General features: G+C 40.0%; 3 protein-coding genes across 9 annotated transcripts; 1 reads left to right on the top strand and 2 right to left on the bottom strand.

Annotated features, from left to right (window-relative positions):
- Nucleotides 1-1328: 1328 nt before the first annotated feature.
- Nucleotides 1329-101248, bottom strand: PDE5A (phosphodiesterase 5A). 7 transcript variants are annotated; one of them, XM_033060026.2, is made up of 23 exons: nucleotides 100725-101248; nucleotides 98542-98631; nucleotides 52702-52804; nucleotides 33627-34209; nucleotides 32855-32944; nucleotides 26522-26593; nucleotides 25336-25425; nucleotides 24027-24164; nucleotides 23509-23576; nucleotides 21325-21433; nucleotides 19554-19638; nucleotides 16690-16865; nucleotides 15268-15327; nucleotides 12310-12456; nucleotides 10726-10851; nucleotides 9406-9500; nucleotides 6183-6270; nucleotides 4974-5074; nucleotides 4802-4879; nucleotides 4399-4462; nucleotides 4121-4195; nucleotides 3588-3671; nucleotides 1329-2266 (listed from the first exon to the last, which is right to left on the bottom strand). In XM_033060026.2, the coding sequence occupies exons 3-23, from the start codon at nucleotides 52782-52784 to the stop codon at nucleotides 2132-2134; spliced, it is 2547 nt and encodes an 848-aa protein (XP_032915917.1). In that variant the 5' UTR covers nucleotides 52785-52804; nucleotides 98542-98631; nucleotides 100725-101248; the 3' UTR covers nucleotides 1329-2131. The 7 variants fall into 7 exon arrangements, with proteins under 7 accessions (XP_032915917.1, XP_032915916.1, XP_032915915.1 ...); XM_033060025.2 differs by lacking the exons at nucleotides 52702-52804; nucleotides 98542-98631; nucleotides 100725-101248 and adding an exon at nucleotides 46159-46438 and having other exon boundaries at nucleotides 15277-15327; XM_033060024.2 differs by lacking the exons at nucleotides 52702-52804; nucleotides 98542-98631; nucleotides 100725-101248 and adding an exon at nucleotides 46159-46438.
- Nucleotides 101249-124615: 23367 nt separating this feature from the next.
- On the top strand, nucleotides 124616-128260 carry RPL7L1 (ribosomal protein L7 like 1). The gene is made up of 7 exons (XM_033061268.2): nucleotides 124616-124661; nucleotides 124792-124900; nucleotides 126065-126228; nucleotides 126391-126528; nucleotides 126713-126822; nucleotides 126987-127199; nucleotides 127439-128260. The coding sequence occupies exons 1-6, from the start codon at nucleotides 124645-124647 to the stop codon at nucleotides 127193-127195; spliced, it is 747 nt and encodes a 248-aa protein (XP_032917159.1). The 5' UTR covers nucleotides 124616-124644; the 3' UTR covers nucleotides 127196-127199; nucleotides 127439-128260.
- MAD2L1 (mitotic arrest deficient 2 like 1) lies at nucleotides 127445-130825 on the bottom strand. Its single transcript, XM_033061269.2, has 5 exons — nucleotides 130735-130825; nucleotides 130411-130557; nucleotides 130167-130287; nucleotides 129750-129853; nucleotides 127445-129271 (listed from the first exon to the last, which is right to left on the bottom strand). The coding sequence occupies exons 1-5, from the start codon at nucleotides 130814-130816 to the stop codon at nucleotides 129099-129101; spliced, it is 627 nt and encodes a 208-aa protein (XP_032917160.1). The 5' UTR covers nucleotides 130817-130825; the 3' UTR covers nucleotides 127445-129098.
- Nucleotides 130826-144179: the final 13354 nt, after the last annotated feature.

The following is a 144179-nucleotide window of genomic DNA, read 5'->3' on the forward strand; positions in this document are numbered from 1 at the left end:
GTATCTCAAGCACTCAAGGAAAAGACTGTACAAGGATTATGCAAATCCTGAAGCAAAGTTTTTTATTTACCAAAAAGTACCTAAAACCCTTTTTGGGGAGGTTGTGTCAGCTGCATACTGTGTATGCATAGAAATACACAAATGGAGTACTGCAAAACAGCACTCCTGGAATTCTTAGTGAGTGTTGAAATTTTTTTTTTTTTTTTAATTTTTTGGGACAGAATAAGGAGAAACACTTTTGTAGAAAAATGTTTTCAAATTCACAGCTGCAATAATTTATTAGTGGTGCTTGCTAGAGAAGCTTGAGATAGGACTTAGTGACAAATAATTTAGGGTGGCAGAAATGCTGCTGACTCTCAGAACACCTTGTTCTACTTTTAACAAAATATCAACTCTCTAACTCAGTGTCATCAAAGATTTTGAAACATTTGCTTCATCTTTTCTTAGTTTCCGGCATCATTTATCTAAATGAAGAAATTGATAAAAAGGGGGAGTTTTCCCTGTCTTTCTGACCAGCTCTTATGAGTTGGGTTGACAGTGTCCTGGGAAGAACAATTTATTGCAGTTTCCAACTAGAATTTCCTGGGTTCTTGTGACAGAACTAAATTCCCACACTTCAAAGTGCAATGCCAAATGTGCTACTTTTGCCAAATAAAATTGCTGATTTTAACTAAAATACCATTATTACAGATTAAAAAACTAGAACATTTCTTGTGTCTTTGTGCAGCCAAAGTTACATGTGCTGCTAATGCATTTTGGACTGCTGACATTCATTTCCTTATCCTGTCTACCTAAAGAACAGAACTCTCCTTGTATTCTTTTGAGATTTGTCCAACGTGTGTATTTTCTTTAATTGGTTCCCAATTCAAAACCATTTTTATTAATCATTTCATTTAAATAATACACCAATATTTTTACTAGTGCAAATTAATTGTTTTTTTACTTTTCAGAACGTTAATGCCTCACATACAAATGTCAGACCACTGTAGCACTCTTGACTATTTTTGCTTTTGGTATTTTTTTCCTATTTCTTCAAGACACTATGATTAATCATTTTAACTCATGTTGAAAACGATTTTTAAGAGATGTTAACATAAAACTTCCTTCTAAGTGGTCATAGCCGTTTCATAGTAACACTGGCCTGAGGAATCAGTCACTGATGGTCACCAGGAGCATGTTCTTCCTGCATCATTCTGATTCAGCTTTCCACCTCTTGCTCTTGCAGTCATTCTCTTCTGCCTGTGATCCAGTCTGTTGGTTAGATGATGTTAAAATCAACTTCCAAATGAAGTCAAAACCAGCGTACAAAACCAGTGCTGTTTTGTTCCCATTTCTCTGCGTGCTTCTTGCAGCTTTCTACAGGAGCCATTCTGCCATGGCAGCCTGTCAGTTATGTTGGGAAGTTTTATCCAATTCTTCAAGCAATTTCCATTGGCCATGGATAACTCAGACATCTCTACCAAAAACTCCTGAGACTCCCATTGCCTAGTAACTCACAGGGGTCTTAGAAGTTTCTTCAGCTGGAACAACACATTTGCCAAGACATCTATCTAATAATGGAAAAAACCCAAACCCTAGTGGGTGCAGATTTTGGGGGTTTTCACCTCAGAGCCCAGTTCTGCTTTCTCAGAGAGGTTAGAAATAATTTATGCTGAAATAGGCTCCCCAGAGTGAGTCTCAGTCTTTCCTCTGAACCTCTGGAAAGAGAACAGGCAAGACTGCTCAATACTTTTATAACATAACAGAGCAAGATGGGAGGAGGGAGATAAAAGGTGCAAAATGCAGTAGTCTTTCAGATACTGGCCACAACACAGTCACTAAACAACTATGTACATCTGTAAAGCAACAGGCTCTCAGGCACAGTCAGTGCCTGCACCAGTACCTTCTTGTGAGGTGGGGCAGCAAAAACCACCCCTGCAGGTCTTTTTCCATCTCTGTCAGATGGAATAAAAGGAACATATGGTCTTCAGATCATCTTGGCATCTACATGGTCATGCTATATCTTGAAACGTGGAAAAAAATAATACAGCAGTGGCAAAACAGAAGCCAAATTCATACAGTGTTTAGCAAAATGCAGAACTCCCCTATTACTGTGTCTCCTACGTGAACTTGTGGTGGTGCCATCAGCATCTCAGTTCCGTTTGCCTTGGTTGCTTTCTCCATTTATCAGGTTCTCTTGCTGCTCAGCCAAGGCTTGCCATTTCTGCCTGTTTTTTCTGCAGCCATCCAGCAAAGGGGAGCAGGCCTCTGACACGTGCGTTAGGGCCTGGAATAAATTGAGAACATGGAAAACAGATTGCATTCCATTTTTAATTTAACAATGGAGACTGAAACACATCTCTTGTATTTTTTTCAGATGTCTGAACTTAGGGGAAGACTTCTAGTTCATTCATTGCACTAACACAACAGCTAGGTACAATTTGGACTAGGATCACTTGGTAACTGTAGATAGAAGTAGCAGTGCATATTTCACAGTAAATAATTGCAGTTTTTCTGGTCTTTTCATAAATAGAAAGATAAAGCTTTCCTCTAACAGGAAGAAATATAAATGATCACGCTCTAGAACTGTGGGCATTCTAGCCTGCTCAGGTGTTTTGTTAAAAAGTTCTCTGTCTAATCTGTACCTTTGCAGAGACACTCAGTCTTCTACCTCCTGCTGGAGACAATTTTCTGAGGCTTCAAAGCAAAGGCTGCCTTATTTTCCTGACAGTTTCTACAGCACAGAAGCACTTGATTTTCAGAGACAGCAAGTAGCTCCCTTTCTCTATGCCTGTTTCCTTTGAACTGATGAATGTGCATTCTTTTTAGAAGAATTTATTGTGTCAGAGGGAAAAATTCAAGTAATCATCCTGTTCCTCACACTGGAAAATTCTTAAGAATTTGGTTATCTGTTCATCTCCTTCCTTTTCCTCACCTTGGTTTCTGTAAAATACTTGCTACAGTTCAAATAAACAAGACTTTCACTCTGATGTTGCAGTGGTTTAAAAAAACCCCAGAAATCATTATGTCGTGTTTCACACTATAATTTGACCAAGCAGCTTCTCCTACAGTTTGTGACCAGAACAAAAAAGCATTTCAGTGAATTATCTCATGCAATGCTTTGGTGTGTGATGAAAGAGAAGGAGAAGAATGGGATGGGAAATGTTAAAACTGGGTCAGTTTCCTATCCATAGCATATCACATGCCCCTTTGTATGACCAATTCTGAATTCTTTAAAACTTTCAAAGCTTTTCTATCAATGCACAACCTGGATACCATTCTTTCCCTAGAGGTCAAAGCATTAGTTTTGTGACTTTCCCTCATAATCCAGAATACAACCCAGGGCCATAACACCAAGTGCACAGAGCACAGCATTTTAACTAGGTTTAAAGAATTGTGACAAAGTACATTAATCAAATACACAACTAATTATAAATACTAAAATAATAATTCCTTCAACAGAATAATGAACAATATGTAATATGAAATAAATATTTACTAACTAAGAGGCTAGTTTTTAATTAGAGTTTTATTCTAACTGTGAATCTGTGTCTATCAGTGAGCAGCTCTGGTTTCAGATATTTGCTGTTCTTCCTTAGGCACCATACCTCATACAGCTGCAAACAAACAGCATCTATGAATCCAACCTGCATGCTGGGAATTTTGTTTTTCTTCTCTCTGTTCATTAGATCCTGCAGATAATAAGTAAACAAGCTCTGTGTTTAAATGCATTAAATAAAAAACCCAACCAAAAGCAAGAGTCTGGAATTAAAAAGCAGCACAGCAAGCTCAGCACAGCAGGGTATCATTACAGGTGTTCCAATGAAGGGAACTGGAATGCATGACTTCCCTCAGGAGCTGGCTTTGGGTTGACAGAACCCAAATAACCAGGCAAACTAATTGGGTTTGAATAGCTGCAAATGCTACCAATTTAGCAATGTATTTCCTAGCCCATTCAGTAACATCAACTTAAAGGAAATGATATTGTCTGTTCTTCTGGTTCAGAGATAATGACACACTATTGGTGTTTTGGAACCACTAGGAAGACATGGAAGGAGCTGCTCCTGTATTGTGGTCAGTGGGAGAAATTTTAAGTGTTGGCTCCAAAAGACATTTTGCAAGAGGTGATTCTGCCACTTACCGTGGGTTCTATGTTGAGTTCCTTCCGCTCTTTATCTCCTTGATCAAAGAACTCTGTAGCCACAAGCTCAGCAATCTGTAAGAGATTTCACTCATTGAGAGCTCTACAAGTTTTCTTGCTACCTACACACAAGAGTAGTTCCTATCTCTCCCTAGGATATATCATACTGTGATACTCCAGCTCAGCATTCCACCACTGCCTTTGCAATAAGGACTGGGGGGAGGAAATTAACTTTAATGCTTTTTGCATTTAGGACATGTTAAAAATTCAACACATACCCGTTGCTGGACTGGCCATGGTTTGGTTATGGCTGATAAGTCACAAGCAGTCATCAGCATTGCTCTGCAGAACAAACAGAAAGAAAGGGATAAATTACTCTAAGTGAAATGTATGTAGCCACCAAGTCGAGTGACTAGTGAAATAAAGCATAGAAGTTCAAGGAACACCAAGTCAGAAAAATTAGTAATTAAAGCAAAGTTATATTTATAACTCCACATGCTATGTAACAAAGTTTCTTATACTGGTTGCACATTTAGTAGTTCAGACCCAGGGAGTTGAGTGACCTGTGTGACAATGCCAGCTTCTACTGGCCAGAGCTAATGAAGTTCACAGCAACACAGCATGGGAAATTGGGTATGCAGTAATATTAACTGACTTCTTGATTATTCTGCTTTGACTTACAGAAATAGCTCCTTTTGTGAGGGATCTTCCCAGTTAAACTGCTTCTTCCTTAGAAGTTCGAAAAATTCTCCTCTCCTCCTTTAAAAGAAGTTAAAACAAAAGATTTTGCAGGATGCTGAGATGATGCTAATATCCAGCAGTGATTATCCAGCCAAAGTTTCCTCTGACTTACTTGATATATAGTGCCAGGTCTGTGGCAAGAATGGCTTGTTTTATCATTTTCAGTGTAGCTTTGTATTCTTCAATGGAAAGGTTGCTGAGAATCTGATTTCCCTTTACAAAAAAAAAACAAACAACAAAAACAGTGTTATCAGTAAGATGGGCAACAGCACACCAGTTTGCTAAAGATACCAAATCATTATGGGTTGCTTGCTGATATCTAAGGTCATTCTTTCATCCTGCTTCCTCTTGCAGATTCCCTAGTTTAAAAATAAAAATTCCAGTCTTCTTGAGTAATGGCAGAAAGCCGCACAGCAGCAACATCATCACTGACTATTACAAAATGAAACCGCAAGCAGAGCAACATCAAAGCCTTCAAGTCCATTTCATTCATTGAAATTATATTTGTCACTGGCTGTATCATAGCTTTTCTTTCCTCTTCCTTCCTCTCCCTGAAGCAGAGGAATTATAACAGATTCCCATTCCTACCCATAAAGCTCTAGTAAATGAACATATTTTCCTTTTATGAAGCAGTATAAAAATTTATTAAATAGAAATATGAGCTCAGCAGCCCCTTGTTAAATCAAAGCACTACTGAAATGGTGAAATGGAACTCGCCTCAACTGTTTTTCTATATTTGCCTGTCTGAATAGGAAAGGATCATTACAATACAAAGGATTTTAGAAGTACCACAACCTGTGGCACAAAAGGAACAGTCCTTAGAGAGGACTAAATAACTGGTCTTGAGAATTAGTTAATAGCTTCAAACAAGAAGAATGTAGTTTTATTTGCATATTTACTAAACTTAGGTTTGGCTTCACTTTGGAATGTCAACACGAGCAGTGTTTGGTTTGGTCTCATCAGGGCTGCTTTGTGTATGCGTAGGCTGGAATGTTTTTTGGAATGAGAGGAAGGACTGGGGTTTGTTTGGTGGTTCGTAAGAGGTCATGAAAATGGCAGCAAAGCCTTTTGTTTCCTTTGGTCCAAGGAAGCAGGTACCCAGAAGATGTTAGCAAGGCTTCCCTTATCAGGCAGCACTTGGAAGGCTTTGGTGGCACTCAACAACAGAACTGTGATTTCCATGTTGCTGCATTTGCTTTCTTTACCCAAAAAGGGAAAAGGAGCACTTAAGAACATATAAGGGTGGGATTCTATCCAGAAGCTAAAAATAGCAAGTAAAATAGTTTCCTTCAGCATACACAACATGGAACATGACACTCACTGGACTATTCAGGATCATAAGGCATTGATCAAAATGATGATGCTCCATGATTGAGTGGCAATACAGCTGAGCCAGTGGATGCTCGCTTCTGAGGAGGAAAAGGATGGAGAAATCAAATTAGACAAACATGTTAGTGATCCAGAAATACCTTCCCTTTTGACATCCTCTTTGCAGGAATACAGATAAAAAGACAATGCTGTTCCTTTATCAGAGCACTGACATCTCTGGTTTTCTGCCTTCTCTACCTCTAGAGAGCAGCTGCATGCACAGAGTGAGAATGTAATACAAGGTTTCATAAGGTGTGAAAGTTCCTGTATACAAAGCAATGGTAACACGAAGAGCTCATTCACAAGCACAGTTTAGGAGACAGTTTTGGTTTCTGCAGCATGTTCTTAAACACCTGCCTGGCATATTTAGTCAGCTCAGCAGCTGAGTTTTTAAGTAACAATGCAACCTAATAGGAAACCCACTGAAACCAATGGAAAAATTCCTGCTGACCTCAGTGCAATATGGTGCTGGACCCAAAATGTTGATAAATAGTGTTTCATCACCACTACTGTCATGACCAAACTACTACAACGTTGTTACCTACCCTTTGCCCAGGGTAAAATCCAAAAGAGAAACTGCTTAGAGGCCAACAGTGACACTGATTGTACTACAGGCAGTGAAAAATAGCAGGAAACCAATTGTGTAGGTACAGAACTTAAAAACACCTTAATGCAAAATCTGAAAGTATCTTAGTCTACAAAACAGAATTTGCTGTTTGAATAGCTTTAGTCAAAGTACAGCTTTAGTCCTCCTCCTCTCTTGAAGATTTCCCATTTCTCCCCATTCCTTGTTGAATAATCCAGTTCTTGGTTTTTGCTGCTCTGTCTTATTTTTCACCCCCTGGTCCCACACTGCACATGTACTCTCTTCAACTAAAACTGGATTCTTTTGGAAGTCTATTTTGCTGATGATCCTAGACCAATTACTCTAACTATAATCTGACCTACAAATGTTTAATCATATGTTTTTAGCATACAATTCGATGAGATTTTCTGTATGGTCAAGAACCATTCACAAGTCTTAATGGCTGCAGGACTGGGTCTCTGTGTGAGTGAGTGCACAGAGGCTCAAATAAAAGTCATAAGAGGGGACTCTGGGGATTTAAGAAGCACAAAAATGTGGAGAGAAAGATGGAAAGACAAACAAAAAAGGCAGAAAGGGAGATTAAAGGATGCAAGGCCCTGAGGAATATGGGCTGGCTGCCCAGCACCTCCTCTGAGACCACCAGAAAAGGGGTGTAGAACAAATGTACTTGTGTGTTTCTGTGAGGAAACAAACCACAGGATGGTGCCAACACATGCTGGCTGAAATTCCCATTGAATTAAGTGGGATGCATATTGCGTCTCCTAGAGTTCATACTAACTGGAGAGAGAAAAATGTGAGAAATCTCTTAGGTTATCTTCCCAAGTACTGCTCCAAACTAGAGCTTGCTTAGTGCTCACACACCCTGGCTAGGGCTGGAAATAAATTCAGGTCCAACTTTTGTAGTGGCACTTCTGACAAACCCCCACTCCAGGCCAAAGGGCACCCCGGCTTTCTGAGCACAGGGGTTTGGTTATGCAGCTTTCTGTGCTTCCCACTTTGCATGTGGGATTGGGACAAAAAGAAAATATTCCCCCTGCATAACTACCAAAAAGCCTTCAAGCAGTTCCCTTGCTGGCCAGGACCATTTCAATTTTTGAAACTGCTTAAGAAAAGAAGCATACACTGAATATCCACTCTCCCTGCTGCAAAGGAAAAAACAAAAGGGATCTGTTCCTAGAAATAAAAACTTTCGTATTTAGGTTTAAAAAAAGAAATTCATGGAACTTTCTATTGAGAAAGGAATTAAGCTATAGCCATGGCAGTTTTACAGCATGTGTAAACGTTAGATTTTGCTGTCTATGACACTTTCCCAGGACATTTTTGAGAGGAGATGACGCATCTCCAGATGTCTTCCAGGAAATTTATTTTTAAATAAATAAAGCAAAAAAAAGCTAACTAGTTCCAATCACTGCAAGGCTACAGTTACTGCTGGAATCCTCTATTACCAAGCTAGAAAAAGGTCACTCTAATGTTGTGGAGCTTGTTTGTTTTTTTTTTCTTTAAACATCAGTGTTACTCCAAACATATAAAATTGAAATGCAGAAGTTGTGCTTCAGCTTACTTATTTTCTGTCCTTCAGTATTCTGTGCCTTGAACATGCTTTTCCTCCCCTACTATCTTACTTTACACAGAGTAAGAACAGCAGACTACTTCTTTACAGGTCACTTCAAAACCATTCTCCAGCTCTGCCAGAAGAAGAAACAAGCATGCATTTCTGAGTTTCTTTTGCCCATCTCTAGTCAGACCAGGACACACTGCCCTATCACAGGAATCATGTTAAGCCATGCTTTAAATCAACTGAAGACTTGTATGTTATTATTTGAAGTGATACCAAATTCACTGGATTGGGCTGATTTGAAACTACTAATACATTGTAAAAACCCCAGTATTTTTACTTAAAAATTAAAATACAGGGGAAATTTTAGACTTGTTGAAATATTTCATTTTGATGACTTCAAACCGATATATTTTGTTTAGTAAAAATATTTTTTCGATGTTTTAAATATATTTTGCCTTTTTGTATTGTAAAGTCCTTTCTGTAATTCCAGATTGGACCAAAGTTAAAGAGTACAGATAACCCACAATCAGTGCAAAACAGCCATACATTTTTAATGTGATTTTAACCATGCAACATTGTAAACAACTTAGAATTCTGCAAAAATGTGGCTAAACCAATCTGAATTCAAAACAGTGGGCAGACGCCTCTGTACCAGAGGGCTGCAGATCTCAGTGCTGTGTTGGCCCAGATGAGAAGGGAGCAGCTGGGTTGGGCAGCTGAAAAGCTGCACGTTTGCTACATGCTGTCCCTTGGAAGCTGCAGCTTTTTGCTGTCACTTGATGGGAAATGGGGGAGGAGACTTTGGGAATGGGAGTAAGAAAAATGTCCCTGCACAGCAAAGGGTTCACTTAATCAGCAGCTGAGGCTGTGCATCTTTGGATAGGTTGTGCCTGTTTTTGCATTTTCTGCTTTGTGAAAACCTGCTCCTTTGCACAGCCCCACATCAAAGCAGTCAAGTTGTACCTAATCTAGCTCTGTGCTTGTGTTTGTTCACTCACTAATTTTAATTTCACTTCTCTGAGACCCACTTACCTTTGTATGTAAGAGTTGTTCACTCCCCTGTGATCCAGATCATGGCTCAGAGTTGCTATCAGCAAAGCCAGCGTTTCTAAGTCAGTCAGTTTGCTCTGTATGCAAAGAGTAATGCCAGAAGTGAGTTGTGGATTTATTTAGTACAACATGTTTTACATCTGCTTTCTAAATAATGAGATCTGCTCTTAGTACAGTCAAAAGACAACTCAGTTTGGAAATGATTGATTTCATGCTTCTGCTGGGAAGATGCATCTCCCAATGCTTGCCTTTCCCTTCAAACTAGAAAAAAATTGAGTTATGTTCAATGCTGCTCAGACTCCAGAATCTAGGACATGAGAATCAGCAGGGAGTGAATCCAGTGCAGTTAAGAATAAACAATTTATGGAAATTGCAGTGGAGACTGTCAGGATTCCAAAAATAGCAAGCAAACTATCAGGATCATCAGAGATTGCTCGACCGCACATCAAGCAGAACTACCATGTCCATTCCAACAGGGAAGGAAGATGGATGTCCTGGCCTCGGTCTCTTTCAGCATCTTTTGTCATTTCCATTAATGAGACAAAGGAAAGAAATGCCTCTTCCTCGTTGCTATTGGGTTTTGGCCTACAAGTGGGATTTATTTATGCTCTCAGAAGTGCTTATTCTAAAACAGTACAAACCAACTAGTAACAATTGTATGTAATCGAACTGAACAAACACATTTAGTCAGAATGAACAGAAACATTCTGTTTCCTACAATAATACAAAACCAAAACCTAAAAAGTGTTTTGGAAGGATCTAGAATCAGTATCTTACTTAGAGGATCATCTAGCCCTACTCACAATGATTAAGTTGTTTCTTAAATTATTAAGAGTCTTTTTAAGTGAAAGGTTGAAAATTTGTTCAAAAGCATTGGAACAAACATTTAAATATTTATTTCTATGCTTTTATGTTCTGCTGTTTATCTAAAGCTGTACTCAGCTCACATTTGAAGTTAAAAAATTCCTGTTGAAAAATTTAAGGAAACATCCTGAAAATGGGTCAGCCTTTTCTTCTTCACTTTTTTGCCTTGCTTGTAGCATAAGCATTAACTTTAAAAAAGGACATAACCACGTACCTGCCTTATTTGAGATATTCCCATTGGGAACATCCTGATAACCACTTCCAGAGGATTTAACTAAAATGGGGAACAAAAACCACAGCAGCAGCTTCACAAACCAGGCCCTCATAGCCAGAAGTCTTCACTGGCAATACCATGAAATGATGAACATCTTACTGACACGACAGTCAGAGCTGTGCATCATTAGAGAATTTGCCTTAATGGAGGAACTGGAAATGTACCTGAATTTTCCCAGATTTCAGAGCTGCAAACATGCACTGTGCTGTGTTAAAGGCGTGTCTCCAATTGTGATAAGCAACGTTCTTCCGATAGTTTTTCTTCACACTTAAAATCCATCTGCAGAGGACCTTGAAGAAACAGCATCACAGATGTGTTTTCCTAAGAACAGATTTCTAATACATTCAAGCTTTCTTAATCCCACTTGGAAACTCTCTTACTGAAAAAAAAGAATCCATTTAACTCAATTTTAAGTTCAAATATAACATGGTTGTAACTGTGACCATAGATGAGAACAGGCTTACACCCACTAGTACAGCTCCTAATTGAGTGTGTAATACTTGTGGGTTTGGGGTTTTATTGCTAATGGCTAAATGTTAATGGCAGAAGCATTGCTGTTCATTCAGAAACTGAGGTATGTTAAGATACCTGAGAGAAAAGAAAACCTTGTTTATAATGACATATTTGGTAGAGAAAATTTATTTATTATTTAATCCTCTTAAAAGCTGTTTTGAAAATGAACAGGCTTTTCCCTCCTATCAGCTTGCCAAAACCCAATCAGAATTGGACTTTGGAAAGCAAATAAATATGACACAAAGATTACTACATCACAGGATAATTTATTTTTTTTTATGCAGGAGGAAAGCATGTCCTGGAGGTTTTACTCAACAGTATTAGAAATTATGGGTCATAATTTTATATACATATATATACACATTCTTTTCCTACTTTTTTCTGTAAAGAAGTGATAGGTCTGAAGGTCAGGTAGTAATGTGATGTTGGGACACATTCCTTAAGGTTGTTGATCTTACTGCAGTGGTGAGGCTAAGTACTAGGATATCCAAGAGATCAGATTAGGTAACACAGCACTCTTGGCCCTTGAACACTTCTAATCTAAATTGGTCTATAAATCACTGATCTAGAAAATAATTACATGTTTTCTTTAACTAATGTGTTTGCATATGAAGCCCTATAAATTAATCTTTCATTTTGATATCAATTTTGATGGTTTTGTTGAAAAGGTTATAAAGCAATAATAAGGTATTTAAAAATGGAGGTTTCTACAAATAGATGATGTGTGCCCTGAGGGGAGAGGCTGAAGAGATTTTCTGTTTTACCTGTCTTCATCACCTCTGACAGCTGTTTTGGTAAAAACCTACAGGGAAATTCTCACAGCCCATCTAAGTTTTCACCTACTTCAGTCTTTACCATCTCCATAACCATGAAGTTCCCCTTAATCTTTAGTCTATTCTTTTGTAGGGAAAGACTAAGATAATTATTACCTCATATGGACATAGTGAACGATGTTATTGTCCTCTTTGTGAGTCTTTCACTTCCTGAGAAGTTATTATCCTCTCCCTCCTCAGTATTCTGTTTTCCAGTCCATTAATCATGGACTGCAAAATTATTAATCCTTCAGAAGAACCAAACTGAGGACAGACCCCAATTCTTCATACACCTTCCTAGTTTGCTAATTACTCTTTAATACAGATGTCCAATTCTATTTACTGTGGGATCATTTCAGTGCTCTGAATTCCTAACAATTAAGCTGTCTCTTTCTGTGGGGCAGTATTTGGCAGCAACCATACCTCATGTTTCATTTGGAAATTTTGCACCAGGTTGAGGTCTGTGAACATTCGAATTGTGCACAGTGTTGTTTCAAAGTCTGACAGCTCAAAGTCACTGAAGTAGAAGTCAGTCAGGTTGAGAGTTTGTGCAGATGGCACTACAGCAGCCTGGAGAAGAATGAGAGAACACAGCTTAGCAGCAGGGCAGAGAAAGCAAAACACATACCCACTTTTTCAACAGACTAATTGAAAGAGAGACTAAATTTTACCTCCACGTGATACTGAAAACTGATGATTGCTTCTCATTTACTTCCCCATGCCTCTCTTGTTTAACACTTCCTTATTACCTTAGATTTAACAAGTACTTTTCCATAGATCAAGAGAATAAGGATTGAATTACCTGGTCAGTCTGGTTATCTAAATCACCCGAGGCAAATTGTAACCAAAAGTATTGATGAAATTAGGAGAATGAGAAAATAAGGCAGTGGAGTTATATGTTTATTTTTGTGGATGTGCAGACAGTAAAATCTGTAACTGTTGACATTTTTCTAAAAGTGGCGAGGAAAGAGATGTCAGTAAAACACATTTGCTAACAGAATCCACATTCAGCACGATGGGAGTCAGAACACGTCCACAGGCAGAGCTTTCTCAGGGCTAGAAACCTGAAAAATTAGAGTTCATCTCTGATCAGTAATCTTTAAAACCCCTGGTCAGTGGTTTTGGTGCAGTTTGCATACAACCATAAACCTTCAGTGTGAAATCTGAGATTACAAGGTACACAATACACCTGCCCTCCTAAATGTTTTTAAATCTGAGTTTTTAATTGTCAGTAGTATCTCTGTGTATTGCATCCCTTTTCTAGTTACAAAATACAGAGTATCTATATTGGTTGCCCCTCAAAATACCAGTGTTGAGGTTATGCTAAGTCTTATATTAGTTCTTATACTAACAAAATAAATGCTAAATCTTACACTATAGAACAAAATGTAGTATTATTGTTTTCTGCAGTAGAATAAAAGGTGCTAGTACTTTAGAGCTGTTTCACCTCAATATGAGTGTGGTCCAAAGAAAATCAGGTAAATCTGAAATGGTGAAGGAAATAAACTTTTGTGTTTATCTTCCTCTTTGTAACTCTAAGGGAAAAACATTTCTCCAGAATTTCTCCTCTCCCAGAAGGCTGAGGAACTGAAAAGGAAGCATTTGTCATAATCTACAATATTAGTACATGTAACATGCAAATTCACAGCATTATGGCTGTTCCATATCACACTGTCCTCTCCCTTGTGTGTCAGAATCAGGAAGTCATGGAAGATTATGAAAAAGAATACACAGGGAAAAAATGTACCATTCTTACACATTTCCTGTGCCAGCAATTTTGTGTCCCTGTTTGGATTCATGTGGGATTTCAGCTGTGAGCACATGAAAGGCCTGCATGTTCAGTGGTAAATAATGCAACTGTTCAGCAAAGCTACTGACATAATTTGGAAAAACTGCAACTGCAGGCTGGGATTTCACAAGGAAAGGGGCTGGAAGGACACAGAAGGAGCTCAAAAGAACATCTCACACCTCACTTAATTTATAATTTATCTTCCCCTTCCTTGATCTCCTGCCTTTTACAGCCACAACAGTAACTTTCATTTCAGCTGAAACATAAAATCTCTGCACTCTATAGCAGTCTGTAGTGTTGTTTAACCAGATTAGCTATTTCCTTTTTCACTTACTGAAGGCACTAGAGCCTTCTGCATCCTGTTTTACAGCACAAAAGTTCAACAGCTATTTTAATTACAATTTATTGAGCTATGGTTTCTGTAAATACACTGGCAGCAAAAAGAAGGCTATGAAAAACACGGGACCGCTGTGTGGCAACTGTAAAGAGTTTAGCTTGGTTTCATCTGCTTTGGATGATAAAACACAGGTTGCAAACAGTACCCAGGCTCAAACGAGGTGACTGATACCATAGGGCAGTTCTGTAGAAATGGGCAGAATATAGAATATTCTGTAGAATAGGGCAGCATGTGGAAACCATGATTAAAGTAAAGAATTTGACTGCAGCCTATTTGAAGAGCCCTACAGCCATCTTCTAGTCTACCTACCTGATAAGTATCTATTTTCAGAGTATTTAGAAGCAAAAGGTATATCCAGAAAAAAAATTAATCTATTTCTGCCATCTTTATATGACAATACGAGTGCAAAAAATAAAAACTGAAATAAAAATGTTGTGAGTAGCAGCGTGGTAGGACTGAGATTCAAAAATCTGTGTGACACCATTCTAGAAATATCTTTTATCTCACACCTTGTTGTGTTGCTTGGCCAGACCATTCTCATGCTACCCAGCTTAGGGTCCCCTATGCCTGCCTTCCTCTCCAGCCCTCCTGTTTGTTTTCCTGCAGCAGGGGTGATGCTGTTTCCCTGGAACAGCTGCTGAAGGCTTGGAGAAACTAAGTACATGCTGAGCTTTGAAATGCACTTGAAACCCTAGCTGTACTTATTCCTTAGGCACAGAATTAAACATGAGCAGAACAGGACACTGCACAGAAAAGGAACCTTAAAAAATTTTAAATCATTGCATTAAAAATTCAATACAGAATTTATGTGTGAGGCAATAAAGCTGCACCCATACTTGGGATGTTTGAAAGGTACCAAAGCTGTAAGATATACAGCATTTAGACTCAACAGGAGAATGGAGAATTCTCAGTATTTTGCGTCTGGAATATTTAATCATTGAGTTTGAGACTGACATTGCATCAGTGACTGTCTCAAACTCCTGAGAAAAATCAGTCAGCACAGGTCTGGTTCTCACAGTGCTCTGGCCAGCTTTTACCTCTCACTGCAGACATTGTAATATTTCCCTTTTATGTGATTCAGCTCAGGAACTGAGCTGTGATTCAGCTCAGGAACTGTACACATTTGTGTACAGGACTGCTCTTGGTTTTTCTACTAAAGCAGTATTTCTAAAGTAATAGTAAAAAATTCAATTACCACTGTTACCTGCAGCTCCCTCGTTTCCTCCTCAGCAGCAGAAGCATGGTATGAGAGAACCTATGGAAGGAAGAAAGCAGGCTTTAGCACAAACAAAAGAGCAATGTGATTACAAGGTACTTTTCCTAGAGCACATTTTTCAGCATTCCACTTCATTTTCTGATGAAATCTTCTGTCCATGCAGGGCCTGAGCCAGTTTTAGAGGAGCTGTCTGAATGCATATGGGGAGATATCTGCATCTTTTACATATCTCCCACAGCACAGAACCTTCTTGAGATTATTAGGCCAAGAAAACATAAATAGCTTCTATAATAAAGCAAAGAACTCTGATTTTCTCTTTGGAAAGCTTTCATGGCCCACTTTCAAAGACAAATAATACATGAAACAGCTCTTATTATGAGCCTGACATTATTGTCATAGTAAGTCTTTCAAGAGTTTATTCAGATATGAAAGTTTTACCTAACTGAAACTTGGCACAAAAGTTTAAATGACAATGTATTAATTTTAAATTTAAAAAAATAAGCTCACATTTTAACTATTGAGAATATATGACATGAAAATGTTACAGAGTTTGATTTTTTGGTAAAGAACCCATTTTATACACTAACCTATAATATAGCTGGAACTTCCTATATTATTTATAAAGTGTAAAGTAGGAGACAGAATTGCCAATTTGCCATCTAAACAAATGATTTTGACAATAGTTTTACCAGCTTTTTATTTAACATGACCTAATACAGTTTTATTTGAGAACTGTAGAGAAGCCACAGGGCACGTAATCCCATTTTAGGAGCTCTGCAAACACTCCTGTTTACATAATGAATGTTAGGAGATCCAAAGTCTACACATTTTTCACTTTCAGCTTCAAGTTATCACCCCTGAGTGATTCAGCTTCTCAGACTAAAGCCCACTTCAGCTGTGGAGCTTAACAGGAACCAGTTCACAGGTTGGGACCAGATAATGTTCATCTTGATATGCTTTGTTGGAGTCTGAGGAAATTGCTGAGAACCTACAATAATGCTGCTGCTACTCCTCACACTGGTTTGTGTGAAAGACTGAGCCAAAATCATCACAAAAACTCCCAGACAAGAAGAGGAAGCCCCTTAATGTGCCAAAGCATTTCCCTCTTCCTACGCAACAGAACGCACCCACTGTGCTGCCAGCCTCCTAGAGAGGAAGAGATGCCTCCAGCTCCCACTACATCTCAGGAGTGAAGTTAGGACACAAGACCAAATTCAAGAGTCTGCTGGCAGCGTCAGAAACAAGCAGAAAATTCCTGAGCAGCTCAACAGCCCAAATGCTGCTCTCCTGAGGGAGAACAAGCTCTGTGTAGTGTCCCTGTGAGTAGCTGCAATTACGTGCAGAACAGAGAGGGTCTGGGAACATGAGGCTCTCTTTGGGACCACCTAGAATTGGGCTCACCTCTAATGTCACCATCTGTTTGGCCATGGCTCTTTCTACAGCCTCGTACATCTGTGTGTTCTGGATCCCCAGGCCACAAAAGATGACGAATGCTTCCAGGAACTCCTCATCATTTCTGTTGAAAGCCCTGATTTTGCCTGATTTTTCTTCCATCTTATTCACAAGCTGGCAAACCCCTGTATCAGGACACAGAAGTGAAAGGAAGTAACACAGAGAACATATCACTATTGGGAATTAAGTTTAGGACACATTAGCCTACAGTATAAGCCACCAACACACACACACACATATATATATATAAAATTCAAAAGTATTTATTAGAATTTATATACCAAAAATGTAGGGCTTTAGAGACTTGATTATCCTGTGAAATTCTAGGGTCGTTTTCATCCTAACTTTTATTATTAATAGTATTCTAGATTGATTTAATCCCTGAAGACAATTTGTCCTTTGGAGGCTAATTAAATTTTTGCAACCATGCCAAAAGAACATTTATGAAAGTCAGAACAGTGGTACATGGAGTTTTTGCTTCCTTATTTGAGCCAATACCAGGATTTTTTTCAAGTAAATGAACTAAACAGGGAATACCCAAGCTGAGGTTCAAAGCTGAAATACACTTGCCCATTTTTTGAGAATGTGGTTGAACTACAGCCTCTTCCAAACACTACTGAACTCCTTGAGAAGCATCTGACTGAATTAATCTTGTTAGGTTCAAACTTGCTGATATTTACATTTATTAATTTTCTGTTAAGAATTTCTGGCCTTTTCTGTGCAGGTGCCATTGAAGAAGTCTGATAGGTAAATTCTACCACACCTTGCTGCAGTTTAAATCCCTGACACCATTGTGAGCAGGGGGGAATTCAGAAATACACCTTCCCTTAGTTCTACCTGCTAAGAAACCAGAATATTAAAGCAGCTGAATTATAGGAATATGTTGTCTTTGGCCAAATTTGCTTTGGGGGTCAGTACTGTCTTAAGGGAGACCAAATGTTTTCTCACTCCCATGAGCATAAAAGTTGCATTTTCCTGGCTAAGTGCCAAGATAGCCCAGCTGCAAATCAAAAATTCTGAAAAAAAATATCATATGTGCATCTTCCCTATTATAGTGATAAAGAAACTGAGAAAAAATATGCAGCACACACATGCCAACTGTGGTTTTAGAAGAATGTTGGCCTCACAAGTTTTGAATTCTGGTGACAATGCAACATTGTCCTGTTTCCAAATTGTATTCTGTTTGGGGAACTCAGTATCAGAGGCTCCTCTAAAGAGACCAAGACCATCCTAGTTGTAGCTGTTAAGTGTAATGGCAGGGACTGGGGTATCTGAATATTGCAAACAGAATTCTGAACCTTTATGGAACAAGAGGCAAAGGAATGGATTATGGAATCACAGTAAAAAAAATATAATCCCACCAGAAAAGGATTCATTCAACTAAGTAACAGGATTAACTTTCCCTGGGAAAAAAGAAGCTGACTTAGAAAACTCTTAGAAAATCCATGAAACGGACTTTCAGATTTCTGTGTAGTACAGTTTATGACATTATAATTATTTCCATAGCAACTGTGATGTAATGAACACAAGATTAAGACCCAACAGTGAATATGCCACAATGAATTCTTAAAAGACACAGTATTTGCACATAAATGTCTCTTTAAAAAAATAGACAGCTGCAGTAAATACACTGTATATTACCTAAGACTCTTCAACCTCTTTCAAAAACTTCCCCAAAGCCCTGAGACACCATTGATTAGAAATAAAGGAACTTCAAAATCTTTCATTGGGACAAAATAGTAAAATCACAGGAAGATTCTGTCTCTAAAGCTTTTACCACATACCTGAGAAATACACAAGTCAGGAGAATAAATTTATTTTCATCTTTCTTGCTAGTAAGATTTGCTTGGGTTTAATGTGAACAGTTTTTCCCACCCCAAATTCTGGTTTGGGATATCCTAATCTTAAAAATAATTTTAAAAAGAAACCAGACTTACAATAATAGTCATAATGCTATGTAGTATAGTAAAGGAACTTCTGGGTACTGTCCCAAAGACAACTTCTTGACCTTGCCCAATTAAATAACTGAACGTGGGGCAACTGTGAAACCATAAAATTCTCAAAGAACATTTCCCAATGAGAATGACTCAGATTTGAACTCATCTAAACGTGGGGCCTGACTGAAACTTTCAGTTTGAACTTGAATAGAAAAATCTCAATTAAAAAAAAAAGGCAGATGCAACTGTTTTATGAATAGCTCACAGTACAGTGAAATATCTCTAATTAAAGCTCCACAGTTCAGTCTTCATCTTGGACTTCTAGGGTTTGTTGGAATATTTAAATAAAGTAATAAAAGAACTTATGAAAGAAGCTAATAGCAAAAGAATTTTCAGAGACTTCCATTAAATAAAGATGAGGTTGGTCTTTCTGCCTCAGATGCTGAAAACCTAAATCTGTCTTCACAAAAAAGGGATATCATATTAACTCCATAAATTGGGCCATGCAGTTTTGCCATCATTCTCAAAGAAAATTATTTTAAGACCATTAAAAAGCCATTCTTGGAACTCTAATATTTACTTCCCAAATTTTTTTCAAGCTGATGAAATGGGATCCATACTCTGATCTAAGAATCAGTATCTTTTATTTTCTGTTGGGACTTACTGATGCCAGGAACAAAGGCTGACACTCATTCTCTACTCTTTGGCAGCTTATTAGGTGAGCAATTTCTGTTCTAGGTTGTAGTAGATTAGTTGAGAACATGATAATTAAAGATCTTCTGTCCTGGCTTCAGATTGTATGTTGCTGTGATTTTACTGTGGAGCACATAAATTCATCTGTGAGATGTACAACATTATTTTTGTAAAGATACCTACCTATCACTTTATTCTTTTTCCCATTTTTTATTGGTGTACACAGCAAACTCTTTATGCTCCGACTTACATTTTCTGCACTGTCATTCTGTTAAACAAACAGAAAAACACAGTTACAATTTTAAAGGCTGTTTTTCAGGTGGCTGAAGTGAAAAAGCTGTAGAACTGCGTTCCACAACTACTCTTAGAGACTTAGATCTTCCTTCAAAAAGCAACCAGGTGATGAATGAGTTTGCACACAAACAACAGGCAGGAAAACTACTACAGCTAGGTCAGCGTTCTGTGCTCTTCCCAGGACTTTGCAGCATGTCCTGTGCTCAAACAGGAGAACAATTTATTTGGGGAGCAGAAGGATAGAACCAAGAGATAATGCCTCATTTTCAAACACCTGGGGAGAAAAGGCCACAGCTCTGCTCTGACTGCTCCAAGAATAACACAGCAGTTGTTGAGAAGTACATTTGGTCTGATCTCTAACCAAAAAATGGGCATGCTAATATTTCTGATCAAAAGGTTCTCTTGTTTTATATTGTTGCTTTGTGCTCTGGTGCTGTGCAAGGACTGTACAGAGTATCTTGGCAGGATTTTCATGAGGTGAGCATGTTGTTGAATGTCCTCCAAAGAAAGAGGCAAGCCAAGGTTTCTAGGGCACTGGCAACACCTGGGATTTCCCTCATGTCAGGGTGCATCAGCTTTCAAAACATTTATCCTACAGGATTTATCCTATCCTGCCTTGCCCTGCTCCTGCAGTAGTGCAGGTGCTGCCTGTCTGTTGCTGAAAAACATTATCCAGATTCCTTCTAAAAGCATTATTGCTTTCTTTTTATGGGTTTCTTTTACATACATAAAGTGAATTCCAGAAAAAAAATAAAATAACTCTAACCCTACTGAACAGCCCGTTTCCAATAAACAGTTATTTGGATGATTCTCAAGGTACTAATTTCATTTTCAAATGGCTTCAGAATTATCATCTCTTTCTTTATTAATCTATACAGTATATGCATTGAATTCTGTCTGTACTTCCAGTCTTGCAGTTAAGGCAGGGTTAGTCTGAGAGCTCAATTCCTGTGTTGCTCAATCCACCACAGAAACCCACTCCAGAATATCCAAGAAACCTTGCACAGGAAAAGAAAGGGAAACAACCCAGCTCCTCACCCTGAGCCTGTCCCTTTTTCCCACTTAATGGAGCAATCACACTGAGCACTGTCTTTTCTGATCATTTTGTTGTGTATCTCAGAACAAATGTTGGTAAAAAGCCATCTGCTGACCATAGTAGCTCCTGTCCCTCTCATTACCTTCTCACCAACAGGCTTAAACATAATGGGAAGAGCAGACATCTTTCTAATTTCTGCATTGAAAATACATAATTAAAACTTTGCTTTTTCTTGAGGATGACCATTAAGGAGCCCTGACTGGAACCTAAGCCTTGCCTTCCCTCCTCATCTCCAGCATCCCTGTGTTCAGTCATCCACCACATCACCAGATCACACTTGAGGAAGTGTCAGGCAAAAGCTCCCAAAGAAAAGTGAAGTTGATCCTTCTCCACTGCAACAAAGAACTTCCATCTATAACATTAATCTTTGCCAAACCAGAAGGGAAAGGAAAGGATAAAAGGGAAGGAGTTTCTGAGAGCCTCCCAAATCTCACTGTGTGTTTGCACCATTTTAACTGGGACCACCTTGACAGAAATAATAAGGGAAAAGCAAAAAAGGTTTAAAAGTCAAACAGAAAAACATCTTTCATTTCTGAATTTCAAACCTAAGCTTATTTTACTTACTGTCCATGGAAATCTTCTGTCTTTGCAGACATCTGGGATGTTGAGTGGCTCCATCGTATTCTTGACATACTGAGCATACATGTAATTGATTTTGTTTGTGTCATAGTCCCTGAAGGATACAACATAATTATTATTATTATGGGCTTTGCATAAAAGTGAGTAATTTAATTATGCCAGGCAGGTCATAGGAATATCTTTCTTCTATCAGAGAAGGATACATAGATAGAACCAATAGATATATAATGGAGTTGAGTCAAATCCTGTATCCCAATCCAGCTGTCATCACAAAACTGCAGCATGGATTGGTGCATGCTTTCCACCATTTCTTTAATATTCAGTAACATTAACACTGAACACCAAACTGAAGAAATAAACAATTCCCTACAGTTTACACAGATGAAGGTTAAAGAATGAACAGCTGGGTTTATATAAAAAAAAATAGAACTATTTGAAAACAAACTACATTAACAAATCTGGTACTCCTGAAGAACCAATACTGGGTAAAATTCACATAGCAGTTCAAGAGAGTGCAGCAGGTATCACTTGTGAATTTTCTGCTTCTAAGTTAATTTCAAATTTGTTCTAAAAGTAAAGGGACAATCAGTCACATGGAGGTTCTGCTACTGAAATAGAACTGTCTATTCCAAATCAGGACAAAGTATCTTTGAAGAATCAATCACACCCACTTTTTTAGCCATGATTTATTTAAGATATTCTAATTCTCTTAGACCCTTTGCCTGCCTTGGAGGAGGACATATGTCCTACTTATAAACCTATTCCTATCCAGCTCCTGAAATTTCCCTCCAACATTTGACTTGAATTTCATTATCCTCCTGGTGTAAGGATATTGCAGGGCTGGAGGAGAGGAATTATTCTTTGTTATTTCATACATAAAAGGCAATGCCCCACAATTCTGAAAAACAGTCTGATTTGGGGCTTGATTCAGTGTCCTTGATTGTATAACAAGCCTGAAATTTTATATTATGTAAAGTAATACTTCCCATCTAATCCATGTCATTATATTTCTGCTCTTGCTTGTGCCCTTCAAGCATAGCAGAAGTTGTAGCTGCAGTGGTTGACTCACAGTGCAGCCCTTGGCACATTATTGTGTTGTCTCATGAACAAGAGTCTGATCAGCAACTAAGCCTCCAAGACTCCTCTTCCCTATCAGGTGTGAGAAAAGTTCCTGATGGCCCATGCAAGCTGTAAATAACATTTTGAGTTCATTAACTAGTGCCCATAAAATAAATAATGAAGAGAAAGGGTCCATTCTCACAGAGTAGAAGAGGACTAAAGAGGAATTTTCTTTAGTCCTGTGATCTTCCCAAGCTGTTGTACCTCTGTACTTTCTGGTTGAACACTATCTAAAACAGCTCTACAGCTTTTAGGAGGCCAAGTCACACTCTTTGGACATGACTCTCTAATATATAGAATTTAACTTACTGTAATAAATATTTACAGCAAAACAACATCAAAGGGACTCAGAAAATCTGTTTCCTCTCTGCACAAAATATCTGTAGTGGAGCACTTTATATACAACTGTGTCTCTTTCTGACACTATTTGAAACAACTGTTTTTGGTGACAGAAACAGTAATTTTCAATTCTCAGTACAGAGGTTCAGGTTAACTTTGTGAACTATTTTATCTGAGTATTTTAATTCAGTTCTTTATCTCTTTCTTTTCCTCACAGTTGAACTCCTTGGTAGTTTCCCAAGGATGAGTGAGAGTTAGAACTTCAGGACTCTATTCTTGATTTAGCCAGACACGTTCTTTGAGTCATCTTTTTTATCTGTGAGATGAGAATAACAATTAAAATAATTGATTAAAAGCATTATTTTGGTTAGTATTTACTAATTTGGATATGTCTCCTTTACAAGATAGTCATCCACAGAGATTTCTTTGAATTCAATTTTAGAGCAGCTCCTCTGTACATTTCCATAGCTTAGCCTTAAAATACAACCATGTTCTTAGACTGGCAAAGTGAAGAGATCAAACCCTACTCCTGCTCTGCTCAGTGGGACTTTTTCAGACAACAAAATTGGTCTGTGCCCACTTTAGGGGAAAAGCTGCTCTACAAAAATAGCAGTAATACGTGGCATCCAGTAGAAATAAGTCTGTTATCATGAAAAGAATATTAAAAGCACAGTTTCTTAAGCAGTCTCTTAGGATGTTTAATTGGTTTACCTCTTCAGATTTTCAGCTGAGTCCTCTAATTGCTCAGATTCCATGTGAAAGACGCTAGAAAATGTATCCTGGAATACAAAGAGGATGTTTGAATACACAGGTGTATGAGGTTGTCATTATTTGGAACAGTATTACTCATTAAAACCTTGCTGCAGTTATCCAGACCTATTCTTGATACTAAAGACAAGTGTAAAATTATTTAGTTTCATTCCACATCAAGCATGCTGGATGCTACCATAAAGGTATCTTTTAAAGCAACTTTAAATATCGCTGAAGTGTCTTGAATGACCCAGAGAAGAAATACTGGTATTTACAAGCTATGCCAAATTTATATATCAGCACAGAAATTCTTAAATTACACAAAGGCCAAAACCTTTCATGTCAACACCCAACCTGAGCAGATGCCACAACAGAAAAGAGAGAATGAAAAGACAACAGAACATATGAGAATGGAGGGAAGCCCACCCCATTCCCAGGGAATAACCACTTCTGCCTTCATACCAAATAAACATACTCACAGGGCAATCTTCATCTACTATGAAGATGGTACACCTCTGCACCTGCATGAAGGATATTATAGTGGCTGCTATCTTCTTCAGGATCACTTCCAAAGACTGCTGCTCTTCAAAAATCAGGCTGGCAAGGTCAAGAAGCACCTGAAGAAAAGGTCATTTGTGAAGGTTTAACTAATCACGATTTATGCAATAATTGTCATTACTGATGTCTTTGAGTCTTCTTCTCTCCCCTGAATCAGGGAAGCCAATATTTGTCTGTGACCAGAAATAAGTTTTGGCTCTCACAGATTGCAACATAACAGTGAGTATTAGCCAGTTTGACACTTTTTATGGAAGCATTAAATAGCACAATAAGCTGTCTGATGTTTTCAGTCAGAGAAGCAGAATAGATTTAGGCATTAATATGTCAAATGAAACCTGTGAAACCCAGACAACACAGTTGCTTGTCCTTAGGAGAGCTAATTTCCTACGGCTCATGTGTGCATTCTCAAACCAATAATATTTACATTTTTTAAGACTGCTGAAAACAGTTATTCTTGGTTGTAATTCTAACACATCCTAATTAACTCATTTGGTGAAAACATAATTTGGATACAGTCTGCTGTACTTCAAAGCTGCAGTTGAAGGACTTAGCTGCTCAGATATGCTCTTTTTTTTCCTCAGAAGAAACATGAATTTAATAAACTACCCAAATTTGTACTAATTTTCAAACACTGTTAGTCACTTGGAAACTCAAACCTACCAGGAAAATTTTAAAACTGCTGTCTAGCCTTTTCTCTGAAACATTCTCACATTATACAGGGCAGGCATATTCACCCACAGAGGCCATGGCATTAACAACCCACCAGTTACAAAGCTGGCAGCAAAGTAGAGCTATCAGAAGGAAATTCATTTTTCCATTTGATCATTACTGAAAATATGGTTAGTGACTGTTATAATGGTAATAGTCTGAGGGAACTGTCTGTATGCCCTCTGCTATTCCACAGGGATATTCCTTCCTGCCTGTAATTTCTGGAGTCTGACACCTCTGGTGGTTTAATACATACAGTGAACCACAGGATAATTGCAGGCAATATCAAGTATATTAACATGGAATAAATTTTCTGACACATGGCTCTACCTGCCTCCCCTAGACAAGCCATTTCTCACAGCCCAGGCTGGAATGCACCCAGTCTTTATCAGAGAGACAGCAATCACAGGGATTAAAAGCAGCCAAGGAATAACTATCACATCAGAAAGAGGAAGAGGAGGCACTGATTACTTGCCAACTCTCCTAAGGTCTGTATCCCTGGCACAAACCTGTTGGCCGTACCTGATTGCGCCTGTTCTCCAGCAGAGACGTCTCGTACAGCTGAGCGTTGTGAAGAACAATTCCACAAAATGCCAAATACGCCGCAAAATCCTGCAGGCAAATGGACATCAGCATCTCCCACACACACACAGATCATGTCCACAGCATCTGAACTCTATTCAAAGATAAGCTACTGCAACATTGTGTTTTCACTCTGAAGTATTAATTGATATTATTGTTATTTTTGGCAACCACATGTTCAGGATCTGGGTTGTTTTCAGCTACTCATAATTTCTTATTTCCTCAAGAATCCTTTCTTTTTTTATGCTAAAATCTGAAGATCATTATCTTGGAACAAGTAGGGTTCATCTAAAAAGCATCTTCAAGGAAAAAAATAATTGTGCAGCAATGCATATTTTATCTAGAAAAATTGACCACAGGGAACTCGCCTCTCTGAGGGAATTCAGTCCCTGAGGAAGTGAAAATAAAAATTTGCTGACATAGCAACCCCAAAGTTTCTTTTTTCTCATTCAGGATGGGATTAATTCTGGTAGCCTGCAGATAACACAGTGTGCATTTTGTTTTAAAGGGGAAGTTTTTAAATAGAAAGGGTGAACTCTGATTATTTTCTTGCTGATTGTTAAGTCAATTGCTTCAGCCTGAGCAGAGCATGGTTTTTGCCCCACCTATCTGAACATGAAATCTGGAAAGTTTTGAAAAGCACTGGAGGAATTAGGAATCGATTCTACTGGCTGCTTTCCTGATTCTCTCATATATTGTTCATAATTTATCTAAAGCTTTTTCTTTTCCTGCAAATGCTATACTGAAGTGACATGGTGTTTTGAAAGAGAATCACTCCAATAATAATATTCAAATTGTGTTTGTTGGGCTTGCCAGAGAGTTGGAACCAATTAATTAAAAATTTTGTCCATTGAAAGTTATGGAAGTGTTTCACAATGCATTTCAGTAAAGTCAGACTGTGTTTCAGAGATAAATGACATGGTGATCCAGAAATGAAATTATTTCACATCCACATTTCTCATGGCCTCAAAGAAAAAAAATTGTAGTATTGCCAGGAATGTTTATGTTCTCAGAGATGTTTAATTTTTAATAACTTAAAAATTTCTGAGTAGCAGGAAGGTTAAAAATATATCCATCCCCCTCCCGCTATGAAGACAGAAGAGACCTAAACATCCAGCTTTGATACCTTTTCATCTTGTTCTGTGAAAGTGCCACCAATGCCAGATTTCTTGTTGATTGCTTGAGCCACACCAACAACCTATGCAAAAAAGAAAAATCAGCTAATTTTCATAAGTCTGTGACTGGATTCCATTTCTAGGCACATTTATATAAGATAATAAATGATTATGACATATTTATTTGGTTGACTATTAAATCAAATTGTTAGGATAATAAATGTTTCTCTCTCATGCAGAAACATTTCCTAGATTACAGGATTTGAAGACTTAGCCTTTCACTAGTATAATTCTGCATTTCCATTCCTTTTGAGACAAAGTGTTATTAATCTGACAAAGTATAATGCAAAGCTTTTAGATTTTTTCAGATTTTTTAGCATGATGACAACAACTGATAGAAAAAGCTGCCAAGCACTTCCTTTGTTTGAAATGTAATTAGCACTTTGCATTGGTTTTACACTAATGATGGTTTTTTATCTTGCTTTTTTAGGATAAACATTGTCAGAAGAAAACTGTGTGGTAAGCATGTTTAAAAAGTTGTATTTAACCTTTAATGGTAAAGTTGTAACTGCTAAATTGATGGAAGTCATGTGGTTTTATTTTTGTAATGGAAAAGAAGACAATTTACTATCTCCCAGCCCAGCATTCCCAAAATACTGATGCTGTAAGTAAGGCCATTGTTTTTTAACATGAATCACTGCCAACTGTGGGCTCAAAAATGCCTGTCTGAAATAAAGCTCAACTCTCAGCTCCATGCCATACAACCCCATTTTTCCCCCAGTCAACCTCTTCCTTACTTCAGTGAGGAATATTTCTCATCCAGTGACTTCCTTTCTGTAATAACCATGTACCATCAGCCTGTGTACTTCTCTGGCAGACTCTGAATGAAAGCAAATCCCTTAGCCAGTTATTGTGCTTTTATGTTAACCTACATGTGCAGAGGTTAATGCTTAGACCTCTTCTCATGCCACTGTCTTCCCTGGGTGCTAATTTAATTTTTTTTTTCCCAGTTTTGATCCAGCATGAGCTAAGGAAACTTTAACAAGGCCAGAGGCTTTTTACCCAAAAGGTGAGTACTTTCACATTGGTGGTTTAAATACATCCCCTCCATGAAAGGAAAGTCTGCAGTGGTAAAAAAAAACCAAAAAAAACCAACTATAGTAAAAGGACCATATTAATACAGGGGGACAAAAAAGAGGACTATTCAGGCTCCTTTCATCAGCACTCCAGGTTTCAGATACTCTAACAAAGGCAGGTGTTGCAAGAGCAATGGTCAGTTTTAGATCTCTGATAAAGACTTTCAATAAAGGATTTTAATTAAAGGGGAGGAAGTAATGAGGAGAATAAACCTGCTAAAAATTCACCTTGACTTCATGAGGATAAACATTTTGTGCATATGCAAACCTTTCTCATCTTAATTGATGTCTCAGTGGCATTCTAAGCTTCCAGACAACTTTGTATTGTGCCCATTTCTTTTTCATACAAAATGAACAGTTTTAAAAATTAAACTGGTCCAAATTCTGGCTTGTTTGTATCAGTTAAAATTTCAGTGCATTTCCCAGAATTCCATAGAATGTGCTGCAGAGACAGTAATGAGAAGGAACTTCAGACAGGCGTTTTTTAGCCACTGGAGTCTTGCCTGCAAACCAGGTAATTAGGAGAAGATGTAGGAAACTCGAGAGGATCTGCTCCTGTTACTAAAGTAATTATGTAATTAGGACAAAAGTCAATCACATGGTAGCACTTGGGGCCATGGAGAACATATGCCTGAATTTTAGAGAATGCTAAGGGACAGTATGAAACCTAAATCCTCATTTTTAAAACTTATTCTAAACAAATCACAAATAATAGGTCAAATCTGTTATCTTCAGCTGGGAGTTATGTTGGCACCAGCAGAAAAACTGAATCAAAGATGAGCAACTACTCTGGGAACTAAAAAACCTTAAGATATTCCTCTGGACTGAAGAAAACCAAAGCTAAGGGAAAGACTGAAATAATTAGGATCTGCTTATACTTTGGTACTTGTGAGTTTATGGCCTAATCACTGAAGTAAGCAGTGCACTGTGGAGTGCTACAGGCTCCTTTTCCTGAGCTTTCCCTCCAGTTTGGACTAGACAGGTGGGGTTATAGAACACAGGATATCTAGAGGAGTCCTGCAGTTCCCAGCAAGAGCCTTCTTCCAAGTTTGCTCCACTGAAAGGGCATAAGGGGTGAGCAGAAGGGAATTCCCCTTGGATCAGAAACCAAGTCCTTTGCTATTTTCCATTCAGATTACATAATACAGACATAGATCACAAAGACAAAAAGCCATTTTGATTATGGAATTGTTCCCATACTTTCAGTCCCAAAGAAGAACAACCCTTCCATCCACTGCGGATTCAGTATTCACACATGTTTTACCCCACCTAAACACAGCTTTTCTGATTGTATTCTTGCTGGTAACACAGGTGATCTGCCAGTGCTCTACTTGCTCTCTAACCTTTCTTTTCTAGCTGTGCTACTTTTCCAGTTTAATAAATCCTGATCCACATTGCAAGGAGAGATTTCTTCTAATTATCAAAGAATTTCATTTTTACTCTTGCAATAGCTGAGTCCTGCCTCTAAAAGTAGCAGGCTACCTTGAGTACCCAGTGGGTGATGACTGATGACTTCAATGCTGATGACTGTGCTCTGGATTTTATATGGATGGCTTCATGCTGCAGTTTTTTTGCACATTAAAATTACAGGCCAGATTCTGTGAAAGCTGTTCCAGCTCTACAGGTAGCTGGTGCCTTTTTCAGTAGGCTCTTACTCAAGCTGACTTCTGATGTAATTTTGCTTCTTAAGGAGATGTATTTTTTATTTACTTTGCTGGCACCTGAGGGAAAATTACACTAAAGCCAAAGAATGGTAACAGAAAATGGGAACTTGACATTTTTGCTAAGAGAACATACCCACTTCAGAAGACAAAGTAATGTTGGCCTTACTTTGCTCTCCTGGTCTTGTAGAGGTTGGACTCAAGCTTGTAAAATTATGCTGCAGTGACAGAACTGTATTTATAGATTTTCATTTTTTATCAACAAAAAATTTCACATCCCTTTCAATCATTCATGCCAGCAGTAGCCTCCATGCTTTGCAGCAGTCTAGCTCCTATGATGTGTTATGTTTCAGCACAAGCTGAAAATCCATCCAAGAACCAAATTGCTGATCTCCAGAATCCTGCAGCAAGAGTGCCGCTGGAACTGAGATGGTTTCAAATCATCTTGGCTAGACCTGCTCTATCCTGCAACTATTGGGATGTGTGATATCTGAGAGGTTCGCTGGGGGAGAAAAGAACCTGCCTAAAGGTGACACAGTCCCATTTTACACAATAAAACTCAAAAGGAGATTTTCAAAGGACTCCTGATTTGTTGGGAAGAGCTACCCAGAGACAGGAGATAAGGCCCAGTAAACAAAAAACCAAACAACTGAGTGACCATTGCCAGAAAAAACCCCAGCACCTCCCTAGCCAATTACTAGGAAATTCAATCTGACATGTTCACAGCCTGGGAGAGACATCTCATTAATTCAGCTAAAAGCTCCATATTAGAAAATCCTACAGATTTTAATAGAAATTCAACTGAGATTGACTTTTATGAAAATTACTATGCCCAAGTCAAAAAAAAAAAAAAGAAATAGGGCAACAATAACAGAAAATGGTGTCCCACCTGGACATCTTGTGTGGTAGTTGTGGTGGCTCTGTGCTTCAGAGACCATCCATTCTCCTGGTATTCCAAACCTACTAGAAGGCTGTACTGAGTCTTCCATCAGCTCTGGAGAGCTCCACAGGTTGGTTTAAGCTGAGGAATGGAGTAAGGATGTCTAGTCCCTACCCAGTCCTGTCAAAATGACTGTTTGCAAATGTTTACAAAGCCATATGAAAGATAAAGTCCTCTTATTGCACTGCAATGTGTGTCTCATTGTTACTAATTCCTGGGCCCTCTCCATGAGCTCTTCTGTGAATCAAATTGTTTTCATTTATGGGTTTTCTTACTAGCTGTTATTTTTAAATGAGACTTTGGTTTCTCACATGCCTCGTGGAAATATAGGCAAATGTGAAAAACATCTACTGGAAAATTCTCCGTACTTCAGCAGGCCCAGAGGATTTAGTAATCAGCATGAGATTTTCCTCCTCTCAATTACTGACTCTTTTGTTTTTAAAAAAATAGCACTAATACTAAACAAACAAACAGAAAGCCCCAGTTGCTTCTCTTTCTCAGTGTTTATTTTTGGATGTCTTCCAGAATCATCTTTAGACTGTGACTGCTGACATCCTGGGCTAAGGCAGCATTCACAAGCCTCAAGATTTCTAGAGTGGCTTTGGGGATTTTTAAATTTTATCTATTTATTATTTTAACAGGGAGGAGCCAGTATTCTGGTTTTGTTGTTTGGGGGATTTTTAAACAGAAAAAGCAGCAGAATACGAATGGAAAATTAAGGACTGATTCACTGACTCCAGTGCCTCTCCAAAAACATGTCAGTCATTTGTTACAGTAAGAATAAGAAAAACCTTCTGGTAGAGACTGTAAAACTCTGGGAAAAAAAAAAAAAATAGGAACTGCCATCCTTTTCCTGTAAGAAATCTTATAGTTTAACATCTTCAAATTATTGCCTATGAGTGTAACACTCCTCAAACTTCAGGTTGGCTGAACTTGTCAAAATAAACAAATTGCTGCTTCATTTCTGCTTGCTGATGCACTCAGGAGGAGGAAGCTGGCTGAAGACACGGCCCATTGCAGGTTTATTCAGCCCTTAAGTCATGGTGGGCTGGACAAACAGACTGCAGCTCTTATTCCTTCCCCACCCACCAGCAGCACCTGGTGAGAAGGGAGCACTTTCACACTCCCCAGCCAGCAGCTCCTTTCTGTGCCCAGTTCCATGGAACACTCCATCTTTTTCCATTTGACAAAAACAAACTGGCATGGCTTGGATGAAATTGGAAGCCTTGCATCAGCCTGACATGGACCACTGATCCCTGACAGTTCTTCACATGGCATCTGCTCTGCTCATCTGCTGGCTCAGGGCCAGCAGTGGCTGCTGCCAGGTAGAAAGGGGAAGACTTTTAAGCAGGAGTGGGAGTAAGAAAGGATGAAGTGCTGTCCTTGGAAGAATGGAATAAAATAATTTAAGCTGAAATTTGCAGTACATAAAGAAAGGAAATACTGACTGATAATCTGGGTCAGCTAGAGTAAGATTCAGTAAACAAGTTAATGCAGCAGTTTAATCAATTAATTTAATTTTTTAAAAGAAGGTTCAGTGCAGTAGAAGTCAAGGTGACACTACAAAAGGAGTGAAAGATGGAAGAGAAAAAAAAAGAAGATATGATGTCTTCAAATCAATCTTGGCAACATTTCTTTTTGGAAGCTTGAGCTTTCTGGAAGCAAACTATAAATGCACTGAAAAATACATGGATTCCAGGAGAGCAAAATCTCCATTTCAAAGCTCTGACACACTGTGTGGAGAGCCTTACATTTCATGAGTATTCTAGAACCGGTGATGTGGCTGAAGGCCACTACACTCAGGATCAAAGAAAACCCAACCCTACTTCCCTTACTCCCTAAGTCAAAGGCTGCATCTCATCTTTTCCTGTTCACTGGCTTTCATGCACTTTACTGAATTCACTCTTCAAACACTCAGGGCAAGAAGCTGTTGTTAGCCCATAACAAGAATTCTCCCTACTGCAATAGCATGAGACAGGATGAGAGAGCTCCCATGAGAAGCAGCATGGACAGGAAATGTGGACAAGAGTTCAGTGAGGAGATTCACATTGTTTCAAATTAGGAGTGATTTAAGCTATGCCTTGAGGATGACTTTTCTGAATCACATTGACACCATCTGTTTTTCAATGCCTGATGTCAGGCACTTAGCTCATAAGTAATAAATTAGGAACCATGTTGAGTTAAGAGAGTGTAAAAATAATCAGGTTTTTAGACAATGATAAAACCCAGTTTGTGCCCTCTGAATTAAGCAATATAGATACAAGCTAAGCTGAAGTACAGTAACTTAATCACAATTTGAGATAGACCAGTAAGTGTGCAGAGAACTTTAATGCTGACAGATACTGAGTACAGGAAGCAGGAACAGCACTTCTGGAGTTAAATATATATATTCTACTGCTGCATTTGGGATTAAACTCTTCCTGACAGTTCCCTTTGGCTTACATTACTCAACTAGATAAGATAAAATTACAGTCTAAACAAACATAAGCAGTCTTGCTGAAAAAAAAAAGATTGTTGGAAGATGATGGCTGCCAGTTAATGAAAGTTTAAAGCAACAGCTGGACTGGAAATAGTATTATGTTAAGTGATCCCAAGATTGTCACTTACCTCTTCCCTGTGATTCTTTATTGGCATACAGAGAATGCTCTGAGTCTTATACCCTGTGATCTGGTCAACTTCTGCATTGAATCTTGGATCCTGACACAAGAAAAAATGCAATTATTAGACTACTAGCCTAAAACCAGCTCTTTTTCTTGGTTTATAGATTAAGAAGTTTAATATTTTATTTGACTCTTACGCAGGGTAACAAAGGTTCCATTACCAGCCAACAATTATTTAAAGTTGTTACTATCATTGTGTTAACAACAAAAAAGCACTTGTGTGGAACTGGAGTGCCAATAGATTAAGACCACTGCTATAAAGAACAAAAACCCCAAACCCTAGGAGAAGGGGTTCTTTTGAGCCTAGACCATCATTATAATAAATATGCTCATGGATTAACCATCCCTAATTTACCTTTTGTCATTGAGAAAAACTTAAAAAACTGAAAGATCTGTGCCCACAGAGGAATACAATTTCAAAAATGTGGTTCGTAGTTTTGCTTTTAGCAAGAGATTGCTTTTTCATTTATTCACCTCAGTATTGAATTCTGAATAATCACCTCAGTAGAACTCGAATTTTCTTAGTCCTAGCTTCATGTTTTTGTATGCTCATGTGTCTATAATACACATATTATAACCAAAACCATGGTGTTGAGTTTGCACCTTGACCACAAGTCATACAGCACCAAATACAAGCATTACAATGGCAATATTCCAGCAGGTGACAACGTGGCAGCTTCTTTTTCAAGAACTGCTGAAGATAAATTTCCTTGGCTTACCTCATAGGCATTCTTGATGTTGAGAGGCTGCCCTATGGCTGCCACATGACCCACAATGCCCTTGTTCCACTCCAGGCGAATGCAGTTGTTGGAAGCTTGCTCCAGGGTGGATCCTTCTGCCACATCAAACAGCCTGCTCACGAGAAACTTCTCGTTGGAGCTGTCCTCACACACCAGGAACAGGGAATAGCGATCGGCCGCGATCAGCTCGTGGATGTGTAGGAAGATCTTATGGCAAAGCGCTGTGACATCTAAGTGACTAGAAATATCTTTCACAAGTTCTAATAGTCTCGAGCACTGATCCCCTGCACTGGTCTCAATCCTTGGAGATTGCAGAGGCATCTGTTCCTTCTTGTCAGAGTCAGAGAGGAAGCTCACTGCTCCTACTGAGTCCTTGACAAAAATAGGCCTTAAGGGTCTGTCAAACTCAGAAGCGGAGATTTTCCTCGCTGGTGTCCCGGAGCTGGTGGTCTCGGCACAGGCAGGCTGGTGACAGGCACAGGCTTCGCTCTGGGACTTGGTTCCTTCCTTGCAGACTGGGATGGTGTGAACTCTCTCAGCAAACCATGCATTAACCATTTCTCTGTAAAGCAAAACCAAAAATACAGCTAGTGACGTGAATTGAAAATCCTCTAGTGCGTATTGGAAGCTGAGACTGTGAGAGAGGAACTAAACCTTTTCACACAGAGGACACTGATACACCTTTAGACTCCTCTGTATCAGTATTCTCCAATTTTACACAGCACTTAGCCCAGATTAAGCAGTAACATTTTCTGCCCTGTAAAAAAGAAGCTATTTTTGCCTAGAGGAAATACCTGAATAGGGCAGAGAAGAATCACACTGTGGCTTTCAGAGAACAGATCAGAAGTTTACACCATCATTTTGTGACTGAAAAGTTCCAATCATTCCCATTCCTAAGATTTGAATTTCTGTATAAGACATACATATATATTAATCTGAAGACAAATCTTTGTTTCTAACCTCTAAAAAGAATTTTGACCTTTAATTCTCTCTGTCAATCGCCTGCAGCCCTTCCTATTTTTCTGTTGCCAATATAATATTTTTAAGTTAACTTCCCCTGCCCTCCAAGTTAATAAAAAATGCTGGCTGGACTCAAAGCATCAAAGTTTTGCTTAAAAACCATCAAAGAAACATGAATATTAGCAATTCAACCTCCCTCAAAATAAGAACAGACTGTTTTCATGCATGTCTCATATTTCTTTCCTTGAATCTGATACTCATTGTCTAACTCAACCCCAAATACTGAATAACCCTAAAATTGCATTTTTAAGAGCTCATCACCAATCAAAAAATGCCATGGATCTATAGTATTTAACTGTGCTTCTCAAATTAACTCAGCACTACAAAGCCAACCCTAATAATGTCCTCACTAAATACAGCATATCATCATAACATGTACACTTCTTTTATTGCTGCATTTTCTTGTCCAAAATCAGAGGGGTTTTTCTGTTTCTTTTTGTCTTTTGTTTGGTGGGGTTTTTTTTAATACAGGGCTTTTAATTTCATTTCCTCAGTGTCAAGGATTCTTCACAGCACATGTCCTACTCTCAGGAAAAAAAAGGGTTTTTACTGTATTACATAACATCCGAGCCTAGGAACAGCAAAAATCCTATTAACAAGTCTGATCTTTTTGGAAACCTTTCATGGTGGTCATGTTTTAAATTTGGGATATTTCTTATTTGCTCAGCAGACCACAGGAATTCTGAGAGTGAAGCTGAATGAAGCCATGGAAGCGAGTCAGGTTAGTCAGCCGCTGATCAGTTACACGAGTCGGTGTACGTTACAAATGAAAAGCACTGCACAATGCTCTTATTTTCCTTACAGCACACCTTGATCTTTGCTGTAGGATCCAGTCCTGCAACACAATTAACCCTTAACTCAAAGCAAACTGCTCAATTAAAAGCTAAAGTCCGACAATATTATTTTTAACAGCAAGCCATCCCCAAAAGGAAACTCATCTGACTTTTGTCAGGAAGGCTTGAAAGAGTTTTTCAATCACATGTAATTTGGAGATTTCAGCTGTAGGCAAATATGCTATAAAGAACTGAATTATTAAAAACTGAATTATTAAAACCCAATGATCCTCCTTTATTAAACCAGTGATACCTATTTTTATGTGCAGTAACCTCATCGAAGTGTTTCTTGCAGTGAAGCAAAGAATAACTAATCTATTATTAGAAATTTGACTTTAACAATATCACTTTCCAGTATTTAAACAGGATAAACATTAAATGTGGGAGCTGTGACCATTTATTACTGCAATGCAAAATAGGATTTGCATAGGACAGTGTCACACTTGCAAAAGCTGTTTCACTGAAAGTCAAAATAAGAAGCTAGCATTTGATAACACTTGGAATTTTCATTGATTAGGCTGAAGGAGAAATAATAAACATTTTCTATTAAAATGACCAAAAATATTCTTAAGAAAATAAAAAAGCTTAAGATAGAAAAGTATGTACATAAATACAGTGCAACCTCTAAAATCAGTGCTGCTAACTCTTGTTAGCAGATGTTACATGTGGGTCCTTTTTGTTTTACTCTGATCTCCTCAAAATAAAAAAATACCTAGAAATATTAGCTTCTCCAAAACAAAACTATCATCTAGCACTAAAGCTGCGGAAAAGAACCTGGAGGCATTTAAACATCAGACACAAGAAGGTAGGAGGTACAGAAAAATGGATAGTTTTAAAGAAGATTGGTGATTTGATCCAGATTCACATGTGTGCTGACTTAGTTTCTGAACTAAGGACTGGCATTAATGGAAGGTAAGATTGAAAAGTAGCAGTAATGGCATAGTACCAGATGGAGGGTGTTCTCCAATGACTGATGAGGCTCAGAAGCCACATCATTGAAAAGACATGTTTGGAGGCATGTTTGGAAATGAACCTGTGCTGTTGTTGGGCAACAGCAGTTTGCAGAGCAATCTGATTTGCTGTTTACTTACTTCTCAGGAAAGGAGAACATAAAAAGATACAATTTTCCCTTCTCCTTATTTACACTGAACTTACATACATGGATGTGTTGATACAAGATGCAAGGCAGAGAAAGGATCTGTTACCATTCATGCATAAAAAAAAGCCACAGCAGAAATTTGATTTATCAACAGAAACCTGTGATTTTATTTATTCTGCAGTATCATGTTATGATTTCCCCAGGCCTTAATGGTGTAGCAGTAGTAATCAGTAAGAACAATGTACTTTGAATGCTAATAACCTGTTCCCAAACTGCGGCCATGAGATTATTAATTTTTTATCCTCTTGCCTTTTTACTGTGTAAAATAAGCATACATTTCTTATGGAGGTTATTGGGGGATGTGGAGCATAGCTGTAAAACCTTTCACATGAAAGGAATTATGTTTAATAAGAACTGACTACTTGTTGGGTATCAGCCCTGTTTATGAAACACTTAAACACTGAACAGAATTATATGTGGAGCTGCATTATGAGTAACATATTCCTGTCCTTTAATTTCTCTTGGGTGATGGTTCAATAATTTGCCAACACAGTGTGTGATTCTCAGAAAGCTCTTTAGATTAACAACAACAACAAATCCTTAACTACACTGGTTAAAGCATGGTTTTCAACTTCCAGCCTTTTAAGCATTTTACTTTGGGCAACAGGAAAGCCATTCAAATTCAACTGGAAAAAGAACAGTGTTCAGTGACCTTTACCAAATGCCTCTTCTAACAAGGAAACTATTTAGCTCCTTTTACTCACCCAGTTACACACAGGGTGGAAGAAGCAGCATTTCGCATGAGCTGACGTATTCTAACTCTATTTAAAATCTCTCGGTGTCTTGACATGCGTTCTCTTGTTGACACTCAGTCCTATTTAACAATGCATGACAAGAAGGGTATTATGACTAACACAAGTACTCTCACAGCACAGAATTAGCTCAGCAGATATTTGACACCAGACACGTCCTGAGCCACAAGTGAGGCTCCTGGAAATTAGCAACGAGTGCCATGTACAATTAAGACATCATTTTGAAAGGACTGCAAGAAGAAACCAACACTTGTGACCATTTATATGAACAGTCTTCAGTAAGCATTGGCATTGTCAAGAGCTGATTGTAAGGGCAAGACCCTGGCTGTCGTTTAGAAGCTGAAGGAGCAGATACTGATCCACAGTTATCCATGCAGTGTCTCTGTCCTACCATGGCAATCACTGTGAGCTGAGGAGTTACAGCACCCCTATTCCTCATGGCCAGGATGCATCCTTTACTGCACTATGATCCCTTGATATGAACCTTCACTCAAGAAAGATGTAATTTATCCCAGAGCTCATGAACAGGAATAGTAAAATATGAAGTTACCATTTTTAAGTCACTCCTATCAGCCAAATCCAATCTTTCCTCTATAAAGCAATGACAGTAGTGACTGCTGACTTTGGCTGATGACTTCATCAACAGATGACAAAACTGGAGAGGAATTTTGAAATGATAGTACTAAGAAGGGGATAAAAATGCAGTGGCAGGCAAAACATTGAAGAAAAAAAGAAAAAAGATGGTGTGATTCTCCTCTCTATCACTTCTTACATACAAGCACATGTAATCTGCAGTACATGAGACTTGTGAGCTTCAGAGGAATTAAGACTCTTTGGCCCCAATCTGTTAAATGCTGCACACAAAGCAGACCTGTGCTTAGAGCAAGAAGTTTTTGGTATTAATAGGCAATAAAACCAGAAAATCAATGGTTGAGAAAACACAGGCACAAAGAATCAATATGTCTTGAGCCAGGTCATGCAGGGGGGGCACGTGCTCACAAACCATTCATATATGCAACATACAATGTTTTAGTAGCCATGTGGACTGTTCTGCTGATTTTTCATTCAAACCAGCAGTTACTGGTAACACACTTTAGGAGAGGGAGTACAAACTTGCCTGCTAGAAAATGCCAGCTTTCAAGTGTCTGAATTCCTGTAGCCTAATCCTGCCAATGTTGAAATCAACAATAGTTAAAGCTCAATTTGATAACTGTTTTCCATAAAATAACCACTAGATGTCTTCAAATTTCTGTCCAGTAGCTTGACATAATTTAGACACAAATAATTTAAAGCATTCACAAAAACTCCAAAACTATTTGGTTTTAGCAAAGGAGTTTGAAATGCAAAACCACTTGGATATTATACTTGCCTTCCCATTTTCTTTCTAGTACTTCCTATTTCACAATCACATTCTAAGGGATTTTGTCTCTTTTCTACCACTGGAAAGATTTAAATAAATTCTGTAAGACCTCATTAGGTGGAAACAGTAAACTGACTGTAAAAGAAGTGCTTTCAAACTGACTAAAAGAACAGATTGACAAGAACAATAGATGTTTTTCCTTAAAGCCTTCCCAGTTATAGTTAGTGGAGATGCCATTTCTCACAGTGGTAGGCAAGCAGTTCTGGAATATGAAGTATGACAGTGCCAGTTTTTTAGCACAACTCGGTCAAATATATTAGCATACATTTAGCTTTAAACATCTCAATTGGCACAAATGACTTCTGTTTGAATACAGTTCTTAATTTAGAACATTAATTCTTGATTCAAACCATCTCATGAGAGACTGAAATAACTTCTCAGAATTATGAAACTTTAATCTTGTCTGAATGCTCTTTTGTAAAAAAAAAAATAGAAGGCGGAGATTGCTTTATTATTTGTAGCAAAAGAAATCAAATTGAAAAACTAACACTGACAGGCTATTCTCGGCTATTTTCAAGTTTTCTTTAATAACCTAACTTCAAGCTTCACTTTTTACAAGGAAGCTTTCTTCCACAGAAGAGACTTTCTACTCACACTATAAGGAAAGACAGAATAAATCCTCAGGGATTAAAGTTCAAATTCTAAAACCTGACCTTTATTTCTCCTCCCTCTGTTTGCTTCTTGCTCCAAGCTCAAAGGAAAAAAAAAAAAAAAGTAACTAGGTACTGAATGATTTTTCTGGGAAAGCAGTAGGACAATACCAGTAATTTCAGTGAAAAATGGATTAAGAGTTAAATTCACACCTGCTTGGAGAACTCATGCAAACCTTCAATACTACATTTCCACCTGAATTCCTAAACCAGGGGTTAGGTATGACTGAAGTGGTGCAGAGGCTCTGGGACAGCTCTCTTGGCTGGGGTGAGTTATCCATAATGCATAAATAAATAGGAAAATATGTATATTTACTAAGCAACTATATTTTGTAGTGATGTTTTCAGTGCCAGATCCAACGTGAAATTGGAACCATTGCGTTATTCACGAGGGCTATTTGAGTAGGGTTTCTTTTCTAGCACTTTACAAATAGCTCCTTTTGTATTTAATGCCCTTTTTAACATACTGTTTTCTTCAAGTCAACCATATAAATGAGAAAACATTCCATGTAAATTTATGTATGTTTCTTTTTCTGTAAGGAAAAGAAATACTTCTATACTGTGCTTTTATTAATTATATTTTTTCCACAACAAAACCAAAATGCTTTAATGGTGGAAATGAAAATAGGTGGTATAGCATATCAAGTCAAGAATGTATTTCCTAAATCCTCCTCACATGAGGATTCTTCAGGTACCCAGTAGAGAACATCCATGTTTCTCTATAACTTAGCAAACAAAGAAAGGTGTTGAACTTTGTTTTATCTCCTGTAGAGGCAATGTATGCCTCAGCTCTACTTTTCTCTCCAGAAATTTGACCCTGTTCTCTAAAGTCTCCCCAGTTACAGCCACAAAAACACCCAACAATGGAAATGAGATTTCAATGCCTATTGGCATTATCAAAAACACTGTAATATGGTAATAGCCTGAAACAGAAGGAGGCAAAGAGGGATGTTAACTACCAGAGTGGTTTGCCCCATCTTATTTTCTACCCATCCTCTAAGGTTTTAGTGCATTTTAATTAATGTATTCTGCACACCCATTTGTTTCTTTATCACACAGGGCAAGCAGATCTGAGTGAAAGCAAATTCTCCTTGTAGCTACTCACAGTTTCTGCTGACTAATTCATCTCCATACCAAAGATTCTGTGTAGGAGTTCAGTTTAGACCTTTGGGGGTATTTAAGATGTAAATTGCTAGTAAGTAGTTTCTTATTTATCAAATGACAATTTCTTCAGTCTACAGTAATTGCTGCTTTAGAAATTGTTTCCAAAATACTCCAGCACTCACCTCACTTTATTTCCAATACCAAATGCCAGAAGCAGTCAATCACATTTGCAACTTGAATACAGGCAACATTCCTCACCTTTCTGAATACTTTTTGAATCAGTAGTTAAAAATATTTTGGGATCATCTTAAACTTTGCTGTTATCATGAAAGGCATAAGGAAGGATATGGATACATTATTTATAAGTGGGATAACTATGGACATCATTATACCAACAAGAAAACTTTCCAAGATTTTACAGAAATTGATTTTCCCCCCTGTACTTAGTTCTCAGAAAAGCTCGGTAAACATCCAGTAAAACCAAATCAGTGGGAGAAAATATTCTGATGCCCTGCATTAGCACCACTGCTTCCTGTGGATTTCAAGCCATGGTCCCAACAATCAGTGGGTATGAGGCCCTCTTATAAATGCTTTACATTGGGAACTTAGAAAAGCCAGTCTCCTTTTAGCATATCCAAACTACCTGCACAGGATTCTGTGCCTCCACTGGAAAGCTCCTGGGATCCTTCAGTTACAAAAGTTCAAAGCCCAATGTCTGCTTACCAAGTACACATTAGGAGTACATACAGTTCATACCTGTGCATTTTTAGGATTATTATTAATTTTTTTTTATATGCAACACCTTTTTAGGAAAAAACACAGGCCACAGAATATTTCAGTGCAGAAAACTTCCAATAGTTTTATCTTTGAAAATCAGAATTTTCATTCAATTACAAAAAATTAAGCACACACGAATTACCAATGCACAGAAAGCATCTGACACATAATATTGAGGAGATTCAAAGTAAGCCAGCTTCAGGTAGCTGGCTCAAACTGAAAGACATTTTTAAAACCCCTCTAGACAGAGACTAGAAATGTCCTGACTAATGTAGTACCGTAGGCTGCACGTTACAAATTCATTTTCCACCAGCCATCAAGAAGAAAAAAAAAACAAAACCCAAACAACTGTGCTTGAATGTTCTCAAAGTAATAAATGTAATTGATATATTGATATATTCAAGTAATGCAATACCTGAATTTTAGCACAGTTTCCCAGTAAACAGCAGTTCTGGAATCCTCAGTGAAGCACTGTGAAGTACCACACTTTCAGAACATTTATTTTTCCGAATACAACCCCACCTTAATTCATTTGCAAATATTTCCCAAACCTGCTAATAAGCCAAGATGTATTTATAACAAAATAATCTTATTTCCACTGAAGGGCATACAAGATTTGGATCAATAATTTGTCTCCAGCCCACCACACACTTAGGGAACCAGATAAAAGCTGCCTGTAACAATACAGTTACCTCTCATTGAGAGGAGTAATTTTAGTTTGGCTGTTTTGGCAGGCTGCTGCTTCTAAGCGCAAAGAGCACTAGAGAGAATCACTCCCATATTTTTAAAACAGGGACAAACAGGAAGTCAGAAGTACAGAAATATTCCACAGCGGGTTGAAATAAGTGTGATGTTTGAGCATGGCAATGCATGGGTTGTTTTTCTAAAGGAATGTCAAAAGATAAAACTTCAGGGAAACAAAAAGGATAATGAATTTAGCCATAAATGTGACAAAAAAAACCAAAACCCAAATCCTGCAGATTATACCTTTATAGCATCTAGTTAGAACAGCCATAGTTGTAGCAACAAAGCAGAACTACCTTACTTGAAAATGTTTCTGCTTCTGGGAAGCCAGAATACGACAATTCTAAAACTTTGGGAGAGGAAAAATAATAAGAGCTGTGGGAAAAAAATTTAAAAATAAAAAAATAAAAAGAAGTTGAAACTTCATAGCAGCAAGGCATTTAGAAACTCTTGACCCTTAGGTATGCAGTACAAAACTCTCCAGCCAGAAGTTTTGTCAGCCAGCACAGGCTCACTGAGTGAACCAAATTCATCTCGTCCCAGAGTGTGCTGGTGACCCATTTCCCTTTTGTTGTGCTGCACTTTGATCATCCTGGAACAGCACCTCAAGGATAACAGCTATTTATATTGCCTCCACATGCCACTCACTTCCCTGGTACGAAATAAAGTCATAAACAACTGATGCCATACCTTCCTACTCATGAGATCTCAGTTCATTCACCTACTCCAAGGAGGAAGGACACAAAGCCATTCACCTGGATTACACGCTGGTAGGATTGGAGCCTCGCACTGCTCAGGTGGAATTCAATCAACGCAGTTTTACCAGAGAATATCCATAAAGCCAGCCCAGCCTGGCAGGAGGCCGGGATGTGGCCTTCCTGCAGGCAGAGGACACTGGCAACCTCGAGGCATTGCAGATCAAAACACAAGGTGTAAGCCCTTGGAATGTGCTCATCCTCTGCAACGCATCGGAGGGGAGAGACGAACACAGGCGCGCACTTGTTAGGCTGGAACCTGTAGCCCTTCCCTCCAAGAATCCAGACCATGGACTGGGGAGCACAGCGACTCCAACAGTTGTCACTTTATGAGCAAACTGTCACTTAGAAAGAAACATCTTTTAAAGTGACACCTTGCCAGAAAATACAACTTGTATTTCAAACCACGACAACAGATACTATATCAAACTGCCCTACGCAAACTGGATCAGGAGGCAACTGTTCAATTATGAGATAACCCTAACCCCATACTTGACAAAAAAAAAAAAAAAAATCAAAGCATACATCTTCTAAGTATTATTTAGACACCTAATTAAAAATTTTTTTGTGTCTGGAAATTACCAACAGAATTACTGTATAAAACACTGTGGGAATTAATTACATTAAAAATATATTAACTATTCAACACTCATTATAAAATTGCTAAATTAGGTTCTAATTCAAAGCTCATTATAGAAGTGGAAATTGTTTGTATTATGCAGTCATAAATGATGGAGCTACTCATCTTTTCCTATTCCTATGTAGAAATATTTGAGGAAAAGAAACAGAAACTATCCATTAGCAATTGTGCCTCAGAAGTGGCAGCTGAATATGCCTCTGTGCTCCACAAGATCCCAGATAAACTAACTTCTTGGTCTATTGCTTTCAGGATCTGTGAGAACTTTAGCATATTATGAAGCAAAACAAAAAAAAGAGAAGCAGTAAATTATGATTAGAATAGAGTTGAAACTAGCTCAGAGAACGCTGCTTTACTTGAGAGAGTAAATATAATGCTAAGTAGCAAAACATTAACAGCGTAGTCTTTGTTCAATGTTTGCTGCTCTGCAAAGATTCAGCTAAAACAAAGCATGGTATTTTATATTTTCAAGCCCTAAATAACGCTACCAAGTGGAACACTAAATCTCTTTACAAAGTACAGCTGTTCTTTCAAACCACTCAGCTCTACACATTATCATCTTTGAACCAACATACAAAGTAATTTGTCATTTGTCTTTTCAAATACAAACTTACATATAACAGAGATGTTCCTTATTATATGTAGTTTTCTATTTATACAATAAGGACAAAAAATAATTCCATGCAAGAGAGCAGAGAAGAGAGTTTTGAGACAATTGCAATGTTTCCGTCATTTCAAAACCATCACAGAATTGTTGCCAAGTGGGGACTCAAGAGTCCACAGTCTTTCTGCAAACCCCTCTCTAACTGCAGAGGCATTGACACCACAGACACTCGGCTGAATTGGATTTTCTGAGGTACTGCCTCTTTCAGAACGGCACAAACACAAAACTGTGCCTCAGAGTGGAAAAAAAAAAAGACTAACCAAACCTGGCCATGGGGAAAAAAAATCTGACACAGTGGTTACTATTAATTAGCATTCCTATTTGTTCAATACTACATCCAGTTTCCAAAGGAAGTGTGACAGGCTGAACTAGGAAAATGCTACTTCTCAAAGCACCCTATTTCCTGGGCAAACAAGCTGCTCTTCAGTGCCACACCATGCTCTGGAGAGCATCAACATTAACGACTTCCATCTATGCGTCCTGAACCTACGTACAGCCTAAAAAAAATATCAAGCAATACTTAAAAGACATTTTAAAGACTTTTTTTTTCTGTTAAATGAACCTAAGGAAGCAGCAGCAGAAGAAAAGGCACTGCCTGACAGATGGTCACAAGCAAGCAGGTGACCCCTGAAGCTTTCTAGCTCTCTCCGAGTCAATTATTAATGGGGATGTCTCTTCTTACCGCCCCATCCCATGCAGAGAGGAGCAGCAGCAGCAAAACCTCATTCAGAATGCATCCATCCCCGCCGAGCGACTCGGGGAAGAAGCAAACCGGCAGCGGTGAGCAGATGGTGCGAGCGGGAGCGCAGCGAGGGGAGCGCGGAGACGCCGTGTCCGAGGAGCCGAGAGCAGCACTCACTGACCCGAGCTCCGCTAAGATATACCGTGGGAGCTGCACATCGCCCGGGCTCTGCATCCCCACGGCTTTGTTTATCGGAAAATATTCAAAATGGAAACCTGACTCCACTTCTAAAAATAGCCGAATTTACTCCAATTCAACTTGAAGTCCCGCCGTTGAAGTGTGTGACAACAGTGAGCAAATACCTCCTCTTATCTCCAAAAGGCAGCATGTCAAGCCAAGGGAGGGAAATGCCCAGGCGAGCTCTTCAGGTCCTCAATATTGGGCTCTCCGCAAGAACCGGCACCGGGAAGGGGCGAGCGCGGAGCGGCCGCCCCCGAGCCGCCCCCTGCCGGCAGCGCGCCCGCTGCCCGGACAGCGAGCCCGAGCGGCACCCCGCTCCTCCGGGCGGCACCCCGCTCCCCGGACAGTGAACCCGAGCTGCCCCGAGCCCTCCCTGCCCGGGCTGCACCCCTGCCTCCCCCCGGGGGAAGGCGCAGTCCCAAAGCCGCTCTCCCCACTGGACGGGCTCCCGAGCCCCCCTCCCCGGGCGGAGCTCCCGTCTCGAATGCACCGCGCACAGCCCATCGGCTCCCTCGGCGCTTAACCCGTGGCCCTCTCCGGTCCGGGGGCCGCCCTCATGTCAAAAAAAGGTAACGAACCCACACGGTGACGGAGCTCTTGAAGAGCAGCGCTTTGTTTTGAGATGACTAAGTACTGATACAACGCGCCCTCCCCAAGGTATCAGATGCTCTTTGAGGTTTCTACCTACTTCGCAGGGCAGGGAGCTATATAGCAGCTCGCTACTCACGAGAAGTTGCCCATGTCTGTTTTGAACCGAGGAGAACACAAAATAAATAAGTAAAAGCCCAGGGCAGGGAGCTGCGGGGCTGGGTCAGCTTCCCTGGGCGCTCCCGCTGCAGAGCGGCCGCGGGCCGGGGGCTGGAGGCAGAGCCCGCATGTGCCCTTCGGTGGCAGCCGGACGGAGCTGCTGCGTGCTGCTTTCAGTTCTTGCTCTTTCGAGAGTGGGGCCGGCGGGGGTGGGGTGGGAGTAGCTTCTCTTTATTTTCTTTGGAGGCAGCGAAGTGAAATGGAAAAGGACGAGGGTTTTCCTGTAAAGAAAGGAACTGCCTCTATCCGCCGCCGCTCCGGTCTTACCTCGTAGCTTTTCTAACAAAGTAAGAGCGGGTGAAGTCGCCGTGATCGTCCAGCCACGCTTCCACCGCTTCCTGCTCCGGCGGGGGGGGAGAGCAGCGCTCCATGCTCCCGCCGCCGCTCCGCCGCCTCCTCCGCCGGCGCTGCCTTCCCCGGCCCGAGCCGCTTCACAGCCGCGGTGCCCTGAGCTCCCACCCCCGTTCTACGCCCCGCTCCCAGGTGTGCGGGCAGCAGGAAGCCCGGCCCGCGGCACCTCCGCGCATCTCCGGCCCGGCCGCCGGTCCCGCAGCGGGCAGAGCCGGCTCCACCTCCACCGCGGCCCCGCCTGCTTCGAAAAAGTGGTAAAAATCGAGTGCCACTTCGGAGGGCTCCGCTGTCGGGTGCCAGTGCGCTCTGACAGACCTCAGCCTGGATACGTGTGCTAAACCCCTGGTTTTACAGTCGTTCATGCCTACAGTGCGGCTGTTAGATCCGTTTTAGACTCCGAATAAAGCACAGCCTAGCTTTGAGGATGCTCAACACACAGCTCCTACTTTCCCAAAATTAGACAGCTGGGACTGCAATTTTGGTTAGCACTGAGCACCACTTTCATGTATTGTAGTTCCATTCTATGATGTGCACGTGCACACATTTATAATAATTTATACTCTCCATTCACAATACACCTTTCACGAAGTCTGATTCATGTCTGTCGCTTCCTGTGTTGCCACACGTGCAGAGTCTTTGGAGGTAACAAATAGAATGTTTCAGCGGAAGGGAATATACAGCAAATTAGTCTCCTGTGTAGTCAGTTGAGAGCTGTTGTATGAAATGTTTTCTGCTGCTCTTTATCCCCCTTTCAGGTGTGTATAGACTCCTGATACAGAGGTACATCTCCTGTGTGTAGGGGGGTGATGTTCTGCAGCTTGGGAAGGGGCTGCAACAGGAACTTCACAGCAAAGGGATTCAGAGCCTGTCAATGAGCTCGAGGGAAAATTTTATCTTCTGTGTCTTTGTGTCACATCTGTGTGTAGCACTCACTTGGACACGTGTGTCTTTTGGCTGTGAGAGTTTGTGTGTAATATGAGGCACACAGAAAGGGAGGCTTTACAGGAACATTACTCTGTAGTAAAGGGAATCTCAGGGGAAATGCTGTGCATGGTGACCAGGGAGCAAATGTGAAGATAAAGCATGAGCCAGCTACACACAGCACGAGTCAGGCTGCTGTTCAAGGCAAAGACGAATCTTTCATCAGGGAAATACAGAATTACCAAGCAAACTGCATAAACAGACAACATGGCAATAAATGAGGCAGATGTTTAGTGCCAAAACCCGGAAAGAGTGGTATGTTAGGAAAAAAAAATAAAATAAACCCGTTGTACAGATTTCTACATTAACCATTTCATTTTCAGAGAGTTCTGAGGCTACAGTAGACATGGCAGCTAAAGCTCCTAAGCTAGGCAGAGGTTTTGGAAAATGGCACTATGTAAAAATGCTTAAGTATAGTAGCAATGTAAAACATACAATTATAGAATGCAGATTTTATAAGTAACTGAAATGCCATTCCCTGAATGGACTCATATGGAATATTGATCATGGTACTGCTCATCCAGTCTCGAAAAGCAATTGCAGAATCATCAGAGGTGATCTAGACAGGAAAAACAAGAAGGACCAAACACATGGAAATATCTTTTTTGTAAAGAGGCAGAAAGAGTCTGTTTACAAAAGGAGAAATAAAAATATATAATTTAATTACTGGTATTTAAAAAGTAAGTTAGTATTTTCTCTCTGTCTCATAGGAGAATAACAAGGTAATGGTCAATGCAATTATGTCAGCTGCAATAGATAGCGTCTCATTTCATGTAATTAGGAGTAGCACTAATAGAAATAAGCATTTATCCTGTGCTAACATCCAGTACGCTCCAGTCAGGAGCAGAGGTTGTACCAAGGAGCACTGCAAACATGTAACATTAAATACCAGGCCAGGTGCATCCAGCATCCCTGTACTCCATGGCACAAGGAACTGGGACCAGTGGCTGCAGCTGCTGCTGCTGCTGGGGCCCTTATCTAGCCTGCAGATAAGAATTAGTGAAGCCAATGCAAATTATTACCTTCCTATGAATTCAGTAGCAAAGCACCAGTTCAAAGGATTGCTACCCAAGCAAAGAATAGCATAGTCTGTCCCAAAAGAAATAAAAATGAAACAGTTAGGGGGGAAAAGGGATGCTTTCTCCGTATCCCATGAATTTCCATGAATAATAATGAACATGTTGTTTTCATTTTTAAGGTGACAGGAGGGGATGAAGGCCAAGCATAACAAAGAATGAATGGTCAAAGTGGAAAAAGTCTTCCATAACTTTGGCTTCCAAAGTGCTTTGAAAAAGCTCCGTGTATCTTAGCTCTCACCCAGCTTTCCAGTTTGTTTCCAGAGCTCAGAGGATAGAATTGATGTGGAGTAACTCTAAACCTGAGAAGGGCTTGTAGTAATGACACACAAATAAAAATGTCCAGTTCAAGTTTAGAAGCTGCTTGAGAGCTCAGTGTTGAAGCCAGGTTGCTTTTCCATCAGTAGGCCACGCTAGTGGATGGAAAAATTATTTAACTGAAATCTTTCATCGGATGTTTTGCAAATATTGTCATGTCAGGAGATAAAGAAGTGGGGTTGTCTTCTGTATGCTCAAGGCATATAAATTAGAAATTCTGCCAACTCAGGATAATTAGTAAGAATAAATAAGGAAGTATGTTACCAGAGGAAAAGTATTTATGTGATAATTTATGCTCAAAGAACTCAATATTTATTTAAAGTTATTTGAAAGTAATATAGTTCTATTTCATTTCCCTTTGAAAGAGAAAAAAAATCAGTTGTCAACATTGTTAACTTGTCTGACTTATTCATTAGATGAATTGGAGTAGCATTTAGCTTTGCTATGAAGTGGGAATTGGCTGTCTTTTCACCATCTCTTAAATCTGGAAAACAGTTGGTCCATTTTGGCTCCTAAGTCAAGTTTAGGACTATATGGCCAATGAGGCTAGAATATGATAATGCAGAGGAAACTATTCCACTTCTTTATTAGCCAGCACTTTCACACACATCCAGTGGAAGAATCATAATACCAGTGAGGCAAGTTTCCATTTCCCTTCCATTCCATTGCATAAGGAAAGTGAGATAGTGACCAAAGTCCAATTCATTTAAAATCTAATTGTTATTTAGTGATGAAAACACTAAATGATGAGAATGTCTTATAAGTTTATTCTCTCAGTCCTTTCCAAATAATTGCTGGAAATGTTTCCCCAGAGCTGCTCAGCAATTGCATAACCTGCCCTCTCCTCTGGGATAACAGTGCATATGTCCTACAGGAAGCCATGGAAAATAGTAGCTTCCTCCTATTTTGATTTCAATGTGACTGAGCACTTGCGTCAATCAAAGTACCAGGCAAAATTATTGTTCACGTCAGGAAAGCAGCAGCTTCTCAAAGCTGCTTGTAATGCATGGATATTTGTCTGAAAAACTCTGTCAAACTTCATATCCTGAAAAATGTAAGTTAGGATCTGAGTTTAACATATTAGCATTTGATATGTAAATCTACCAGTATGCTCAAGTTTTAACTTTTTCTGATTTCTATTGGAAGTCTCAGGATAAATTGGAAAGCTGTTAGCACATCTCTCTGTTTCTCAGCCTTCTCTCCTTCAAGCTAAGTAGTGTCACATCTTTCAGTTCTTCCTTGTACATCATGTTTTCCAGCCCTCTGATCATTTATTTTCACTTTGGGCATTCCCTAGATTGTCTCTCCCATTCCTGCAGTGTCTCACCAAGCTAGGATTAAGTAATCCATCTGAACAGAGATCAAATCTCAAAGAAGTGGAAGGAATATTTTGGATTCCTTGCAAACTCTATTCCTTCTAATACAGTCACCCTTGCTCATGCCTTCTTGGCAACAGCCTGATATTGTTGACTTCTGTACTCTCTGTTCCCTTTTTTATACACTTGCCATGTACTCAGGTGCTGCCTGTATGTTTACCTCTGCCTAACTGCATTTTCTTTCTCTTGAACATTTTTAATTTCATCCTGTGCTTGCAATACATCTCCAATTTATCAAGCTGAATTCTATGCCTGTCCTGCAATGTGTACTTGGCCAATCTTAGTGCAGGTTTGCTGAAGGGCACTGGTCTGGGCAGTGGTGGGGTTTGATGCAGTAGGTGAATAATGCATGCATAGGGTTTGGTGGATTTTGCTTGGGAGGTGGTGGGTAGGTAGGAAATGTGTAGGGCAGATTCATTCCAGGCCCTTCTCAATGGCATATCAAACCTTTTCTTCATTTACAATGATAATTAGCTTGTTTTAAAATAGCTTCTTAGCAATTACTTTGTAATTTTCAATTAGCTGCTGCTCTTATTAGTACTTTCACTAGTAATTGTGAATTTGAATGAAAGTATTTGGTTTATACCTAGTCTTACAGATAATATTGAGTCAAATTATGAGGGGCTTGTTTTCCTAGTTGTGGTTGTTTGGAGATGGAGACTCAATGGTAAACAATATAAATGAAAAATTAGTCAGATTTTTTTCAAGTACATACCAGTGCAGTCTGTGCATTCACTCTCCTGTTTCTGCACTATATACCACAATTCTCTGTTGAACTTCTAACACGATAACCTAACAACTGGAGTTTCTGAAGGCCCCCTGTCATTACAAATTAGTATAATTTATAAAACCCTCAGTAAAAAAACCCCTCAGTAAACCCCTTGGTTTTTTGGAGCTGTTTTTTCAGGACATTCTCCTAGTAATGATCTTTTTGAAACCACAGAGAGGTGTAGTGGCACCAACTCCCATGTCATGGTTTAATCCACCTTGGGCAATAAGAATAATTTTGCCTACACTCTAGGAATGTGTCTGCTTGGGCCTATTAGTATTATTTCTTTCTTTTCACAGTAACTCCTTTTCAAAAATCTTGTAAATGAGATTTTCTTTGTCCCTTTAATGAAAAACTTAAATTTCTCTGTGTTAAAATATAGGCCAGACCTCACTAAATATTCTCAGTTGGTCTATATTAAGGGCCTGCCCTTCATGTTATTTATATCTCTGTAACTTTTTTTTTGTATTTTGCAGCTTTTTCCGTCAATAATTCTATATTTTTTTTCAGATCATTCAGTATGATTTGGGTCCATTTAGTGTGGACCAGACTGATAGTATACATTGCTGGAGCTTTTATCAAAAACCCTGTAGACTTGTGAGCCAAAGCCCTAATGAAATCTTACAGGAGTTTATCAAACTAATTTATGGTCTCATGGGAAAACAGGAAGGTTTTTTTTATTCCTGACAAAACTAATTTTCTGTGTTGATTGGCGTTAATTGTACTATCATCCTTTCATTGTACACTGATTTCTTCCTGTACCAGCCTTTCCATCAGTTTCCCTGACGTTGATGTCAGGCAAAATGGTCTGCAATTTCCTTATTAAATAATGGAACAATGCTTGCTTCTTCTCTGTCTTGGGGATCTTATGTGGAATTTCAAGACACGTTTTCTTAGTTTGAGTCTTTTTAAATTTATCTTTTAGGGTTTAGGTTTAGGGTTCATACCTGTTGAACTGGTTTTGTTTTAGTTCTTGATGTTTTGGAAACTTAGTAGTGAACATACAAATTTTTCCTCTAATAGATCACATGAGGAATGTTTTAGTGGACATAAAAATTGTTTTCAGGGCATTTCAGGAATGCACAGACATATTCCGGTATTGAAGGAAGATGTTAATCTCTGATTGTGAAAGAGCAACAAAAAACTTAAACAGTAAATACAGTGAATAAAGATAATAGTGATATTATAACCTAAAGGTATAACCACAAATTTTCACTGTTCTGAACAACGTGAAGGGGAAAAGTTAAAGAGATTAGTTTATAACTGAGGCTCACTGCAGCACTGCTAGATGAGTATAAAGGGCTTTGCATAGCATTTTAATTATGCTGGAGAAGAAAATGTATGAGAACAGTCAAGACTGAAAGAAGGTTGTTAAACAGGAGTGTGTGCCCATTTCTGACTATCCCATTTGATTGTTTTGGGGTTTTTTTGGAGGGGAATGGTATACTCAGGATCTTTCCATGTCCTCCTTCCCTTTTCATACCTATCCCTGACAACATCTGTGGTGCTGACATTTCTTTGGCCAAGGGAATCTGAATGAGAGTATTCCCAATGCACCATTGCTGATCCCAAACCATCAGCAGTCTCATGGAGAAATTTTCCCTATTCCACTATTCCCTACAGTGCCTATTCATTCCTCCTCATCTCTTTTTTTTTTAAAGCTTTGCCTGATGTCAGCACCTGGAGCTTTCAAAACCTTTTGATGCTTGGTAACTAGTTTCTCTCTGGTAAATACAAGAAAACTATTAGAGCAAATCACTGAAATGGATTTTTAGATTCTCCCATCTAATATCTTGGGGTCAGAATCACCTTGCCTTCCTGAAGAAGTGAAGCTGTATTTCTCAGGAAATGAGTGAGTATTACAAGAGCTGTTGGGTCCAAATTGTGGTAAGGACCTAGCTTTTCACATTTGGTACCACAATTCTGAATTGCTACTTACATTTCATCACAGGCAGGTTGCACACCGTTGGGTTTCTGAGGCAGGGGCTTTCCATGGCCATGTGTTTCTGCAGCCTTCAGCATAGTTGGCACTTCATGTGCAGCTGTAAAACCAGTGCAAGGGACGAATTAAATTCATTTTTGTTGAAATCCAAATATCATTTGCATCACTTATGATCTTTTTTATTAACCATTGTCCCTCCATTAGATCAGCGAGGACTGCAATAGTTGTAACTGGTACTGTGCTGTAGATAGCTATAGTAAAATTGAAAGTTTATGGGACTTCACTTAGGTTATTGGAAATGTTTCTATCACAGCTAAAATGACATCAAATGTACTAGGTTTTAGTATTACTTTGAGTCTTCTAAATCACCAGGGAGATGATTTTTAATCCATCTTTCTATCATTTGTGAGCCACAAGGGTTACACACTCACTTTGAGCAGCTTATACCAGGTCCTAGGAGAGGCAGGAGGAGTTGTGCCAGCAATGTAGCAGACCTCATTTGGCACCTGTGCTCCCAAATGGATGATGTGAGCACCTGAAAACAGCGTGTACCTCACTGATGCTGCCTAACCTGCTGGCCTGGGCTCATGGTGAAGCAGAACCTCGGCCACACAGCCCCAAAAACAAGCCCTGCCTGAGGGCTTCACGGTAGGTTTTGGAGAAGGGGAGAAACAAACTGTGTGAGAAGAAAACTGGCAGAAAGAGTGAGGAATGTGGGGACAGCAGGATGGAAATAAGCACATAATTTTGCTGAACTGTTCCAATATGGAACAATATTAGGGAGGCTCTTGATGAGTCTAAAACTCATTCCAGCTGCCTGTGAGCTACCGGCTGTGCCTGATGCTCCTGATTTCTGGCTTCTAAGTCTGGGCTCTTTTTAGAACCTTGAAAAAAAACCCCAGTTTTTATTTGAGCTTATTGAATTTTATTTAATTTTATTTCTTTCCAGAGTAAAATGTTTATGTGGATACAAGTTTGTGTGGTGTTCTCATGGCTCAGACAGTAATACGAGCACCCCTGAGGAAATGAAAAGTGATGCAGCATGGTCCAGCCTGAGAGGACAGCTGAGTGCTTGCAGGCTGCAGCCTGGCTCCTCAGTTCATCCTGCACTGAGCACATACATATTCCCTGCTGTTTGCCTCCTTTCCATGTGACAGAGGTGGCACAATGGACTGAAAAGCAGGATTTTGTTGGGGGGGACATAGTATCTCTGCCATTTTGCTTTCATTTGTTAGTGATGTAGAAGAATTTCTGTGCTTCATGAGAATTTTATGCTACCTACACACTACCAGGTAAAAGCATGGACAGAGAAGTACTTCAGGATAGGACTTCAGTACATTTACAGAGACTTCAGGATCATTTATACTGTGTTATCTGAATTTGCAGTGTGTGCTTTTTGATTAGAACTGTCAACATCTATTTTTTCTGTGACAGCTGAATTACAGGTTTTGGGAGGAAAACCTCTCAGCTGATTAAATTTGTATTGACAGGATTGCATTCTGTATTAACACTTCAGGCCCCCTAAATCACATCTTTTCCCCTGCTCTTACTTTAAGGCCCTGAAAACCCAGAGTAAATCAGGAAACATTTGCCAGCACAGATTCTTTCAGTGTAAAGGAAACCAAAAATGTCATTGCGAATTGACCAGAGTGTCTCTTTTGACAAATTTATGTCTTATTTTAATCTGCTCTTTGTCTTTCAGGTGTGGATTGATTTATCCTTCCATCATTCCTGTCTTAGGCAAAGTATTTTTGTTAAATTATAGGAGGTAAATCACAGCTCTTCCCTCTAAATACTTAGTGTCTGACTTGTAATTTCTTGATCTGTGTGTGTGAATAAAAGTCTGACCTTGTTTTGCTACTTAAAAATACTCATGGGAGGTAAGAGAATAAAGAGTTTTACATAATGGGAACCATCAAAAGGAAAAAAAACCCCACAAAAACAAATAAATCTTGGTGGTTTTGAATTTTAGTGAGGTTCAATGTTGATTTTCTATGGACTAATATTCATTTTAACTGATACATGGAGTTTAATATTATAACCAGGTAAAACAAATTTTGGCATTCCTGTAATCTTTTAATTCTATTGTTGTTAGAGGTTGAATTATTTAGGATGAAAAGTGTATAACAAAGAAAGGATATAAATATATCTACGGAAACAAAAGGAGCAGGAACTGGAATTCTATAATGTTTATAGTTACTAATAAGGAAACAAAATAAATATAATTTGTTCTTAAACAAGCTGTTAAAATTGAAAGTGAATGCTGCAAATTCTCCCAAGTGCTTTCCAGCCATAAAAACTTGCAGAAAGTAATTTTTACCACAGATATAGCCCAGCTGAGCACTGAGCTGAAACATGCACACTACTATTGTTTCCATTTGCTAACAGGCCTTACTTGCTCCAGGGGTCCCTGCATGTTCTGGCTGTTTTTCCTTCCAAGTGGCTCAAAGCTTTATGACACTTTGGTCCCTTCACATCTCAGTAGGAAAGCTTTGGATTGAAATAGGCTCCCTCATTCAAAAACAGAGCTTCTTTGTTTATTTATTTATTTTCTTTCTTTCTTTTTTCTTTTTTTAATTCCCCCAGGATTCTTATTCTTGCTGTTTCTGAAGAGTTATGCTCATGAATATTAATAAAAAATAATTTATGAAGCTCTTACTACAAGGTAATTAAAAAAAGACAGGGGTGAAATATCTGAAATATCTTTCAGTTTGTGTGTTTACAAGTGTCTTTGAATTTCTATCACTTCCTATAACTCCAGAACCCTTCAAATTCACTAGCCAGCGTCAAGCACATCAAGTGGAAAGATAAATATAACAAAATATTGTGAACACCTCAAAAAAAAAAAAAAAAAGGCACTGTTTTCATGGCTTCAGCAAGAATCAGGGTGTCAGTGACCATGTCAGGGGACAGCACCCAGGCAGCAGAGAGGCAGCAGCCTGCTGGTGCTGGAGCTTCAGCTGGAGCTCTGCACAGTCCAAGGAAAGTGTTAATATGATTCACTTAAAAACCTGGCAGCCACAAAATACAGATAGAGGAAAATTCAGCTGGATTTATTCTGATGCTCCCTGACCAACCAGCTCTCTTGCTTCAGGCTGGACTCTGCTGTCTTGCTCCTTTTCCTCTGCTAACACTGAGTTTACACATCTTACCCACTACTCGCAGGAAGAGTGTGAAGACAGCATAACTTTCTCACCTTGCCTAACTTTGCCCTCCTTTGGGAGGAACTGGAGAAATGTCCCTCTGCACATCAACCTTTCAGCTTCCAGTTCAAGGGTAAAGTTCTTTCCTGGTGTGTCTGGTGTCCTCACCACATTTCACCATATTCCATTTCGTTCTCGCTCGTATCATCACCAGTGCTTGAAAATACCTCACACTCTAGTGCAAGAGCAAAATACCCTCTCCTCTTCACATCTCCCTCAGGAAACTCTTCTTTGGCAGCACTCAGAGACACGAGTCAATAGCTACAGAGAGCCATCAATATCTGACCACGCTGCTGCTTCTGGTTTGTTGCTCCCCTTTTGATCTCTCTGTGTTCTGCTCACAGACCTGTGCTGCTGAGCAAAGCTCCTTGGAACATGGACCAGGCCTTTGTGTTTTGTTCAGGGTGTTTCTGTTCTCTGGCTGAATGTCTTGACCTTTAAGAGGCAACTCTAAGACTGTCAAAATGTGGTTTATTTAATCAAAAATCTAATTTGGAGATAGCAACTCTCTGTTACAGGCCCGAGATTCTCTCTGTGTACTGCTCATGCTAACACAGCTTTGCCCACACAAATGTTCATGGAGCTCAAATAAAAAGAGCTGTAAATAGAGAAGAAAAGACCTTCAAAATTATGAGGAATGCTTTCCTAATATTTATGTTCTTACTTGTTGGCAAAATGGGTAATTTGAATTAAACTTAATCTCTTTTTATTTCAAAAATGAGAAAAATACAACCGATACATCTTTCCTTAGCAGGGCAGATTAGTGACCTCCAGTGAGCTAAGCTCAACACAATGAAATGAAGCAATTTAAAGAAAACCATTAAAGGTAAAAACATTTGAGTAATCAACAACGTTCCCTTCAGAAGAGGGCATTACAACAAAGCTGATTGTGCTGCCAGTCTTGTTGATTTTCACTGACTACAAAGCAGAATAGAAACTTTCTCCATAAATCCCTGGGTGCTAGTGTAGGAAGGTGGCTGTGTAATTTGAGCTGTCTGACCCTGGCAAAGGAGCAGACTGTAAACTCACTGCCTAAATAAATTATGTTAAAATTCAGTGCTGGGAGGAGAACTTGCTGCTTCATTAATGTTCATCAGATTAAAGAAGTTGAATAACTGAAGCAATATGAGCAGTGCATAAAAGCAGGGGAGTGAAGGGAAAAAAACTGGTTTTGGAGTGTGCATGGCCTCTCTCACAGAGCCTCTCATTGATCTGCCCTCCAATTCATCCTGTCAAACAGCTGGCATGGCCTGGAGTCCACAGGCAGAGGAGCAGCTCTATTCATACACCCTGCTATCCTGAGCACAGATGCTTTCCCTGATGCCTGATAGTTCCTAACCAGCTCCCAGAGCTTTGGCAGAATCGTTCACAGATGTCTGACACACAGGGTTGACACAGAAATTCATACAAAAGGGATATGAAGTTAATGCATACTTAATATTGTTCTCTTTACCTCTGTGAAGCGTTATCTCTGTGAATCTGGTAGGAAATTATATATGCACATTGTGTTAAAATTCCTTCTTGGACGGTATATATTCCAGAAGTTAAGGAAAGAGGCTTTTTTATTTGCATGTCAGAGTTTTAATGTGCTTTGAAAGGGATTGATGTGTCAGTGCTAGGGCCAAGATTTGCATCCACAGAGCCCAGTGATCCTCATCCCCAGAGCACGGTGCACAGCTCGCTCTTCAAAGGGCCTTTTAATGTGCCATTGCAGGCAGCTCTGCAGCAAGGGGAGGCTGGAATGGCTTCCTTCTCCTCTCAAAACCACATTTTGGCTGTGGCTCTCCAATAAAAGCTGTCACCCTCTGGCCAGTCCCACAGCTCAATGCCATGTCCCTGTTCCTCCTCAGCATCGCTGTGAGGATGGTGGGAAAGCTCAGGATTAATGCCAGCTCATGAGAGCACAGAGTTTAGACAAAGATGTTTCTCAAAGCCTCTACAAGAGTCAGTAGAAACTGAAGTGGTCGTAAGTATACATTTATAGGAAAAGTGAAAAGCAATGTAGTGGCAGACAAGGAGTATTTTAACAGGAGAATCTAATTTTTCCCTTTTCACCACATGTTATGCAAAGGACGACGGTGAGCTCTGTATTTGCTGGCAGTGGAGGGAGGTCTGGGGAATCTATTCATTTTCCTCCTCATTTAAACAAACACTCTCAGAACCATGACCAAGAAAGGAAGCAAAAGTACTTAGCAAACTTATATTAAGTGTTCTAACTCAATGTTTGTATTTTGCTCCTGAAAAATATACTGACTGTATTGATAGCACAGTAGTGTCCAGCTCCTGCAATCTGATGTGGGAGAGGGCTCAGGGAATATTTTTATCCTTGTATGGAAACCTAGTTTTATTTTCAAAATACCTGCAGCTCAGAACAGCCTGAGCTATTCTGAATCAAAAATTGTGTCCTTCAAAGGAAGTTCATGCAACTCCCACAGGGTAATCCTGTCTAGAAGAAAAAGCTACTGGTGCCCAGAGACTTCAGGAATCCCTCCAAGGAAATCTGTGTCTTCCCCGAACTTTCTAGCGCTTTGGGAATGTGATTGTAGAACAGAGGTCTGGTGAACACCAAGAATATTCCTGTACAAAGATGAATTTCTTTTCACCAGATAGCTGCCTCAGGTAATACCAACCTGCTACATAATGCCACAGCTAGCTAAGATTTTATAGATTTTCATTTGATGCATAAAACTGTGACTTTGCTTACTGATCTGGAAGCTTTTGCAGATAAACACACTATTTATGAAATTATACTCCATTCCCATAAGTCTGTATTTCTGGCTATCGAGTCAGAAGTTCTCATTTGGGCAATGTAAAGCAGATTTTAAATGTGATTGGATGGGTAATTTGGTCTTGAGAAGCCAAAATATTTAAATTTTGTTTACTTTTAATTATCATTTCATCGTTTTGAACATTTCATGCTACAATTCCCTTGTGTCTGTGTAAACTTTTATTAGTTAAGGATGAGCTGAAACTCACAAATGCAATCTCCAAAGAAAAAGGAAAATCAATGAAGAACTGATGGGAATTTTTTAAGGATACATCTGAAAGGTTTTGGATAAAAGATTTTAATTTCTTTCCATAATTTATCATCCCCTCTAGCAAAATAATGTCCCTCCTGCCACAGAAGGGATAAGTCATAAACTGCATTGGATGGTAGATGTGTTTTTAATCAACAGTGTTATGACTACATAGCTTGGTTTTCCTCAGGAAAATCTCACATCTTTTGCAGAGTTGCAACAAAATGTTTTGTACTTCTTTGCTGCCTTGAAATAAATTAATCATAATGAGGAAAAAGAGGCAGAATTGTGAAAGGCAGGTATTTTATGGCAAGGAGTGGCTCATTATTTCATCTTTCTGATATAAGGAGAGGATATGACACACAGGTTTGTGCTGTCAGTGACCTCACTGCGGAATGCAGTAGGAATGGCTGCAGAGGTACCTGGATACTTCTTTGCTGTCCCCTTCACCATCATATTCTCTTCACAACTGCAAAAGGAATTAAATCTGAGAAGCAGACTTATGGCTCAAATTCTCCTCTCTACCCTGTACTGTATGTTAAGAGTGACTCATTTCACCAGGGTTTTTCTGTATTTATGTTAATGTAGTATAAAGGAGAAGCTTGTTGATGGTGACATTTTGCCCTTGTGGGGACATTTGCACCTGAAATGGTATTTCTGTCAAAACTGCGAGGAAGCACAAATCTGAATAATGGTAATGTGTTATTTCACTTTGGCAATTTTGCTTTAAAAGATGTTACTGTTTTTCCTGAACCACCAGATTCAGCTTTTTCTAAAATAACATGTTTATTACTTCTGTCCCACAATAGTTTACAGAAATGGTCTTGTCTCTGTCTCTAGTCTTGGGAATACTTAGAAGTGTCCATCAGTCTGGGTATCTCTGGGTGACTAATGCAGTGTGTGAGCCCTAAGAAGAGTCCTGAGAACTTTGCTACCACACAGGAAGTGCAGTGATGTCAGTGAGAGCTCAGTGTAGATGTGGGCTATCTCTGTGATCTAAAGAAGTAAATATGACCCTCTGGAATCAAGAACATTTGTTCTGAAGTTGTAACAACCTCATTCTCTCTGTGAGCTTTAATCAGATTTGTGTTGGTGAGGTTGCTCAGAAATAATAGGTGCAGAAAGGGAAAAACAACAAAGGGTCTTGACAATAATTTCTTGGCAATTCCCACTTCCCGTGAGAAGCAAACACACAAATGCTTTTTTCGAAGTGACGCAGATGTCGCCGCGCGTCCATTGCTTGGGAAGGCGCAGATGGACTCATGTTTGGAGAAAAAAACAACAGCCAGGGAGTTTGGAGAGGAAAAACAGTCCTTGATATTTTGTGGCTGTCACCTTCTGATAGAGGAGTGCGCGGGCAGAGGGACACCAGGGCTGCCCCAAGCGAGCGCCTTTCCCTCCATGCCCACAGCTGCCAGGGCTGCTCTCAGGCACAGGGGGCTCTGCCAGGCACTTTGGGGGCAGGGAGAGTGCGAGGGGCAGGGGCTGGCTGTGCTGGGACCATCAGCTCTGTCCCAACACACTCGTGCTGCCAGGATTGCAGGAGGGATGCAGGGTGAGGGGCTTAGCGTGCGCCAGAACTGCAGTCTCACCCAGCCTGCTCTTGTTCAAAGACTTGCTCTTTGAGTTGGCTTCTTTGTGGAAAAGGACAGTTTCCCTCTCACCAGATAGTTAACACGGCTGCAATGCACAGAGCAGAAATAAAAGAGCTGTGGGAAGAGGGGGGAGAAGCTGGAGCTGTGAACCAGAGAGAGATGCTGAGTTCTGTAGTGGCACAATCTCTCAGTTACACGAGCAGGGCTTCCAGCAGTGCAGTTCCTTCCTGGACACAAGTAGGGATTTAGTTCCTTCTGATTTCCTGCCATTTTATCTAATTGGCTAATTTTACTGACTTGATAGTCAAAGAGTCAGAATTCCTTACCTCTATTTCACAAATTAGTATTATTTTTGTTATAAGTGGTTATTTATTTATTACTGAAAATGATGTTGTTAATTCATAATAAATACTCAGAATCTCATATGGATGAAGTGAATTACTGAACATGGATTTGAAACACGAGCCTGTCAGTGTCATCCAGTGGAATTTGGCCAGAAGTTGCACTGTAAATATGTGGGATCTACTTTGTCATAGGTTATATTTTGCTTGCCTTCTGTGCTAGAACACTGATCTCTGATTTTGAATCATTATTTTTCCATGTATTCTCATTTGATATATGCAAATATGTCAGTGACTGGAAGTGGAGAAAGTTGGCAATTTATCTTTTCTAAGAGATCATCTTTTTAGAATCAGCAAACTATCAAACAAGGGTTTATTGCTCTTGCTGAAGTAAGAAGGATTACACTGCCTGCTTTGACATTCCCAGCAAGGACAGTTAGAAATGTATCATCCACCTATGGCTTGTACTGGAAAGAATTTTGTTTCCTTTTGTAATTTAGGTGTAAAAGAATATCCTAACCCCCAACACCATGGGAGAAAGAGGGAAAGGGGTTTAGCCTGTATCAGCTGCAAACAGCAGGAGAAAAGAGGCTGATATTTCATCACCAGAGAGTAGATATCTGCTGCATGTGATCTCTGAAAGACTCCTTAAGTCTTTTGAAAAGTCTGGAAGAGCTCATATCTGTATCATCTGTGTCTATATATCTGTCTCAAAAGTTTTTGTACACTGCCCTAAAGTATTCAGTTATTATGGCAAGTACAAATTTCTTTTAACCACTGCAAGAGTGAAAGTGTCACTTTGAAACTCGTCTCCTATGAAAAGGAAAAAAAAAATCTCCTTGTAATTCTTTCCAGGAACTTAACAAAAAAAAAGTTTTCAGAGAAAATTTTCTCTTTAGGGTAAAACACTGCAAAGCCCCACATGGCACAATCTCAGCACACATTACATGCAGAACATATGTGCTCGTGGGCACTCACAGCCCCTAAAGGGATCAATACTAATGAAATGGTAAATGATGGGAAATTATCCAAGGGAATAGCCTGTATCCCATGCAGCCTTGTAAAGGATGTTTTCCTGACTTATTTCACATCCCATATGCAGGACTTGTTTTTGTCAGACAATCCTTAGTGAGGCTGCTGAGCTGGGCCCTGCTCAGGCTCCAGCAAACCACAGCAATGAGGTTAATGCCCCCCAGTGCAGATTCATTAAAGTTTCTCATCAAGATTTGCTTTTCTTCAGCAGAGGTTACTGATCCCTATAATTTGATGACAAAGGTATTCATGAAATGTGTGCTAAAGAGCATGCATTTAGAGAAAAAAAAAAAAAGAAAAACAACAAATCAAAATGTTTTTAGTAATATTTAAAGTAAACTGGATTATTTTGAAGTACCTGTTCTAAGGGTTTAACAATCTCTGATTTATGTAAAAAAATATTAGGAGATGGTAATCTAGAAGTGTGATCATGACAGAAACCTTTTCATCCAGTTGATTTTCAGCCAAAAGAAGACCAATGGCTTCTCCCCATGTCTTTTCTTCCAAAGGCCTTATGGTACTGTTTGTTTGGGAAGTACTTCTTGAAAGCAAAGACAGCCAGGAAAAAAGAACAATTTAATTAACATTATAATTTGCAATTTAATTTGAGGCTGAGAAGACATTCTGAGAAGCATGGTAGTAATCCAGCAGAGGGAGAGTGAGATAAATTAGCTTGCACTAATGTCAACACTAATAAGGATCCTGTTTTCAGCAGCCGACGCAGAGTGGTCAGGAACAGCTCAATTATGTCTGTGCTGTGCCACAGCTCGTGGTGCAGATAAAACCAGAGAAACCTCACAGTGTCTGGCTCTGAAATTTGGCAACAAAATACTGGAGGCTATTCCAGATGTGCTCATTGGGAATTTGAGCAAATTCTTATTTTCATTTAACTCTCAAGGAGATGCAAAGGCTCCAGACTCAGAAGATAGCTTTAAACAATGACACACAAGTATGTGAGTCTCATTTCAGAGGCTGCTCCAGTTCCCATGATAATTTAGGAGTTAACATGTTCTGTTGTGCCATTTGCTGGATTGCAATTCAATAGAGCTGTAACATTTCATCTCTCAGAGCTTATTTCTCCTCCTATCCCCAGTCTTTTAGGAGCTAATAACCTAAACCTATGGGATAGCCTCATATCACAGATATTGCACAGTTCCTAAATACAGTGGGAACAGTTACTCAGGTTCTCAAGTGTGTTGTGAGACACAAATAATATTAAACATTATCTTGAGACATCACTTTCCATTTTTATGGTGAGAACAGATATGCAAGTGTGGAACTCTGATGAAGACTTTGGGCTTCAGAAATGCTGTTTGCTTTAAAGCTGGAACTTCATCTGTGAGCTTAAAGGCATTTCAAACAAAATGGTTTATTCTTTCACAGAGTTTTTGTATGGATGTCACTGATCAAATGTGTACAAAACCTGTCTACAGGCCTTGCCTCTGTACACATTTAGGGAAACAGAGAGACTGTTTCTATAAATTATAATAAAATGTACAAATTGTATAGCAAATGACAAACATTGTAAAATGTTGTCTGAAAAGTTCAACCAAGCACTAGATACAAATTGGATTTGAATTCCAAGATTCCAGATACACATATTTTTGTCTCTCTAGATTTATGAGCTGTTCTAGTTCTCCACTAATTTCCTCTTAGATCTTGGAGCTGTGTTTATATTTTGTTCATTTGGCCTCCTTGAGCATCCTTTTCTACCCCAGTCCCTAAGTTGGATTTTCCAGTCAAGTACTCTTCTGGGGACACTCAGCACATCAATCCCTTGAGGGCTAATTTTGGAAAGCACAGCATCAATTGTTATCATTAACTGCCTTTAGAGTACATTGGAGTAGTTAGAGAAGTGATAGATTTCCCAAAGCTTCCTGAAGAACCATTTCCTATTCCAGACCAGGACACATGCTCTGCTATCTGTTTAATCAAGTAACAGAAGGAACAGTCATGGTCAAAAGCCAGAAGAGGAACAATTATCTAGTCATATAATTTGAACATCTTTAAAATTTGACTCCACAATGCAGTAGAGTATAATTTCATTTTCCTCCAGACATTAAAATTATTAATAAGAAGTCACTATAAATTATGGACAGTACAAAGTGTTCAAACCAACTCAGCTGTAAATTTCTTTTGGCAAAATTCCAGAAGTCTACTTTAGTCTTCCAGAGAAGATTTTCTTTTCCTGATACTGTGCCCTTTGCATTTCTTTTCTTTTAGTACCAGCAAAGAGAAGCAGAAGGCTGGACCAGCCATTCTTCTGGGCAGGAGCTGAAAACATCAAGAAAGACTCCTGATATTATCTTGAAAAAGGATGTAGTCTACTGGCTAAGGTCGGGAGTAATGGGAGGTGAGTTATTTCATAACTAGTTTGGATAGTTTCCACGAGCTGGTTAGAGAAAAATGATATAATTCTGAAGCTATAGCAGAGAAGGCACAAATAGCAAATTACTCTAATGAAAGCTTTTGTGAGCAAAGCCTTTCATTACAGCTATTCCAAATGTGCAAAAGGGCAAAGTAACAAGTCTAAATACATTTTGTTTTTTCTTAAGCAGTGCCCAGTGTCCCTTGAGCTCCATTTGTTCAAGTAAGTAGGAATATGGTGATACAAAAGCAGATGGTGTTTGCTGCTATTGGATGACAGATGTTCCCTTATCCCTGAGATTATGCAGTTAAGTGTAATGCATTTATAGCTGGGTTATGCAAAATACTGAGCACCCTCAGCTCCCATTAATGGCCGGGGCAGCTGGAGGGGGCTGGTGCCTCCCAGGAGGTGCACAGCTCTTGGGAGTGAAGGACCTTCTTAGCTGAGCTCTCCTGCTCAGCTCTTGATTTGGAGATGTCCTGATCATCAGAGTTCAGTCCTTTGGGATCAGCCTGCAGTCACCCTCGTTAGGCCTGAAGTCAAAGACCTTCCCTCTTTGCAGGAAATGGATCAGATGCTGAGGAACTCGGTTGATGCAATTGTGTGAATGTAGCAATCCCACCAACAATGACCGTGTTGAAACACACGTCTCTGTGCTGCACTGAGGTAGAAAGGAGATAAGATAATCTCAGTGCTCAGTAGAAAACGCTCACTAAAAGCTAAACAGTTCCAGATGCTGGGCAGCCTCCTCTTTAACTTAACACTGCTGCAGTGCACAGCTTTGGGCGAGCCCTGCAGCCAGCCCTGATCCTCACTGCCCCTTGAACAAGGCTCTCCCAGGACTATCAAACAGGGCTCCATCTTCTTCTAGGGGGTTTCTTTTGAAATGGCAAGAGGCATTTTTAAATTTATCCATATGGACCCTGAGATAAGGCTGGCAAATGTATGAAAGTCAGTCACATTTAAAGAGCCACCAGAGGAGTACAAAAGGGGATATCCCACTGTTGGTAAAATTCATTTGGAGGAATTTCTCCACAGTCATTATTTATCAGTTTAAAGTGAGTGAGACCAAGCTCTTTCTTATTTCAAGGCTGATTGTGTAGTGAAAAGTACAATCACCTTAACTTCTGGATGTTACTGCATACTCTAGATGGATATAGTTACAAAGCAATAATTCAGGACAACATGCCACATGAGTTAATTCATCTTTGCCTTAAAAGTTCCTGGATTCCTGCTGAACCTTAGCTTTGACCTTCTCTGAATAGAAACAGGAGATAGTGACTTCAAAGCTGATACATTTCCTGGGTAACTGAGTGCATGACCAAGTTTCTGTTAGCACATATTAAAATAAATTTTCAGCAGTTAATTCCACTAGTATTTCATTTTATATTTTAGTGCTACAAATGGCAGGGTTCCTTTGTATAAAATTGTAACTTTGATTTCACTTGATGGTTTTCTGTGTTTTGAACAGCAGATATTTTCTTTTTAGCCTATGAAACACTGTCATTTGAAAAAAGAAAACTAATCTCCAAGGAATTGCTGCTTTAAAAAAAATTGATATCTTACACCAGCTCCCTCTAAATTCTTCTATTTCTTAAACAATGCTGTCTTTTTATGTAAGCAATATGCACTCCACACACTTACATGAAAAATATGATGTGTATAGTGCACTTCATTTATTTCTTGACATAACGACATAAGTTGAAAAAACACAGCAGTTTGTAGGAATTAAGTTAGGACATAAACCAGACTATTTATGTCAAGAAGAGGAGACAATTTGCATTAAAAACAGGGAGACAACGACTCGCTACATAGTTCATGCAAATCTTATGTGAACTTAGTGAAAACATGAGGGGAACTCACTGCAGCCATGTGACAAAGCACAGAGCACTGTCAGCCCAGGGCTGACACAACAGTGCAGAGTTCCACCGTGGAGGAGCCCAAATTCTCACTCTGAATCTAGTAAGTGCACAAACACCATTGCTTATGGAAACTGTGGATGTGAAAGTGCCTCCCCATCTCCTGTGACCCAGGAAGGGTCTGGGGCTGCACTCCTGGCCGCACAGTTTCTTTCCCACTTTCTGCAAAGGGAGGAATTCAGTTACTTCAGCAGGCACTGGTAGGAGTTATAGCACTGTACCAAACATACTGTCTGCCTGAAATCACAACAGAATTTCAGGATGAGCAGGCTGGCATGAAATAAATATTTGAAGTTCAGTCCACTTCAGGCGATTTGCCCAAAATAATAGATGATGGTTAAAAATGATATTTGGTTTCCATATGCCCATCCAAATGCATTTTACTTGGCAGCTTGACAGAAGAGTCATTTTTAGAATTTTATGCCATTAAAATCAGAGGTCAGCTAAAGTGTAACTATCCAAACATGAGACTAATTATTGCTACACAGTGTCTGTCAAGGGCTTTGTTCCTTGTCAGGATGCATGCACACTTTAGCATAAATACTGTAAGTCTCCTTCCCTAGCATCCCTCTTTTCCTTCACCCCAACCCACACACAGAGTGGCATTTAAATAAGATTCTTCACACTGTGTCATAAATATTAATGACATGAAACTCAGAGCTTGGCATTTTTCACTAATGGCCCTCTTCATCACAGTTTCACCCCTGGACTGCAGCCAGCCCCTGTGTAACTGCTTGACATTTTTTTAAAACATATTACTATCAAAGTGAAACAAAATACTGAGACAATTTCTCACAAATTAAAATTGTTGGAAGATCCTCTCTTCACTTTGTGTGCTTGGGATGTCGTTTGGCATGAACAATGCCCATGTTGGCTTGGCATAGTTTGTCTTGTAATTACAGCTTATGTCTTTCACCTGATTCCTATAATAGCTCCAAATGAGCTGTGGATGGATATTTGATATAAAACTCAGCCTGTTGTAAAAAAAAATAAAAAATTATTAGTATATATTTCCCTACAATCCAACTTTTCTGTGAAGCTTCCAGAAAATCTCCATAGAAAGTTTAATTCCATTGTTGGCATTTCTTAGTTCCTGTGGTTATTTGCATCATTTCTGTCCTTTCAGTCTGAGCTGTACCAGTCATCTGAAACTGTAAATTAAACAACAAACAGTGTTTTGAAGCTATTTATGGCAGTGTTCAAGATTTAATTTTCTGTTGTCTTTCTGCCTGAATGAAACACGTACAGCTCAGTCTCTCCATACAAGATAACGAGCCTTCTGAACAAGCTGCCAGACACAGTTCCTGAAACAGCAACTGTGTGTTTGCTTCTTCTTAACCTTCATTTTATATCTCAGTTAGGACCACAGTGTTCACTTCCCACAGGCTTGAGCCTTTCAGTTTCTAGATCATCACTGAGAAACTGATGTTTCACTAAAACAATTGGGTGAATGAGAACAGTAATAATTTGTCTTTTGCCTTCAGCAGAAAGTAAAAGTAGAAGGTGGATAAGCAGAAACATATTCTGGGCTCATTGAAATCAAATGTATTTCACAGGGTAGTGTGTGTCACAACTTTTAGTGCTTTGAATTACACAGGATAAAGAGCAAACAGAACCATGGGATTGTAGGGCTAGAAGGAATAAGAAATCACCTGATACAAGGCAAAAGCAGCAACCTTTGGGTGCTTCCAGGCACACATTTGTCAGCCTGCCTTGAAATCTTCAGTAGGGATGGACAAAACCTCAGTCAAATTTTCCTGCTCTTCATGGCCCTTTCAAAATGTTTCTGATGATGTAATCTGAATCTTTATTGAATTTTATCTTGTAACTTCTGCAGACACATAAATAGCCTTCTACATGTCTGAGAGACTGTTATGAAGGCTTTCCTCAGTCTGTTTGGCTAGATATTCCACTTTTCCAATATTTTACCCTGATTCATAATTTATAGATCACTTCATCATTTTTATTGCTGTGTTTGGGACTGTCTCTGAGCAGTCCATGGAAGTGTGGTCCATGACACAGCCACAGCAATCCAGCTAAAGCCTTATCAGTGCTGCTCTAGCAAAAGGGTTCCTCTGCAAACTTGCCTGCAATCCACATTCCAGAGTGACACTCTGTGTTGGTAGCAGCATGACGTTGTTAACTCCCATCCTTCTGCTCTCAGCTGTTATTTCTATGCTCTTTTCTATCTGAATTTCTCCCTCCTCAGCTATTCCCCATTTTCTGTCTGTGCAGGTCATTATTCCTGAGCGTGGTGCTTACACTTGTAAAAGTCAAAAAAAAAAAAAAGTTTTCCATTTCCAATTTGTCACAACTGTGTGGAATCCTATTCCTGACCTCCAAAGGACTGGCAGTGAACCAGACTTCATTTGTCTCTAAGTCAAACGAGCCTCTTCTGTGAGATGGCCTTTGGGTAAGGAGTGAAAGCACTGAATAACACTGGGACAGACCCCAGTGGAACACCCATGAGATATATCCTCCATTTGATAAGGAACATAACTGGTCAGCTCTGCACACACACTGGACATCCTTTTTCCCATACTTGCTGGGCCATGAGACAGACATAATACTAATGAATTCTAAATCTCTAAGATTCATAGTTTTACTTTCCACTTTATTTCTAAATAATACCATTTTGAAAAAAAAAAATACTTAACATGCAGTAAACAGGGAAACCTTTGAAAGCACACATTTAAAATAATGTATTTTATATTGATTTGCTTCTTCTTCAACATACAGAAATGTTCTTTTGTTCTGAATGCTCTGGAGGGACTTACTATAAGCTTGTGTATTTTATAAGTCTGCATAATTTAATGGATGGGTACCAAAAGCAACTTAAATTTTCTCTATGACAATGAAGACAAACTCATGGTATACTTCAAATACAGGTAAGTAGTTGAATTTTAGAAACTTGGAGCATTTGGTGACTGGATTTCATCCATCTGAAGTCTTCAGCCATCCAGTAAATTCAAGGTCAGAATGCTTGGATCCAGAATGCAAGTTTTTTTAAGATCTCAGAGTTCTGAAAATTTGTGAGTGTTTGCACTTGGTGCTTTGGTTTGCCTGCTACTTATATCTTTGTTTTAACTTGTAAAGTGTTGGTTTTTGTTTATTTTTTTTTAAAGTGCAGTTATGTAGGGGAGTTTATCAGATATATGCCCAACTCTATATGAAATGGTAATGGACCAGTCCAAAACTATGGACTGGGCTGTGGTGTCCTCCTGTTGTTCAAGGGCTTGAAGTATTTTATAAACTCCTACTTTTAATTTAAACATGTACTCAGACATATGGAATGCTTTGATTCTTAATTTAGAACATTCATACCCTGCTTTGACTCTGGAAAACAAAGGCAGCTCACCTAGGAGTTCACAGCTCGGAAGGGCTGTTTCCTTTCATTGCTGACACCGTTAGGATTTCCTATACAGCAGGAGCCTAAGTGTGAAGTGCAAAACTCCAAGTGTTCTGTAGGGTGGAAGCAGAACCATTACTATACTCCATTCTTTTCAGAGCAGAAGGAGTGGAGGATTGTCTGGCTGAGGTAAGAAATGCAAGGAAAAACCTATGGTGTCTGTTTTTAAGGATATCATGGAATAACAGTGGAACAAAGTTGGACTTGTAAGGAAATTGCCACTTTTGGATGATAAAAGATTCCATTATAAAGGGATCACAGCACTCTGCATTTCCATGGTACTTAGTTTCCTGAAACCCTAAACCCTTTCTAAATGTTAACTAATTCACTTTTTAATTCTCCCTTTAGGGAAAAAAATAGTACTTTCAGACCTTTTTTGACAGATATTGAAACTTTGTCTCTGGAGGATGGAGTTGTATACCCCAGTTCAAAGCAGAAACAGAGATCTCAGCTCCAGGTTGTCTCCTATATGAATATCAGGTTTAATCCTACAAGTTGGCAAACACAGAACAGCCAAGAGGTGAAGGGTCCCAGACTTTGTACAAATACTCATGGCCCTGTTACAAGTAATACTTGTGTTTCTGTCCTGCAGAGAGATTTTGGAATGATATTGAGTGACCTAAACTAAATTTGTGAAGAACTTGATATATTGTCTTCACAGTAGATGTTTTCCTGGTGCTCACCCAGGAAAATCCTTGTGCCAATGGGTAAATTAGCAGCACTGTTGCAATTTCACAGGTGTCACAAGCTGAGCTGGTGAGCTCTGCCCTTCCAGCACAAGTGAACTGGATCTGTTACCATCCTTCTTGTGGTGCCTGGCAAGGAAGAGCTCTTTTAATCTGGATTTTTTTTCCATGATATTTATTTCAACCACTTGAAACCTATTCCTGTGTGGAATGTCAGCTAGGCTGTCAACATGGAACCCTGATACCTGATGAGTGTCTTGAGGGCCAAGGTGTGCCAGTGAAACACAAACTTGAAGCCACCCAGATTTATTTCTGTCAGCCTGCAGCTCACTGCAGTTTGTTTGAGCTGAGATCTGTGTGCTTCCAGTAAGATTGGAGCAAACAGAGTTCTAGGTAAGCACAGATGGAATTTTGGTTGTTGGTTCTAGTCCTTGCTGTTACAGCCCTACAAGATTCCTGTAAGCCCAAACCCAGTGAGCTCCACACAGACCTGGTTTCAGAGAACAGTGTGTGTGCAAGGAGCTGTGGCTTGGCATCACACCCAATTTATTTCCACAAGTAGGAACTAAAGATGAGATCTTCTTGTGTGGCTGGATAAAATATATATCCTGCCTTACAGCTGAGGACACATGCACAGCCTTAATCACAAATCTTCACCAAGAAACTGTTTCTAAATAAGTGGATAAGTGTTGGCCAATTGTTTATCACTTTTTTACTGCTGGTATATTTTACAGGAGACCGGGTGATGGGAGCAATGCAAGAGCATTACAGGAAAATATTCACCCTTTTCCCAGCAAATGCTTGCACTCATTTTTATTTGCTTGTTGTGACAATATGTTTGCAGAAAGTGACTGTTGGACTTGAAATTGAGATTAATTTAATCATGAGATGGAGTATATTTGAAACAAATTTAGTCTGGAAGGCTATCCGGTCAGGAAGAGGAAACCATATCAAGGAAGTTGAGCAAACAGCTCAGATACTGAATTGTGAATATTGAGCACTCAGAAAAATGTCATATGGGCTGACATTGGTTATCTTTTTGCAACAGAGGGAAACTTTCTGAAGTATAAAGGCTGGGTGGTATATTGACCAACAATTCCTCAGTATAAAATTCAGCTGACTTCACTGCCCCTCAGTTCTCAGTCATGCACACTTCATAGAGTATTCAGTCAAAATAATTGTTTTTATAAAATAAATCACTACATTGCTAAGTAAAGAATAAAGAACATTTTTTGACACAACTTCCATTTTAGGTCTAACCATAGACATATCTAATATTCTCATTTTTATGTAAATGAAACTCAAAAAGCAATGTTCATGTTGCATATTCCCTTGGTCTATCTTGCAAAAACCATTAGGGGCCAACTTTTCCACCAAAAAGAATGCAAAATGCTGTCTGCTTGTAAGTTTGTGATTCATGCCTCCTGTCAAGACTACTAAACCAGTAAAAACACTGGAATGTTAAAAAATAAGCATGATTATGTATTTCAGGAAAACAATTTTCTCAAGAATGTTTCTGGAACAAATTTTCAGTGTTTAGCTATTTCTAGTTGATATTTCAGTGATGGAATGCCTACTGGCACCAATTTGTACTATGGAATTGTCCCACAGGACAATACTTTGCTGTAGTGTGTTTAAGGTGTCTTTTTTTTCAGATTCTTGTAGCAGCAAATCCTTTAGCAGCTCATTACTTAATGGAAACTAAACAAAGCTTCTTCCAGGAAAAAAAATGTTGATCTCTATCACCCCACAGTGAACTTCTCTTCTTAAATACATAACACATGCTTTTGGAAAATATCCTCAGTTTAATCTGAACAGTGTAAACTCCAAAGACAAGACCACGTCCTCATTCATCCATCTTGCATAGCTGAAAACTCCAAACTTTCTGGGAAAAAGAAGAGGAAGCACAGGAGATACTTTCTGTGTATACAAATCTCCTTGTGTGATATGACAAGACTTTTGTCTGTCATTCCTATTAAAAATTGCCACCTACATAAATGAGGACTCAAGGGTAGGCTCTTATAAATTGGGATCCTAGAGGCCCTGGCTGACCTTCTTTGCTCTCTGCTAACAGATACTTCTTTGGGTGTTTTTCCATTTCCTATGGAAACTCTTTCTGCTTTTTATTGTGCAGAAAGCACAGTACTGGCTGCTCCCTCTGTGTATCGTGACCTTATTGCTGTGTCTGTTTCTGCCAGAGTTGTTTCCACAGCTTTTCTGTTCCACTGGTACATGACCACTAATATTAATTGTGCCAAAAGAAGTAAAGAGTGGAGTTCAGGTGCAGAAGCCATTAATTTAGCAGCTGATAAGTTATTCATAGGCTTTGAAATAAGGATTCCGAGCTTTGACCTTGAATATCATGTACCCCATGTACAATCTCAATTCATTTAGAGCAATGCTGGATCAGGAGGAAAGATGTTTATGGTATTTCACTGCTGCTGTCACTTGCAGAGATGCAGTTTTAGTGGATCCATGCTGGAGATCCATTCTGCCCTGGCTTTGGCTTATGTTTTTTGCCAAAAAAAAATTGCCAGTCTTTCAGCAGGAAAAGGTTTGTGCCTGGAGTTGAGCAACCATAAAACATAATGCCATGAGTCTCATGGAACAATGAATAAAAGAAAAGGACAAGTTATTTTGCAGATGTATTTTGGAAACATGCTTTCAAAATGTTTGTCCTTTCAAAGCATTAAATTACAAAATTTTATATCTATTCATTACTGTTCTGACTTTGCACTGTATGAAGACATTTTGCTCCTGTTGTCCTTACTGTATCAGTGGGCTGCTCCCTTAGGAGAAGTCTCAGCAGTGGAAAAGAAACTATTCCTGAAATCAGCAAACTCTGTTTTAAATTGGCAAAACAAGTTGCTCCTGTTTCTCCTCCAACTTAACCCATAATTCCTGGAAGTATACAGTGCCCAGATATAAGTGCAGAAAACCTAAAATTAAAAACAGATCACTTGCCTTTTCTTTTGTGGATTGTGGAATTGCATCCTCTGTGTTTATAGTATAGCTGCCATGTAAATATAGAATATATAGCAAAATACTGCTTAGGCCTTATGCCACGTTTGTGTTTGTGACTTTTTTCCTTCAAAGTAATCACTTGTGATTTATGGCAATATTATAATAAGCTAGGACAAAATATTGTCTTCTCTAAGGAATATATGCTTTGAAATAGGTGAGTGAACCAAGCAGTTAGATAATGCACAAGGTCCACTATCCAAAGTTCTGTGCTGGTTCTTGGAATTATGTTCAGATAACTGGAGGGCCATTTTCTCAGTACCTCTAACAATTGCTTATTTTTTCAGAGAAGACAGTGTTCTTTCTTAAGCATTTAGGGGAAAATCTTCCACAGGGCATATTTGTACTGAATAACAAAGACAGCTCTTCCAGAGGATCTGGAAATACCAAATAAAAAAGAATATAATCCAGAACATGGTGGCTTGTCTGGCAGTGCTTTAGCCATCTGCTGAGAGTACTGAGCGTCCAGTTTGCTTATTTAATCTGCCAGAATGTAACTTAATTGTAATTTACTGCTTTTTTCATAGCTTTCAATAATAGAAGGTGCTGAAAACTCTACTAAATTGGGTGCATTTCACATAGATTTCCTGTCTAGTCCTGTCACTGGCATGACCTAGATTCATTATTTCATACTCACTCTTATGGCCTTGGGCACAGATTTAAAGCCATAGTCATGGGTGGGTGTAATGGGGCATGAAAACATGGGAAAATACCATGAAAAATTAACCAAATGGTCCACAAGGTCAATTCTGCTTTATCATTTTTGTAGCTGTTTTGTATTCTATTCTATTTGTTCGGCAGAAATCTTCCATAATCAGGAATATTCCATAATTTTTTGATAGAGGATTATCAGGTTTGGGTTACAGAGTTTTTAGTATTATTGTGAACTATTTTGGCTTTGTATAAAAAGGAACTTTGAATGCTGATCATGCTTAATAAATATTCCCAACAGAATAATAACTGCTCCAAACATCCTAAAGGAAAGACATTTTGCCATGAATATTTCAATAAATTTTTCAGACCTCTCTGAAAATAATACATCTTAATGAAATAAGGGCATAGACTGCTTTTTAATATCCTGTGACTGAAACCATGACATATCCCAAATAGGTTTCTGTAATTGTGAAGTTAGGTTGTGCTGAATGTTCAGTGATAGCTGGTCATGAGGGACAACCTCACAGGGATATGTGCTAGAAGATCCCTTGTCAAATCTAGGGCTAATTAGTTAGTTGCTGGCCTAAAATGTAAAGAAAAATTATTAGACCAAAAAGAATAGAAACAGCTGAAATTTCAAACCTAGTAACAAAGGAGTATTAATACAGAATGAAGTCCTTGTCTATGCTTTGATGTCTTTGACTCAAATCCATTCCTAAGAAAGGAGATCAAACTGCTCATACTCCAGTGTTTTGTCATCCCTGTAAAAATTCCAGCTGCTGTTGTTGCTGAAAGTGCAGTAAACAATTTGTTGTGTGTAGCATGTGCAGCGTCCTGCAGCACTCAGAATCGTGCTGGTCACACTTCCAGTGCACCATTACCTCATCCCTAGGCTTTGGGAAGTCTGATGCTAATTCTACAAGAGTTCATCCACTGGGCAGGCAATAACACAGCACACAGAGACTGAGATAGATTAACAAATAAATATCTACAGAATTATCCCTTTCCTGATGATGGTGAATGCCTTTTGTTTCTCCCACCACCATCCTTCCACAATGTGTTTTTTTCAGAGTACACTGAAGGTGGATATGGATGCAGTGCCATTTAGAGACCATTACAGGGAAAAGCAGGAACTGTAAGGCTGATGAGAGCAGTTATCTAAATGCCCCCATTACCCGTCAGGCATCACATTGGAAAAAAGGCCAGACTAATGCAAGGAAACAATGTGAGGAGAATACTGTAGGTGTTCAGTGCTGTGGGGGTGAAGATATACTTTGCTGTTCCTTGTATCCTCTGCCTCTCTACAGGACTTTCCAGCACATCCTCACATTGCTGTGCCTCAGGTCAGGCAAGCACTGCACAAATTCCAGTGATCCCTCTCTGTTCTGTCACACTTGCCAGCAGTGGCCAAAACTGGAGAAATTTAATTAAATCTCTGGAATGTCAGGTGGAAGCTAAGAAGAACTACATGACACCTTAATATTCTATTACTCTATTTACCTTTTTCAGGTATTATGTTATAACTTGTGATCACCCAGACCCATCAATAGCAAAGCCAGACAAGCCCCATCAAGGGTAGGGAGGATAAAGTTTGCTCAGAAAAGGCAGGACAATAAGAGCCAACCATGCTGCTCTTCTATGTCCTCTTCAGTCACTGAGGGGACACCAGTCACCTGCCCTCAGGACTAGTCCCACTTTTTGAAAACAGAAACAAATACAGAAGAATAAGTCATAATTTGAGCCCCATCCTATCCTTTCCCCCTTTTTACAGCCTGATAAAAAGAAGGAAGAAAGAAGAAAGGAGAAGAAAAGGCAGCAGAACTGGGGGAGTTAGAGAGGAAAAGGGACTGATGCAAAAGCTGTTTCTCTTTCAGAACTTGCTAAGCTCAAGCCTTGGTCCCAAAAGTATCTTCAGCAACCCTTGATTCATAAAAAGCCTGGTATGGTGAAAATTTCCATTCTTACCTTCCCTGATCTTCAGGGTTTAGGACTTCTTAAGGGCATTGCAATGAATCAAGATGTATCAGCTCTCTATGAACAGTTCATGTATGTGGCTGTGGCTGCGTGCAGCTTTTGTAGAAAAGCAGGGAGGAAACCTGAGGTGCTGGGTCACTTTGTCACCATGTTTAGCCATGTCACTCAGCCACTTCAGAGCTACATACCTTCAGGGTGTAATGACATTGACACTGAATTAGCAGCAAAAATATCAATTCCAATTATTTGCGATTTCTGTCTGCTGTAAAAATAAGCCTCCTTTAACAGATCATGAAAGTAGTAACTAATCCTTTGCCCAAATTTAATTTTATTGTAGACCTCTGTAGGTTCATACTAGTTTAAATATTAAATTTCCACCTCAACAGCTTCTTTACACAGGCCAGGCCAGATGTGCATCTGGAATAAATTAGCATTGCTCTGTGGATGCTGGGAGAGACAGGAAGATTTCTATCAAGCACTGCTCAGTTCCTGTATGATTAAACATATATTATGTCAATCATTTGGGTATAAAATGCTTTTGTATCAGGATTGCTTTCCTGCCACTCTGCTTGGAAATATTTTCAGATAAGTGCAGCAAAATAATGTCAGGGCAATGAAAGGATGAAGGAACCTCGGGCTGTTTATTCAAATAATTATGACCCAAGCAAGTAGATTTCTTCAAAAAGGGTCAAAATGTTTTGGTTCAAAATTTAGATAGTGTGAAATTGAATAATTGAGATTAGGTTTAGCTTTATTCACTTAATACTTCAGTAAGGTGACACAGTGTAATCAGTTGGTCAAAAATCTGATTATTCACACAGTTCTACTCAAGCTGTAAAGAAACTTGTTTCCTTGACATTAATTTCCCCATCTTTTATGGATTATCTACTCAGTGGGTATAAATGGGCATTGCTCAGCTGAGCCCATGACCCGACAACTATTCGTTCTGATCTAGAGCAGTGGTTTCAATCCATAGCAAATGGCAAAGATCTTTGTTTAGGCTTAAGTTCAAAAGGATTTTTGTATTGCCCTGAGAAAAATTACTGTACAAAATGGCACAACCATCCATATAAGATTGACAGATTTCTTGAGATCTGATTTATAGCAAATTCAGAAGTTGAAAAACTTCAGGTTTCTGAATTTCTGAGAAAAATGTTTTCTCAGAAAACATGTTCTGGATTTCTGAGAAAATGCTGTGGAACATCCCAGTCCACACCTTTCCTCTGATTGAACATCAGACCTCTGAGACCCTTCAGAACACCATTAGTCCTTTTATTTAAGCAATCTCTGGCAATAGTTCAAGTCTAAACTTTTCCCCTGAAATAACTAAATATAGCTTTTCTAAATAAGTATTGTAAACAGACATTATACCACTCTTCTAAAATACTCTTTAAAATGCTGTCTCTCTCCCTCTTTTGGAGTTCTAGACCTTGATTTAATCTTCTCGTGGTTTTCATTACCGAATACTTACTTCTGCTTCATTTCTTGTTTTGCCAAACGTTCCTGGTGCCATAGCACATTAAGGGTTCCCCTAGCAACACAAAAACACACTTTTCCTCAGAGCTGCATCTCCGTGGTCTACAGCACTTAAATTATGACCTTCTAGCTGCAACTTGTTCTGAGTTTAATTAAGAGCATTTTAAAATAATAATGACAAAGTTTAGGGGATTCTTTGATCTGCAGAAGACTGAACAAGGGAGTCAGATCTTGAGCTTTTTGTGCCCAGATTAGCAATGAAATATTTGCATCCAGAGTTTATTTATACATTAAAATGTAATTGGATCCTAGGTTTGGACTTTACCTTCAGTTTTGTTAAATGCTGTCTTTAATGGGGCTGGCACTGTGTGAACACAATAAAGCTTTAGCTGAGGACTACCAAGTGCAATGAAATCTGTTTATACCATTCTGTATTTATTCTCTGTCACAATATTTCAGCTCTCCTGAGTTTTACATTCCATAAGCAGAAGGATGTGTGTATGCACACACTTCAATTTGCTCAGGTTTACCCAAGCCTGACTGCAATGAAACGTAAAGAGAATGAGTTGGCATTCAAGATCTGTTTCACTTGCTACTAAACTTTTCCAGCAGCACAGCTTGAATGCCTGCACTAAATCCTTCTCAGAACAGTCATCTCTTTCCCCCTAAATGGAAAAAAATCCTAAGAAAAATATCTAATTGGAATAATTTACCTTAATTTATTTAAACCACGAGACAATTCAAGTAGGGAAACATAGTTCTTCTTCATTGTGATAAATTCCTGAAAAGTACCTTCTCAAAACATTTTCAGTGCAAAAGAAAACTCACAGCTTTGCTCCTTGCAGCTTTGCTCGAGTTTGCAATGGCAGAACTTCACTGTGCTGGTGCCAGTCTGAGATGGGACTCACTAAATCCTGGTAGAACGCTTCTCTTTCATTACTTCTCCTCCTCATTTTTCCTGGCACATCATACTATTTATTTACAATAATCTCTGCATATCCTGCCCTTTCATTAGTCTTGCACCATTAAAGCTTAAGTACTGGATTTGGGAAGTGTCTTCAAGCCAAATTTCAAATCAGTGATTTCAGATTGAGTTCTCAAACCCATAAAATAATAAGCAACAGTTGTTTGTAAAACTTTCCAGGATGGGGAAAAGGCACCAACTATCAGATAGCTATGAACTACTTTCTCCTTTTTTTTATCTCCTTAGTCTTGTCCTGTGTTACTAGGCAGTAAAAATTCAAAGCTCTGGATATAAATAGTGTCAGATATAGTCCCAAAGCAAGGCAGATACATTTGTGGTGATCTCATTGTTTGAGGTGGGTAAATGTAGCTGAGAGATAAGTTTTCTTACACAAAAAATGTAAAACCTCCCAATATGGTTAACTTCTATCTTTGGTCCCTGTCTATGGGCAAGCCCAGTTCATTTAAGGCCACCTGACAAAAAAGGTTCCTAATTTTACACATTTGGGTGTTCTTTCAAATTTGGAAGAGTTATGTACATGTGAGTGCCTATCCACATTGGTCTGTTTCTAGAAAAACACTCCTATTTGTGACCTTTTGACTATCAAGTTTTTCATTGCCAAGCCTGTGTGCTAAAAGCAAAAAACTCTGGAATTAGCCTGGGCAGATGTGCAGAGGAAATCTGCAAAAGCAAACTCTCACCTTTTCTTGAAATGCTGTTTTAGTTAAACTGTAGAGTAATTGAACAGACATGGAGCTGCTGCTGAAGGATTTGTGAGCTATGGAAACCTTTGGAAATACTCTCTGTAAGAAAGCTCAGTTCCCTCAGCTAGGAAAGAGATGATAGCTATAACTAAGAAACATAAAAGATAAAATTAAAAAATTAATTTCTATGAGTTAATGCTAAATGACTGTAATTAACAAAATAAAGGCCATATACAGACCACTGAAGGTTACCACTGATACTTAGATTTTATCTTTCTGGTAGCATTTACCTTGTAAAAACCCCTCATATTTCTGCTGTATATGACCTAATTTTAGAATAATCAATTACAATCAGAGAAACCTTTTTCTTTAAAGCATTAGATAAAATTTTGGTTTACCTTTCTGTAACAGTTTTTTCTATACGAAGTTTTAAAATTCATTTCTTTTAGTAAAATATTTTTGAGAGCTCTGTCTGGATCATATTTAGGATTAGAGGAGTCAGTAGAAATAACTGCATGTACCTACTCATCTATGAAAAATATGACAAATATTACTATTAAATCCTAAGTCTCTTTCTGTTTACCATTCTTCAGCCTCCCCAGTAAATGTTTTTGTGATGCTCTGTTGCAATTTTGTTAAAAAAGGATGAATGATTCCATTAGAATAACTTCAGAGAAGAATAAACTGAACTTTTTATTGTACTTAAAAATACACAGCAAGTTACCATGGCATGGAGACAGATAAAATAAATGAAGGTTTCTAACATTAATTCTCCAAGTCTGTTCTGGAGGCAAACAGCATTTCCAGTTTGATTCAATTTGTTGGGTATATTTCCCCAAGCTCTCTGTCATTACGATTCAGGGTGCTTCAAACTTCAGAAGAGCAGTGAGGAATGCTCTTCATTCTCACCCCTGTTGGTATTGGCTTTGTAAATGGAGAACTGATTATACAGTCAGGATTCTTTCCTTCAGCCTGTGCTCATCTATACAGCAATGGGTTGTCAGCTCTGACAATCTGTTCTGCTTTTGCTCTTAAACATTTAAGTCTTTAGTGGCTCCTGAATCTGGGGGTGCTTTGGACTGCTACACAAATGCCAAAGCAGGCCATTCCATCTCTGAGAGGATAAACTGAGATAGAACAAAAGTCAAGAAAGTTTCCAGGAGAGGAAGCAAAAAGCTGGCTGTTTATTCCCAGCCAGATGTACTTGTCTCTTTCTCTGTATGTTTGACTTAGTCCTGGCTCAGCTCTCTCCTTGTTTGGGGTTTGCAAGTATGAATGAATATTATGACACGCTGTCTCCTGATGGTTCCATGTAAATAATTATGAGGAAAGGAGAGGTGGATGGAGTTACTCAGCCATTTTGGGGTTTAGCAGATATCCTGAAATGTCATACCCAGACAAAACATGGCACCCAGCTTAATATTGTCACTGCCTTCGTTACAAAAAGAAGAAATGAAAGACTGTAAAATTAATATTTCAATGAATTAGTACAGAACTTCAAGCTTTCAATCAGGAGCTCTGTAAGGTACTTGAGAGATAAATGGAGAAGCAGCACTGAACTCTAAACACCAACAGGTTCCTTCTTTACCTTTCTATAATATTCTGAAATAGAAGCAGCTTTGGTCAAAAGTAAAGTCCTTCCAGTGGGGGCAAAAAGGGATGAGAACACCTGCACACACCGGGTGAATTTGCACAAGTATTTTCATTCATGCTTCTCATGCCTCTGTGATGTAAAGAAAACCGTTTTGCAGATGAGAAATCTGAGTACTGCATATCCCCAGCCTGGTCTCCAGAGCTAGTGCAAGAGTTCAGCCTAATCTGAAGAGAATAAGGTCCATGAATGTTCAGGAGCTTTGTAAATCGATAGCAAGAAACAATCCTCGTGGGCTGACCTGGGAACAGGATGTTGCTCTGGTGATGTGCAGTGCTTTAATCACAATGCATTTCCACTAACCCAAAATGAACCTCAGGCTGTGATCAGGGAAAAAAGGGCTTCTTTATTCAACAAATTTCAAAATTTATTATGTTTATGTTTGACTGAATTATTTATCCATCTCTGGAAACTCAGGGATGACTGAAAAATAGCTCAGAGAACTTTCCATTAAACTCAGGAACATTTGGGTCGTGTTTTCACAATCCAGTTTCCCCCAAAACTGCTTCTTGTCCCTGAAACTGAAATTGTTGAATGACAGGAAGGTGAGCTAAAAACCTCTTAGCAGATCTCAACAATTTCCTTGACAGTGTTGGCAAGCAACAGGACCAGCTGTAAATGAAGGATGAATTGAAGTCAGGGGAACAAAAAAAATTTTTGCCCTTCTGCCCTTCTCTCTGGGTGGCCCTGCCTCCCTTGGGTGCCATCCCTTCAGGCAATACAAATGAGTGAAGTAATGAAATTAGAAGAGTCTTGGCTGATTTCACAAGGAAAGGATATTGTCCACAATGGCTTCAAGTCTTACTATTTGACATAAAAAGAGTGTTCTCTATACAGGAGTATACCCCATGAGCTATAGGATGGTTTTTCTGAGGAGAATCAGAGCTCAGTTTGAAATTAATATCATTTGAAATGATAATAATTAAAAATAGCACATGCTGATTGCATTGCAGCCGCATGGAGAACATGTGTTACAGAGAGCAGCTGTGCATATTGCTGTGAGTATTTTGCACTTTCAGTACAGGTTAGCTGGGTAATGTTAAATAGAAGGTGTTTTGATGCAAACCTGTGCTGATTTTACCTTGTAACTGATTCATCAGCTAAAAGAACTTTTAAAATCTGTTAATTTTTAAAGTTCACCTCTACAGGTTGAGTATATTTGAATAACTGAAATAAAACATCTCTGTACACAAAAGGGAACAAAAATATGCCTAGAGCATACCCAGACTTCATTCACTATGCCTGCAACTCAAACTTTTCCTCTGAAAAGCAGAGCAGAGCTATGTAGCTCCACAGAGTCATGTTAATAGTGTCATTAATCTTCCCTGCAGTAATCTCTACCTCTCAGCTTTTACACATTCAGCACCTGGGGCAGATTTGACCTGACAAGTTTGTCCTTGAATCCTATAATTTACAAAGTCCATGTTAAAAAAAGCCTCGTGTATTATCAGCACTGCTGCGTTTTATCAAATAACTGCCACCAGCTCCTGCCTGAAATAGTTCATTTGCAAAGCTGTTGCCACCAAACTGTGGAAAGCAACCATCAGTCAAGGGCTTGTTTTGGTCCCTTTTTCACAGCAAGAGCAAATGAACTGCAGATGGAGCACTGTTTATACTTTCCCATCATCTCCGAGCGCCAGGAGCTGCCACCGTGATGTCACTGCAGTTGGGCAGGACAGAGAAGGCAGCAAGACTGGAAATATTTATTTATTGGGTTAAGGCTAGTTTGACTTGTGCTATAGAAAGAACACCAAGGGGCTGGAAATGCAAGGTACATGACCTCATTTTTTTGTGTAGAGACACCACATGAGGAAAAAAGTTTGATGCATCTGCTGATCAAATGGAAAATAGAAAGAACTTGTTTTTAGATTTTGTGTCAGTAGGAACCTTTGCTTGTTTGGGTGCACCCATCTTTGGAAGCAGCTGTTTACTGACTGGCTTGTGTTGTGCATGAAGCAGAGCAACACAAACTGAGAAAACTCATGATTGACTTTTTCACTTCCTATAGCAGGCTTCATCCATGAAACTGTGCTTGCAGCTGGAATGCTGTAAGTCACACCAGTGACTGAGACAATGACAGCCATTGGAAAAATCTGATAACAGAGAGCACACAAGCAGTGATAAAGCAAACAAATCAAGCTTATGGTGTCACAAAAGGAACTTTGTATACCTGGCCAGAAAACAATATGACTTACAGAATTTCTTCCTCATTGTCTAGTCAGTGTTTTGTGTTGCTAATTGTAAAAGCTGCAACCAAAGCATGTGAGTCTACTGCAATATTCTCTATTAGGCAAAGATCTCTAAGAAGCTTTATATGAAACTGTGCTCTCCTAAGCAGAGTTCATTTCAGCTAAACCAGTGTCTCATAGAAATGTGGGAATGAGTTCTTCATACGGCACCCCATGTAGGGAGTACAAATGTCCTTTGTTTTTACTTTAATAATGAACTTTCAAGGCATCTATGCTAAATGATTTTGTTCTGCCTGTAGTGTTTAGTACTCAATTTCATTGCTGTCTGTAGGAAAGTGCATTATTATGTGTTTAATGGTCACTTAAGGCTCACTTAAAGTTTTTATTTCAGTATGCTTATTAATAGCGCACAGCTTATTTCTGGAGAGGTTCCATTCTGCTATTTGTGTTTAACTAATGTTTAAAAAATATGTGAAATTTTAAAGATGTTGGTAATATCTCTGAATATTTATGTTGGAAGGGATTTCAGGAAGTGATTTAGTTCCATTCCTCTGCTCTAGGCAGGGCTAATGTCGACGTTAGAACAGGATCTCGTGGCCTTTTGCAGTCATATTCTTGGTGCCTGACTCGAGGTTTCCCAGCCCCTCCAGTGCCTCTCTGTTGAGCCTCAGGGAAATGTGCTCAGTGCAGCCACTCAGTTCAGCTCCCAGGCAGCCTTCAGAAGGCTTTGGGAGCAGAGCTGGGTCCCAGGTGCTGTGACCAGTGATTGTGCATCTGCCAGTGTGTGCCTGAACGCCTTTTCCATCACATTTGGCTTTCCTGCACTGAGCCGGTGCTTTAAGGCACAGGAGAGTAAATGTTCTGTGTGGTTCCATAGGGAGAAAAAACATACATCCTGTGGGATGGAATTTACTAAATTATCAGGAGGGACAGCTAGGAAGATATTTTGGGAGTCAAAACCAATAATGAACTTGCTTTCTATTCACTTGATCCAGGGGGTTTTTCTGCTCCTACTTCATCACCCCTTCTGTCACTAATATTCCTTCCCTGAGTAGTTAGGCTTGCATTAATCCCTCTGGCTGGCAGGAAAATCCTGATTTTCAATATCACTGAAGTAAATACAACCTATATCTTAATCTCTCATATTTTTTTACTTCAGAACTACTAGCCTCCTTTCCAGACTTGGGGAAAATGTAGGTTATTCCACCCAGAGGGTTTCCTTGGTTCTGCTCAGCTGGAGATGTAAAAAATTAGAAGAGAATGCAGGAAAATGGGGTCATATGAGAAGTCTGTAAAAAAGTTCCCTTTGCTGGGCAATGTCCCATGATAATTGTGACACTGAGCATCTCTCCTGCTCTGTGGCCAGGAGGAAACAATGACATACTCCAAGTCACAGGAAAAGGAGAGCAGCCACTGTGGTGCAGCTACAAACCTGCATAGGGGAGGACTAGCCTGGGTAATTTAAAAGATGTTTTTACCCTCAGGCCTAACTTTGGCTAGGCTGAGGTAAATCAGGCATGACTTTACTGACATCAAAGGCCCTGTTCCACATGTTCTAGCTTCATCTCTTGAAACTGAGGTCAAACCCATTAACTTTTCTAGGCAAGTTCTGCCCAAAATTAGTGGGTGGAGCAAGCTCAAGCCTATGATTTTATTATTTTCACTTGAACACTTGCACAATTTGGTATTCACATCTGGCTTTGTCTTTTAAAGGGCATTTTTTTGGCATCTGAACTGGCAATTGTCTGCCCACAACTATTCAGCTGCCCAGTTTCAGATGGGGTGAGTTAGGGGTAGGCCAGCTTGAGAAATACAGATGCAAAGGAGTATGCAGTAATTTTTAGTATTCTGTAAGGCAACTGTATTGGAGTCTAAGGGTCAAGATTCAGCCTGTTATAAAAATGGAGCTCATTTTTTGCCTGTACCAATTTTCTTCTTTCACTTTAATTTAAAGTTAGTGAGCCATATGCAGAGCAGTGATGAAATTCTCATGGTAAATGCCTGTGACCTTATTTTGAATAAACTATAACATTTTTCATTGTGATAAAAAGTAAGCATTGGGGAACTGCTGAGGTGCAGGTCCCAGCTGAGGTGGTTGTGCTTAGCTGCATGTCACTCTTAGCTGGAAACTGATTTCACATTGCTTTAGAAGCAGGGAATGACTTTAGCAACATGCTACCTTAGATATTTCTAGTAAATAGAAATTTAGTTGCAGTTGCTAAAGTGGGTGTTTGATGCATTCCCATGCAATACCAAGGGAAGGAGCTGAGCTGTAAGATGGAGTAAACTTAGCAAATACCCTCCTGAAACTCTGCAAAGCCCAGGAGTCAGGGTGGGCTGTATTAAAAATTCTCAGCCACCAGGTGGCAATGAGCTGTGGTGCTGTGGCTGGGGACACGGGAGGACCAGGCACTGCAGGATCTGAGAATTGCATGGGAGAAGCCATATTCCAGAGGAGCACACTCCTTAGGGCCTCTGATGGATCTCAGCACTGCCAGTGACTGCAGTTTTTTCAATCCAGTTGGTGTGAATCAGTTTCCATTCCCTGGGTAGTCTTTTGTCATTTGCCACTTTATAATGTCATGTTTTAACACTCTCCATGTTCTTTGGGAAGCAACCACATTCTGTTATTTCAGCTGTGAGCCTGATCATCTACTGAAGTGGTGATGGATGTTTCAAAGACAATGGCAATTATCATGTGCAGTTCTGCTGAGCTGGAAATCTCCTGCAGTCAGTCTATCCTGTTACCAGCAATAAGGAATAAGAGCATGTGGAGTACTGTGCTCACCCAGAAAAGAGATGGTGATAACTTAAGAATGAGTTCTGAGAGACATATTTGCTTCTGGCCTATCCTGAGGTTGTAACTTTTTCAGAGAAAACCAGTAAAGTTATTAATTAGGATTTTTTTTTCTATTGAGATAAGAAAATAACCTTCAAGAACACCAGCAGAGCTCAGCACTTCTCCCAAGTTGCAGTGAGGTCAGCATTAGGAATTCCTCATTTTATGGGATGCTCTGGGAACTCTTTATCCATTTGGAGGAAGGCATTCCTCTGTAGGTGTCACACTCCAGCTGAGCACTTTCATTAGTAGTAGAATGCTGCTTCAGCAGCACTCAGGGCTTCACAGGCATGTCCTTAACATCTGAGAGGAAACTGCTTCTGAAGGAGCCCCATGTCGTGTTCTTCACTTTGAGATCCTAGCAGGGCAATGTGAGCCAGCAGAACTGACAGCTGTGTGGTGCAGGAAGTCTAGTGTTAGGTGGTATGTACTGCAAATGCCTCCTACAAAAATGATACTGGAAGGGAAGTTGCTGTAGCAAAGCTGAACACACACAGAAAGCAGTGATGTTGCAGACACTCATGCAAGTTGATTTCTTCTGTGTCTATGATGGTATCAGCCTTCAGTTACATGGCAATCCTACAGTTTTCTCCCATTTTCTGCTTATTTTTTTTTGTGCAGCCAAAATATATCCAAGTAAAGCTCTGACTAAAACATCTTGAGATAATGACACTTGAGCATAAGTTCTTGTATGCCCAGGTTCAGCTCCAGTCACCATTTTGAAAGCACATACAATAACAATATACTGCCTTTGGTAAAACAGTGTGATCTAACCAGGTAAAGATGAGAAAACCCCATAGAAAGTTTAGAAAGAGCAGGGAATTCAAAAGCCAGGAAAAGACATGGAAACAGTGGAAAGATTGAATTTCATGTAACACGCAGCAGTCTCAGCGTGCACGTTGCCTGGCCAAGGTAAACCACACAATAAGTTACTGTACAAACAGAGAATCATGAAGTGTGTGATCCTTTAATCTTGAGGTGGCATCAGTGTAGTTCTGTTCTAATTAGCTTGTTATGGATAGAAGGAGCTAATGTGGTTCCAGTTCCTGAAGAGGCATGGTAGCTTCTAATTGTTGGAAAACAGATAAAGGCTGTTCTATGGTTCCACAGGCATGCCTAAAATCCAGCTGTCAGGAGTATTTCTATTTAGCTATGGTTTGGAAGGTGTTTAAGGGGAACAGCAGTTTAATGGAGCATCTGGATCTCATTGCAGGGCTGCTTTTTGTTTTTGTGTTTCTTAATTTATTATTACACTTTCCAGCTGGGTGCATAGAAGCACAAAAGAGACGAGAACACAGCCCCAAGTCACAAAGCAAATTTGTATTCCAGCTTAAACTTGGACATTTCCTATTGCCTTTTACTTAAAATATTAAATGTTAGAGCTTCCAATACTACTTGATGATGTTTTTACTTGTCTTTTGAAGCTTAACTTATGATTAATATATTAACATTCCTTGTTTCAAAAACAATTTTTAAAAGATATTATAGAAGGCACTTTTTTTTCCAGCTTTGTTTTGCTCCACTGCTGCTGTTTTGTAGAAATAGTTGCTATCTATTTTTTTGTTCAGGAGAATGTCAGGGGTGTGTTTGTGATTTGAGGACTCCTGGAGCTACTCTGTAAAATGTGCTGTATGTTATGGGTAATCGATACTTGACTCTTAATATGGATAAAGAAATAGCAGAACATGCCAGCTATTGACTGCATTATGTTGTTTACCCTGGTTATGAGCCTTCCAGGCTGTTCATCCTCTCACTGTCCATTCTCCAGTGATTTCTAATAAACTTTTGCTTTGAAAAAAAAAGGCAAGGGGCTGCAGTCACATCCATGTTCTGATCATTGCCTTCTGTATTCCTCCCTCACAGGACCCAAGTTTGTTGTCCTCCCACTCTGTTAAACTGTGCCAAAATACAGACTGTAATTGAGAAATAATGTATTAATGCTCCTGTAAGGAAATCAGGAAATCCAAAAGGAAATTCCGCTTGTAAGTCTCTTAAATTCTGTTAAGGCAAACTGTGTATCTGGTTGTTTGCTTGGAGGGGAAAACTGAAGCCCAGCCACTTAAGTTAAAGGTGTGTGTGACCTTGGCTGTGTTTACTGCTTAGATAAGTTCTTGCCATTTCTGATATCTGTGCATCATGTCCTTGGAACTGCTATGTAATGCAGCCAAATCATTTCCATGGGCGTGAAGTGGAAAGAAATTTATCCCAGTGTGTAATCTGAATGAGATACACAGTTTTACAAGAGATTAAAGAAGGCTCTTGAGACAGTAAATAGAAATATGCCCAGAAGCAGCCATTTGGGTGTCAGGTCTTTAGATTTATATTCATGCTCACAGATCTAATTACTGCTGGTGAACTGGAAATATCTGTACCAGCTCCACTCTTCCCTAATGTGCTGCTGATCACAGCTGTATAAAGCCAGAGAGTGAAAAACCAGCAAGTGCTTGTCAAACCTCAAACACTAGCCCAATTTCTTTTTGTTCATGATCCATGCAGAAAAAGGCAGGGGTGATTCCAATTACTTTTTATCACATCAATGAAATGGGATAATTTCTGTGAGTTTTGTAGAACAAGATGTTACCTAATGCAAATTACAGCAGCCACATGGGTGTTTCATCAGAGGAGCTGTTCATCCAGCCATAACCATTGGAATATTTTTTCACCTTTTCCTCCTGCTTCACCCTTGAAGTGCTGCTGGGGTCAAATAATGTGAGGTAAAGCAAAAAACCTACAAGAGCAGAAAGGAGACTCATGAGAGCTGTGGGTTTTATCCACTGAATTGGTGACAAACCCTGCAAGGTGGATGGGACCTAATTCTAACAATGTGGTTCTCATACAGCTGCAAGTGTGATGGTTCCTTCTCACATTTCTGCATTTTTCCTGCAGCTCTGAGTATTGCAGGACAATGCCTTATCCCTGTGTGTCTTTGCTCTGTTTACTGAAATTCTCATGCCATCAGCACAGATTCATGTTTTTCTCTCACCTGGCAATACTTAGAGCATTGTCAGGATCTGAAACTCTCCACTTCACTGGGCAACCATCAGTAAATGCACAAGTTCTCACTTTGGAAAACTCCTTGGATGCTGTTGGGATGGATGTGAGCCCTTCTGGCTGTGTCAGCCAAAAAGGCAGCAGACAAACACAGGGAGAAGAGCATGCTAAGAAGTGCTGGAAAGCAGCAGGCTGCCAAATGAGAGCATGCAGAGCATGGTGCTTTAAAGAGTGCTGGAATTTGTTACTTTATGCTAATTTCCTGTGTTTGGAAGGTTTTTTTGAAGCTTAAGTGGCACTGGAGACAGTAGTGATGATGAGCTGGAGACAAACATAGCTTGCGTGCAGTCCTCAATCTCCGAAAATTTTGAAACCTGAATCATTTTCTTCTGGGAAAACTTTTAGTGCCAATTATGTTCCAAAAGAATTTCTGAGGCAGCCTGCCCATCCAATTTCTTTATTTTCCAGCTTATAAAATAGCAAGCTGATAGCATGCATCTATCCTTTTGACCCTGTGGAACATAAGGCAATTGAGAAGGCATCGGGCTGCCCCTGGAAGCTGGGTTATGGATTCTGGCCAAAAGCATGGAAGCTGTAATTGGAAGATTTTTCTTCTCTTAATCACGCCTTCATATTTGAACTCTTTCCAGTCTTCCCAAAGAACAAGTCATTAGCCACTCCTTTGGAAGCAGAAAGGCTTGAGGCAGCATAGCTTGAGATTTGTTTGACCTTTCAGGTCTGCCTTCCTCTGAACACAGGATTGTTTCTGCTCTGTGCAATTTGGATTATGCAGGGATTCAAACATCTGAGAGAGTGAGGGAAATGATCATTTTTGGGTCAATGAATGAGATTTTTGGGGAACCTCTCTCTGTTGGCTGGTATGTTTTTCAGGAAGTTTGGTGTCATCAGAGTAGTTGCTGAAGCTACTTGTATGAAAATCTGAGGGGCTTGAATAGGATGTGAAAGTCTGAAAATTCCTTCTGCTAAGGACAGGTCTTATCCTGCGATGTGTGTTGAAGGCAAAAAATACTTCACAGCCCGTTCACAGCAGAAAACATTTAAGAAAAAATCAGTATGCAAAGGGAAAGAGTTAAATTATCAAAAAAATCAGGAAATGGGTTATGGTTATCTGGTTTGACTGTCCAAAAGAAAGAGAACACTGCTTTCCCCAGGCCCAAAAAGAGTTTGCAGGACTGACTCCTGAGAGAAGCTGACCTGATATATATGGAAACAAGAGATTCCTGAAGGAACTGTCTCTGCCAGAAGAGCTGCTGCAGAGATGTTCCTCTGAAATGAAACAACACCATTCCTGTAGGGATTAAAATCTGACTAAAATCACTAATGTTATGGAAAATACTCCAAAACCTACACTATACTGTTCTGCATGCATTTGCTCCAAAATACCCTGAAGAACCAAATGCTGCACCTTAAAGCAAACAATACCAATTCAGTAGTCATATAACATCTTCCAGTCTATGGAAACAAAGGCAGGACAGCTGGTTTAATTAACAGAAAATATGGAATTTGGTTACTATCCTTCAGTGAATGGTTGTCTTACTGATGGTAGGATGGTAATAGCCAACTGTAAGTACCATTTGTACCATGTAACCCTGGGTTACTGTGATTCCCACCCTTCCCCTTGCTGGGGGAATTCAGGTTTGATCTTGAGTAACTGAGACAGAAGTACCAAAGTACAGTAAATCCAACATAATACTTTCTTACCCCAAAATACACATTCCAAAACACTGGAAGAACACAGCTTTTTTTCTTCTTTCTTTTTCTTCCCTGTATTATTTACTCAAAAAACAGATGAAAAATAATACAGTTCAGGAAGCTCATGTGTGATTAAAGGAATGTACTGTGCATACATATTAATATGCAACATAGTTCCAGTGCAATATAGTTCCAATTGTATCAGTGCATGGAGTCAGAGAAGAGACTTCTAAAGGCAGAGCAGGAGTTGCTCCCAGAAATCGAGAGGCAGACAGTCTAAAACAAAACTTGACAGGGATTTTATTTCTACTTTGCATACAAGGCTGTAGCATGTTGAAACCTCATATGCATTCATGCAATATTTGTCTTTCAAGCATGACTAATATTCTGAGAAAAAGGTTTAATATGCAGTTGGAGCCTAAAAGAGACACTTGGAACTTAGGGATAGGCTGTCCTGGAGCCAGGATAACTCTTTTCCTATGTGCAGGTGAGGAGACCAAGGCCTGAGGAGGGCTGGCTATTGGGGGATGTTTTTGGTGACAAAGTGACACTGTCTGTTCTGGAGCTGCCAGGCTGTGCTGATGTAACCTGCTCTGAATGTGCTGCTCTTCTCCAATTTCTCATCAGTTTGAAGGGCTTGCTGGACGTGCCAGGCATGTTGTAGCTGTTGGGGTGCACAACCTCTTTTGAAGTGTCTGTCTCCAGTTTGCATTATCAGGTTACTTTTCTTTCAGGGGCCTGCATAAGAGAGCAAGCCTCTGCCCAGTGCCAATTATAAGTGCAAAGAAAAGCCTTTTTGTTTGGGTTTGCCTTTGATGTGTGTCGAGAGGAAGCGTGCAAACCACACTGCTGGGTTAGCTGACCTCTCTGCGGTGAGTTCCTGTTGCATTTACTTTTCAAATAGCTATAAAAAGTGAAGGGTTTTCAAAGCTGTAATTCCAAATTGTTCCCTGCACAAACCCCAAACAGCTGCACTTTGTGCTGGAAATGCCTTGAAGGCTGAAGGAAGGAGCCTTCCCTCCGGGCCATGTGGATGTTTTACAGCTGTACTGTGGCCTCGAGGTTGAAGTGACTTCCTTGGAGATCCCATCCATCGATGGGCTGGCCAGGCAGCTTTGTGGTCATGAAGGATGACCTTGGTGTGCTGTCCCAAATGCTGCTGTGGGAGGACAAATGTGATGATGGGAGATCTGCACATCCTCACCTTCAGGGGTGCCTTTCAGCACCCCCACCTCTCATTGCTCACACTCCCTGCATTTGGGGCTCTCCTAATCCATGGGGACAGGTCTGGCCAGCCCAGAGGGAGCATGCCCGGGGCTGGGGAGCAGGAATCTCTGCCAGCCCGAGGTGCTGGGCTCCATTAACTCTGTGGGGAAGCACTGGAGTCCTGGGCTGAGACTGTGCTGACACCAGGTCTTGTTCCTGGTCTCTCAAGTAGTTTTTTAAAATACCCTGAACTTTCTCAAGCAGCTCTGAAAGCCCCGACTCTGACATCTGCTTCACAATTATCTGACAACTAATTTGATAAAAGCTGTGCAATTAACAGGCTGAATTCATGGAGCTCGTTTTCTTCAGGGCCTCATCTGAAGGCTTTGCAGGTCTTAATGGGCAGAACTTTGCAGATGCTGCACTGATCCACTAAGCTCTTCTCTAATATTGTTTAAAAGTAATTACCCTCCCCATGTTGTTTCTGCTTTGCTATTTCTAACCTATGCAAATTCAGGAAGCTGCCTTGTGCACATGATTATAAATTGCTGGCTGGGGTGAGATACCTAACAGGCAGCTAAAATACAATAAAATATTAAATGCATTTTCATATTGTGCATATTCTGTTTACATATTATTCACCAGGGACTCTGAATTTGCTTCACAATAATAACCATGAATGGAAAAAATTCTTTTCTCAGTAATGAGCAGATATAGCAGAAGGGTTTTGGCATATAGTTCTTCCCTTAAAGAATTTTGCCTCAAAAGGATATGAAGAAAATCTCAATAAAATATTAAAATTTGACCTATTGCTGATTATGTTCAAAAAGCAGAGGAGAAAGCAATGGCAGGAATGTAACAGGAGACAGAAGGAAAGTTAGGGTGCCAAGTGTATCCCTTAAAAATTAAATTTTTCTGACTTGTTATTAAGAAGAACAGCAGGTTTCATTAGTGGCATATAAACAACACTGAAACCTGGAAGTGACAATTAGGAGCAGCCCACGGCTTGTTAAGTCCATGATAGAAGGTTATAATTCATATGCCATCTGGATGTGGAAATTTTGTTGAAGGCTGCTCTCAACATGAGCTCATCACTTGGTCCAAAATATTCTCCTGCAGGAACATGTCTCAAAGAACAGCAAGAGAACTGAGAGGTAACAATTTTCAGGATAAAAATCAATAAATTCTGTGAATGAAGGTGATGACTTTATTTTCATCTTTGACCTATTGATTTTACTCTGAATTCAAAAGTTTCACTTAGATCCTGAAGTCTGAGTGCTCTCTTGTTTCTTCCTGACCAGGACTGGTGATCTTTTATACTGTGCCATGTGCCACAGCCAAAAGTCCTGCCACGGACTTCACCTACAAAACTCATTCTGAATACCTGGCAGGAAACCGAAAATGGGAGAAAAACATAAAAATTAAATACTAAAGACAGCTTGATGGAATCTACCAGCTCATCTGACATATAAGAAAAGATGGGAAAACTTGTTACATTTAGGCTAATAAAATAGAAGGCAGATGATGTGTCATACATAGGACATAACAGAAGGTAAATGCTAGTGAGAAAAGATCATTTAAGTGATAGAACTGGAACATGAAAAACTTCATGGTGACTAAAAGCCACTTTAGATTTTAAGTAGAAGTGGTCATTAATTTTTAAAGCAGGGAAAGCCCAGAGCCTTGCAGAAATTTCACTTCAGGAATTGTCTGAAACAAATCAGTTTAAATTAGCATTTAACAGAGAGAAAATGCCTGTACAAGTGGTAGCAGCAATTAAACTTTCAGGGGGGCTTCCAAGCAGAACTGAAATCCCAGATGATGAGCTCATTTTGTTAAACACAGCACATTACTTATAGAAATGTTAGGATAAGTTATGGACCTGAAGTAATCCAATGTGGATGTCAATTATTTGAGGATTCTGGAATTAAACCCAGACTTTTCTGATAGCTGTGGTTGTCTCCACATTGTTTTGGAGTGTTTGACCTTTAATAATATTTGCTGAACTGGATGTCTATGGCCACAATATCACACAGTGTATTTTGGAGTTGTGCAAAGCTGAGCTCACCAAGGGCACCCACAACCCCCAGCCTGATCCATGGACAGTGACTGATGTCAGCCCACACAAACAATCTGATTTTCATATATCCTGAAAATGCTCTCTGCTTGCGTGGACATGACAAAGTAAGTCATCAGTTTTCCTGCTCTCACCAGTCATCTTCACAGTGGCATTTCCCAAAGATGTGTTCTCAGCTGAGATTCACCCATTAGTCATGCTGCTGATTCAGCCAGGCTTCCCAAAGCCTGGCCTATGTCTTATCAGTTTCTTCCTTGTGCATCCTTTTCTTTGAATTATTGCTGATCCAACTCTGTATTAAAGTAATTCTGTGCACATACAGTGTATTTTATACTAACAAACACATTTGCTTATTTTGCTAAAGACCCTCAGGAATAATCTTTAATTTTTAAAAAAATACTTCATGAAAATGATAGTTCCCACTGAAAATGCTGGGACTGTCCCAACAGAACATTAAATTACACGAGATTTAGGTACTACAGGATCCTCCCCTTAGCACGGGAAACTCATAAAAGAAGCCTTAATTAGTTTCAGCCCAGTTCAAACTGAGTCTCACTATCACACCAGCTCCATAGTGTTGTTTTCAGAATAAAAACCTGTGAAAATCAGAGCTGGGGACCTCAAAGTCAGTGAGGCCATTCTTGAGGATTTAATCATTGCATATATTTGGAACACTGACATTTTCAGTCTTCTGAGTATTGTGAGAATCACAACTTTAGTCGTGCCTAAAAGTAAACCTTATAGAAATATTCCTACAAACTTGAAGTCATGTAGCAGATAGATTTAGGGTTGGGAAGACATCATTCTGTTTGAAATTCTGTTTGTTTTCTTTTTAAAAAACAGGGTCATATCAGAAACAAGTTTTCCCCTTTAATTTATCAAGAAAATGGAAACATTTATTGAAAATACTATGTTGGTAAAAATACTGTTCTCATATTTTAATCCTCCTTATTTTCTGTTATATTTTGTTTTCTGTGAAGCACAGTCTGCACAAAGAAATTCAGCTGCAGAAACCATTGTTTAAAGTGGGAAGCTGAGACTTTGTGACAAATTGCAAATAGCTAACTTGAAAAAGTGCTCCCTGGTATCTTCTCCTGAATGAAAAAGAACACATCTCTTCTGACATGTGTTCTTGCTATCTGCTGATCTCAGCATTTAAGAATGTTTCAGAATAGGACAGGACTGTGTTAAGGGAACTTGGATGAGTAAATCCTCTTGTGGCTCTTTAGGAAGTTATAATCTGCAAAAGGACTTCACTTGAAGGAATCTCTTCTATTTAGAAAGCAAAAAGGGAAAATTAAAACTCCCTATTGCACACAGCTTGATATCTGATTTTTCCCCTCATGTGTAGCCAGATTTTTCTGAAGGAAAAACTTTAATGATAATTACTTTTTTCCATAGCAGAGCAAGGATTTTTTGAACAGATGCTGACTGATTCCGTTCTGTGCAATTGGACTGGTGGCTCTCAGAGAACTTGTTCAGAGCTGCCAAGTTATGAAATGTTTGAGGTACAAGCAGAGTGTGAATAAAGCTTTTATTGCTTTGAACAAGACATCTCGGCTCAAAATTCCCTTGCTTACATTTGTGTGGATATTAATGACCTGTTAGTTGAATGTGGATATAAAAATGTCAGATGGACTAAAGCAGAACAAATCATATTTCTCCTTAGCTTTGCCCTTTAAATGTTTTATGGTTACTATCACTGGGCTTCCCTCCTCTTCTCATGTTTTGTGTTTACTGGCTGTTACATGGTCACCTTTTCAAATACAGATACAGCCACAAATCAGTGGCTGCTTTTATTGTCATTTCTATCAACAGAGTTGTTGTCTCTGCTTTCAGAGATGAGGGAATAATTTCTAAATGGGATGAGTGAAGAACTCCTTGTATTCTTCTTTATGTTTAAGTTGATAGCTCTGAAAAATAGCAGGTTTCTCAGGGTGTAAAATCTTTCAGATATTCTAGGAAAAGCTTCAATTATCCTCTTAAAATTTGTCTCAAGTCTTTAAATAATATGGTTGTATTTTCAAATTCTAGATTATACTTTTATATAATATATACTTTATATATACTTTATATCCTTTATATAACTTTTATACTCTTATGTTTGCCATTCTTTTTTTCTAAAGAAAGTTTGATCATTTAATTTGATAATGATTAAAAAATTAGTGATATGACCAGTTTTAAAGTTTTCCTCTATTCTTTTTTTCTTCTCTCAATGTGATTTTGTAAGTGAAGACAAGTAGGAAAGGCAAATATGGAAGAATTTTGTGTTTCAGAAAGGAAACTGATGTGTTTAAATACATTGAATGAGAAAATGAAGTTTCACTATTTTATATAAAATGACTGTATCCTTTTCAACCAGACCTTCCTACTTATTCATGATATGACTTAAGCAATTACACAGCATTTAAGGAATGATAACTAATGCTAGAAATTGCACAGTGAATTCAAAGGTTGCTCCCTTCGTGGTGCTGCAGCACAACCCTGATCTGAACAAGATCCTGGGCAGTAATGCTGAGCAAGTTCAGTGTTACAACAGCATCATGTTTTGCTCTTCTTGTCACTACAGCTTCCAAAGGCTGTAAAATCCTCCTGTGTTTCTGATCCTTCTCATAATATGGTTGTGTGATACTCTAATGGTGCAAGAGTTGTGTCAGCACCCTGTGAGCCAACATCTGCAAGCCATTAATGCTTCGTGGAGCACAGCATGGCACAGATAGGTGCCACTGATGCATCTGAAAAGAGCAAAATGTCTCTGTTGTGCCCTGGTAGAGTGGGTGATGGCCAGGGGAAGGCTGGGAATCTCTCAGGATCCTTCAGACAGACTCCTGGCATGAATACAATGGCTGAGCCTATAACATGACCAGGAACCTGAATGCTCCTTGTGAAGAGGATGTGAATTATTGCTCTCCTGGTTTTTGTTTATTCGCGATCTGTTAGTGACAGTCCGGTCTGTAAAAAGTGACAGCTACATCTGTGGGGATAAATCACCCATCTGAAACCAAATATTTTTAACTTAATTGGGTATCTTGCATTGTATTTGATTTATTCATGTGCACAAAAGCTCTGTGGCACACGGCAGCAGTCACAGAGGATGTCTTGTTACATGTGACATGAATGATATAAGAGTATTTTTCCATGCTGACATGGTTCATCTGCTCAAACTTAAAGAACTTATTTAGCAAGCCATACACATTTTTTCATCTTTCCTTTATTCTCTTGTAGTGGTAGCATGCATTAATTATTCAGCTTCACTTCAAACCCAAATATTTTAAATGCACATCTTGTGGGATGATTTATGCAAGACCAATTGTGTCTGATTAGTACATATTTTCCACAGAATCTAGAAAAGCTCGCTAAAAGTCAAAAAGAATTGTAGCTTTTCATTGCTACTTTCTTCTGGACATTTTCTTTGTTTATTAATATCATAACTGGCAACCCTGATCAAAGTCCCTTAACTCTCCTGGTTCTGCTAAGAGCTGGAACTGCTCAGGCCAGACAAAATGCAGAAGACACAAGTAGAAGTGATGCTGTATTTTTTTTTCCAGAGTGCCTGCAGCTATGATTTTCCACTCAGTGAAAATTTTTGCCCCAAAGGAATGAAGAGTAGGCAGATGCTCAGAGAACAAGTGATATGGATCTAGGAAGATATTAAGACCTGCAGCTCGTGACAAACTAAAATCCTTTGCAAACAGAATTACAATTAGCTGTGTTCTGATGGGATTTCTGAGGACTCAGAGAATTCTTGGTGGTTCAGAAGGAGAATTTTAACTTCTCCTAATATGCCTCGTTTTCTGTCAGCTATGCAGAGGCAATGGAAAACATTTGTCAAAACAGATGGCAGGTTTAGCCCCCTGCCACTGAATACAAATGGGAAGTTCAGGGTCCAGTTAATGGCTGCTGAGCCAAGAAACATTTGGAAACTTAGTTTAGCATTGAATAGACCCCAAAGAATACAATTTACAGGCTGCAGTTCCAGGACGCCGGGGCTATGGCCAAACTCGGAACAGTCATTTCACAGCTCATGCTTCCAGCCAGAGCAAAGAACTGCTGAGGTGCACAAAAACTGAGATGTAGCAGCTAACATGGTTTTCAGGATTTTTGAGAAGACATGTCTGACAGCTGCTTCAGCCCAGCAGAACACTTCTTTGCCCGGTGCTTCCTGATATTTTACTGCCACTCAGTTGCTTTCCCTACACTAAAATAAATATTATCTGAAAAGCAGTCATGTGCATAAAATATACAAGGAGACAAAATGTGAAAATCTCTGTTTTTTCTATTAAATCATACTGGCATGTTACACTGAAGTAAGTTTCACAGAATCTCTATGTAAATTGTGGAAACTATGATCTGTGGAGCTGAAAGGTTTTAATTGCCAGTGGCATAACTACTGAAAGCAAAACAGTCACAGAGATGTTTTACATGCATCCAGTGAAACAAATACTGGGATAATTTGTGCTGATTAATAATGAAAAAGGTTCTTGCTATGGCTGAAACAATTTACTGTTAAATAAGCAGATGTAACTTGCTCGAGTTTGGAATAAGAACATAGAGAAAGCTCCTACAAAGTGATTTTAATAATGATCTGTGCCTCTATACAGACCCTAATCAAGATCCTAAGAATTTAATCATATAATAGATTAGAAAGATCGATTTTTCCTATGGAATGGGTACTCACTGCAGTGCAGTAAGTGCAAGGTTAAACTGCACCATGTCTGTCTCTGCCTTTGGATCCCTTGTCTGTATATCAGGAATTAAGCATTTAATTAAAAGACCAGAAGTGTAGCACTGTTGAAAACACAACTGACCTCTCAGCCTTGCACACAAGTCCCTGTCACCAGGTTCAGAATGTTGCTTCCCAGTCGAGTCTTGCTGAGCTCCCCTCTTCTTTCTTCACACTGAGGAGAATGTACAGCAGCAAATTAAAATCAAGAGCAAAGATAATTTTGTGGCTGATAATTATCAGACTATCCATATTTTTTCCACAGTTTCACAGGAATGACTTCCTAAGGATTAGATAAGGCTACCTGACTATTTTACTTCTTTTTCCTTCTGGAATTTCATGAACCTACGGGATGGATGTCATGAGTAAATCCAAGTTGCTGTTAACTATATCTTAAGGTAAGCTGTTAAACACCCAATATTATTACTTTTTTTTGTTTATTTGGGGATGTAAAGAGGCATTGATGTGCATTATACCCTGAGTAACTTGCAAGTGTGTATGGAACAATGGCAGGTCCTTAATTTCTATACCTGTGGTTTCAGACTGGACCTAGAGACCAAATTAAATAATTAAAGTCCAGATAATCTTATCAAGATGTGCAATTCTTCCTCTTCAAAACCCTTGTGATCTTTATGCAACAAATTTGGCCAATATGTCACCATTGCTTCCCACAAAGCAGAACTGGGAGATCCATGAAGAAAGCTGTTAAGTGTTCCCTGAGGATTCAGGCACGGATGATCAGTGCAGCAGCAGGCAGATGTTAACACACCTCAGTTGGCAGGAAGATTCAATTTTTAAAAGACTGTGTGTTCCAAATACCTGTGGCAGATGTACAGTGAAGCCCACAGAGCTGTGGGGATAATCACTAATACTGAGGTCTTGGATCTTCCTGACAGATAACAGCTTGCTGTAGCGGCTGTCTCCAGAGGGCTGCTGTTATTTGGAGGCAGCACATTTCAGTGCCTCTTTTCTTGACAGTACCTGGGATTAATTTAGTCTACTGTTGTCTAAAGATCCCTGTGGACAAGGATCTATCTTGAAGGAAAAGGCTGCAGAGATCCAAATTGAGTGGCAAAGAATCGTGGTTGCCAAATTTGTTTACATCGATGGGGTTTTTAGCTGAGACTTTCACTGTGTGGTTTGACACTAAAAAATGTCATTCCTGGATTGAAGCGCTGGGGAACAGTATAAGGGAATAAAAATGGATGTACAGAAGTAGAAAACAACTTCTTTAACTATATCCATCACGTAAAATAGAAAAAAGAAATCATTAAGTGGATTGCATTTTCCCAAGTCTGACTAAGGAACAAGGTATTTCTTGTTGGCTTTGTGAATGCGTTCAGTACTGTGCAAACAAAAGAAATGCTTTTAATACTTCTATAAACTTAGGTTCTGCCACTTTAATCTACCAGTGATTATAATGCAGCATTTTATTTCCTCATTTGTTGTGACTATTGAACCTATGAGCTTAGATAATTTTGTTAAAACACAATTAAAATTTAACAACTTGCTTCGTTATCCTCCTAGTCAAATTTGTCCTCATTTGAAAGGGCTCTTTTCTAATTTTGACTTATTAAATTCTGTGAGAAGGATCAAAGGTGCCCTCCTGTTCCTTATTACAGAGGATCAATGAATCAGATAATTCAAGGTCTGATAAAATATCTCAGTGAACTCTGCTGTATGCAGTAATTATTATGTTATTAGGAATTTTACAGTAAGAGTTAAACTTCCAATCCTTTTGTAAACAGCATCAATACATGCTAAACAAGTCCCTCTTTCCTGAGGAACATGGTTCTGTTTTTGTTTTGAATTTGAAAATGTACCATGTCCTTTTCAGTTGCTAGGCTGTGTGATTTACTAACTGTTCTCGATGGATTGTATTGGCATCCCATCAGGACTGCATTCTAGCCTTCCTCCCTAAAATACAGGCAGTTCTAAGAAAGCAGCACTATTCTTGTGAAAACAGCATTTATATATTTTTCTTGCATGTTTATCCTCAGCATCATCTTACTGGGAACATGTTTAACCTGCCAAAAGCTCTGCTGAACTCTGACTGCAAACCATTCCAAAGTCCAAATTTCTCATGCAAATGCCGTATGACCTCAGGTAGGCAGAGAACTCCAGGTTCTCTGGGCACGTTATCTGCAACTAACTTTACAGTTTTCTGAGCCTTTTGCTGCTGCACATTCAAAGCACTGTTTACTTATTGCCCTTGTCATCTAGTCAGACTGCATAGCTTTGATCCAGGCAGTTTGCTTTCAATCTTACCTCAGGATTCACAACCTCATGGTGCTGAGAAGTCTGACCCAGGCTCCTTATCCTGAAAACCTGGGGCTTTTTGTTTGTTTGATTGACTCCCATGGCTTGCAAGCGATCCAGCTTTTGTTCAGTCGCTGTTCTGGAGGCTGGTGCATGGCTCTGCACGGTTTGGGCTTTCCTTAATCAACATATGGACTATAATATATTGTTTGTTTTGAGGCTGATGTCATGGGAAAAAGTGTTGCTTCAGTCAGTATGGAAACTTGCCCAGATACGTTCGAGTTGTTTCTTCCTTGACTGTAGTATCTGCTAGAAACTTTTCACTTGCCTTCTAATGGTTATTCCTGCTCATCCACAGGCTGTTTCCAGTCCAAATATAGTGCTCCTCGATTGAAAAAATCCAAGAAGCAGTTCTCTTTTTGGCACATGTTTAGCAATCCCAGCTAAATCCCTCCTGAAATGCCATGGTCCAGTTTGTCATAGAAGGTCACAGGCTTGCTGAGGCTGTCCCTCCGGACATTTCAGCGACTTCTGTGTCTGCACAGCTACAAAAACTCAGCTGAAATCTGGAATGTTTTGCAAACCCTTTCTTCCCCTCCCTCCCAAGTGGCTGTGAGGAAGCAGTGACCGAGGGTATCCTCCTGAAACTCCTGCTGACCCTCAGCATGGAATGTGCAGCCAGTTCGGGGTCCTGTGTTTGGGGTTTGTTTTTTGTACTGAGGGAGCCTTTCAGATGATGTTTGGGAATGATTTTAAAAGAACAGCTAAAATGATTTTATTTGCTTGTCTGCATAACTAAAGGATATTAGTCAGGGCAAACTAATGTAACTCCAGTGATATTAATAGAGCTGAGTTAGAACAACTGGAGAATAAGCCCTTAAATTCTAGGGAAATTATAATTGTGCAGGCTGAGTTTCAAAGGCTCTAATGCTGTCTAATAATGTTAGGAGTCTCTAATACCCAAGTAATTCCTAATTAGCTTTTCCTTCTCTGTCAACTCCTCTGTTATGCTTTTTTTGTTGATGCCAGAGTTTCATTGTAAGAAAACAAGAACTCTGCTCAAGATAAACCTGCCCTGAGCTGTGCCTACAGCCATGTAGTACCTGCCCAGGACAAGGGGCTCAGCAGGCTCAGGGATTGCACACTCCCACTGAAACACTCAGAAAATCAAAATGTGTTTCTGCTTTGTAAATACCAACTGGGATTTTTCTGTAACTTCTAACATAGCTGATTAGGAATGGATTTTCCTGGGGACAAAGATACCATTCTAACTTGAGGGTTGTCTCACTGCCAGATTTCAAACTCCTCTTATAAATCACTATAACTCTTCAGAAAACAGATGAAAAATATGAATGTTGGAGAAACCACCCCTCACTAAGTTTGTTCCAAAAATGGCTGAACTATTTTCTACCAAACCTTAAAAAAAAAATTAAATAAAAATTACCAAGTCAAAGAAGAAGAAATTTCAACCTGGATACTTGAAGTTTGGCTTTATAACTTTTCACACGTTATGGGGTTAGGGCTTTCTCCAGGTCATCTGACTAAACACTCCAATTTTTGTCTGCATTAGAAACTTTATACAAAAATATGAGGAACTACATGTATAGAGATCTTTAGTTGGTTTTATCTGGATTTGGAGGATCTTCTGAATACTACTGAAACAGTGAAAAAGGTCCAAGATTCCAGCTTTTCTCAGGCAGAACTCATCAGAGAGTAACTCCACCAAAATAAAGAAATGCTTGAAGTATTAAAATAGTGCCTATTCTATTATCTAAGGCACTTTGGATTTGTGCTGTGTGGGAAACTAGGTTATAAAACAAATAGAGAGACCTTGGAGAGGTCAGTCTGTCCTGGACTCCCTTAAACTGCAATCCAGAATACAACAAAATGAATCCATCTGCAAAAGGACTCGAAATAAACAATTACTACTTGAATGTGATTTTCCTTTTATCCAGAAGCTAGGGCAGTGCTTTTTGTTACCTTGTCTACCCTGTTGCATTTCCAGGCTATCTATCAACAGAGTTTCAGTTCTCCCCTTGCATAATATGATGAGAGAGAAACCAGGAGCCAGGCAGAGAATGCACAGACCATTGTGACACCTTTGCAGTATTAAATGGCTTTAGGTCAGGGAAAAGTACCTGGCCCTTGGAAAGACCTCTTGGCAGTGACAAATGTACAGGTATTCTGATACTTTATGTCCTGAGATTTCTTCTTAGTTACTGTTCTCTATGAAAACAATGTTTTTAAAATAGTGGAGATGATATGCAGGATATTTTTGCTATTTATAATTCCCATTGTTGCAGCTCTCTGGGGATGATTAGGTCGGATGACTTCAGTGGTGTGATAGCTATTGATATAAATAACTTTCCAGAAGATTTCCTTGTGACTTCAGAACAAATTAACCAGCAAGAAAAACATTTCTGAAGGAGTTTTTTACCAGCCATTTTCTGAAAACCACACTGATCTGCATGCAGAAGAGATAAAAACCTTTAAAAGCTAATCTTTGAGTGCTTAGGATTTTCATTTAAAAAACAATTATCAAACACCTAGGTCCCATTTTCAGGAGTCTTGGGCTCCTTGGTCTCTCAAGCATTTCTGACTATTGTGTTTTCTGAGAAATTTAGAGAAGAGGAAGAAATGCTCACCCAGGTTAAAGCAAACATAAGCTGTATTCATCAGTGGTCAGAAACAGGGTATAGTTCAGTGAGTTTCTAGGGAAATCTGCCAAGGGACAGGTAATTATCCAAAACTCTCCACTTACTTGAAGCATACCTAAAGGCTTGCTGTTGGAAAAGGTCTTTCCTTTGAGATTTCCAGTGTTTCCTGGCTTCAGTCAGGAAAAGAATAGTGGAAGAAGTGCTTCTCACTCTATTTTGGTACTTCTGATCCCTGAAGAAGGGAGGTAGAGACACAGTGTGTGTTGGAAATAAGCTAAAAAAGTTCTAGTTGCTCTTTCATATGAGTCCATTTCATTTCCTGTTTTGGTTGCAATTTTATTTGATCTATTTGATAATTGATTGGGAGACTTTGGATGAAGAATCTGCCCTTAAAATTTGATTATTTAATCAGAAGCAACTTCCTTAAGTTAGCAGCAGAAAATGCTGAAATCTTTGAGGGGCTCTCACTCTTTACAATTTTCAGTTATTTAATTTAAGACAGAAGCTGTGTCCTGTCCATAACAGGTCTACAGAGGGAATCCTATAAATATCTGCTTGATTTATTGAAAAGACAGATACTATATGGTAGCAAAGCACTCAAAGTTTTCTTTGAGGTAACTGCAGCTCTTTCCTTTAGCAGGATGAAGCTAGCTCAATTTTATGCTCATGAAATGCTCTCCATGCCATGCCATGTCATTTTTTCCATGGAATCATAAGTGTTCCTCAGCTCAGCAGTGCTCCATGCACCTAGAAACTTCCCTCTCTGAGTGACAGCCCTGTTTCTCTTGGACAATATTTGAGAAGTGTTACAGAGCCATCTAAAATTGGAAACCTCCAGAGAAAGAGCAAATCCCTTGTTCAAGGAAATATATGAATATATTTGAAATGTAGTAAAACCTCAGAGACTTGCTGAAGTCACCTAATCAGTCAGCAGGGTTCAGAGTGGGAGCAAGGCTGGCACTGTGCACTCCCTGGTGCCAAGTGCCTACAGTCCTCCCCTGTCATGGTAAAATGGATGTGCTGCTTGGGGTAAATAAACTGCAGTGAACTTTTCTGGGAAAAAGAAAAAAAGTAATTGTTCTTAGCTCACTTGCATAATGAAACTGTAGAGTATTAATGTTTTTAGCATTAAATAAGTCCATTACTGTAGATGGTGGTGACCAGTAACAAATGCTCTGGAAAGTATAGGAAATGCAATTGTAGGATCACATGCAACAAACTACCCATAGGGGAATGTTTCCCTTAATTAGAGACTTTATAATTTGGAATTATAGACTTGCATCTTTTCAAGGCTCTTTCCTTATTTCCAGTTTAATCTAGATGACATTGTTAGCCTTGACATAAACTCTGGGAGATGCAATCATATCTGGAGTAAAGGGGGAAGCTTCACTTTGTGAGACATTATACATGCTAAAAGATAATCCTTGGGCAAACTGATTAGAATACAAGCAGCTCACAAAAGTAAAAGATATCCTGTGTAATATTCCAAAAGGAGCAATTTGATCAAATCTGTTCCTGCATCTACAGCAAATTGAAAAGCTGCTTTAGTTCTGGCCTAGTTTTCTAAGCAGAAGTTCCTCCCTGATGTTTCTTAGGACCCAGATAAAGAAGCATGTGCCTAAAAAAAGAATTTATCAGTATTAATTTTCAATATTAATTTTCAGTTCTACTCATTCCACCAGTAAATGTGTTAAGTGCAGTATTGTTTCCTCCATTCTTCAGTCTCCACTTGTCTGCAGACTTTGGATGAGCTGGAGCATTCACTGTCCATATAAAACACAGGGCTGAGGTTATTTCAGAATTTGGTTGGTGTAATGAGCTTGGAAGCTCTGCATTTCCACCTCTCTATAACATGTATTAATGTGGGTCTCTTTACCAAGGCAGAAGTTCTCATGGGAATATACAATAAACAAGCATGGTTCTCCCTTTCTCTTTTGTCACAAAATCCTGTACTTACTCTACCCACAGCTGTTTTGACTGTTTCTTAAAATATTCTCTCACTGAAGTCACTGATTAATGCCAATGATTATTATACATTGAGTTTTGTTTAATGAGTTTCTGCTTAGATTTCCATGAGATGACTAAACTCTTAAGCAGATCCTCCTCCAGGACTTGTTAAACAAAATCACTTTTGCCCATCAAACCATGCACTGGATGAAGGGATAATAAACTTATTATTCACCTGAGGCCATCAGATCTGTAAAACCATGAGGAGAGACTTGGCCAGTGGATTTCTCCCTGTCAAGTCTCATACTTTGGCATATTTGATTAGGATTTCTCCACTGGAAGTAAAGGAGGTATTATTTAAAAGAGATCCTGTCTGAAAATCCCAGGGAGGAATTTTGTTGCTCCCTCTGTTATTTTTTGAGCTGACACTACCAAGTGGGTTCTTTGCTGCAGAGAGCTGGCCCTGAGGAAGCTGCCACCTGGCAGAGTGGGGTGTTCCTGCCTCCTTTCCCTGTGCTGCTGCTGCTCCCTGGTGTGTGGGAGAGGTCATGGTACAAATCCTGAATTTGTTAGATCCCATTTTGCTCATGTTTGCTCTAAGTGGACTGTGATAATGATAGGGAAAATTAATATTAATTTGCTCTCATCTCTGTCCTTGGAACTGATAGAATTTTTCGGTCCTCTATGTAAAATTTCAAACAGACTTAGAGACTTGTTCTGTGAAACCATCTTGGTTACTAAAAAAAAAATAAAAATTTCTACTTTTCGAGGATCAAATCAGAAGTTAGCCAATCTCTTCTGCCCTACTTGATCTGAGTTTGCTACTTCCAAAAGATAAACTCTTCTATTTACTGCTGTTCTCTGCAGCAGGAGGGCAATGGATTTGGTCAGATTAAGTTAATTTTCAACACTAAAAGCTAATCAGAAGTAAATCCAGTAGAAGAAAGAATTTTAAAAAACACTTCCCTCTCTAGCTCCAGAAAAATTTCTCTCACTTCCATGTTCTGACTTGTGACAAAGGTTTTGATCAGAGATAACTGTCAAATAAAATAATAATAATACTTTAAAAAGAAACAGCAAATAATTCAATCTCTAGGAAGAATAAAAAGCTTTGAAAATCTGTTTGAATTGCAGACAGCCACCTTTGCTGATGCATTGTGTCTGCTGCCAGGCTTGAATTGCAGATGGTCCTTGCTTGAAAACTGATCCAGTTACAGCTTCATCCACCAACAGATGGTGGGCAGGACAGGGCAGGTCTCACTTCCCAGGGCTCTGTGCTCTGCACTGCCTTGGCCACAGGCTGGGAGAAGCAAGGCCATGCTGAGGGAACACAGCAGGCACTGGGAACTTTGGTGCCTGGCTGTGACCGTGTGCAGGCACCAGCACCTGGAGAGAAATCACACAGGGTGGTGGTGGAGGGGCCAGGAGGATTGCCTCAGAAATTATCCCTGTACCAGAGTGTTCTCTGGCTATGAAAGAAAGATTTTTCTGAAGGATAAACTGTCCATCACTTCAAATGATGGTGAACAACATATTTCACCACAGCACTTGTAACATCCCTGTACTGATGTGTTCTCTCCTTGCTTCCTCTAAGCAATTTTATTGTAAATTAGCATGCAAATTAATTGATGACAAAGTCCCTTGTGTCTTTTCTGTGAGCCCTTTGTGTTGTGGGGTGTGGGTTTGACTTCAAGGCTTTTTGAGGAGACCTTATTAAAGATATCATGAAGATATCACAAACAAGGCAACAGCTTCTGTGCTTTGATATTTATATTGGCTCCTGACACACCTCAGATAATGAGGTTTCTCTGCATCAGTTTGCATCATAAATTGTCTTGTAATTTAGTCTGCAAAGAAAATGTGCAATGGAACATCTGAAAACTCTTGGGCATTTGTGACAGACTAAAGCAGCAACACAGCCACAGTGGAGGCTCTGTGCCACTCTGGGGGGATGGATGAAGAGATGAGGGTAGGAGGGAGTTCCATTTACTGAAGTTTCCACAGAGCATATGAAAACCTCATCACCCTGTGGAGAAATGCAGGCTCTGGGCATTTCTGCTGGTAGCTCTCCACCCTGCTGGGATCCAAAGGTGTGGGCAGGGGAGGATTAGTGTCCTGCTGTCCAGTTGCCTTTGAGACTGTATTTACCTTCAAGCACTGTGGACATGAGGACATTAATTATCCTCAGTACTTATATTTCCTTGGAATAGCTAGAAAAATAGTTTCTCTAAAATAATGCTCATTATAGACCTCAGTTTTCCTCTTGTTTAATAGAGAACAACCTGTGGGCTTGCATAAGAAACCAGCTGAATTCAGATGTGAGGTTTTTTTCATGGCTTCCTCTCCTGCTCATGCTGCAGACTTCTCTTGCTCAAAGGAGCTGGCACATCATTGCATTTTTGCAAAAGTTAATGGGTCCTTCAGAAGGCATAAATCAGAAAGTCATAATAAAACACAACCCCAGCAGCTGACATGTTTTAGAAGCAGCTGAAGATGAAAAACCCTTCAAACTTGTTGTTCTCCTCCAACAGCTTGTGTTCAATCTGTTCCACACAAACACAGTAGGAATTAACCTTTCCATGTGTTACTATAGGACAAACACCACTCTGTGGATGTGGATAGTTTACATTGTGGAATGCTCCACTCATACATATTTGAAATATTAATCTTTTAGACCCCAGTGCAAAATTGCTTTTGCACTGCATTCCCTTCTACAGTTTGCCACCTTTTCAAGCTCATTTGTGAATGATTTTTGTGTTTTCTTAGACTTTATTCCTTCTTTCCTTTTAAGAGGATCTTAGTTCGTAATACCTAAATTATGGAGTTGATAGAAGCTCTCCAAAAAATTAGAAAATATTTGGAAAAGAAATTATCCAGCATTCAAATGTGTGCAAGTGCTTTAGGCTCTAGTGAGGTAATGGATCATCTGCAGCTATTTATGAAAAGTTTTACTGTATCTTTTAATGTCAAGCTTACAAACAGTGGCCTTGGAACATTATGATACAACCTCAAGTTATCTGCTGCCCTACTTTGATTCCCACGATGGTATCTTTCAAGAGTTCTCTTGGCTGAAAAGGGATAAAAGGCTTTGATATGACAAAATGCCTTAAGGCACAGAAGCAGGGAGCTTCTGTCCTTGCATAAATGAAGAATGACAGCAGCAGGCTGGAGGAGAAAACTTCAGCATAAGTTGTGGGAAATCTCTAGATGCATCTTTATTTTCATGATTGGTTAATGAAGCAGTGGGACTGGGATTAAGGTGGATCCCTGCTCAAGCAAATTCTAAAAGTGAGTAATTGTGGTGTTGTCATGAACCACATAAAATGCTTTTGTTTAGGTGCTTCAATGAAAGTTCTTGGTATGAGGCTCTTCTCAAAACGTGGCCCTAAGTCACTGCAGATCTGAAGAAAGATTGTCTCGATGGACACAGACATCACTCACTCTGGTAAGAACCTGCCACTGCATATCTGGGAACAATCTGAACGTGGGTCACTTCATAAAAATGTCTCTTACAGATTAAATGCAACAACAAATTGGTAGTTTTTGGCACAAGGCAGAGACCTGATAACCTCTGTGACCTCTCTGGAAATTACAAAGCAGGTAGAGAGTTGTCCCTGTAAATGCTTTATCTTTTATGCTCAAGAACAACCTCAGCATTCAGTTCCTTTATCTTAACGTTCCCAAAACATAAATATGACAGAAAACAACTAGATTTACACTCTTGATAAATTGCCACTGTGGCCTTCACCATGCCCTGGAGTGTCAGCTTCACATGGTGTCAGCTAAGGCTTTGTGTCATGATTTGTCATTTGTGCAGCTGCCAGATGCTCACAAATCTGTTGACTCTGAAATTTGATGATAAAAGCACTGTGGGAATTTAATAACGAGTCTTGCTTTGTTTGTTGATCTTGATCTTAACATCCATAATCTGAACTATTTTTAATATGCTGCTATTTAGCAGATCCAAGCAAAAGGTGAGGACACCCCAAAGTAATTACTGCAATGGCTAACCCATTCCTTAATGCCATGTAAAAACCTGAATGATCATGTTAAATTTCCACATATAAGCACAGTGTGCAAGGATTAATTATTATTTTTGTTAGGAAACCATAGTAAACTGATACTCACTTTTGTAGATGCCCTTTTAATAATTTCAGTGCACCAGTAACTTAATGCTTGGAAGAAAATACTACCTCAGCAGTACCTCTGTAATTAAGATTTCACCTCCCAGAGTCAGGCTGCCTTCATGGAGTGTGCTGTCATGGTGCTGGACACAGCCTTGTGATACCTGATATTGTTGTTTCAATGCAATAGGCAACTTCACATTCAGCTGGAGCAGTGCAAATGATAATATTATGGCCTGACAATGTTATTCTTTTAGTGGATGGTTTGTACCTCTAACAAGGAAAGTTTTATGAAGTTTGTGTTGGCTTGATTTACAGAAAGTGTACCCATTTAGTGGTTCACTTTGACATAACTTTTCTATTTTTTATTACTGCTTGGTGCATAGGAACAGAATGGTTTTAAATTTTTTTCTTTATTTTTCTTGCTTTTGTCTTTAAAATGCTCCAAAGGATCTCTGTGTACAATGTGGTTTCAAACAGAAAAATATATTAATTTTGCACAGGCATTTTGTTTTAGTAAGTATCCCTTTCAGGATTCTTGTGTCTTTATTGGTATGAATGGCACAGCTTCAAAGGATAAAGATAAATACTTCATTCTTAGCATTGAAAACAACCTACTGTCAGCAGAAAAGCTTTTTGAACTGGTTGGAGCCTTGATCTGAGGAGTTATTAATTTCTGACATCTCTTAGGCTCTCTCTTTTCAGCGTCCTTTCCAGCCAAAACAAATGGCACCGTCCTGTCCTGAGCAGGGCTTGGGGCAGGGGTGCCCTGGCAGTGGGTGCAGGTCTGTGCCAGGGCCCAGCCTTGTGCAGCCACCTGGGGCACCCAGGCTGCCTCTCAGAGGGGTCAGTGCCTCCTGCCTGGGGTCACTTGCAAATTCCTGAAATCTGCTACAGGGGCCTGACTTCTCATTTATGAGCTTAGGCACTCAGGTCTGGAAATTCTGACTTGGGCTGTTTCAAAAGTGGGAGTGCACACAAGAGAGAAAAAACAGCCTTTTGTTCTGAACAATCTTTTTCTGAAAGTGAGATCTAGGTAGAAGTTTGACCTGTAGAGATGCTGCCTATTTTATTAAAATGCTTTTTATTGTTGTTTTTTTAAAAACCTTCCCATTTTACTCAGCTTAGGCTAGGAGGCCAAAATCAATCTCTGATCTGTCTGCCTATCACACTCTCTCCCCTGAGAAGGAAGATTTTGCAAGGATGTTGTGTGGGGCAGACAAGAGATTTAAGCTTGTGGCAGTCATGCAGTCCCAGCTGGGATATGTAGGAATAAAGCAATGGATCTGGGTGAGTGACTGCTGTGCCCTTGTGGGGAAGAGACTCTTCCCAGTCCTTCTCTGATTGCAATGCAAAGCCCAGACTCTTCTCACTTGGGTTATCTCACTGCAAGTCCAACACATATATACACATATATCCATATATGGTATGGATAGGTGTTTGGAAATAGGCTACAAAAATAATATTTGCATATCAGGAAAGCTTTTAAACATTTTCTTTCAGCTCAAATTCCAACTCCTTGTGCAGGTTCCACAAAAACCATTCTTGAAATTAAGTCCCTACATGAGATTTGACATCAAGAAGAACACAATGACAGTTTGTCTAAATTAATGGACTTGAAATCTGTTTTCCTCTGGGAAATGCTTAATTTTATTCCTTATGTTCAAATGACTTGACAGACCACAGAAGTTACTCTAAAGTTATGTTCTCTACTTCTGAGGAAATAGCAAAGACAAAATGTTCACTGTGTTTATCCTTAGATTCCCTACTGGACTCCAAAGACTTCCACAGATGAGGGGATAAGAAAAACAGCTGTGGAAATTTAAAGTTCAGGTTCCTCAATAAGAAAAAGCAGGAATCTTCAGTTCATTACTTTGCATATTCTTAATCCTTAGCAATAATAATTTTTAATACTTCAAAATAACTTTCATCATAATGTAGCAGCTTTGCATTTGGAGAGCTTAAAAATCTGAAATATAATAATTTATTTATTTTACTTGAACTAAAACTAAAGTGACAAAAATAAATAGGTTCATATTGCTGGTTTTAACTGTGAATGCCCAAATAGATCCCTTGAAAAAAGGTTTTCACAAAGCTTCCATAGCGGAAACAGAAGTGAAAAAAATAATTAGCATGAAAAGCATATTTTTTACCCCCACTGAAACTCCATTTTCCATAATTTTGGTGCTGGCTGGAGCCCCAATGCCAAGTATTTCTTTCCTATGTGGAATGTTTTCAACAGCTCAGAAGACAACATGCTCAGGTCTTGCTCCACAAGGCTGCATTTCCTGCAAGTTGGTTCTTTCTGTCCTAGCCCAGCTTTCCTTTGAATCTGAAATAATTTTTCAGTTTCATTGCCAAGAATTAAATTAACCCTTTGAAATAGAGCTTGAAACATGTTTCAGGTTTCCTTTCTTCCTCGAATAAAGAAAAAGGAGCTTGTGAAGTATCCTTTAATCATGCATCAGCCAAATTATTTTTCAATTAACAATTTAATAAATGGCATCTTTCTTTGCATTTTTCATTATTGAGGGAATGTATGGTAGTTTATTTGTAGGCAAATACATAGTAGAGACAAAGAGAATTTTCAATTATTTACTGGGTATTCTGTATGTATCATATCTGAGCAGTAACCCAAGGAAAAGGTCAGTTGAAACAGCCATGGTCTTTCACAACAAAATATTTAATTGGAAAGATCTAGGACAGAGTCCTTAGTCATATCCAAACTAAGAGAGTAATAAAAAATATCTTCAGCTAGAAAACAGATGTTTCAACACAATTCTGTGTCATAGAAATGTTTGAAAGAGTTTGTTTTAATTCCTTGTGGAAACAAAAGCAGATTTTGAAGCCTTGAATGCAATCACAAGATGGATTTGTCCTTGGCTGGCTCTGTGCTTCAGCCAGACTCCCCCAGCTCAGCTTTCCCTGCCTGTCCTGTTAAACTGGGATTATACTGGGAACCAGTGCTCCCCACACCTTAGGGAGGAGAGACAGGCTTGTGCTTCCTGTAGATATTGGGGAACTAATCTCCTGTTGTCTCTAAAGCTGAGTTTTCCAGGCAATGCAAGAGGGATGGTAAGGAAAGGAAAGGTATCCACTGAAGAAATGGAGAGATGAGTCCTATGAAAATCAGGGAAACCAAAGGCAGAGTAGATTTGGAGTAGCAGTGCAAATTAGCAGTTGTGCTGTCTGTGAAAGGGCAGGAGTGTTGTGCACAGTGGAAATAACCTGTAAAACACAGGGGCAAATGCTGTGTGTCCCCTCCTGGATGGGACTGTCGTGCACAGTGGAAATAACCTGTAAAACACAGGTGTAAATGCTGTGTGTCCCCTCCTGGCTGACACCCTGCCCCAGCCCTGACACCTCTCCCTCATGGAGCTCCTTGTGTGGGCAGCAAAACCTAAGGGAAGGCTTGGGGGGTGGACATGACCTCAGCAGGCCTTTCAGCTGACCAGATCAAGACTTGCTGCTGCAAGCAGCCCTGCTGGGCCCAGACATGATCACTTCCCAAGTCTTTGATCCACTCCACTTCCAAAGTCTTTGATCTTTTTCTCCTTTCCTATTCCTTTTTCTTTTCTCCTATTTATTCTCTTTCAATTTGCCCACCTACTCTAACCCCCCTTTTCTTTCTTCTTCCATGTTTTCACACTCCTTTTCCTCCTGTGTTTTCCATATGCTTTCTTTCTTGCTCCACTTTTTTCCTACATTCTTCCCTCAAGCCATGACAGCTTTTAGTTACAATGAAAAATGACATATTGTGAAGGTGCTCTATTTTCCAACCTCTTCCCATACTCACTCTGAGCTGGGAGCAAAATGTTCCTGGTGTGCTGCCAGCTGAACCTCTCAGAGTGCTGCAAAGCTGGCTCCCTCCCATGCATGTACTCCAGGGATGCACTCCCACAGCACGGGCTTTTTGTGGGCTACTTCCTACGTGGCTGGGCCTCTCTTCCTTTCCAGCACAGGACCCAGCAACTATAAATCAAACTATTTACACAAACTGTCCTTACAGCCCAGAGGTAGAAATTCTATTTATCAAAACATGCCTCTTTCTGGAGAAAATGGCAAAACCCAAAACATATGTGTTACTGTCTTATGGAAGTTGGATGTGTTTGAGACAGCAGCATCATTGCTGTGTTCACTCTTCTGCATGGCTTGGGATGAGGTTTCCTTGTATTTGCATTTTCTTTCAACTTGAGGATTCTATGGGGATCTAATGTCATCTCCTCATGTTAACCAGGCAAAGCCAGACTGTCTTCCTTACAACATGTTAAGAAAATACTTTGTTCCACTGCAACTTTTGGCCTCTTTTTGCTTAGCAGCTGTTCACATCTTTTAGGATCGTAGGCTTGCTACTCGACATTTATTTGCAAAGAAAAGCAGATGCCATCTATTACCTCAACCATCATAAAAATTAGTTAAACCTTTTAGTATAATTCTCCAATTAAGACATTTGAAAAATATATTTTTATCTCTTAAGTGCATTCTGAAATTGTAGAAAAGCTCCTGCTTCCAGCATTAGTCTTCAAACAGAAAAAAAAAAAATTCTTTGGGGGAAAAATAGGATAGAAACAGGAAATAGAACATGATGCAAACTCTTTACTCATATGAATGCTAATTTATAGCTTTAAATCATAAGGTACTGGCCCACTTTCTATTCTTAAAATTATATTCCCTTTAATATAAAGAGGCAGAGAGATAAAACGTTTCATGGTGTTTGTCAGCACAGGGGAAGGCACAAAGCTCGAGGAGAAGTGTTATATAACATATCCCATAAACACTTCTGTATTTATAGGACATTTATTAATGTGTCCTCCTCCTTTTGCTGAGATTGCAGGCCTGAGATCTATTCCTTATATAGTGGGTAACCAGTGCTTTACCTCTGCTATACAGTCAGGGCTTAGGCTCTCCCAGTGCCCAGTTCTTGGCTATGAGCTCAGACAAGAGAATTCAGTATCCAGAAGAGTTCAGTCCCACATCTTCACTGAACTTGCTGTCACAAAAGCAGTTTTGTCTTAGGTGTTCAGATATTTTGGGAAGAGTTTAGCCATTTTTCTCTGAGTAAAAAGACATACTAACAGTAAATGCCTCACCTCTGGCTTTTAAAAATTGAGTTTATTTCTTCAAGTGTGTTGTTTCAAGACAAATGGTAAGATAAAAGAACATGCAAGCCAGTGGGAAGGAGCATTAATCTTCTTTTCCAGGCCAGGCTGTGAACAGCCCTGGTGTTCTGGGCAGGACCTGGAAGAACCCTACACACATGGGACCCTAAAAGCTGAGCTGGCAGGGGCTCCTGGCAGTGCTGCCCACAGTTAAATAGTCCATCACTCCCTCTTACACATCAGAGCAAGATACATGTCTTTATTGTCAATGTGCCAGGTAGCAGTCCTTGTTTTAGCACAAACCCCACAAAAGTGGAGCGCTCTAGCTTAAAAACTGCACTGCAGACAGTGGTGGCTGAGGTGGAGGAACAATCCCTGATTCATCCCCAGCCACTCACAGCTGGATTTGCAGAAATATCTTGCACAGATGCAGCAAAATCCTTTAGGACTCATCTGTCCAGATCCTTCACTGAGTGATGCACATATCCTAGATACTCTTTCCTTAGGGATTTATTCCTTTGGTTCCTAGAGCTGTTGGCACCTGTGGCCCTTACTGGCCTGGCTGTATGCTCCGTGCTGCCTGTGGCCACATCCAGATTGTGAGCATATGGTCCTCCCTGTTAGTCCTTTCAATTATTCCTTCACAAGCTTCTGGCAGCCTCCTCACAGCCATGTGCTGGCTCTCATAAAGCCACTTGTAGTTCCTAAGGAATTGTGTGCAGTTTTAATTGTCCATTTTCTCTCAGGAAATTTAAACCATGGGACACAAGTGTATAAAACAAGAGGATTTTAATTTGCTCACGTTTCCAATGTGCCTGTAATTAATTTGCTCTCAAACAGAGACAACAGTCCACAGGAGTGTGCTCTGACTTGAAATTCGGTTGCTGGGAAGAAGATGGATGGAGGAAGGGATGGAGGAACAAGCTGATCTGGGTCTTACTCTTACAGCCTTTAACTCCTGTGGGAAAAGCAGAGGAGGTGAAGCAGGTCTCCCTGCACCAGTCCAAGGGATTTGGATTGTATCACAGTGGGTGAATGACCATGGGCATCTTGTCTGTCAGGCACATTTTTCCCAACTTTTTCCAGGGGGGACATGAATGTCAGCACCATCCTGCCCTACCAAGAGGCACAGCTTCAAACTTGAGCATTGACTTTGAGGCCCTGTTCAAAAAACATTAAAAAAACTTGGGTAAGTGGAAGCAATTCCACTTCTGTTCTGTAAGCTCCTTGATCCAAAGACCCTGCAGAAATCTCAGTTATTGTTTGGTGTTGTTCTTCGGAGGACATGTGGGCAAAATGCTCTCAAACAGGAAGTTCTTTCATAGTTATCTTTGGAGCACCTCTAATCACATTACATCTTCTGTCTCTTCAAAGATTCCAGATGCCTCTCAGTTCATGCTTAATGTCTGGATATGTTTGTTATGTTGATGGCAATTTACCTGCAGAGCATAATGATGGCAAATTCCTAAATAAATTGCACAGAACTGGTCATCACAGGAGGTTTTTCCTCAGTTGCAAGTGAACCCTTGAGTCATTCAGAGAAGTGGAGACCTTGTCTGGGGAAAGAGAGCTCTTGTGACAGTGCTTATTTTGTTGCAAAGATTTCTTAAGTTGGTGCAGTAACATTTGGTAAGTGAAGATGCACTTCTAGGCCTGCTTCTTCCACATTTCCTCAGTCCCTTTTTGAATTTTGAGTCCCACTGTGGAAGCCAAGGTTCATTTTCATACTTGACAGGCTTCTGTGGTCATCTATTCCTTCTCTTGTTCTGCCTCCACAAGAACTGAAGGTTGTTTTCATCCATGTCAGTGTGAAAGTGTTTCAAAATCTCAAATAATAGGCTTGCTGTGCTGCTGTGCAAAGTGCAGACAGTTAAGCAATATTAAGCCATAATCCAGTTTTAATGAGACTGGAGGAAAAAGAATAGAGAAGCAACAAATATTTACCTTCTGTGTGCAATGCATTTGTTCATTACAGGCTGGGATTCACTGCCCACCTGTGGGGATGGGATCTTTGTGTTGATCATGGCATCACCTTTGTTGCATACAATTAGTTTAACACAAACCACAGCATCTATTGCCTTGTAAATCCTCTCCCAAGAAACTGCTTAATGCAGATTTCAGTGAAATCAAGAGACTAAGTTTCTCAAAAGTAGCATGTTTAAAACAATCAAAATGAAAAAAAGGGAAGATCACAAAGAATTATGAATATCCCAATAAGTAACAGCTTTTTAAGAGTGAATAATTTCCTAGGTAAGTAATGTATCTGTGGGAATATTTTTGCTTAAACATTTCAGCTTAAGCTTTTTTTTTTTGGTCAGTCCTAATAAAATGCTACTAATAAGTAAGTGTAACTTAAAAAGTTCATTTTTACAGAATTAGCATGGGCCTCCTGTTATGTTGGAAAGAACATGAGTTCATCTGAAATTAAGTTTTGGGCTAAAGGGCACATTTCTATTTTAGTTGTGCTTTAATTGCTTAATCTTAAATTAGTGTTATATAAACTAAGATTTAGCAGAGTTCTATTTTTTATCCCATTTTACAGTCAGCATAATAAAGATGCAGCACTTGAAGACAGAAAGTAACGAAATACACACTGTCAGAACAAGTGGCCAAAGCTGCAATTTCAGCTTAAAATGCACTTCTGGAAGGAAGGGGAGTTCTAAAGGAGTGCTGGAATTTCTGATTCAGTCTCTCCAGTCAATGCAGTGCAAAATCTCTGTGAAATGCTCCAATACCACAAATACAAAAATATAAGAAGCTAGTGGTGGTTTTTTAGGTACAAAAGTGTGCTGGCTTGCAATAGACTGATATTCTCATGCTCCATGTTTAATTTCTGCCCAATGCCAGCATTAGAACTGCAGGCATAAAATGAATTGCTAACAAACAAAACTGTGATATTTGCACCACTGGCAATTATTTTTCTCAATATATTCTGGGCATGTGTCTTCCAGAGGGCATGCTAAAGCAAGGAAAGAGATTTAGGAGATGGATGATAAATTTTAGAAGCCAAATAAGCATCTAAAACTTATTAGGATGGGTTAAGCTCAGGGGATCAGTACCTTAAGCACTAGATTTTAACAGAATTTGGAAGGAATGAAAGAGAATATTTCACACCTTAGGAGCAGCAGCCACAGAACCTATCAAACACACAAACAACAAAACAGATACTTCTATTCAAAACCAAGTTAAAAAAAGAACAGGAAGAATGTTTCCTGTTGCATGTATTTATGTGAAACACTAACAAGTGATCACTTAGGGAATAACGTGAGGAAAAGTTTTACTGGCAGATAGTGCAGTTTCCCAAAGGGCTGTGAGGTGTGACAGGGGTTATTAATGCCTCTGCTGCAGTAAGGGTGTGATATATTTGGAGAAGTCTGTGAAAGATGCACAGTTCTTGGTCAGGCTTCTTTGTAAAGAAACTTGTGTCATTAAAAGAGGGGCTGCAAGAAAGCACTGAGGAATTATAGTCGAGCTGAAGAGACTACACTAAGGTGAAAACAGACAAGTATCTCGGAAGCAGAGTGAAACTAAAACCAAGTTAATACCAGCAACAAGTGAGGCTAAAGCATGGCTGTGTGTGTTGTATGCTTGCTGTAACCCATCTGGGCTCTTCTCAGGAACAATCCGTGATCACACAGACCATATGTGCAGCAGCATCTCAGCTCAGCGAGCTGCTGGTTTGAGCTACTCATTTCCTTACAGTCACTGGGGCTAGTTGGAGCCAAAGTGGTATTAATTTTAATTAGGGTGAATGAAGAAAAAAAATATTTCCATTTGTTCCACTAAATCCCCCAAATTTCCCTTTTAGCTCCATATGGAAAACCTTACATTAATTTTCCAATTAATTTCTGTTTGTAGAAAGTGGTGGAAGTGGCCCGTGTGTGCTGGCAGAAGTGTCCACACCTCAAAGGTAGAAGTGATTATTCAGAAAGCAGCTTGTAGATGTGGAGCAGAGAGTCAGCAACAAAAAACCACACACCCAAGGGAGCACTTCCACAATGCAAATTCAGAAAAGCAAACCTTTAAAGTGATGTCAGGAATTCATGCGCTATTCATCATCTGAAGAATTTTTATTGAAACCATCTGGTGGGTGATCCATAATAATAATAATAAAACACCACTAAATCCAGGTGTCTTCAGATCATTACAAACAGATAACAGGGTTGAATTCCAGCAGTGCCTTCCAGGTTTTGAAGTATCCATGAAGCAATGACCTCCTTATTAAATCCTTATTAAATCCTTATCTGGATCCAAATGAAATACTGGGGCTACAGCACATCCCAGGCTATACAGGTCTGTGCTGCAATGCAGTCTGCAGTTCTTAGACCTCACTAGGATGTGGCAGGAATATTTCCTGTCCACTTTTTCCACACAGAAATCAGGGTACAAAGTGCTGGAGAGGAAGGTGCCAAGGCTTACCCTACCAGGAGCTGGAAACAACTGTGATAAATCCCTGGAGCTGAGCTCGGGATGGGCACCTTGTCCTGCCCCAGGTTCCTCCTGACACCAGAAGTGGGATCACATTGCAGCAGCGCATTTTGTCACTCCATTACACTGCACCTTGTTATCTCTGTGCTGAATCCTGCAGATAACGTGTTTTCATTGAAGCTTATCTCCCAGAAAGGGAGCCAGAGTGGAGGTGAAGAGAATGAGAGATGGAGAAGCCATCATTTCCCATTCTTTCTTCATATTAAAGTGTTTCTGAATAGAGATTTGAAGATTTGGGAAGGTAGTAAGTTTGAAAGTATTAATTTCCATCTCCTATCTAAAAGACTGTGAAGAATGACTTTTCTTTGACAGGGAGATACTGAAACCTGAGTTAAAGCAATTAAATTAAGCACTGTGAAAATACACAAAGCCTTTCTACATTGGCTATATGGGGAATTTAGGAACACTCTGAAACCACCTGAAATGAAAGCACCAGGATATACACAAAGTAGGTCAGGTTCTTCCCTTTGCTGCAGATTTAAAAGCCTTCTCTTCTTTGATAAAACCTACCTGCCTAATTAGCTCTGCCTTCTCTCATAGCACCAACTCTTACATTAGGCAATACTTTGACAAAATTGGTTTAAGGAAAAAAATAGCATGTGTTTGTCAGCATTTTTCAGCTACCACTGCAGTGTGTCAGTTGCCAAGGTGGGAGATACTGTTTTGAATTAACATTTTGGCAATTATTTGATCATTTTCCTGATTAACATTTGTTTGAAGCACACCTGCACTCAAGTGATTTCTTTCACTACTCGGTTTGTGTACAGACAGGAAGAAACTTATTCTTACTATAAAAAAATAGGAATAAAAGATGATTAATCTTTCACTTTTTCTGTACAATATATAAAAAATAATTTACAGTACAATTAATACGTGTATAGAAAATTGGAACTAGCAAGACAAGCTTGTTATCCTGCTGACTGGTTTAGAAAGAGGACCTGATTTTTCTTTAGGAGCTCTTCCTAAGGGAGTCTCTTGAGTCAGAAACTCTCTCAGATGTGAGAACACAGCATCTGATATAGAAAGGCCTTGATCCCACCAAGGGTTATGGAAAACCCTCAGGGAAGAATCAAGTCTTGCTGAGCACAGCACAGAGGAGCAGCACAGTTGCTTTGGATTTCTGTGGTTTATTCCTTTTGAGGCATTCCCCTTATCTCATACTCCTTTTTTTTTTCCAGGTGATGGAGTGCCCCTGCAGTCTCAGTCTGTCAGCTGATTGATCACTGTTACAACTGGGCAACAATGCTCCAAGCTGCTGGAACCAAGCAACTGGGCTTTGCTTGCTGCAGTTGCTCTCCACAGCTGTGCTCCAGGCAGTGCTACCTGGAGCTACACAGCTCCTGGGTTCCCTTCTCACTCATTCCACCTCTCCTCAGGTTTGTGGCAAATTTTCCTCATCCTTCTAGCTTTCAGACAGTGCTGATAATAGATCACTGTAGGAACAGGATGCATTTATCCAAAGCTCTTTAAAGACTGGAAAGGATGGACTTCAAAGGCTGGAAAATGGGACGCGGTGCAGGTGAATAGGGGAGAAGGGCTTGCATTCAGATTAAATGAGCCCTTCTGTATGCAGGCAAAGGAACTGACTTCTGTCTGCCTTTTCTAATGTTGTGCTATAATAGCAAGGACAAATATAAAATGGGATAGATCTCAGTTGAATGAAGGTTTAGAACTGAGCAGAAAGGCCAGATCCATTGGAGGGGGGTGGTGGGTGGGAATGTATGGCTGGAATGTGTAACTCCTCTGGTGGCTAAGAGGTCTGGGTCTTCAACACAAGTTCATGTGCTGAGAAAAAACACATTATTTGCTGTGAACCTGCTTCCTGCTTCCTTCATCTGAGGGTCCCTTCCTCTTATGCTGAAAGAAGAGGGAGCAATTATCCCAGCATTTATCATTTTACCGACTGTTTTATCTTCCCTCACCTTTCTCCCAGCTGGCAGGTCCAGTCTATGTAACTGCTCCACAGATGGAAACTATTCCTGTGTTTGATCTTCTTTCTCTGAACCTTTTCCAAGTCTGTCTTGGGGGAAGGTGGGTTGGAGGTATGGGATGGACAGATGGAAGAAAGATGACTGACCAAAGCTGGAGCATCCAAAATGTGGGCGTGAGAGGCTACACTGCAGAATCAGGTTCTGCTTTGTTCTTTAGCCCTTCTCTAATAATTTTCAATTACTATTCTGTTGTCCTAAGCATTAAGCTGATATTTTTATCTATGTCTAATAATTCCAAAATCCTACTCCCAAGCTTATTTCACCTTAAGCCCATCATTTAATATTAAAAAATGTGAATCATTGCTGCACTTTTATTTACAGATTTTTATCTGCTGTCTCACTGCCTTAGCACTCAGTCTTGTAACATTTTCTGCTGTGCCATGAGGAGGATCCTGCAATAACTTCCTCCATTCTTTTGTTTCTGCTGTGTGTAGGGGCACACCCCTTTTCTTGGGATAAAGCTACAGGTGACCATTTACATCTCTCGGGCTCTGTTTCCCTGCCTGCTGTTTCCTGGCCAAATACTGATTCTCTGTAGCTTTATCCTGACTGGGCAGTTGTCACTAATAAGAAGGCAAAATCAAATATTCCAATCAGGACTTTCCCTGCATAAATTAACAGGGAAAAAAGTGAAAAGACCTTTATAGCCCTATTGCACTGTCACAGCATTCAGGGCCACAGCTTCCTTCAGAGCTCAACCTTGCTACAAACCAGTGAAACTACTCTGCTGTGATTTTATATTAATTACTGCAGGACACTTCTCACTTATGATACTTCAATCCTTTTCTGATTCCTGTTTCTGCTGAAACAACTGCTGCCCTGGGCTTCCCTAGTCTCCCAAACTGAACTTGCAAAAGGATTTTATTTAGTTGTGTCAGTAACTAGAGCCATAAAATAAAAATAATTATATGCTTTTTTTTAAAAAAAAGTAAATGTTGTTGTCCACCACCCACCCCCATTGTATCAGAATCACTGATGTTTAGGACAGACAGCATTATCTGTCTATACAAAGCATCTCCTATTGAGTTGTCTACACTGACATGATAAACTTCCTAATTAGGTTATTCCATTCCACCTCTTTTTATGGCTCCCCAGTCTGTAGTATTTTTATGAATAGTTTATGCTGTGGTGTACTTATTAATATGCTTCCACAACCTAAATGGCATAATTATCTCAAAGGTTCAATTAAAAAGTAATCTAGTAGGAGGTAGGATTCCCAATTACTGAGTGTGGGAAAGACTCCTATTCTGTTCTCACTGTCTTTCATCTCAGATATAATTGAATTGGTCTTTCTCCCAAATAAAATGCAGCTTTTCATCCCTGTGGAAGAAGGAGAGAGGTCATGGAGACCTGTGGAGACCACATATAATGATGTCTATTTTTACCTCCACTTCTCTTTAAAGATACAATTAAATTTGTTGTACACTCAAATTGCAGCCACTATGAGCACTCTCTTACAGACAAGACAGAAAAATAAATTATTTTCACTGCTGTTTATTGTAATTGAAAAACAGTTTGAATGCTATTTCAGGATCATTAGCCAGGCCTTCACAAGTGCATTAGAAGTAAAACAAAATCAATTTACATTTTAATTCTTACAAATGTTTCACTTTGGAAACTTGTAAATAGGTACCACCACTCATTTAGAAAGTGTCAGAACATTCTGACAGAGATAAATCTGTAATTTAATATTCCTAACTTAAAACTCCAGATGTAATTTCCAGGGACAATAATTGCGAATAGTGCCAGGGCTTTATTAGCAGTCTGCTTTTCTTCCAGTGAATTACTCACAATAGTTATTGTCAAATCAAGCTTTTGAAACTGGAATATTTTCCATTAATGCTGACAAATTAGTGGCACTAAAGAATGAATTGTTTACTCCACTCAGGTTTTTTTTCCAGGGAGACACAAAGACAAGTTTTATGTTTTAGCCTTTTCAATTTGACATATCATGTGCCACTGACTGAGGGTACACACATGCATTAGTCTCATCCATGTGTCTTCATTATACCCAGATTGCTCCTTTTGCAGGGAATGTGCAGCATTTCTGACAAAAATGCCCATCTTAGGGAAGCTTATTTTGAAAAGAATAAACCTATCCAATGTGGTTTCCAAAAAAATTTATATGAAATATAAATCTATCTCCATATGATTGCTATTTTCATGAAAGCAAGTCTTGGATCACCCAGCTTTTCTCTCTATTAATTATTGGTTTCAGTGTGTATACGGAGTAGTTCCTGGGCATCTTTCCAAACTGTATAAACTTTTTCCTTAAAAGACCTGAAAATAGGCATAATTTAGGATAACAAGGTACTTTCATTATTAAAATATTCTCAAGATTAGATCATTGGTGAAATAAACATCATTTAATTCTTTGTCTCTTTTTATAAGGAATTTATTACAGACAGATTTCAGACTGGGGCATAGTTCAGTGATGAGTGATGGACTTCAAGCCCTTTTGCTGTTGTGAGACTGCACACAGCGTCAATAAAGACTTTGTGGGATTTGAAATTAATTTAATGGGGTTTTGTACTCATGGAATGAGAAAACAAGGCAAGACGTTTAATGGACTTGTGACATCCCACCTCATTTCCTGACTTGGCTTTTGGAATCAGAGCCCTAAAATTTTGTGTGCCGGAGTTTGGAGTGCTGAAGGCCGGTTACAACAGGTTGCTGTCCAGGAAAGTGGGAACACTTTTCTTGGGTATCCCTGCAAACAGGGACATTGGAATATCCATTCCTTAACACAGTGTGACTACTGGTTTAAGTTTAAAGAGTCAGTTTAGGAATGCTGCTGTGCTGGGAGACATTTCATAGCAACAGCGCCTCAAATATTTACTTTCTTATTGTTTCCTTGCTGTTAATAATGGGATGCCCAAGAGTTTCCCTCCTGCTAAACAAAGCACGTTTATTTGTAGATTTAAATGGGTCACTTTCTCTGTTGTGAGTTACCAGAGATTGCAGATATTTTTGTAAGAGTGAAATTTGTGCAGCTATGGAAAAAGTTTCAGATTATTTATAAGTTTGTTGCTTTGTGTCTCATATCCAAAAAATGGGGAGTTGGGTTTGCTCACTGAGGGCTGTGTTCTTCGTGGCATTTGGGATCGAGTTCCTAACTACAGATTTTCGTGTTTTAGGTGTGGAAACACGAGTGGGCTCATTCAGAGCACTGAAAAGGTTTGCAGCACCACCGAGGCGAGCAGCCAGACCCGGGCACACCGAACCTCCCAGCAAGGCTGGAGCTCCCCGCTCCTGAGAGGACACTGCGGTCAGTGTGCAAGACAATTATCTCAGAGTGTAAATGAGAATGAAAATTTCACATCCCTCCGTCCTCCATCCTGCACGGCGGAGCGGAGGGAGCTCACCAGGAACACAACCCAGCACCATCCCACCGAGTGCTCTGGCACCACCTGCGGGTGACGCGGCTGTCGCACCGCGTGTCCCCGTGCCCGAGTGCAGGGCTGGCCCCTGGGCAATTCCGGCCCCTTGCCCTGCGGCCAGGCCCTTCCCGGCGCTCTCGATCCCTGGGAATGGGAGCGGGGCTGAGGGGCAGCCCCCGGGGCTGAGGGGGAGCGGCCGCGGCCCCGCCTCACCCCGCGCATGCGCGGCGCTGGCCTGGCAAGATGGCGGAGCTGGAGGAGTGAGTGGGGCCTGGAGGGGGGACGGAGGGAATGCGGGATCCGCCGCCATCCGCGGGCTGGGGGCGGCCCGGGGGGGTCGGGATGTGACCGGGGTGTGACCGGGATGTTACCGTGATGTCCTGCCCGCAGGCCGAAGCGGCGGATCCCGCTGGTGCCCGAGAACTTGCTGAAGAAGAGGAAGGCGTACTTGGCCATCAAGGCCACCCAGGCCAAGCAGGCGCTGCTCAACAAGCGCAAGGTACGGAGGGTCCCGGCAGAGCCTGGTCCTCGTCCAACGGAGGGAATCGCAATTCCTTGAAATTCTTAGGCAATGAGCGGTCGGGCCCCTAAGTCAGGGGGTGCCGGAGCGCCGCGGGTGGGCCGGGATCACATTCGGGGTTCCCAGGGGAGCTTGAGTCCCTCAACATCTTCTCCGTGTGTCTCTGAGCCTTGTAAAGAGGACAGAATTTTACAGGTTAATACACCGGAGCAGAAGTATATGGAAGACTGTGAGTTGTTCCTGTTGGATCAGTGGTGTTTGCAGCCACATGTGGGAATCCGCAGCGCTGCTGAGTTGTCTCTGCTGCCCTGGGATTTCTCTGAAAGCACCTTTGTGTTGTAGCCCTGCAGTGGGAACCGTGCTTTTCTGAGGGTGCATTCAGAGTTTATTTATCTGTTAGAGCAGCACAGGTCATGGTGAAGCCTTTTCCTGCATGTGCAGCGTTAGGTTCTTTAGTTTGAAACGGCCTGCTAATGTAAACAGTAGAGTATCTTAAATATAATTGTGTAATACTGTGCATTTTCAAGTCCTATTAATTTGAGAAAATGCTATGACTTGGTGGATGTACTCATTCCTAAGCTCAGGAGAGGCATTTAAACATCTGTTTAATTTGAAAAAGGAGCTTTACATTTTCTAGTAATGATGAAAAGACATTTTATCAGGTGAGCCAGGTATTCTCTGTTTAAATTAGCAATACTTAGTAGTTCCTTGAATGTTTGAATTTTTTTTTTTACATGTATGCCTGTATAGAAAATGACTTTAAAGGAGGGTAATTGTCAGTCACACTAGAGTATTGCTGTAGCATCTGTTTTGCCACATGTGGTTTCTGGCCTTCCCAGCCATTGCTGAGTTATGTATGTAGCTGTGCCTAGGAGTGTCTTGTGTCTTGCTCCATTTTCCCTGATTTCTATTTTTCCTGGGGAAAAACTCTTTGTTCGCTGTTCATAAGTAATAGTTGTGTGTAAATTCATGTGTTGTCCCTCAGTTCTGCCTCCCTTGGGCTTAGATAATCAAATTTATTTTCTTACTGCATTCCAAAGCTGAAAGAACATTGTTCTCTACTTCTGCATTTCATTTGGCCTTTCAGATTACACCCCTGAGACTGTTGGGATGGGTGACACTTTGTTTTCCTTTGGTCTGTAGCAGCAGAAGGGGAAACAGATCCAGTTCAGGCGCCTGGAGACCTTTGTTCGGGATTCATGGCGCAAGCGCCGGGATGACACCCGGCTGAGGCGCATGGAGCAGAGACCTGGGCAGGCAGCAGCACCTCAGGAGAGCAAACTGGCCTTCGTTGTGAGGATTGTGGAGTAAGAACCTTCCCCTGCTCCTTCCCTTAGTGCTGCTCCCCTGTGTTGTGTCATTCCTACGCCGAGGCAGTGGGATCAGCCCAGACGTTTCTCCTTGCAGTGATCTGAGACCTTTTGTTCTATCAGAGAAGTGTGGTTACTAATAGATGCTGTTTCCCTCAGCATTAAGGGAGTGACTAAGAGGGTGAAGAGAGTGATTGAGCTGCTGAGGCTGAAGAAGAATTACACCGGGGTATTTGTGAAGCTGAGCCCGCTGGCGCTGAAGATGCTGCGGATCGTGGAGCCTTACGTGGCGTGGGGGTACGTACCCCTCGCGTGGCTGGGGGTCATTGCATTCTCCAGCTACTGTCATACATCCATTTCTTCTCCAGTAATGGTCACAATTGGTTACTTTACCCTTTACCACCTCTGCACGAGGCAGTGGGATGGGGCTTCCTCTGCATCATGTCTCTCTGTTACAGAATCTGATTTTTTTTCTGTACAGACAGCCTAATCTGAAATCTGTACGAGAACTCATCCTGAAGCGGGGCCAAGCCAAGATCAAGAAGAAGAGGGTGCCTCTGACAGATAACATACTGATAGAGGAACATTTAGGTAAGGAAGAGGGTGAGAAAACTGAGGAAAGAGCTAGGTGTTGAGAGTTTAGTCTGATCTGTAAGGGTGAGGAGAGACAAAATCTTGCCAAACTGGAAAACTGGCAGTTCTGGAGCAGTGTGACGACAGTTGGACATCTCTTCTTTTTTTTTAATCTTGTGCAGGGGGCTGTGGTATCATTTGCCTGGAAGACCTTATTCATGAAATCTACACAACTGGGAAGTATTTCAAAAGAGTCACCAGCTTCCTGTGGCCATTCCATCTGTCGGTGGCTCGCCACGCGTCGCGGAACAGGGTGGGATTCCTCAAGGAGATGGGCAAGCCTGGCTTCAGAGGTGATGCCATCAACCAGCTCATCCGGCAGCTCAACTAGCCAGGTGAGCAGTGCCTGCTGGGGCAGTTCTGAGCCTTACCCTTCATTCCCTTTCCTAAGGACAGCAGACTGCCCTTGGAGATGGAGAGGGGCTCCCTTGGTTTTGATCACTCTACAAAGTGATAGTAGGGGAAACTAATGAATTAGTGTGGGAATCAGCACATGCTGTTGGACACCTCCATGAAGTCTTGGTTCCTGGGAGATTAGTATGACTTACTTTCAATTTTCTTTCCTTTTCTGCAGGGTCTCTATGAAAAATTCAGGATTGTAACTTGTTCCTTTTCACATGTACCTTCCATGGACATTGTCTACATGCAACGATCTATATGCAACTTCTCTTGACTGCTGGTGCCTCTATAAAAGAAGAAATACAGAGATGATGATGGAGATGGACTTCGGGCTGGCCCTTCTTAAAGAAGAAGATGAATGCTGTTTGGTACAAGAATGAGCTTCTTGGAGCAATTTGACTTCGGCATCTCTGTAAAATAAGTGTTTTTTATGCTCACTACTGCAGACTGCACTCTTGGAAGTGCACCTGTTTCTAGTGCAGTCACAATTGTGCTGACAGGCCAAAGAAAACACCACGGTATTCTGTTACTGCAGCACAAGCTCCAGCAGTGAATAATAGAACTTTTAAAGTACCTAGATTGTATTTATTTTTTAAAAAAATACGGGGTTTTTCCTCCTGCTTTTAAGAGGATTGTCTTTTTTTTTACTTCTGCTAGATTGGGACTGCTGGAGAGGATTATTTCCTGGAAACAGGAAAGCCCAAAAAAGGTTGTAATACAGTTGTGTGGGGTGGGGTATATGTAATGGATGTTTTTTAAAAAGACTTCTGAAATTATATTGCTATAGCAGAAAGTACTCCATCACTGGAAGAGTGGAAAAAACAGCTAAACACTGTGCCTGGAATGAATTTAGTCAGGGAAGTGAACAAGACCATGAAAGAGTCTGAAAGTTCCAGAGTTTTAAATCCCTAATTTCTTCTACTACAGAAATGGGTAAGAACAGATGAAGAGTTCAGTGCTGTTTAATAAATATGAAAGGCACTGTCCTTAGTCTTTAGTTCACTGTGACTGTTTAAATTATTTGAAGACCTGGGTGGGGGCAAACTGTTAATCCATGAATGGATTTCATATGGACTCCACACCACTTGGAGACTCAGGAAGGAAGAAGCTGAGTAACGACATGGAGGATGCCTTTAGGGTGGTACTTGTGTGACAGCTGTAAACTAGGATGTAGCATTCATAAAACCATCTGAAAGAGGAAGGACTGCAGACTCAGGATTAGAGAACACTGTAAAACTCAAAGCTTTATTCTGTAAAACAAGAATACAAACATAGAAATGCTGGACAGACACTACAGACACACACAGACCAACTCTGTCCCTAGAACGAGAGCCCAGCGGTCATTAAAATACCAGGCCTCCTGTATTTACAGATTTCCTGATAAGCTGAGGTACAATAATTGCTTGGTTGATTGATTTTAGGGTTATTTCTGGTAATAAAACAGCCCAGGCTTTTAACATGAGAACTGGCACACTAGGAATGAGATTATTGTAGTTGCTACAGAGAACCTAAGACTGATAACAGAAGGCAGTTTCCAAATAATTTTAACACAATTGTAGCAGCTAATCCTAGACTTGGGCAGTATTTCTAGCAGAGGCAGTGGTTTAACACACCATTAGTTTAGCTCATACAGTAAAGTAAGAATTGAACTATGACCATGAATACCTTTTTAAAGTCTCTTATGATGCCAAGCTTAGTCTAGTGTCACATTATCACAGACAGGCACATCGTGTCATACTTCATGAAGAGGAGAGTAATGTGTTCATGGCTTAGCTGCATGATGAACAGAAACTATACAAGGTGATATTTACACACACAAAACTTCTCCCTGTATCTTAGGAAGCAGAATCCTTCTTGTAAGCCACTGTGGTGTTGACTTTGTGGATTGTGGTGGTGAAGGAACGCAGCCGCACCTCTTCTGAATTGGCTATGAACTGTGGTCCTGACTCTTCCCACTTCTCTGGCACTGCCAGATCTTTATCTGTGTATATCAGCAAGTCAAAGGCACCTGGGAGCAAGGGAGAACAAATCACCATTAAGGAGATGGCAGGTTTGAACTGCATCTTCTAGAATGTGAGACAAGGACCAAGGTTTTCAGAAGTTACACTGATAATAATGTGAAAAAAAAAATAGTTAAAATAAGTTACATTCATGAGAGGCCATTTAAGTTTTCTCAAGTGTCATAATTATTTTTTTAACATGTTACAATGCTGATAACACCACTTGTATAACACTTCATATTAATAAGTTGTTCATTAGAACTTGCATTCCTTAGGGCATACATACTCATTTCTTCTAATTTGTTAAGCCAGCCCAAGTTCTATCCTGATCTCAGTCTAACAAAGCGCTGTGTCACAAACGTGATGGTACACAATGTGTAATAATTAAAACAGCCTCAGAAAACCAGAAAATGCTTTCTAAGGATGGAAAGTTACTGAGGTTTTTCAACAGTGTTTGATTCCTTTAGTGCAGTTTGGAACACTCACAGGCAGATTCCAGGAGTGGCAGGAAGGTTACTGTGGCAGTTATTTGTCTGATGACAGAGCGAATTTCATCCTGAATTGCCTTCTGCGATTTCTCTCGTGGTCCCCTGGAAAAGAAAACTGGTAAGAGAAAAAACTTCTACTGTGCTGCATTTCCTCTAAATACAGTTCTCTTTAAGCTCTGGTAGACTGTTTGCTACAGTACTTTTAGAGTAGTAATGACACTTTTAGGTCCTTAGAAAAGTAAAAAGTGACAGCTGGTCTCCCTGTATTGTTTCTGTCTGTGTGTTCACTACTTTGCAAACAGAGGGCAGGGCACCGAGAAAAATTTGAAGGAACAAGTCTGTGGCATTGATCCTGTTCCTGCAGGATCCTATTCAGCATAGGGAAGAGGGGGAGAGGAGGGACCGCAGCACTCACTCGTCATCCTTTGCAGTTTTGTCGCACTCGATGTCGAACTGCCACCGCTCCAGGACCTCGCCGCTCTCGATGCTGGAGATGACCACCACCAGGCGCTGCACGATGCACTTGTACAGCCACTCTGTAAGAAACCACGGCAGGCGCTTAGAGCAGGGACAGGGCAGGAGCGAGGGAAGGACACGGCAGGGACAGGGCACGGAGGGAGGAAAGGACACGGCAGGGACAGGGCACGGAGGGCGCGCACCTTTCATCTGCTCCGTCACGTTGTTGAGGTAGTTGGTCAGCTCGGGGTCCGTGGTGACCAGCAGGGTGAGCCCGTATTTCTGCACACGGGTGAAGGTCTCCGGGGGATAGATGCCCCGCTGGTACAAGATGCTGTTGATTCCATAGGCTGCACGATTTAGACGGAGAGGGAAAGGGATGTGTACCACACCTCCCCCACGCCCCAGCCGGCGGCCATGTCGCCCCACAAGACGCGGCCTCCCGCCCCCTCACCTTCCCTCCCACCCTCCTCCTCTCCCTCCCTCTGTCGCAGCGCGGTCCCCGATGCCCCTCTCGGCTCCCTCACAGAAGAACTCGGCGACGAGCTCGGCGCTGCCGCGCAGGGTGATGCCCTGGTGCTCCCGGCCGAGCTGCTGCTGCGCCGCCATGGCCGCCGCTTCCCCGCCGCCCGTTTCGAATCCGGCCCCGCCCCCGCCGGGCCCGCCCCTTCCGCGCGCGGCCGCGCTGAGGGGAGCGCGCGCCCCCTCAGGCAGCGCCACCGGCTTGTCCCTGTGGGAATGGCGATTCCCTGTTATCCATGGAAAACGGGCTGCAGCCGGCGGGATGCCGTGGCTGCCCGGTTGGAAAGGAAAGGTTTTTCCCCCGTGTTCAGCTCCCCGTTCGGTGCCGGTGCGCCTGAGGAGCTCTGCCATGGGAATGCTGTGGCGAGTTGCGTTTCGGAGTTTGCCTTGATGTATTCCGCCTTATGAACCTAAAAATGGTATTTGTCAGGTACGAATTGAACAAACACTTCATATATGATTTATTAGCGGCCTTCATGGTGTAAGTCATACAATAGCTGTTTGAAATAAAAATCCTTTCCTGCGAGCACTGCGAGGAGGCAGCTGAGGAGGAGGTGGGGAAGCAGAACAAACATATTTTCCTTCAGTCCATAAAAAATAAAATAAAAAAAGGGTTAAGAGGCATTTGGGTTGTTGGGCTGCGTTGGTGAAGGGAATTTGGTGCTTGGTCAAACAGCTTCAGTCCTGTTACTGCAGGGAGACCGAGGGAGATGCAGCCAGCAGTGGAGGAAGCTCTTGCAGAGGTTAACAGGTAAGAGAGAATGAACAAAACCAGTAAATATAGCTGAAATATAGTAATAATATGAAGAGGAAAAGTTACGGTCTGCTGGGATAGTAGCAAGGTGGCCAGATAATTAGCTGATAAAATCAATTATGGGCAAGAAAATGAAAATTAATGGATTTGCTGAGCACAGAAGAGCTGCAAATCGAATTATTCCCTGAATGTGATTTTTCCAAAGCATTAGCTGATATTATCATCTAAGGCATACCTATGTTACGTACCCATATTGCCCTTGAATGAAACAAATTGAACAGTCTTAAAATGAAGTTGCATTCAAAACAGAAATATTTATACTGAGGATAAAAACCATGTGGTTATTACACAGAACAGTGGGCCAGCTGCTAAGAGAGTGAATTGATGGTGTGATTGCTTATTTTATTGCAACAAAACAATTTTTCTCCAAAGCTTAGGCTTTCTCTTGGTTCCAGTTTTGATCCAAGAGGAAGTATGGTTTGCCTCAGGGTTCAGGCTGCTGTGATTAAAACAAATGGTATAGTCTTGAAGTCATGTGTTGAAGTTCTGTAAGGGTCTGAATAATTTAATTTAACCAGGGGAAATTTATTCTGGATCTTTTTCACTAGTGATTGTCTTATACATAAGTCTTCTGAATTAAATATTTTCTGAGTAAGAGGGGTATATTTCCAAGACTGTGATAATGGAAGCATTTTTCATCCAAAGCCTAACTTTTAGAAGTTGGATGGCTGTGAATATCTGCTGTTTTGCTTAAAACCTTATGTACTATAGTGCTCTTATTTATCCATCTATCCCAAAATGGTCTCAGCCCTCTGGCTTTTTTTCTACACTTGGCTTCTTGTCCATTTTGCTTTTGGAGAGCTGCTCATTTTTGTGATAAATAAAAGATTTTGAAAGTGTGAGACTAGGCAAGAATAGTAGAGCTTTCGATTAATATTTGAGATATTTCTCCTCTATCTGTCTTACTGTTAAAATCAGACAGAAGGAAGGCATGCAGCTGTTTCTTGGTTTACCAAATTAATTTCACTGTGTTTCAGTTTGGCTGGTTTGCACACACATAGGTGGATAGGCTTATCACTTCCAGATTTAATTGTTTCTTCATTACTTCTGATAAGATTCACCTGGCAGGCGCTGGGAGTGGTTGGTGAGCTCTGTTACAACTTAAACTTCCTGCACCTGGCATTTCAGAGGTTTGGCTCACTTTTCTCTCCCTGGTTCTGTGTTGTGATCAGCACCAGTTTCTGCCTGATGTGCTGCCTTCTCCCCCACAAAAGATCCCCACCACCTTTGCGTTTGGTCTGTGCTGTGGCTGAGCTGCTGTTGCCATCTGGCCTGGAGTGATGGGGACGTGCACACAAATCCTTCCTGTCCTGACCACGCTCCACAGGCAGTGCCTGTGCTCTGTGCTTAGGGAATGTCCAGCAGGAGGAGGGTTCTGCTGCTCTGCCAGGGGCACTGCAGTGGGTGAGTGGCTGGTTTGTGACAGGCTGCTTCCTGACCAACTCCAGGGACTCTCACGAGCCAGGATGACAGGCTAAGTTATACGTTCTGGCACACCACGAGTTGGCTGTCCTTGCTTTAATTATCTCACGATAAAACCTTCGTTTTCATAAGGAATGTGAAATCCCAGTTGGATTTAATTTAGGTCTCTTACAACTCTTCAGTCATTGTTCAGTTTCTCAGTTACAGCTTGATGTTACGACACAATTTTTTTGATTCTTGTTCTGTGAAAGGAAATGTTCCGTATTTAGCTTGGCTGTTCTGCAACATTTAGTGATTGTTTCCCCATGGCAGATGTCAGTGAACCATGGGCAATCCAAATCACTGGTATGCCTGCATTTTTTATTTTTTTTTTAAGGCAAGCTAAGTCACATTCCCATAATCATTCAGCACACTAGAAGACATAATCCACTTGTGGAGTTCATTCCCATTATTATTATTTTTTTTGAACCTTCAGGAGAATGTGGACAGGTCTCTGCTCTCCAGCACAGCAAAACAGCCTTTGAAATGAAAGTTTCAACAGTCTTTGTAGCACTGAAGTTTGCAGGACAAATACAGGTGCCTCCTGTCAGCTGTCAAAATAAAAATTCTTTTCACATTGGCTAATCCTGTTTTCAAAATATAAAACATGGAATATCATTGCAAATAGCAATGCTGTGCCCTTCACCAAAGGCAATGAGAGTAGTGCAGCAGTGAAATATTGTTTTGAACTTCTAAGTATTCATGAAAAGAAGTGGGTCAGTAAAATGAGTCAGTATGAGCCTATAATCTGCACTGTAACTGTTAACATGAGTAGGCTTCCCAAATGGACTTCCTTTGGTTTTGAATGCCACGTGGAAATTTTTGCAGTTAATTTTCTGAATGTATTTTGAAATTAGAATAGCTCGGGTGAGTACTTATTTGTTTTATAAAATGCAAGAGCTTTGATGTTTCTTTCCTTAAGCCAATGTTAAAACTAAATTCCATTTAGTTTGAAAGTAGCTCTGTCCAGGTAGTGACTGCCTTGTACAGCAAAATAAATTCTTGTAGATTTTGGGCTTTTGAAAGCTCCTTCTGTAGAACATAAAATAATATCTCCTTGTAGTTTGGTTTTGGGGAAGGTCTTCCTTCGAAGATCTGATATTTTTCTAAAGGGGGGAAAAAAATTAGTATTTGTGACGGTTTTAGCTCTGAACTACCAGGAGATGGCAGCAGGCACACACGTTATCCACACACCTTCAGTTTTGGCTGGAAGTACAGCGAGTTGGTTTCACTGTTAGGTACCTTGCTGCTTTTACATCTTTTTCTAGTTTTAAAATCAGAATGAAAGGGATACCTTAATGCAATAGCACCCAAAGGTAAACACGAAAATAATTCCTCTGTTAAATTGTCTCAATGCCCAGTTATCTTTAAACTTTTCATGTGAGAACAGGAATCCTGTTTCAGAATTGGGAAGGACAGGACTTTACAGAGCTTTTTTTGTGCCTTGAGAACTCCTTAATGCTGGATGATGTCATGTTACACTGGTATCAGGTATGTGAAATCCACTGAATCCACTCTTTACAGCTTAATCCCCAACCTGAAGGTTGATAGCTTGAAAGGTGAATGTTAATCCAGTTCAGTTTAGCTCCTGTCAGATCTGAAGTTTTCATATTAATAAATCAGTGGAAAACTAGGGAGTTCTCAGGTAGATTAAATTTACTAAGCCAATATTACTGGCACTTTAGCTTAAAATTCAAAATGAGCCTTCTTAAGTACCCTGGAACCTTGATTTATCATTTATAGGTTTATCAGCAGAGACTTTTGGTGGGTCATCAGAAACTGAGGAGAAAAGGATCCTGAAGATTGGTAGCACAGTGAATATGCCTTGCTAGCACCACAAGGAATTTTGTTGCACTGATGGTTTAACACCCATTAAAGAAGCTGTTTTTGCACAAGAACAGCATTGTGGTAGGTGTGGAAAGCATCAGGTACAACCCAAAGCTTTGACAGTTCTGCATCACATGTGAAAAGTAAAGAAAGGATTTGCTGGTACAATTTGGACAAATGCACTTGATTTTCTAAGTAATTCCTGAGCTCAGAAGGACATTTAATTCACTGCTTGCTGTTAGTCAACACTCAAAACTTGTAGGAGGAAAACTAGAGAAGGGTGTAACAATATTTAAAAGTCCAATTTCAAAATTCAGTTTCTGAGCAGTTACCTGTGCCTCGTGCACTGTGGATGGTCACATCCAAACCTCATGATGTGACATTCTAGGAGTGTAAAAATGGAAACCAGATGGCTTGGTAATGTGAGTAACACTTTGATGGTAATTGTTCCTTACAGTCTTCCTTCCTTGAAATCTGATTTGAGTGAAAACATGGCATTGTTGCTCCAGGTGAGCTGCTCCTGGGTTATAATCTGACAGGCAGTGGAAGCTGGACTAGGGGTAGATTGTCACCTGAAGGGTCAGGTCACTCTGGCTGCTGAGGGAAATTCCCTGTGGGACTGGGAGTCAGCACTCTCCTTTTCCATCCTTGCTTGACTGGGACTTTACTTCATTTTCCATAAGCTTTTCAGTATCAATAAAATTTAAAAAGTGGGGTCTTTTTCTCTGAATTAAGCTTGTGACAGAGGACCTAAATAATCTCCTAAAATGCTCCAGGATGACACACCTTGTGTGCTTGTTGCCTGTGCTAGTTTTTTGGGTAAAATTCCCTTCATCTCCTTGTGTTGTGTTCCACATGGCCAGAGCAGCTCTTTTGCTCACCAGCACAGCCCCATTGCTGAGCTCTCCCTGCCCAAAGCTCCACCTTGGCTGTCTCTGCTTACTGCCACACACGAGGTTTGCATTACTCTGATCATGTTTGGCAGCCTTAACCTTGCTCTGTCCTTGGGCACCTTTTGGCCAACCAGGTTACACACAAATTTAGAAGTTGTAAAAATCTCTGCTGACCTGCAGGGTTTTACACATTGCCCTTAACAATTTCACGTTATATTTACCAAACAAATTGCACTGTTATTCATAAAGAGGGAAAAAGAATCCACCTAAATTCCCTGCAGATGGTAGAGGACATGCATGTGATCGCTTCCATCTCCTGTTTCAGCTGCAGTTTCATAACAAATATAAAAAAATATTTTAAAAAATGCTGATAGTAGCAAAACTGAACCTAGACTGAAACAAAAACCTGTACAAAGGAGCAGTGGTGGACATGTTACATAGATATTCTCCATTAAACAGGATGCTGTAAAGCCAAAGATAGGTGAGTTTTGTAAACAAAAGTTTAGTGTAACACCTCAAAACATGCAGTAACAAATTCAATTCTTCAGTTTCATGTACTTCAAGATGGGGTTGCAGTAGTTGTGGTGCCACAAGTGACATAGGTGTGTAAAAGTTTGGGTGTTTGGGCGATGTTCATCAGCCACCCCAGCTTGAGAGAGTTGTGCAGGGATGTGGAGTCAGGATAAACTGAATTTTACAGCTGCTGAGCACTAGACCTGGAAAATGAGTGACTTGAGAGTAACATGGAGAAATCACAAATGGGAAACTACTGGCTATGCAAGATTTTGAGACCCTCAGAAGATTTTGGCAAAGAATGAAGTTACCTAAAAAATGGCCCCAACTCTTAAGATGATGCATGGTGAATAAGGATGATTTAGCCAACTTTTAATGCTGTACCTTCTTTGCTAGACACAGAGCAGTTGGTGTCAGAGCTGTTGTGGCAAGGCAGTAACTCGTGTTTGTGTGCACACCTTTCACCTTTACCATCCAATTCTTGATGTGGCTTCAGAAGCATTTTGGAAAACTTGACTTAGTTCTAATTTGCAGAGGGCTCCTGACCCATTTTTCAGTCACTATTCAGTATTAAGTAACAGTGACTGCAAGTTACTGTGGCTAGATTTGGATAAAAGCTAGTCTGAAACAAAATACTGACCTGTGTAGTGGTACCTTAGTTTTTCTTTATACAGAGTATTTCTGCTGTGTTTAATCACTCGTGGTGTTTCTAGAATAGGCACTCTCAGTCCCTACTCAGCCCTTTTCCCTCTTTCTTTTCTCAGTCTTTGAGTGGAGGAGAAGGACATGTTCTGGGAATGTGACATAAAAATACATGTCTCTCTTATTTCCCCTTGAGGTTTGTAGCATGAAATTATCAGTACCTTTAACAGCACTAAGGTCGAATTTTGTGGGGTCAGTCTTTTTTTTTATTTGGTAAAGGTGCTTTTTCTTGCTTATATGCCTGAGAATGAATTTTCTTAGATTTGGCTTACTGTAATATTAACTGGAACACTAAAAACCATGCTTATGTTGGAATAGGACTGCCCTTTATAACAGGACTTGATTTTGTGAAGCAAAATAATTGTTCCCAGAAAAACACATTCCTTCTCCATCAAACCATTCTGTTTGACACACTGGCTGTTCATTCTCTGAGAATCTAAAAATGATTTTTAGTGATTTATGGGCTGCTATTGCTAATATTTCCATGATCCTGTTAAAAGTGAGTGCTTTTTCCTCAGTGGCCAGTTTTTGTGTTTTAAGTAAGCAAAATGTCAAACTAAATGTTAAACTAAAAGCAGGTCTAAATCATGTGTATACTAAAATTGGCATTGGCTTGCTGGCAGATTTTATAAATTATCAGAATCTGTCCATATCTGAGGAAAATGAAAAACAAGGCTCTGGATAATGTAAGGAAGTAGGAAACATGTGAATTTACATGCTGTGTGGAAGTGAAATAGTCACAAACAAGTCAAGTTTTAAATACTCTTCATTTGTATTTACTGTGTTACATGCTCGTCCATTATTTTATCTCACACAATGTTTTATGTTTATATATCTATATATATGTGTCTACACACACTCACACACACTTGCTCTGGTGATTTCCTTTTTCCAAGGTGCCTTTTCCAGGAAATAGAAAGAAGGTTGCACATGTATTCAACATGTGCTTATCCATAGCATACCTTATTTCCAGCACTTTGAATGGTTGAGGTTTGAAGGCACCTCAGGAGGTTTTCTTGTCCAACCCCTCTTCCTCAAGCAGGATCATGTAGAGCACATTTCCCAGGACTGGTCCACATGACTTTTGGATTTCTTCAGGGATGGAGATCTCCCAGTTAAACTCTCCCAGCTCTCTCAGCCTTCCTTCATAGGAGGCTGAGTGTTGCCTCATGTCCAGCCTGGTGTCCAGATCCTTTTCTGGAAAGCTGTTTTCTGGATAGTTGGCCTCCAGCATGTCCTGCTGCATGGAGGCTTTTTTTATTCTACCACAAGTGCAGGGTTGTGCACGTTCTCTTGCTGAAGATGATGAAGTTCCTGTCAGCCCCTGTCTCCCCTGGTTGATCTCCCTCAGGATGGCACCATGGCTCTCTGGTGCATCAGCTGTTCCTCCCTGTTTTCTGTTATCAAACTTGCTGGGGGTACACCCTGCCCCATCACCCAGACCATTAATAAAAATGTGACAGGAAAACTTTGGAAAAAGAACTTTACTGAAAAGTCTTTTTCTCTGAGGAGGAAGCCTCAAACTCCTAACAAATCAATTTGGTAGTTTTCATTTTGTCTCTCCACTTTTCTACAAACAGTGCAGTTTTTTTCTTTGGGCTTTCTGCACCATGGGCACCTTACAGACTTTGGGTTTGAAGGCTCTGGGACTAAGCAGTCTCATTGTCTTGGCAGCATTAAAGCATTAACAGTCCCAGCTGTCTTCTACACACCACAGAAAGCCTCCAAGTCCCTTCATTTCCTCATGAAATTTGGCAGAATGGGAAACCTCAGGGATCTGTAGAAGAGCAAACCCTGCCAGATGCATCTGCTTTAACTTTTTTTCTTTAGAGACAGGCTCAGTGACCTTTTCTCTGTCAGTGGCAGCACAGTGGTTCTGCTACTTTCTGCACTTGGTGATGACGAGGTTGGCAGCAAAGTTTGGCATCTTGGTAAAGTGAAGACACCTTTGGTTGCTTCTCTCTAAAAAGGCAAAGCCCTGAACAGAAGTCCTCACCTTTGTGGTGTCTCAGCAGCAGCAAGAATCCTCACTGGTTTTGTAATGGTGTGTGAAATGTGGCTCAGTGGGGTTTGGGGCTTGGCCATCATCTGTCTAAGTCTCTTCTGTGTGCTTGGGTAAGTTAACCCAGCCAGCACAATATTGCATGTGCTTATGAAGCTGTGAAAGCCTTCAGCTCTGCTTTGTCAACAAAACCCACATCAGAACATCTTCAGGAATGGTGCTTCCCCTTTGGGAACGTTCAGCACAAGGCAAGCTCACTTAGTTAAACAATGGAACCAGGATACATTCATAAAAATGGGAACAGGCTTTGGCACAATACCTGTGGAGCCAGATGTCTGTCAGTAACTCACCAAAAGCAACAAGAGTAGAGGATGTGTGTAACATGAGACTTCTCTTTTAAGTAACTTATCCAAAATGGATTCTTTAATGAATGCTTGTCTTTTACACTGAATTGCTCAGGTGCTCTTATACACATGGTTGCAACAACCCCACTCTAGCTGCCCACAAAATTCAGTTTTTCTCTTTTCCATGCATGCCAATAGCTGGTTTGCAAACAAAAGCAGGGGATTTGTACAGGATGGTTGGGATCCAGAGCCAACAGTCCTGCATGACCCTTTGATGCTTGGGAATGTGTTAGACTTGGTTCAAGGATCTCTTCACTGCTCTCTGCTGTGCAGAGATGTGAAAATCTCCTTACAGCACTGGATTGGTGGCTGCTGCATCATTTCTGCCCCTCCAGTTCAGTGAATCTCCTGAGTGTGTAGATTTGCCTTCAAAGGGAAGCTGTGCTGTTCCCTGCCTGTTGATATGCCTGGAACAAGGGTCTTTTCCACATGTGCTCCACAAAGGAGGTCTCCTTTCCCTGTGTGAATGATTTTTTGGTAAATACAAGCATGTTGTGTAGCTCTGTTGTGTCCATATGTTCAGAATATCTTGCTTACACTGTTTAATTAATCCCCAGAGCCTTCACAACTCTTACACAAGGGCTGAGTTTGCTGGAGGAAAAGTGAATTCCAGCAAGCTGTGATTCTTTCAGTGTTCACTCCCTTTTAATGTCCATTTTGCAGTTTTGCTATGAAAAAAAAATTATAGTAGTAACCATATCAAGCAAGTCTCAATGACAATTACTCTCATTCCCATTAACTCTAATTAGCTTTTTAAAAACTCAGTATAAAAACCAGACTGTCTCTAATTAACTTCCCAAGTACCCATTTTTACACCAAGGCTATCCCAGGGGACACTTGGGCTTTTTTTGCAGATTTCTGTGTGCAGAAATGTCATGGGTGGTTAGTGTAAAGCCACAACATTCACTGCTTTTACACTTCCCTTCAATGCATGTATGCTGCTGTACCTTCTGGTTATTTAAAGTCACTGTGGAAGAGGTGATACTGAAGTAGCAAAAACTGCTTTCTTGGAAGTGTTGCTAGGTAATCTGGACAGAGAAAAGGAATGAGAAATGAGACAGTTGGAAATGGATTGTAAAAAATCCACAGGACAATTAAAATGGCTTAGAAATGGATTAAGTGAGGTCTGCTAAGCTGCAAACCTCCTTCAACCTTTCCCTCTGTTTAGGACATTCATAATAATCCCTGTGTAAATTATCTGATGTCTGTGAAGATTTGGAGACACCATTCCTTTTCCACATGAGCATTAGCAAGTTTTCTCCCTGTTCATGAAAACTGTGTGAGTTTAACATGCCTTTGACCTCTGCTGTTTTGATAAAAATGTTTGAAGGTGGCTGGCAGAGTGTTAAAGTTCTTGTGAGAGATGGCTCAGTAATGGATATGTACATGATACATGAGTGTGTAACTCCTGCTTCCTAAGAGAGCAACTCTTCTGAATCCTGATTTAGATCTTCAGACTATTTATTTTGTGATCACAGCCCTGAACTCTGCTAAGAGCTGTGTGTGCAGCTGATTGATAGAATCAGGGAGGGTGATAATCTGAAATAAAAGGATAAGAAAGTGCACTGTTTGACTTAAGGAATGTTGATAGTTTCTAAGGCTTGCTGTCCATGGGTGGAATATACTGTCTGAGAAAAGCAGAATTGCCAAATCCAGATATTCTCTTATTTTTTTTTTCTACTTTCATGCAGTGGTTTCTTTCTTTAGAGGAAAAAATTTTAAAAACCAAGCTGTTTTCAAAGCAGGGGGGAAACAGAAATGCCTTATTTTCTTCAGTGTATTTAGATGAGAGTAAGAAAAAGTATGAGTTGGAATTGCAAGATTTTTTTCAACAAAGTTCTGTCATGTTCTTTTAATTGTGTACCCACACACTTGTCCGGAGACAAGGTCTCCTTTTAGCTGCATGTCCTTGTCTGGGGTTGCATTTCAGTGCTGCTCTGGCATAGCATTGGCTCAGAACATCACTGAGGTTGGCACAAAAACTTTATTTGTACTTTTTGTGCTTTATTCAGTGATGCCCAACTAGTACACTCAGGAAGACCTGGGATTTTTTTCTCATCAAATAATTCTATTAAATGGATCTGAGCCTTGAGGGCTGAGCAGCCTGTCCATCCAAGCAGCTAACTCAGGAAGGAAATGCAGACTTACATGGGAACTGGACATAAGTTGCTGAGAGGTAGCACCAGTCACATCAGTGTTCCTGTACAGTTCACAAGACACAGAAAACATTAAGTTTGTTAAGTTAAGAACATCTTTCTAACCCAAAGTATCCCAGTCATTACCAGTGAAGTCTTCTTCACGTTGTTTGTGTTCTTTTATTTACTGTTCAGGTGATACTGCTCAGTCCTTCTTTACAAACAGATTGTTTGCATCATTTTTGGAGTTGAATTAAGATACATCACTTTTGCTAAGTATCTTGAATCTGCATATGTTCACTTGTGGATAGTTGAATGTCTTGTGTCCCACAGAGAAAATTATAAATAAACACATGGAGGATACACTCTGTGATTCTAATGCTCTTTGTATCTTTCCTAAGGAGAAAAAAACAGTCTGATTTTGTGTATTTTCTTACACGTGTTTTTCTTCTGATGTCATCATTTTGTCTTGTGGGAAGCTGTGCTTCAGAAGAAAGCCATGTTAAAAATACAGTTAGAAGAAAACTGATCTTAAAGTAATCCTTTGAGTCAATTAAATAATACTGATCTCAGTAGAACATCTATTAGTGTACATATGATGTTACTGCTAATACAGCATGAATTTATTATGGCCTGGGGTAGCCCAATGAATTCCAGATGAATTCACAATAGCTGGATTCTTAAAATGCTACCAAGTCTACTTCAGGTTTTCTGTTTCCATGTGTAATTAATACCAGAACCCAGCACTGGTACCTGCTCCTATTTTCTTTAAAAAAAAAATAAATTTGAAATCAAACTGAAAGCTTGAAAAGCTGTGCCTGACTCTTGGCATTAATAATTTAGAGAGCTGGTTTAGAATCTGTCTGAATACACTGGTTTTACATAATTAAAAATATTATTGATTTATCTCCTTCAGCCAAAATACTCCAAACTGTTTTAATATACCAACTAGATTATTAGCTAGAAAAACAGCTCATATCCTATTTAGAGATTCTTAAGTGTAAAATTGGCTGCAAAGCTAAACTTCAGGGATAGCTATGGAAATGAAATGTGTCTTCAGAGATTTGTTAATCAGACATCCTGCTACCAAGGAGCAACTAGCAGCTTCATCTCCTAAGAGTGAGAATATCTGTTTAAATGGGTACTTTTTTAAAAAGCAGACATGGAAACTTAAGCACTTTCACCATATCATGGGTTTTATTGGTAAATTATTTTCTTAGAAATGTCATATGAGCCAGCAGTGTGCATTCACAGCTCAGAAGGTCAACTCTGTCCTGGGCTGTGACAGGAGGAGTGGGCAGGTCCAGGGTCCATCAGTCCATGCACTTTCCACATCCTCCTTGGAGCACTGTGGTTTCCACTCTCACACCCAGAGAGAGCAGTGAGGCAGGAAAAGAACTGAAAATAAGTTTCAGACATTCAAGGTTTTACATAGGGTGGATACAACTTAGACCTGATATTGCTGGGTGTAGGTGCAGTGGGACTAGTGAATTTGTGCCTGATTACAACGGGGGAAAATGTAAAAATGTTTTGCTTTTTTGGCCAGTGTTCAGTGATCTATGAGCTAGTCTGTTTTCAGAAAGGGTCTGTATCAGGATTTCACTGAGACTTCAGCTCCAAAGTGCCTGTAGCATTGCAGGACTTAGGCTGTGTTTTAGAGGTGTTTGTCAACAGGAAAGCTTATGAGAGCAATATCCACTGAATTTTCCACAGACAATGCAATAACCAGGAAAGGATAATAAGGGTTGTCTTGAAAAAGAACTTTTGCATGAAGAAAGAAATAAATATTTCTAGTTACAGGCTACCTAACATGTTCCTTCACCCTACTGCTGAAAATGTTTTTGAGTGAGAGCCTTTCAGAATGAACTGCTGACTATTTCACTTGAAAGGACTGAGCTGATGATATTCTGGTTTGGGATTTTGCAGTTGAAACCACACACACATTAAATGTTCCTGCAAACTTTGGGTGGTAGAGAGGATGAAACACTCCACAATTGCTGTAGCAGACACGAGGACAGGAGAAAGGCAAGGGCTGTGTGCTGGGTGCCCTGCTCCTGTCCTGCTGGAGGAAGGAGCTGCAGGCTGTGCTGGAGCTGTGATCCCAGTGTGGAGCAGCCTCTGGATGGGGCCAAGCCCAGTGCCCCTCCCATGGGGCCACCTTGCAAAGCACAGGCCTCAGAAACAGCCCCACTGCTTTAATTTTATACCTGCTGTAAAATCAATTCCCAATAATATCTAACCCATTATTGACACTTGAGCCCGTGGGGAATGGCTGGGGCTGACTGTTATAAGCAAGCACTGATTTTGCCCAGGCCCTCAGGGCCTCCTGTTGTGGCTGAGGCAAATGTTGCTAATAAACACCTCCTTCAAAGTGACTTTTCCAGCTGAATGGGAGGGATTCCAGTCACCCATTTGATGGAACTTTAACCAGAAACGTGTTGGACAAATTAAATGTGGGTTAGCCTCTTGCTCTGGACATTGTCAGGAGCCTATAAATGCAAAATGTTTGAGGCACAGAAGACCATGCTCTGTAATTAACTATTGTAGCTCTCCTCACAAATCAAAAGCAGCCTAACTTGGAGAGTTCAATGTGTCAAGACATGGGCACTCAAAGGGTTGGGAGAAGGAAGAGAGGAAAGAAGAATAGCAGGGAAAAGTAAACAACATTTTGCATACACATGTATTGCTGTTAGCTAATA

The sequence above is a fragment of the Catharus ustulatus genome, chromosome 5 (genome assembly GCF_009819885.2).
Source record: "Catharus ustulatus isolate bCatUst1 chromosome 5, bCatUst1.pri.v2, whole genome shotgun sequence".
In the NCBI taxonomy this organism is placed as follows: Eukaryota; Metazoa; Chordata; class Aves; order Passeriformes; family Turdidae; genus Catharus; species Catharus ustulatus.

What these genes read in the sequence shown, in the direction of transcription:
- PDE5A (XM_033060024.2), bottom strand. Translation starts at nt 46,262, where the DNA reads ATGGAGCGCTGCTCTCCCCCCCCGCCGGAGCAGGAAGCGGTGGAAGCG. An exon ending in TGGAGAACAGGCGCAATCAG is followed by an intron (nt 24,165 to 25,335) that starts GTACGGCCAACA and finishes CCTTTTCTTCAG; the next exon opens with GTGCTTCTTGACCTTGCCAG. An exon ending in CATGGCCAGTCCAGCAACGG is followed by an intron (nt 4,196 to 4,398) that starts GTATGTGTTGAA and finishes AATCTCTTACAG; the next exon opens with ATTGCTGAGCTTGTGGCTAC.
- RPL7L1 (XM_033061268.2), top strand. An exon ending in CGCTGCTCAACAAGCGCAAG is followed by an intron (nt 124,901 to 126,064) that starts GTACGGAGGGTC and finishes TTTGGTCTGTAG; the next exon opens with CAGCAGAAGGGGAAACAGAT. An exon ending in TTCGTTGTGAGGATTGTGGA is followed by an intron (nt 126,229 to 126,390) that starts GTAAGAACCTTC and finishes TGTTTCCCTCAG; the next exon opens with CATTAAGGGAGTGACTAAGA.
- MAD2L1 (XM_033061269.2), bottom strand. Translation starts at nt 130,816, where the DNA reads ATGGCGGCGCAGCAGCAGCTCGGCCGGGAGCACCAGGGCATCACCCTG. An exon ending in AAAACTGCAAAGGATGACGA is followed by an intron (nt 129,854 to 130,166) that starts GTGAGTGCTGCG and finishes TTTCTTTTCCAG; the next exon opens with GGGACCACGAGAGAAATCGC. An exon ending in GCCACTCCTGGAATCTGCCT is followed by an intron (nt 129,272 to 129,749) that starts GTGAGTGTTCCA and finishes CCTTGCTCCCAG; the next exon opens with GTGCCTTTGACTTGCTGATA.